This window comes from Mya arenaria, chromosome 16, assembly GCF_026914265.1.
Source record: "Mya arenaria isolate MELC-2E11 chromosome 16, ASM2691426v1".
Taxonomy (NCBI): domain Eukaryota; kingdom Metazoa; phylum Mollusca; class Bivalvia; order Myida; family Myidae; genus Mya; species Mya arenaria.
This window is the reverse complement of record NC_069137.1, coordinates 9,668,692-9,792,598: the sequence shown is the minus strand read 5'-3', so window position 1 is coordinate 9,792,598 and position 123,907 is coordinate 9,668,692. Positions and strand designations below refer to the sequence as shown.

The following is a 123,907-nucleotide window of genomic DNA, read 5'->3' as shown; positions in this document are numbered from 1 at the left end:
CTCAAAGAGACTGGTAGAAACATATATTTTGATCAAGTTGGTAGTTGAATGAAAGACGCTATCGGTTGTTTACATACGGGCGCTTTATGCATGTATTATGCAAATGAGCAATTCCGAAGCTCGCTACGAACGGCTACGAACTGTGGCAGGTATTTCGAAAAAGGATATCTGTGATCTCGAAAATACAAAAATACGAGTTAGTAAAGAAATGCAATTTTATATGAACGTGTATATCATATCGATTTCACTTTGTTTATGTTCGCGTATTTTTTTAATACCGCTGACAATATAACTTTAATAACATACAATATAATGATAGAACATAATGAGAGTCAATGCTTCAGCCTAGATTTGAAAGAGGCAGGGTGTTGGGTTGGAAAGGGAAATTTTGATGCGCATTGAATGAGACTTAATTGTGCACAAGTTTGCGAGGGCAAAAGTTCAATTTATATTGTGTATGTTTTGTAAGTACTTTCAATACTAAACAATGAAATACCTTAGCTGTTATCTTTTCTTTAGTGCATATAGTTACAACTTTTAACCATTCGTCTGTCCGTCTGTCACACTCTTGTCCGGAGAATAACTTTAAAATCACTGGTGGGACCCTGTTTCAAATTACTCACCCCATGTTGATTCGTAAAAAACATGGACTCCAGGAGGCGGGGCTACTTTTCACAATATGTATATATGGATATCTTTGAAATGGGGCCTTGGCTATTTACCAATTATGTCTACATGTGTATGGCAAACTTTGAAAAACTTCTCTTCAGAAACAATATACCCGATTTCAAAATAATTTCACTGAAAAGGTTCCTTTTGTGACCTTATATCAAATTATTTTACCCCATTGTGATTCATAAAGCATGACCGCTAGGGGCAGAAATAGTTTTCACTTTTTGTCTATATGGAAATCTTTCAGGGCCTGATTTCAAAATATTTTCACAAACATGATCCCTAGGTGATTCTTTGATCATTTTTGTTCATATTTTTTGTTGATTATATTTATCTTTTTTATAATTATGTTATTGTTCTACAACCATTGAAGATTTTAACTTCAAAATTCACGAACTAGTTTACAGTAACAATGTGCTCTTTTGTGACAAGTTTTGTGACATGGTATATAAATCCAAGTTAAACTTGTTTCTGTAGTTTTTCAAATAAATATTAAAAAGTGTAAGAGTTATGGCCCTTTGTTATTTTTAAAACAAATACATTTATTTCATGATTTAATATATGGGTGAGCTTTTGGCGGGCGGCGTCCAGTATTTTGTTCAATCAATAAATTAAGAACCCTTTGTCCAATCAGGTGAGCACTATAGGGCCATCTCGGACCTTTTGTTCTTGTCCGTGAAATAGGTTGAAAGCTACTGGATGGAATCTACTTAACCTTTATGCAATGATAAAGCACACTGAAAGTGCAGTGTACAGGAGCCCATCGTCTGCAACCACGGTACTTTCTTCCGTTACAATTCATACATACCGTAGGATAATTGACTGACAAATCTCGTTTAAATGAATATGCATGAGACATCTCTTCTTTCTATGATTTCGCATGTTACTTTCAAATATTGTTCAATAACTTATCAGTGTCGGTAGCCTCCATGGTCGTGTGGTCTCGACAACTTTCAAATATTATTGTACTGAGAAGACGGATCCGGTTCAACTCAGGCAATCGCCAGGATATTTTGGTACTTTTAAGAACCAATGAAACTGCTTTATTAATAATGTGATAGATACAGAACGAGTATATTTTAAAAAGTGTACTCTTACAGACGTAAGAAGCCATTTCACTAAGACGAAGCCGATTTTATCCGACGCGAAACCGAGTATAAAATTGGTGTTCGTCCTGGTGAACCGGTTTTTTACGTCTGTAAGAGGACAGTTTGGAAGAAAAAATGAGTAACTGTATCTGACTTATACGACAATAAGTGTAGTGCATATATTAGTGAGCAAATAAATGCATTAATAAATAAATAAATAAATAAATAAATAAATAAATAAATAAATAAATAAATAAATAAATCAATGAATGAATGAATGAATGAATGAATGAATGAATGAATGAATGAATGAATGAATGAATGAATGAATGAATGAATGAATGAATGAATGAATGAATGAATGAATGAATGAATGAATAAATAAATAAATAAATAAATAAATAAATAAATAAATAAATAAATAAATAAATAAATAAATAAATAAATAAATAAATAAATAAATAAATAAATACAGATTTATAGATAATAGATAAATAGAAATAATTTTCTGAAAGATAAACATTATATTCTTATCATGACCTTTCTAAATACAATGTATCGGCTAGTGGGATAACTCGAAATTCTCGTGCAAGGTCCGCTTACAACCGTAAGAAGACACTTTTTCAATAGCTCTGCTGGGGTATAGTTGAATAATCATGAGATTTCCCTAGCCAAATATCCCACGGAACGAAGCATAGCGTAGTGTGTATCGGGGGTATCAGAAGATGATAACTTGAAAACTACCATTTGGAATCTAACTACATTCGATACACTGGTGAAGCACCATTGGAAAAAGTGCAGTGTACAAGGTCAATAACTGTATTTTAGCAAATTTAGAGTCATTATCTTTGTCGTGTGTTTGTTGTTGTTTGATAAAATCCTAGAAAATACTGAATAGACTTTTATTAAAAAAATAGGAATCTCACTTAACAAGAATCGTAACTCTTGGCTAACTACAGAATGATCGCCCTCTGTTTCTTTTGTTCTTGTCTGGATAATTATTTAAACACTACTGGATGGAACTTCATGAAACTTCATGCAATGTCATATCACTTTTGAAATAGGTGTAGTGTACAAAAAGCATTACTCTATCCACACCATTGTCAATTTAAGGTGGGATTTCTAAATTTGTCACTGTTATTTTCTTTTATGGCGGCATTTTGGGATACATGTATTAAATACATTCAGCGATACTTCTAGATTGTTTTTCTTCAGGGGAAACCGATGCTCTGTTGAAACTAACAAATATTCTGTGGCGGCAAAAGCCTTTGCCATTGACAAGAATGATACCATCAAAGTACAAGTAAACGGCATATTTGTCGCCAGCTGCAATCCTCAGAATAATACGGCAGAAATGAGAAAACCAGAATTGAAGGATCTGTTCGGCATATCCATCACACCAAGTTGATGGTGCATATTCACCGTCTTGAACTTCACTGGAACCCAGCATAGGATTAATATCTGAATATGTTGAAGAGGACACATTGTATCCAGCTTTTAAGAGCTTGACCATTGTTTTTCAAACGTGTTTCCAAAAAAACATAGGTTGTTAGAATGAGAATGTCGTTGGGCGGGTGAATAATCAGACTGGCAGGCGTTAACATGAGTTTCCACCCAATAACTCTTGTTATAATAAATGGATTGAAATTAAACTTGGTGTGTAAATAGCTTATGTAAACAACAAGCTAAGGTTTGCTTGATAGAAGGGTATGGTCAATATGTCTGAAAATAGCAATAAATGGTTTCTGCCTAATACCTTGGGTTTCTTTTGCAACTGCACATTGTAAGCGGAGAGTTATTGCTCTTCAAATACCCAAAATTGACATTTTAGAACTTGCATCATTGCTAATTTATACAAAGTTCTAAACAATTGGCCAAATATTTCAAGAAAAATGAATATGTTGGAGTAATATAGTGGTTGATATGTCCACCACTCACCAAACTCTCTTAGCAGAGATTGTGGGTTGGAAATTCACAAAGGTGATATAAACATCTGCCCATCACCAAAGAGGTTGTGTGTTCAATATCCAAAAGGGTGAGAGTGATAAAGAATTATAGATATCCGGTACTCAACCAAGATGTTGTTAGTTTGATCCCCAGTAGGGTAAGAGTGGTCTTGTGATATAGACGTCCGCCTCTCAACCAAGAGGTTGTTAGTTTGACCTCCAGTAGGGTGAGAGTGGTCTTGTGATATAGATGTCCACCTCCCAACCAAGAGGTTGTTAGTTTGATCCCCAGTAGGGTGAGAGTGGTCTTGTGATATAGACGTCCACCTCCCAACCAAGAGGTTGTTAGTTTGATCCCCAGTAGGGTGAGAGTAGACTTGTGGTATAGACGTCAACCTCTCTAACAAGAGGTTTATATTTGATCCCCAGTACGGTGAGAGTGGTCTTGTGATATAGATGTCCACCTCTCAACCAAGAGGTTGTTAGTTTGATCCCCCAGTAAGGTGAGAGTGGTCTTATGATATAGATGTCCACCTCTCAACCAAGAGGTTGTTAGTTTGATCCCCAGTAGGGTGAGAATGGTCTTGTGCTATAGGCGTCCTCCTCTCAACCAAGATGTTGTTAGTTTGATCCCAAGTAGGGTGAGGGTGGTCTTGTGATATAGACGTCCATCTCTCAACCAAGAGGTTGTTAGTTTGATCCCCCAGTAGGCTGAGAGTGGTCTTGTGATATAGACGTCCATCTCTCAAACAAGAGGTTGTTAGTTTGATCCACAGTAGGGTGAGAGTGATCTTGTGCTATATATGTCCATCTCTCAACCAAGAGGTTGTTAGTTTGATCTCCAGTAGGGTGATAGTGGTCTTGTGATATAGACGTCCATCTCTCAACCAAGAGGTTGTTAGTTTGATCCCCAGTAGGGTGAGAGTAGTCTTGTGATATAGACGTCCACCTTTCTTCCAAGAGGTTGTTAGTTTGATCCCCAGTAGGGTGAGAGTGGTCTTGTGATTTAGATTTCCACCTCTCAACCAAGAGGTAGTTAGTTTGATCCCCAGTAGGGTGAGAATGGTCTTGTGCTATAGGCGTCCTCCTCTCAACCAAGATGTTGTTAGTTTGATTCCCAAGTAGGGTGAGAGTAGTCTTGTGCTATAGACGTCCGCCTCTCAACCAAGAGGTTGTTAGTTTGATCCGCAATAGAGTGGGAGTGGTCTTGTGATATAGACGTCAGTCTTTGAACCAAGAGGTTGTGAGTTTGATCCCCAGTAGGGTGAGAGTGGTCTTGTGATAAAGACGTCCGCCTCTAAACGAGGAGGTTGTGAGTTTGATCCCCAGTAGCTTGAGAGTTGTCTTGTGGTAAAGACGTCCGCCTCTAAACGAAGAGGTTGTTAGTTTGAGCCCCAGTAGCTCGAGAGTGGTCTTGTTAATATATAGACGTCTGCCTCTCAACAAGGAGGTTGATAGTTTGATCCCCAGTGTGTTGAGAGTGGTTTTGTGATATATACGTCCGCCTTTATATCAAGGGGTTGTTAGTTTGATCCCCAGTAGGGTGAGACTAGTCTTGTGATATAAACGTCCGCCTCTATACCAAGAAGTTGTTAGTTTGATCTCTAGTAGGGTGAGAGTGGTCTTGTGATATAGGCGTCCACCTCTCAACCAAGAGGTTGTTAGTTTGATACGCAGTAGGACGAGAGTGGTCTTGTGGTATAGACGTCTGCCTCCCAACCAAGAAGTTGTTAGTTTGATCACCCAGTAGGGTGAGAATTGTCTTGTGATATAGACGTCCGCCTCTATACCAAGGGGTTGTTAGTTTGATCCCCCAGTAGGGTGAGACTAGTCTTGTGATATAAACGTCCGCCTCTATACCAAGAAGTTGTTAGTTTGATCCCCCAGTAGGCTGAGAGTGGTCTTGTGATATAGACGTCCACCTCTCAACCAAGATGTTGTTAGTTTGATCCCCCAGTAGGGTGATAGTGGTCTTGTGCTATAGACGTCCGCCTCTCAACCAAGAGGTTGTTAGTTTGATCCCCCAGTAAGGTGAGAGTGGTTTTGTGATATAGGTGTCCACCTCTCAACCAAGAGGTTGTTAGTTTGATCCCCAGTAGGGTGAGAACGGTCTTGTGCTATAGGCGTCCTCCTCTCAACCAAGATGTTGTTAGTTTGATCCCAAGTAGGGTGAGGGTGGTCTTGTGATATAGACGTCCATCTCTCAAACAATAGGTTGTTAGTTTGATCCCCAGTAGGGTGAGAGTGGTCTTGTGCTATAGACGTCAGTCTTTGAACCAAGAGGTTGTTAGTTTGATCCCCAGTAGGGTGAGAGTTCTCTTGTGGTAAAGACGTCCGCCGCTAAACGAGGAGGTTGTGAGTTTGATCCCCAGTAGCTTGAGAGTTGTCTTGTGGTAAAGACGTCCATCTCTCAACCAAGAGGTTGTAAGTTTGATCCCCAGTAGGGTGAGAGTGGTCTTGTGCTATAGACGTCCACCTCTCTACCAAGAGGTTGTTAGTTTGATCCCCCAGTAGGGTGATAGTGGTCTTGTGATATAGACGTCCATCTCTCAACTAAGAGGTTGTTAGTTTGATCCCCCAGTAGGGTGAGAGAAGTCTTGTGTTATAGACGTCCACCTTTCTTCCAAGAGGTTGTTAGTTTGATCCCCAGTAGGATGAGAGTGGTCTTGTGCTATTGACGTCCACCTCTCTACCAAGAGGTTGTCAGTTTGATCACCCAGTAGGCTGAGAGTGGTCTTGTGATATAGACGTCCACCTCTCAACCAAGATGTTGTTAGTTTGATCCCCCAGTAGGGTGATAGTGGTCTTGTGCTATAGACATCCGACTCTCAACCAAGAGGTTGTTAGTTTGATCCCCCAGTAAGGTGAGAGTGGTCTTGTGATATAGATGTCCACCTCTCAACCAAGAGGTTGTTAGTTTGATCCCCAGTAGGGTGAGAATGGTCTTGTGCTATAGGCGTCCTCCTCTCAACCAAGATGTTGTTAGTTTGATTCCCAAGAAGGGTGAGAGTAGTCTTGTGCTATAGACATCATTCTCTCAACCAAGAGGTTGTTAGTTTGATCCGCAATAGAGTGGGAGTGGTCTTGAGATATAGACGTCAGTCTTTGAACCAAGAGGTTGTTAGTTTGATCCCCAGTAGGGTGGGAGTTGTCTTGTGGTAAAGACGTCCGCCGCTAAACGAGGAGGTTGTGAGTTTGATCCCCAGTAGGGTGAGAGTTCTCTTGTGGTAAAGACGTCCGCCGCTAAACGAGGAGGTTGTGAGTTTGATCCCCAGTAGCTTGAGAGTTGTCTTGTGGTAAAGACGTCCATCTCTCAACCAAGAGGTTGTAAGTTTGATCCCCAGTAGGGTGAGAGTGGTCTTGTGCTATAGACGTCCACCTCTCTACCAAGAGGTTGTTAGTTTGATACCCAGTAGGGTGATAGTGGTCTTGTGATATAGACGTCCATCTCTCAACCAAGAGGTTGTTAGTTTGATCCCCCAGTAGGGTGAGAGAAGTCTTGTGTTATAGACGTCCACCTTTCTTCCAAGAGGTTGTTAGTTTGATCCCCAGTAGGATGAGAGTGGTCTTGTGCTATTGACGTCCACCTCTCTACCAAGAGGTTGTTAGTTTGATCACCCAGTAGGCTGAGAGTGGTCTTGTGATATAGACGTCCACCTCTCAACCAAGAGGTTGTTAGTTTGATCCCCCAGTAGGGTGATAGTGGTCTTGTGCTATAGACGTCCGCCTCTCAACCAAGAGGTTGTTAGTTTGATCCCCCAGTAAGGTGAGAGTGGTCTTGTGATATAGATGTCCACCTCTCAACCAAGAGGTTGTTAGTTTGATCCCCAGTAGGGTGAGAATGGTCTTGTGCTATAGGCGTCCTCCTCTCAACCAAGATGTTGTTAGTTTGATTCCCAAGAAGTGTGAGAGTAGTCTTGTGCTATAGACATCATTCTCTCAACCAAGAGGTTGTTAGTTTGATCCGCAATAGAGTGGGAGTGGTCTTGTGATATAGACGTCAGTCTTTGAACCAAGAGGTTGTTAGTTTGATCCCCAGTAGGATGAGAGTTGTTTTGTGGTAAAGACGTCCGCCGCTAAACGAGGAGGTTGTGAGTTTGATCCCCAGTAGCTTGAGAGTGTTTTTGTGGTAAAGACGTCCACCTCTCAACCAAGAGGTTGAGAGTTTGATCCCCAGTAGGGTGAGAGTGGTCTTGTGCTATAGACGTCCACCTCTCTACCAAGAGGTTGTTAGTTTGTTCCCCCAGTAGGCTGAGAGTGGTCTTGTGATATAGACGTCCACCTCTCAACCAAGAGGTTGTTAGTTTGATCCCCCAGTAGGGTGATAGTGGTCTTGTGCTATAGACGTCCGCCTCTCAACCAAGAGGTTGTTAGTTTGATCCCCCAGTAAGGTGAGAGAGGTCTTGTGATTTAGATGTCCACCTCTCAACCAAGAGGTTGTTAGTTTGATCCCCAGTAGGGTGAGAATGGTCTTGTGCTATAGGCGTCCTCCTCTCAACAAAGATGTTGTTAGTTTGATTCCCAAGTAGGGTGAGAGTAGTCTTGTGCTATAGACGTCCGCCTCTCAACCAAGAGGTTGTTAGTTTGATCCGCAATAGAGTGGGAGTGGTCTTGTGATATAGACGTCAGTCTTTGAACCAAGAGGTTGTGAGTTTGATCCCCAGTAGGGTGAGAGTGGTCTTGTGATAAAGACGTCCGCCTCTAAACGAGGAGGTTGTGAGTTTGATCCCCAGTAGCTTGAGAGTTGTCTTGTGGTAAAGACGTCCGCCTCTAAACGAAGAGGTTGTTAGTTTGAGCCCCAGTAGCTCGAGAGTGGTCTTGTTAATATATAGACGTCTGCCTCTCAACAAGGAGGTTGATAGTTTGATCCCCAGTGTGTTAAGAGTGGTTTTGTGATATATACGTCCGCCTTTATATCAAGGGGTTGTTAGTTTGATCCCCAGTAGGGTGAGACTAGTCTAGTGATAGAGACGTCCGCCTCTATACCAAGAAGTTGTTAGTTTGATCTCTAGTAGAGTGAGAGTGGTCTTGTGATATAGGCGTCCACCTCTCAACCAAGAGGTTGTTAGTTTGATACGCAGTAGGACGAGAATGGTCTTGTGGTATAGACGTCTGCCTCCCTACCAAGAAGTTGTTAGTTTGATCACCCAGTAGGGTGAGAATTGTCTTGTGATATAGACGTCCGCCTCTATACCAAGGGGTTGTTAGTTTGATCCCCCAGTAGGGTGATAGTGGTCTTGTGATATAAACGTCCGCCTCTATACCAAGAAGTTGTTAGTTTGATCTCTAGTAGGGTGAGAGTGGTCTTGTAATATAGACGTCCACCTCTCAACCAAGATGTTGTTAGTTTGATCCCCCAGTAGGGTGATAGTGGTCTTGTGCTATAGACGTCCGCCTCTCAACCAAGAGGTTGTCAGTTTGATCCCCCAGTAAGGTGAGAGTGGTCTTGTGATATACGTGTCCACCTCTCAACCAAGAGGTTGTTAGTTTGATCCCCAGTAGGGTGAGAACGTTCTTGTGCTATAGGCGTCCTCCTCTCAACCAAGATGTTGTTAGTTTGATTCCCAAGAAGGGTGAGAGTAGTCTTGTTATATAGACGTCCATCTCTCAACCAAGAGGTTGTTTGTTTGATCCGCAATAGAGTGGGAGTGGTCTTGTGATATAGACGTCAGTCTTTGACCAAGAGGTTGTTAGTTTGATCCCCAGTAGGGTGAGAGTTCTCTTGTGGTAAAGACGTCCGCCGCTAAACGAGGAGGTTGTGAGTTTGATCCCCAGTAGCTTGAGAGTTGTCTTGTGATATAGACGTCCATCTCTCAACCAAGAGGTTGTTAGTTTGATCCCCCAGTAGGGTGAGAGTAGTCTTGTGTTATAGACGTCCACCTTTCTTCCAAGAGGTTGTGAGTTTGATCCCCAGTAGGATGAGAGTGGTCTTGTGCTATTGACGTCCACCTCTCTACCAAGAGGTTGTTAGTTTGATCACCCAGTAGGCTGAGAGTGGTCTTGTGATATAGACGTCCACCTCTCAACCAAGAGGTTGTTAGTTTGATCCCCCAGTAGGGTGATAGTGGTCTTGTGCTATAGACGTCCGCCTCTCAACCAAGAGGTTGTTAGTTTGATCCCCCAGTAAGGTGAGAGTGGTCTTGTGATATAGATGTCCACCTCTCAACCAAGAGGTTGTTAGTTTGATCCCCAGTGGGGTGAGAATGGTCTTGTGCTATAGGCGTCCTCCTCTCAACCAAGATGTTGTTAGTTTGATTCCCAAGAAGGGTGAGAGTAGTCTTGTGCTATAGACATCATTCTCTCAACCAAGAGGTTGTTAGTTTGATCCGCAATAGAGTGGGAGTGGTCTTGTGATATAGACGTCAGTCTTTGAACCAAGAGGTTGTTAGTTTGATCCCCAGTAGGGTGAGAGTTGTCTTGTGGTAAAGACGTCCGCCGCTAAACGAGGAGGTTGTGAGTTTGATCCCCAGTAGCTTGAGAGTTGTCTTGTGGTAAAGACGTCCACCTCTCAACCAAGAGGTTGAGAGTTTGATCCCCAGTAGGGTGAGAGTGGTCTTCTGTTATAGACGTCCACCTCTCTACCAAGAGGTTGTTAGTTTGATCCCCCAGTAGGCTGAGAGTGGTCTTGTGATATAGACGTCCACCTCTCAACCAAGAGGTTGTTAGTTTGATCCCCCAGTAGGGTGATAGTGGTCTTGTGCTATAGACGTCCGCCTCTGAACCAAGAGGTTGTTAGTTTGATCCCCCAGTAAGGTGAGAGTTGTCTTGTGATTTAGATGTCCACCTCTCAACCAAGTGGTTGTTAGTTTGATCCCCAGTAGGGTGAGAATGGTCTTGTGCTATAGGCGTCCTCCTCTCAACCAAGATGTTGTTAGTTTGATTCCCAAGTAGGGTGAGAGTAGTCTTGTGCTATAGACGTCCGCCTCTCAACCAAGAGGTTGTTAGTTTGATCCGCAATCGAGTGGGAGTGGTATTGTGATATAGACGTCAGTCTTTGAACCAAGAGGTTGTGAGTTTGATCCCCAGTAGGGTGGGAGTGGTCTTGTGATAAAGACGTCCGCCTCTAAACGAGGAGGTTGTGAGTTTGATCCCCAGTAGCTTGAGAGTTGTCTTGTGGTAAAGACGTCCGCCTCTAAACGAAGAGGTTGTTAGTTTAAGCCCCAGTAGCTCGAGAGTGGTCTTGTTAATATATAGACGTCTGCCTCTCAACAAGGAGGTTGATAGTTTGATCCCCAATGTGTTGAGAGTGGTTTTGTGATGTATACGTCCGCCTTTATATCAAGGTGTTGTTAGTTTGATCCCCAGTAGGGTGAGACTAGTCTAGTGATAGAGACGTCCGCCTCTATACCAAGAGGTTGTTAGTTTGATCTCTAGTAGGGTGCGAGTGGTCTTGTGATATAGGCGTCCACCTCTCAACCAAGAGGTTGTTAGTTTGATACGCAGTAGGACGAGAATGGTCTTGTGGTATAGACGTCTGCCTCCCAACCAAGAAGTTGTTAGTTTGATCACCCAGTAGGGTGAGAATTGTCTTGTGATATAGACGTCCGCCTCTATACCAAGGGGTTGTTAGTTTGATCCCCCAGTAGGGTGAGACTAGTCTTGTGATATAAACGTCCGCCTCTATACCAAGAAGTTGTTAGTTTGATCTCTAGTAGGGTGAGAGTGGTCTTGTGATATAGGCGTCCACCTCTCAACCAAGGGATTGTTAGTTTGATCTGCAGTAGGACGAGATTGGTCTTGTGGTATAGACGTCTGCCTCCCAACCAAGAAGTTGTTAGTTTGATCACCCAGTAGGGTGAGAGTGGTCTTGTGATATAGACGTCCGCCTCTCAACCAAGAGGTTGTCAGTCTGATTCCCAGTAATGTTAGAGTGGTCTTGTGATATATATGTCCGACTCTCAACCAAGTGTTTGTTATTTTGATCTGCAGAATGGTGGGAGTGGTCTTATGATACAGACGTCTGCCTCACAACTTAGTGGTTTTTAGTGATCAGCAGTAGGGTGAGAGTGGTTGTGTTATATTGACACCTGCCTTTCTACCAAGAGGTTGTGGGTTGGGGCCCTACTATAAATTGGTTGTGGTTCATTCACTTATGAACTATTAAAAAGGACACCAAACTGCTTCCTATCCACGAAACATCCTTGAGCGTGACTCCATCGCCTATGAGTTTTGTCACAATCAAGCTAAACTTAAGAAAGTTATTACCAGGTATATGTAAATAGTTTTATGTATTTGTTTCAGGGAAGCAATGTCATAAACAAGAAGAAGGTCATAAACTAGAAGACGAAAAGAATGGCAGCATATGGGGTCGGCTGGGAGGGCTTTTCGCAATACTGCTTTTTGGAATCGCGATTGGAATTGTGATTAGGTGCGTCATCTTGAAGAAAGATTGTTGCAATTCACGAAGACGTATATGTAAGTAACGCTGTTAATTTCTTAAATCAAGAGGTCAATGTGGTCAGATGTCCATAGTAAAAGTACGATTAATTTGATGCAGTAGGTTTCTAGTACTGAAAGAGGGGATCTATGATGAGAATTTTTTGTGCTTGTTGCCAAGTCAGAGACACCCATTTAAGGTTCATTTGTTCATTCTGTTGCTGAATCCCTCCTTAAGCACTGCACTCTACGCAATGAAATCTCTATTTTGATCATTTCAACCAAACTTGATTACCACTTCTATTAGCATAATATATCAAACAAGTTTGATAACCAGTCTTTTGTAACTGATGACCCTTTTATTGTCAACATGTAATGAAATTGACTTCCATTTCTTATCCCTCTCTTGACAATTATAATGCCTTTTTCCAAAACAAGGGTATATGTTAGTTGGACAGTCTGTCTTTTAATTAGTCAGTCGGTAGTCCAAGTACTTTTCAACACAATAACTCATGCACAGTTTGACGTAAGACAATAAAGATTTACTTGGTTGGTCTTGGTACATGACACAGGCTTTCAAACGGGCCCTTCTTTTCTTACTTATCCTTCTTTTCCTTACTTTTTAGCTCGACTATTCGAAGAATAAGGAGAGCTATCCTAGTCACCCGAGCGTCGGCGAAACAACTTACGTTAAAGTTTGCGTACCACCTCAAATATTTTCAAAGTCCATTGACATATGTACGGCTGCGAAACAGTGGCTCCGGCTCTTTTAGGAGCTGTATATAAAGAAGAGCCAATGACACTTCCGAGCTAGAGCAAAAGAACGGATATCATCGTAACACGTAAATATGGCTCGTTATTTTATCTAATTATCACAATTATGAGGGCTTATTTGAGAAATCGGGGAATGCAGTGCCATATAAATATGTTTAATCTTCACACGTATTACGGTTATTTTGTAAACTTATTATTTATGGAGTTATAAAACCGATTCTTCCATCAACCACATGCATGTTTACAAACCAAAATAGAATATTTTCAACAATTTTCAGCTGAATTTCACTCAAGAAGCTTACATTTAAGATAAAACCAGTATTATTAAGTGCTTTTATTTTGTCGGGAATAAAAATGACCGCCTGTTTACCGGAATAATCATGTTTATACTCTTTTTCTTGGTTGAGCTGGAGCAAAAATCCAGGGTGCTGGAGCCTAAGCGTGGAGGCTGGCCAATACGCTGTATAATAATGCACTCAAGTCGGCATATTTGGAATAGTTGAAGTTCTGTATTTATAACTAGTATTAAGATATTGTTGTATTTTTTTTAAAATATATAATTATATTTGATATGGAAATACCGGACTCACTACATCATAGAGACAGGTTATTGAAGAATATTTTTTGAAATATATACACAATTCAGATTAATTTGTAACTTTGGAGAGACGCTATAAGTTTTTAAGCAAAAGTGTATACATTCACAGAATTTGTTTAAGAGTGTTACATCCCTTGTTAAAATGAACTCAACGAGAATTTATCTGAAAGAAAAAAATACATCGACTTTTACCACAAAACAAAAAAAAAATACGTAGTTACCGGAAGTAACATTAGCGACATCGATTTTGGACAACCACTATCGATTGTCGCCGACATATCATTGTCAGCGACGATTTATCGATTGTACTCGATAATCGTTTCATCACTAGTTGATAATGATTTAAATGTTTCAGAAAATTGTATATGTTGCAAAAACACCATTGCAAGATGCGTTGCTTTAGGATTGGATTTACAAAATGACCCTCAAAAGAGTAACGAGACCGATCATATTTTCATTCTTGATCTGTCCTAGTATCCGCTCTACGGAGCTGTAATCTGCATATTATGTAGTATGCTAGAAGTAGCGGTCTAATATGTATTTATAATATATTATGTGGTTGTTTTAGTGTGAGTTACCTGCGTTTTTTCGCAATTACTCAATTATTTAAACATTAACGAGTTACAAAACGCAATATAAAAAGCAGAATATGCAAATAAACAAAATAAACGTGTACTGAATCAAAATATATACAAGTATTTATTTGTGTTACCATTTCAGCCGCAGCCGGAGAACAAGGCTATTAATAGAACCAGAGCTGTAGTAAGACAGCGCGATCGACTACACCTCTTTGCTTTAGAATTGAACAAAAGTGATGTAATATGTGCCTTTCAAAAGCAGTAAAAAAGTAAATTAATAAACAAATATGCCGCAATTTGACAAAACCGGGTTTCCAATAATTGAAAGATCTTCAGCCTCTGTTGTAAGATTCGGTTTTAACTGTGTTTTTTTCTATTTTAGTAATAGTGACTTTGAACTTGCACGTAGGGCCCAAATCACAACTTAATGGAGATCCTCTATAAACTCCTCATACATATGTGTGTTTATAAAACGTCAACCCTGACTTAAGTCATTCAGTACCCAACGTGTATCTATTTTAATTGAGAGTAAACTTCATCCTTAAGGGGCCCCTAACACAATCCAATGAAAGTTTTTCATGAACTCTTCTTATATTCCAGGTTTGGTCACAATATGTCAACCCTTACATTAGTTATTCACTACTTACCATTTTTCTATTTTTAGAAACAATGACCTTCACTTTGATCATTACTCTCAGGGTCCCAAACACAATCCCTTGAAAGGTCTCTTTAAATTCTTCTTATATACCAAATTTGGGTGCAATATGTCAACCCTAACTTTAATTATTCCCTACCGTCCATTTTTCTATTTATGGTTACAGTGACCCCAAACGCAATTTCATAAATGATTTTCATAAACACTTCCTACATACCAAGTTTGGTCACTATATGTCAAACCTAACTAAATTATTCGATACCATAGGTGAGTTTGATGCTGGCCTCCCGTCGGCCCGCAAAAACAATGACGCAGGTCAACCTAATAACCAATTTGTCCTCTGGTTGGAAATAATATAAAAATTTGCCTCTCATTTTCTTTTTAAAAACAACATGCCCATGGTTATATAAAATGGTTAACCTTAAATGATAATTGTAAACACTTAGTAGGCAATCCAGACAGCTTTGTGGTTAGTGCAGAAGGTTTCCATGACATCTGTTTTGTGAGGCATATCTGAGACATATATATGGTCCATGCCAGAGTGGTAGTCTGTAGTTTCACTGTGGTGCTGACAGGTCAATGGTGTGTGTGCCATTGTAAAAGCATGTGTGCGCGTGTGTGTATGTATGTAAAGTGACCAAATGTCATGAAAATTGAGAAAAAAATCAATATCCTGCAGGAAAAAACTGTAAGTTTTGCTATTTTTTTATTATACTGTGACTAAGATATCCTGGAAAAAAAGGTTAAAGTTTCATAAAAATTTGAGATTTTTTTTTATGACATTGGGAAAATATTTCCTAAGATTTGACCTAGTTTTTTATATGTGGTGACCCATATTCACAAATGTTTAAGACAACAAGTAGACAAATATTCTGAGCAAAAAAGATTTGACAAAAATTAATGAATTTATATGGCCGTGGAATTCTTTCTCCTAAGGCAGTAACTCTGTAATTTACTGAAATAGAATTGCGGTTTCTGTACACTGCACTCCCTCTCATTATGATCTATCACTGTTAGAAGTTTTATTAAATTCCATCCAATAGTTTTCAAGTTATGCTCGGGACAAGAAAAAAGTAACAAACGGCAATAACTCTGTAATTGGCTGAAAAAGAATTGCGTTCCTGAACATTACATCCCCTCTCCTTATGATCTATCACCGTATGAAGTTTTTTTAAATTCCATCTAATAGTTTTAAAAATTATGCTCCGGACAAGAAAAAGTAACAAAGGGCAGTTACTCTGTAATTAGCTGAAATAGAATTGCGGTTTCTATACACTGCACTCCCTCTCATTATGTTCTATCACTGTATGAAGTTTTATTAAATCCCATTGAATAGTTTTTTAGTTATGCTCCGGACAAGAAAAAAAAACAAAGGGCAAAGTATAGTTATGGTTCTTGTGGACTTCACTTCCTCTCATTGTGCTTTACCATTGTATGAAGTTTTAATAAATTCAATCTAGTAGTTTGCAAGTTAACGTCTGGAAAAAAATGACAGCAAAAAAAATAACAAAGGACAATAACTCAGTAATTAGTTTAGGTACAGTTATGATTCTTGAACACTGCACTTCCTCTCAGTGTGCTTTACCATTGTATGAAGTTCCAATGAATTCCATCCAGTATTTTTCAAGTTATACTCCGGACAAAAAAGTAACAAGGGGCAATAACTCAGTAATAAGCAAGAATAGAGTTATGGTTATTGTACACTTCACTTCATCTCACTGTGCTTTACCATTGTATTAAGTTCCAATGAATCCCATCCAGTACTTTTCAAGTTATACTCTGGACTAAAAAGTAACAAGGGGCAATAACTCAGTAATAAGCAAGAATAGAGTTATGGTTATTGTACACTTCACTTCCTCTCACTGTGCTTTACCATTGTATTAAGTTCCAATGAATCCCAATCAGTACTTTTCAAGTTAAACTCTGGACAAAAAAGTATTAATGGGCAATTACTCAGTAATAAGCAAGAATAGAGTTATAGTTATTGTACACTCCACTTCCTCTCATTATGCTCTATCATTGTATGAAGTCTGATTACCATTGGATAAAAACTCTTGGTTTTATTACATAAAATGATAACTTTAACGCAAAATTGTTAGCTATAATTTGTATTTTAATCAGGGTTAAAATGGAGTTAGGTAACCTAATTGCAAGTTGTTTGTCAATAAGTGTGCGCAGTTTTTGGTCATTTGAATGAAGGGCTAAGAAGTTATCAATAAAATCCCTTTAACCTGCCCTTAAACTTTAACATTTGTTCCTAAGTCAATCAGAGGCCATAATTAAAATAAAGGATAATATGGAGTTATGTTTCTTCATTGTGTAATTTGAATGAACGGTATTGGAGTTATTAGTAAAAATGTCAACCTTCCCTAAAGTTTTACCTAGACGCTGGGGCGAATAGTCCAGCTAAAAACAATGTCTCTCCATTTAATCAAACATAATATTGCATGTAATTGTCTTTAAATTATCATCTTCTTTAATTATTAAATAAACAGTAAAGTTTAATTATTTCCACAGCATACAAGATACCTTTCTTTCAGAAAAACTTGCACACAGCATAAATAAACACTGCAATCACTGCCATCAGGAGTGCACCAATCACGGTGCCTATGACAGCAATAGCCCACGCTGGCAATCCGTTGTCCTGCAATTCCAATCCCTTTGCTGGAAAATACGAAACATGTTTGTCAAATATCATGCTCCCTAAATTCTGCTTTGTCAGGAACGTTGACTACATTTCCAAGGAACTTGATGTAACACCTGTTTGGAGCAATAACTAATTCTGGTATTTTTGTTTTCTACAGAACTAAATCCATATATGAAGCATTGAATATGTGTCACAGAGTTATAAAACAGTTTAAATCATATTGCTAATTACTATATATTATTATGGTCGGGTAGTAATTCATAGTCTTTGAAATATTATTTACAGACATCTGCTGGACTTGTTCTCAATTACTGGACATACTGTATCTTCCATAATTAATTGAATGAAACTTGGTAAGCAGTTGTCCTACTAAGACCAAAGCATATACGATTAAGGTGTGAATTAGATTCTTATGAGTTCTGGTCTGAAGGTAAAGACAACAGAAGGTTACATTAGGGGCTGGTATGACTGAAAATTTGATAAGTATTTTTGTATGGTTGGGTTAATAATTATATGGGCGTGGTCTAAAGAGAAATTGTATGTTGTAGTGTAAGTGGTAGTCAGTTCTGATTAGGAGTTAAAAGAAAAGGTTAAGATACCTCTCAAAATAAAGTGAGTTTATAAATGAATAAAAGATGGAAAATGTATATGGTGTTACGTATAAATAAGTAAAAGATTAGGGACGAGAACCCACCTAATGACACATGCAATATGAGACTTATTTCATCTCCAACAACACTTTTGAAATAGTTCCCACTAACGGTTTTCCTCACAGAAATATTCGAACATTGGTAAAACCTAATAGGAACTCATATTTTTGTTCATTAAGATCAGAAAAATTTGTCATTTTATACAAAACAAAAATGTCCCAGAACATACTAAAACACATTTTTTTCTCTCAAATTCTGTAAGAATATAGATATTTTTTTATAAAAGGAATACATAGTAAAACATAGAGTAAAACAATAATGAAATGAAAAATTTTAAGTACATATGGTGAATAATTAACTGTTTAATAATTTATATATATATACATAACAATTATCGCAGCTTATCACTTTGACCAGTACGTTACAACTTACTCAAATTAAGGAACAAGACATATACAACATCAAATGATTGCCATATGTATTGCTAAATTATCATGCCACAATTTTATCAACAAATTACCAAATGATACTCAGCAACACTAACTGCAATTTTTTTATTTCTCACAAAAAATAGAATATTCTTAGATTATTCTTTGAGTCTCTCAGTTTTGTTGCAATTTGCAATTGTATTTATAATAATTCTGGGGGTTTAAAAGGTCAAAAAGGTTAAGAGAAGCCATTTGGATATAAATATATATATACAATGTTTACCTCACTTAAACATAATGCGACGTTTATTTTTTGCTACGGACAAGAAAGTTACAAAAAGCTATTACTCTGTAATTAGCGAAATAGTGTTGGTTCTTGCTTACTGCATTTCTCTTTGTGAATTGTGTATGAGTTTCAATAAATTTAATCCAAAGATTTTCAAGTTATGCTGCGGAAATAGAAAAAAGTAACAGGGCAATATCTGTTTAATTAGCAACAAGAAGGCCATGATGATAGGCATTAAAAAAGTAAACCAATATTTAGTGTAATCGATACATGAATTAAATTCTGTGAATTAATGGGTTTGGCCAGATTGAACTCATTTCTGTTTAGGTCATAATTTCTCTCCAGCTAATAGGTGATCAAAATGCCATGGCGTTTTTTTATATTAAATACGAGCTTCATTTTCGTTACCAGCACGTGTCCATGTGATATTATGAAAATAGATGGAACAGTGTTTGGGAATGCCCGAATACATTAATAATAAGTATCAATGAACCTGCTATTGATTGACAAGCTCCTTTTTGTGACGATATCCAGGAAATTATTTCATTATTGTCATATTGTCACATGAGGTATCCCATGAAGTCATTCAACTTTTAAGGGAAATTCAGAAACTCTTTCTGAATAGTCAAATGCAATTGAGGTCAATTGGGAAGTATGAAACCCTTATCCGGATCTTAGATAAAAAGGTTTTGAGACAGTCAGTTGATCTTTGTCTTGGATCATTTTCTGTTAATGTTGCGGGTGTTTCCTGTGACTGAATTAAAAATTCGCACGATACATATGGTGAACATATGGTTACCTCAAAATGTTTAAAGTACAATATGTAAAACCTTAAGCCTAAAGAAAACAAATACATTGTTCACGAATTCACGATTATTTTAAAACTTATTGAAACATTTTCTTTAAAAAACGAATTCATACCTTTAAGATGTAGCCATACTGAAGAAGAATTCCTGCAGATCATTACTGGCCTACCATTGACCTTGACGATATGAATGTCACTACCATTAAATGAAAATGATTTAAATTATAAGGTAGTTGTAATATTGATACAATAATTTTGCACGTCATTTGAATAATGCACTTTCATTACCATGTCATTTGAATGACGTCAAATTTAGTATTCAAAATGCGCAATACATGATCTCACTTGTAAACACGTAACTTACGCAAATTAAGTGATATCATCATGAAAACTTCAGAATATTTTTCTGAAATTACTTGGCATTCAAATACCTTAAAACATTGTAATAGCAAAAATATGTCTGAAAGCCCAAAATCGCGCGACGCCGCTCATTTATCAGTACCGTTGAAGCATTCTTCAAGTCATATATCGTTAATTGAAAAGTTTCATTTTCCAACAGAGATGCTGCATACAATTTTGTATCATTCTTGGAGTAGAGTTCAGCGTTTTTGTGTACAAGACCGTAGTTGGCAATCAATTTTTCGTCCACAAAAGCATCCATGAGTTGATTTATTTTTCCAGTTTTCCATGTAATATTTACTCCACTCTTGGCCACTGTCGCAAAACAGGTACCGTCGTCAGCATCAGTATTGGCAGCCACCTTTTCGATGGCTTTACCTGAATCAATGCAATATTGTTACAGGTGCATTGTATGTTAGAAAACATGATTACTGAAATTTTTATATAGGATATTACTAGGGATGTAAACGAATATTCGAATATTCGATCGAACGTTTGGTATTCGAATATCAAAATCAGTATTCGAATGTTTAATGTTTTTTGATTGATATTTTTTAAACCTTTTGCCTTCAACTCCGTTGTTGCATGAAATAGCTTGTCTTGTTTTTACAACGATTGATCACTAATGCCAGAGGCTGATGACACTATACATGCGCCATTTGTTAATTAGCGACATTAAATTTCGTTGGGACTATAAACAGTACCCGTAAATTTACGAAAATTGGCTATAAGACAAGTGACACTAAACAAGTTTTAATTATTTTCGGTAAATATTAATGGCCATGCCAATAAAGGATAAACGTAATCAGCCACCAAAGTGGCGTCATGGCTGCCAATAAGGCTGTTCAATATTGCCGTAATGATATGAATTACATGTGCTAGTTATGTGCTCTTAATTCTATTTTCCACGTTTCAATATAACGTCCGCGCTTTGTAATGTTACTGTTTGGAAAAGCGTTTATTGACATTGTTGTACATTACATGACTAAAATATTCAGGGTTAATTTCATTTTATTATTTCACTAATTCCCGAGAAGGTTTGATTTTTCCATAGTTATATCTAGTAAAGATCAATCCCAGAACAAGGCTGGGCATCCTCCAGAACGACCATCCGCTGGTGCATCACGACATGTTCAAAATTTATTGTTTTTTGTTGGATTTTTTTTCTGTAAATGGGGAATTTCAAAGTCTATTTTTGGGGAAATCAGCGTCCGTCGCATGTACCGATTATTACAATGGCCCCGGCTATTACTGTAGCGAATAAAAACAGTAGTTTACTACCTTTCTTAAATATTCATTTGGGTTATCGAATATTCGATCAAAACAATTACAGAATATTCAAATATCAATTTTGCCATTGGTTTGCATCCCTAATATTTACATATAAAGGTTTTCAGTGGGACTCCATTTACTTTATCTCGTGATAATTTGTTGATAGCCAGCCATATTTTGATTTTTGGGAAAGGAAAATACAGCAATTACAAATTTTCCATATTGATGTTCGACAAATACTTTATTCATTCATTTATTCATTCATTGAAAAGTTTGTTCATTTGTTTGTTAGTTCTTTTGGTTGACCAATATTTTATACATTCATTCGTTCGTTCGTCCGTCCATCTATTCACTCATTCATCCATCGGCAGAAACTACAACAACTGCACAAACTTCACCACCTAAAAGTTACATAACCATTTAAGATTGTTGCAATAGCTCACGAGAATTCAAGTTTTAGAATTCATTAAATGAGCAGAGCGTTTATTGTTGTTAAAAAATAAATTCCGATTTAAAAAAAATATATATCTGAAATAGTACACAAAAAGTTATTATGCTTACCTGCCTTTCTTTATATTGTATTAATGTATCCGATGTACACAAGTATTAGCCATAACATTGACACATTGGTTAAAATAATGTATATTGATTCATGTTACCCATATCATATTGTTATTATTCAAAGTGGAATTGCCTACTCAAATTTAAAGTTAATGACAGACCTAAATAGTTTTCAAAGTTTCAAGGCTACACAGGAGTGTTCATTTTATTGTCTCTGTGTAATTTCATCTTGCTAAATAAGGGTTTGAGACTAGATGCTCTCTATTGGCAAATACATTATTTCCATAAAACAGGCATAAAATTGTCAAGACGACCTAGTATGAGGCCGATATGTACCAGTTGATATGATAAGAAGAATTTGCTCTCGCCGTCTCTGCTGAGTTTACCCGTTTACTTGGAGTTACATTGTGGTCAAACCCAGTTTATTTCGAATTGGAAAAAAAGAACGCAAAAATACGAAAGACATAAATGTCCTAAGCCATTCAATACATCAATAAGTAAGATTCAAATTGAATTCTTTGTACACAATGATATCGATTTGATGTAAGTGTACAATTTTCATTTTTCCATCATATATCATCTGGTGGCTAGATAACGAATATCGCACATTAAAAGGGTTAAATATAACTAGGTTGCTGCATTATTATGTTTAACTGATTTGAATTATTTAACTGATTAGAATTTAATGATCCAAAAGAAGAGCATATGATTTGTGTACTGGTAAATAAATTTAAGCCTTCATAAATGTTTTTTATAAAATTAATATCAACGTTGCCACATACCGCTTATATATTTTTATGTGTACAGATTCATATGTTTTTAGGTTTTATTTTGATAACCAAAGGTAACTTTAAATATAATCCCAGCAAACATGACCACTGTAAATACAGGGGATCCCGGCATAATGCAACCGTTACTGGTTTGGTTTGTAATTAACTAAATTACTTTTTTGTTGAAAGTTTTATGAAATGAAGATGTTCGAATTAAATGTTAAATTTAACAGGTTCACAAACAATTATTATGTATTGACATGGATTGAATATTAAGATAACTTAAATGGTCCAGTGTGCATCATTTTGCAGTATAATGTGCAATTATTAAGTATGTGTTGTGTTGTAATGTTTTTTTTTTTCGTTTATTTGTTAAAAGACAGAAATGGGTTATGGAATTTACTTTCTGTTGCAAAAAGCATGTCTATAGCATCACACGTACTGATTCCAGGTTTAACCATTTAAATGCTCGTGATACTATGTATAAATAATGTATTCCTTACTGATATTATGAACCTTCGATTATTGTCCGATAGTAAATCGAATTGCTTGGTCTGATTCGATTCGATTCGATTATCAATATGTCACGTAATGCCACCGTTCACTTAACTTTCGTGATAGTTCGTTCAGTAACCAACCAACAACTGTTCAAGTGTTCTAAGTCTTTATTGTTCACCGTTCTTTCTAAGTATAATACTAAGTTCTTAATACAGCATGATATTTAAGGTAATCTCGCATCCCAACTGCCGTCCGTTAAGGACCCAAGGCCGCGTTCCTTGCCTTGCCTAACCCAACTCTCTTAACATTAAAACATGCGTTCATATATACTACTTTTTTCGTCTGGTTAGTGACAGGTGTGCATATTTAATTTCTTGATATATACAAAATGAACGTATTCTACAGTCATGAACTGTCAAACTAATTGGTCTAATAGCCAGCGGCTATCACGACTGTCACCAGCTAAGTACATCTACATTTAATAATTATGATGAAGTATTTGCTTTCTGTTATAAATAAACTTTGAATTCTACTATTGATTTTTGTTATTACTTTAAAGTGTTTCATACGTAACTTTTATGTTACGTGACACTTTAAAGTGTTTATACGTAACTACGTTACGCGACAAATAGCAAATGGAGTCCGATTTTTAAACACTAGTATCAACTCTTGTAAGTAACCAATGAATATGCTGTAGTAAATCATTAACATATCATTGATAAGTGTATTTTTTCCAGCTTCCCCTCCTGCACAAGACGATGATCAACAAGCTAGCATTCGTCTGACCATGTTAAATAAAGAAGATGAAACAGTTCCAAAAACCAACGGTAAAATAAAATAAGTATATCAACGTTTAATCTTTTTAGGAAAATTCACTTTAAAAGCTTTAATAACTTGTGCCAAAGTAAGTTTTAGCAAATTTGTTGACAAAAAAAAAGGAAATAAGTAGTTTTACTATATGATAAAAACTGGCTGGTATCGTCAATGTTGATTTAGCATACAATAATTCACAGGTTTAGTTATATCCAATGTTAACGCTCCTAACGCAGTTGAAGTTTTATCCAATGGTACCGCTCTCGTCAAAGTTGAAGATGTATCAGATGGTAACGCTCTCGGCGAAGTGGAAGACGTATCAGATGGTAACGCTCACAGCGAAGTTGAAGATGTATCAGATGGTAACGCTCTCGGCAAAGTAGAAGATGTATCAGATGATAACGCTCACAGCGCATGTGTAGATGAACTCAATGGTGATGCTGACAGCGCAGGTAAGTTGTATTCAATGGTTACGCTCACAGCGCATGTGAGGTTGTACCCAATGGTAACACATACACTGAAGTTGAAGTTGTGGACTCGTCATCCACATCTGGATGGCATAGTGCACATTGCGCAATCCATATCATATTTAGATATAAAAAGTAGTCTCCATGTACGGTTTCTTCATTCAGCTTTATTTTGTTAAATAATTTATCCTTCAACAACAAATGAACAGCAAAAGTATTCAAAGACAACTATTGATGGAATAGGGTCAAACTTGCAAGTTTGATGCCCCAAATAGGTGAGGAAAGTATCACTGTTTATAAATAAATGTTAGCCAAATAATGCTGTTATACATATTACTTATTCGACGTTTCCTTCTTCAGATCCTGATGAAACACATTGAATCATTTTGTATATATAAACACTTAACTCCGATAAAACCAGAATGTGGTGCTCTTCATTTCTTATGTTGTTTCTTCGATTGTTTCAGAAGCTCAGACTGTATGTGTGAAAGATCGTATTGATCATATTGAGAAACACATTCTTTGTCCCGGTGGGTGAATCCAGCGTGTAGCATCCAAGCTGTACCAACGATTGGGTCTAAGAACCAATTTATCGAAAGAAATAAGAAACGTTCATGTTACAAGCGTGGTTTATGTAGTTTGTATAAAAAACAACTTACTTAATGTTGCCATCATGTGTTTAACTCAACTATTCGAAGAAAATAGACATCTACACTATGCACCCTAGCATCAGTATTTCACCTTTGTTTTGCATGTTAAAACGTTAGAAGTAGATTTATCAACAAAAAACATCATGTGTGAAATTGAAACTTTAGACATGTCTGCTCAACTATCTACTTAATATATCAGTTAGATACTTCTTGCATAATTACAATGTAAATACTGGCCCATTATTTTGTTTTCACTATTCTGATAACAATGATATGTTTTGCAACTAATAGCAGCAAACTTATATTGTTTGACATACGATTGATTAATTTTTCTTCAAAGTTAATAAAAGTACTAGGCACTAGGTACTTGACACCAGGTTTTGATACTTATTACTTACCAAGACCTAATTGTTGGTGTTTTCTTCGGTAATATATTTCCAATTGAGTTCCTTTAACGCAAACACTGTTGAATTGGTAGTTTGTCATAATTGCTTTATTTTGATAATGTCTATGTGCTGTACGTTAAGTGGTATCAGTAAGAATTATGATAAGAAATTGATTCAAATGTACATGTTATTATGGTATCTGAATACGCATCTTTCCAAAATTACTTGTTATTTTCAAAATGTCTTTCGTATTTGTATAAAAGTTTTAGAAAAGTATTATTGGTCAAGATCTTTCTATGCAACATTTGCAAATAATGTAGATGTACATTTTTTTTTAACAAATGCATACATTATACCTTTATATGTAAGTAAACACATACTATATCAACATTATGTAAGATCTTGATGAGTTGCCTTTTAATACAAATAATACTTAAATGAATTTTGATCAAGTTATAAAAGCATTTGGTTTAATATATAGAATGGGGAACTAATTTCACATTATGAAGACAAGTAGTGTAAATGTTTCACTCATGAAATAAACAGTTTGATGCATATTCAATGCTTTATCAAAAGCATTATGCGTGAATGTATGCGTGTTTACATCATTAATTGAGTAGTTTACTTTCCAATGGTCATTGTAGAGCATGAACAAATATTCACTGTTTTATCAAATGTAGTAAATGCATACATAAAACAGTCTGTCATTACTTAAGCAGTATTCTTTCTCAACTGAATTGTTTATTTCTTTGTCTTTGTCTTGTCGTTTTAGTATTGGATAGTTAATGTTTAGTTATATTCTGTGCATGTTTATTTATTACTACATCCAATGTAAACTATTAGGTTTGGTCAAAAATAGCTACAATGTTTGTGCAATGGGCAATTCTTAACCGAAAATGGTTATTTACCAAGCGGAATCATTTAGATGTGCAAACAAACGAAAAAAAAAATGTTAACAGTGTTGTTTTAGGCTGCCCTGGTAAACTATGGCAGTTCTCTATTTACAAACTGTACAGATTTCATTAAAAAGCTGGCATTTTTGAGTAGTTTACTTTGCCGTGCTCATTGTATAGCATGAACTAATATTGTTGGTATCAAGTGTTGAAGAATGCATGTTTACATAAAAAGTATGATATTAATTAAGCAGTTTCCTTCCTCATAATCAGAGCTTACTTTTTGTCTCTTTGCTGTGCCATTTTAGCCTTTGTTAGTCAAGTTTGAGTTTCATCATGTACATGTTTATTTATAACTGCAGCAAATGTTTATCACAGGTTAATTATAAGGTTTGGTCAAAGTAAGCTTGAGTGTGTGTGTGTGTTCAATGTTTGTTTGTTCATTTATTTCCAAAATGTCTATTTACCAATGAAAAGTATTTAGATGTACAAACTAGCAAAAAGATAACACTAATGTATTCTGTGGCATTCTCATATTTACATAATGTTAGGATTTCAATAGTGCTGGCATTATTAAACAACCTTTGTAATTATGGTTAAGCGTAAAGGTTTACTTCTTATCAATGTCCATTGTTTCTTTGGAAGTGGACGGTTTAAAAAGCATTTTCCTTCCATAAATGTTCAGTTATAAATATATTTATGTATAGTGTGGCATTCCTAAAGTGACATACTGCATATATATATATATATATATATATATATATATATATATATATATATATATATATATATATATATATATATATATATATATATATATATATGACGTATTTTGAACAGTATGTTAAAATATTAATTATGAATATTCAATTTAGAGCTTGAAGCAAAATTTCACTGTTTTATTTATGATATTGTGTGAGAATGAATCCATGTTCACATAATAATGCCTGTGAAAAGTTTTGTCGTTTTCTTATTCCTGTCATTTTAGAGCATGGAACAAATATTCACTGATTTAGCAAAGGTATGTGTGGATGAATGCATGTTTACACAAAACGGCTGGCATTATTTAAGCAGTTGTTCTTCTCATGTTCGATGTTTACATATTGTCTCTGTGCCTGCAGCCAATGAGAAACACTGGTTAATTCTAAAGTTTTGTCAATGTTGGCTTTACTGTTTGTTCATTTATTCGCAGTATTTATCACAAAATGGCTATGTACCAATCAAAATCATTTAGATGTGCAAACTAACGAAAATATGACATGTGGATTGCTTATTGATCAGTGTTTCATACAATTGGCTGCCGATGTTTACTGTGGCATACCTTTATTTACAGAATATATTATATGTCAATAGTAATAGCATTATTATACAGTCTTTGTAATTATGGCACAGCTGTAACTGTTCTTCTTTTAGATGTTCATTGTTTCTTTGAAATTGGAAAGATTAAAAAGCATTTTTGTTCCATTTATGTTCAGTTAACATTGACATATTTTGTTCATAACTGAAATGCATAAAAATTGTGCGTGTGATTGTTAATGTAGTAAAAATTGCTATGAGTGTTTTAAACTGAAAACTGTCTAAATCTGAATGTACAATTCTCATTACTTGTCCAAATTGAAGTCATCTCTGAATATCTGAAATAAACTTATTTTGCCAGCCATGTTGGTATTGCTGTTTATTATTCCAATGGTTTAGCAGGGTTTAAGATCTGGAGGAAAATCACCATGTTTAGCATAGAGAGTTGTTCCGGGCAACGAATAGGGCCAAATGTCATACATATGCATTGTGGCATGGTAACTTCAAGAGATCTCGTAGGACAGCGCGCTCGACTTCTTTCTATTTCAAACAAGTATTGTCTTAGAAATGAATACAATAATGATGTAGCTTGTCCTTGTCAAAAGCCATTTAAAGATTCAAATTAAAAAGGAAACACGAAACGCCACGATGTTACCAACCAGGTTTCCAATGTTTGAGATATCTTCAGGCTTTGTTGTGGGATTCAGTTACAACTGCATTTTATTATTTTGGATAACAGTGACAATCACATGTAAGTCACCAAAAATTCATCCCACATATTATGTTTGGTCACAGTATGTCAACCCTATCAAAAGTTATTTAACTACCAAACAATTATCTTTTTTTAGTAACAGTAACCTTGACCAAAAGGGTGACAAACACAATCCCATGAAAAGTCTCCATGAATTCTTCCTATTGACCAATTTGGTGACAATATATAAACCCTTACTTAGATTACTCAGTACAAATTATTTTTCTTTTTATAGTAGCAGTGACCTTGACATGACCATCTCTTTTTAATCAACGAAACACAATCACATAAAAAAGGTCTCGAAAAACTTTCCTTAAACTTACATGTACCAAGTTTTGTCACTTTATGTCTAACCTGGCTAAATTATTCGATATCTAAGTGAGTTTGACGACGCCCTCCCACCGGCCAGCCCGAACAACTATGCAAGTCATTCTAAAACCTAGGTTTTGTGAACACCTGGTTAAAATATAAAAATGTGCCAGTCAAAAGAAAACAGTTAGAACAAGAGTCAATCAAGGGTCATAATTTGTATTTAGGATTAAGATGAAGTTATGTAACCTATATAGAAAAAGTCGTCAATATTTGTGCGAAGTACTTAGTCAATTAAATGAAGGGTATAGAAGTTAGCAATAAAAATCCCTACTTGCCCTAGAACTTCAACCTGATTTAAAACTTTAACCTAAGTCAATCAGGGGCCATGATTTGTATTAAGGTTATAATATAGAGTAATGTGAATTCATTGGGGGATATTCCTGAAAACTGTTTGAAGTTTTAGATGAATTGAATGGATGGTATTGGAGTTATAAGTGAAAATGCCAACCTGCCCAAAACAACTAGACACCGACACCGACGCTGAGGTGAGTGGTAAGTCATCCTTATGCTTTGAATAGTCGCGCTCAACGCCACTTAAAACGCACACAAAAATAGAGGATATTTAGAACAACTCATGTACGCGTACCTATCCGGGAAGCAATGTATCTGTATGCGGATATCCCTTTACACATGGACTTTTAGACTCGTGGATATACGCATGACTTGCTTTCCTTGAACTATCGTACATGTCATCCTAACCTTGTATATCGTACCCATTCATGGATAACGTAGTGCACATGTAACCTTAAAAAGTCATATTGCGCTAACTTTAGCGTTGAAAGGGTTTTTGTGCGACAAGCGTGATTTTACTTTTTATAATTCTGTTCACAGGCAAACACATTCCAATTCCAAAACATCTTTTGAGTGTGCTAAAATTGCCTGTCATTACCTAAGAATAGGAAATGTAAATTGAGGTTTTTCTATAACAAGAGCCGTCGTAAGATAGCGCGCTCGACTACGCCGCTTTGTCTTAGAATACAATAACGATGTAATAATACCAAGTTTGGTCTCTTTATGTCAAACCTAACTAAAATTATTCAATACATAAGGTGACTTTGATGCTGCCCTTCCACCAGCCCGCCCAAACAATTCAACAACTCATTCAAATAACTTGATTAACCATTATGAAAATGTGGTTAAGAATATATACAAATATGCCTTTCAAAGAAAATCAAAAAAAATAATAATTCAAGGGCCATAAATTGTAATTACGCTTAAACAGAGTAATGTTTCTTGTTGTATGATGGTTGCAAATAATTTTGAATTTTATTAAGTGCATTTAATGAACGGTATAGAAGTTTTTCATTAAAATCCCAACTTGCCCTTAACTTCTACTTGCCTAAAACTTTAATCTAAGTTTATCAGGGGCCATAACTTGTATTAAGGATATGGAGTTATGTAACCTCATTGGGTAATGGTCCTGAACAACTGTGTGAAGTATTAAGTCAATTGAATGAAGGTATAGAAGTTATTAAACAATATCTCAACCTGCCCTAAAACTTTAACCTAAGTTCCATAGTCAATCAGGGGCCATAATTTGTATAAAAGATAATATGGAGTTATCTAACCTCATTATGTGATGGCTCTGAACATCTGTGTGAAGTATTAAGTCAATTGAATGTAGTGTATTGGAAAACTTTAACCTGCCCTAAAACTTTAACCTAAGTCAATCAGGGGCCATAACTTGTATTTAGGATAATATGGAGTTATGTAACCTCATTGTGTGATGGTCCTGAACAACTGTGTGAAGTATTAAGTCAATTGAACAATGGATATAGAAGTTATTAATATATATTCCAACTTGCCCTAAAACTTTAACCTGAGTTCCATAGTCAATCAGGGGCCATAATCTGTGTAAAGAATGCTATGGAGTTATCTAACCTCATCATGTGATGGCCCTGAACAACTGCGTGAAATATTCAGTCAATTGAATGTAGGGTATTGGACTTATAAGTGAAAATCCCAACTTGCTCTAAAACTTAAACTGGACGCCGACGCCGACGCTGGGGCGAGTAGTATAGCTCACCTATTATTCGTATAGTCGAGCTAAAAATAGCTTGTTTCAAAGCATTTACGAATTAACCTACACGTTCTGGAGTGTATAAGCATTGCTGTCACCTCGCAAGCTTATTGCTAGTGTAAAGTTAATGAAAATGAAATCCGTTATTCGCTGAGGTCGATTTTAATATCTGCATTAGGTAAAGTATTACAAAGTCTTCTAGTCAACAAATATCCATTACCTGCGTACTTATCTTTAATTGTCTATTCTTGATTTCTCACCAAGATTCATTTACGATTTTTCGACTTGCTTTCAATTTCTCATTAACGTTGCAATCTAGTAAATGTGTTTATATAAAGTAGTGTTTTGCACCATGTTAAACCGCATAACACCATTCTTCAAACTTCGAAACCCTGGCGCATTTTTTTTCCCAAATGTCATGTCAAAAAGTAGATGTGAGGATTTCTGAATTCTATTTTCGTAAATAAAGTATATAGGTCTGCATTTTACAGCCTCACAATGAATTGTCGATAACCATCGATCGGTTTTTATTGTTCAATTATATCTTTTGTTGAGTTAATGGTTCAACCGCACGTTTGTTATTCATACAACTGCAGTATATAAGAAAAGTTAAGATGTCGATAGGATATTAATTATCTAGAATCGTTTGTTTGTATTAAATGTTTGAGTTGGGTTGTTTTCACATAAGTATTCGCTTTGAACCACATTTTCTAACGTTAAACATTTATCACGTCATATGCTGATTAAACAACATGTTTGAACGTGCTTTTTGTTTTGGTCCAGTTAACGTCCCATTTCGCAGTTTCTTTCACTGATTTTAAAGAAAACAGCTGCACATTTAAACAAGCGTACTTTATGTGATAGTTACTGAACCTACAACTCGTGTTATTAAACTTATACACGTTCGTTAAACATAAACGGTCTCATACCATAGCCTGTACAATAAAAACAATATCATTGTATAAAAGAAAGGAAACTCCAATAACTTTGAAAGTTATTTATAAAAAGCGTACATTGAAACAAACAAATTGCTTCCCTCATGTTTAGTTAATATTAACACAAAAATGTATACGCAAGAAAACATAACATAACTTGATCAGAAAACTTGTTACAGATAATACCAGATATAGTCATTTGTAGTCAAAGATTGGGACTATGAAAATGCACTATTAAAATAGTCCTCTGTAAATTACAAAATCATCTGTTGTGCGAAATAAATGTAGTATATTGACTGATTGATTGTTCAATCGATTGATTGAAGGAGTGAGTGCATTATTCATCTGTTCCATCCTTTGGACTATGTGGATTTTATTCTTGGTTTTCCTTCATTCTTGATTGATGATTTATTTTATACATAATATATAATATGTTATATGTCAGAACACATAGTTCTACTACAACTATGGAACCAAACAATATGAAATTATCGAGAAACTCACGTTATATATATATATATATAAACGTATCCATCTAACATCATTAACAGTACCAACTTAACTTTAAATACTATGACACTTATAGTATAAATGCGAACCATTCAATATCAACTGACGACCTGCTTGTATAAAATGGTCAAGTTTACCTCGACAAACAACGCCGATAATGCAGTTCTAAATGAGCAAAACTAGACTATTAGGGCCGAATTCAGAACAGCCACTCTCATTCACACTCAATGAGTAAATCCTCTGTAATCACTTAACTGTTAAGATATTTTCGAGTGAAAGGTATATCGGTATTCACAGGTGGGAGAGAGACTCAAGTGTTTTGAGTGAGGGGGTCATTTGCGTGTGTTTAGCTAGGCCACCTGAACCGCCCTCGAGGATTGGTTGTACGAAATGAATGAGTGTGAGGGTTAAATGTACATGTCAAGTAGAATAGCTGGAATGTATCAGATATTTGGAACAAATCAGTGACAACCTCGTTCCCAGACAATATCCGGGATAATCCATTGAAGTAGATGTACATGTACTGCAATAACGTGGACTTCTCTATATATATTTTTTTTCAAAAGGGCGCACCAATTACATATTTGTTTTATTTCGTGCTTGTCCAGCAAACTTGTTGGTTGCAATTCATCTCTGACTGCAATAATAGGCAGCTTTATGTACGTGCTAGCGGCCTAGCGGCGTGACGGTTGCGGCCTTGCGACCTAGCGGCGTGTAGTTGGCGGCCTAGTGGCCTAAATGTGTTCTCTATTTCAATGCAATTGTTCTTGCGTTTTCTTTGAAAACAACGATACATTAACATAACTCATTTAAATGTGAATTTCCTTCTAAAACAATGCAAAATTCACCACTCTGAACTGATTATTTTCATTTTTTCAAAAGTCGATCAAGCAGTTTAGCGATCTAGCGACGTAAAGTTGATCAACATCATTTACCGAAAATTAGCAATTTCACAAAAACTCAACCAAGCAGCCTAAAAAAATGAGGAAAACACTAATATTCGCTAAAGGCTGTTGATCTGTAAATGGTCACATTTAATAAATGATTGTTTTAGGGAAAAGAAACGCATATAAAATGTTTAGAAATAGGAAATTAATTTAAGCCGCGCGTTGCCCTAGGCCGTTAGGCCGTTTTCTTCACGCCGCTAGCCAGATATGCCGATAGGCCGGTAACTTCACGCCGCTAGCCCGATATGCCGAAAGGCCGGTAACTTCACGCCGCTAGCCCGATATGCCGAAAGGCCGGTAACTTCACGCCGCTAGCCCGATATGCCGAAAGGCCGGTAACTTCACGCCGCTAGCCCGATATGCCGATAGGCCGGTAACTTCACGTACAAGCCAGCTTTGAGGTTTCACACAACATGTTCATTTCAGAGTTTAGTCAGAGATTTGATATGTATTTCCCAGCCTACAGTAAGTTGAATTATTATTATTATTTTAATAATAATAATAATAATTATTATATTATTATTATTATTATTATTATTATTATTATTATTATTATTATTATTTATTTATTTATTTATTTATTTATTTATTTATTTATTTATTTATTTATTATTTATTTATTTATTTATTTATTTATTTATTTATTTATTTATTTATTTATTTATTATTTATTTATTTATTTATTTATTTATTTATACCAGTAAGATGAGCTATTTATTTATTTATTTATTTATTTATTCATTTATTTATTTATTTATTTATTTATTTATTTATTTATTTATTTATTTATTTATTTATTTATTTATTTATTTATTTATACCAGTAAGATGAGCTAATGATAACCCTTACACTTAACCCAATGCAGAAGGTATTGGCGGCTTAGCGTTAAAGTTGCACTCTCAAATATTTACTGTTTTTACAACTTCTTTTTTTGTTGTCTTGGAATGAGCAAATATATGCGTTAACATCTGCAAACCAGTGGTAAAAGACTGCTGACAAATGATCAGATCGCAGAGTTCCATATTAACGTTCAAAAATGAATGTTTTATGGCTAAAAACGTTACTGACGGTTTAAGAAAACTGCATGAAACATCAATTTTTGAACTTAAATATAAAAATCTGCAATCTAGCCTTATATGACTGGTTTACATGCATTTTAGCATAAATTGGCTCGTTCCAAGACAAAAAAGTTGTCAAAACGTTCAGTCTGTCAGAGTGCAGCTTTAAGTATTCAGCTTGTAACAAGAAGTCAAGTTTTCAAAATAATCGAAGTTTTTTTGTGTGTGTTTTTTTATTCCAGAAAGAAGTGGACAAAGGTGCTGAGTCTGTTCACATAAGGATGACTTCGACACTATGCTGAGCTGAAGGACATTGAAAGGGTCGTTAAATGGAGTTGCTTTGTAAGTTGAAAAAAGAAGTGGTTATCATTCTTTATATATTTATTTTTTATGAAATTGAGCTGATGTTCAGCTTTATTGCATTGAAGGCAAGTGAAATCAAGATCAGTCTGAAATTGTTTTGATGTGTATATAAATTAAGATTGAGCGAATTAAATATATTTAACTTTCCTCTGTTTGTGATTGAAATTAACCTATTTATGTTTCATCACTGTTTTTGGTCATTATCGGTAGTATCATAATTTTAGATCTGATCAGACTGTATTTTTTAATAATGAGAGATAGTTTTACACTAGTTGGTTCCAAACATGTTCCTAATTGTCTGCAGTCTCCCACATTAAAATGTTATTGCCATAATGTAAGTGGGAAGTGCCAACCCACTCAATACAATAGTCAATGGTCCTTTTATGTTAAGACACTTAGGCCGATAAAATGGTTTGGCTAGGGTTACATCTTCTTTATAACAGTTAGAGAATGTAGACTCTTTATTACCAGTTAAAACAAATTACTACGCTTTGTATAGGATTGTCTGTATAAAGCGGTAAAGGTTTTAAACTACATTAAAAAAAAAACATTTCTTTCATATTTACCCTCTGACTTTAAAAACAGTATGGTCAGCACCTTATTCATAAGTACAGTCGGGTAAATCGAGACAAATGTATTTCTTAGGCCTTAGTTTCATTAAGAATATAATGGAAGAGAAGAATTTAAAATTGTTATTGGGAATAAAATCTTCAGGACACCTGGCATGTGTTGACCTGTAAGGTAATCAGCTGTTCAAGTTTATGTGGACAGAAATTTAAATGTGGTTATTTCTATGAATATTATTTTTTGCAACAGGTAGAGGCAGTCCTGGACAAATTACCAGAGGCATAATGAGCTCATCTCTAGCAGAGGATTTGAAGTATCTTGAACTGTATAATGTATAAATGGAGACCAGAGGGAGTGCAACAAGAAGCAGTGTCTTAAATTAAAAACAATAAAAAAATAGCAAACTTCAGTTGGGACAGCTTTAAACCAGATTTATGTTGGTCCACGTGGTTTTCAGGGTGCTTCTAGACTTTCAAGAGGCATATAATCAAACCAACGCATTCTTCAACTCTTCATCAAAGGCAACGAATGGAGATGTTTGATACAAATTACTGTAATATTGCTTTTCTGTTTGTGACATTATCCATTATAATAATGTAAGTTTTAATGTAAATTGATAAAAAATGACATAATTTTTAATAAAGATTTAAACTTTAATTATATATGGCTGTGAGTGTGCCAGAAGTAGGAATCCATATTTGGTAACTTTACTCAACATGAGAAATTAAAACTGATATTGTCCTTGGCTGAACTTTCACTTATTATCTTAAAATTTTCCATGAGAAACCTTGAACAAATACATTTTTAACAGCATTGATTACTGTTGCAGACAAAATTAGGACTTGGCATTTAAATAGTTTTGTTAATTAAAAACAACTTGTTCTGAAGACATTAATTATTGTTCCTTCTATTGTCTATAACAATTTAGTGGACACAGACCTTATTCGAACTGATAGTAAGTTTCACGATGTAGTTAATATTACGGACCGCAAAGTATTGTGGACTTCCGGGCCATGTTTTCCGGTTTAGAATTTCGTCGCGATAGAAAAAAAAGAAGTTAAATCAGAGTGTTTCTTCGTTGTAAATTCGCCATCGACTTATCGTATCGAACATTTGGTAGCAGAGCGTGGTTGTAAATGTTATAGACAGTGTATCGTCGCTTGTTATCAGCCATGTCGGAAGCGATCGACGATGAAATCTTCGAGTTGAAGCTGCAGAAAAGCCGTTGTAAATCGGCTTTTACGAAGACAAAAAACAAACTTTTGAGTGCCGTTTCGATAGAGGAAGAGTTAGAAAAAGAGGAAATAAGAACACTTGAACAGGAATTTGATAAAACTCAAGAAGATGTGTCTCAGATATTTGAGAAACTGTGCGTTCTGTACAAAGGAAAAAAGGACAATGGAAACCTGGAAAAAACACAAAAAGAAATGGAAATTAATGAGGCGGAGTACAGCAAAACATATGAAACTGTTCAAAATTTGGTAGAAAAATCCATCTTGAGTGACAGTGATGCTGGATCAGTTCACGAAGATCCAAAGGAGGACACAAAACTAGGAAATGATATGTGGAGACAAATGAAACGCGTGTCCATTCCAGTGTTTAATGGGGACAAAAAGAAGTATCAAGCCTGGTTTGCTGCGTTCAGTGCTTGCATTCATAATGCACCTGCAACAAAGGAATATAAACTGTTGCAGCTGAGACAGTATATATCCGGATCGGCATTGAAAGCAGTGGAAGATCTCGGACATTCCGCAGCTGCATATGACGCAGCATTGGAGCGCTTGGAGAGAAAGTTTGGTGGAGAACGGCGGCAAGTGGCAAGGTACTTGGAAGAGCTGGAGAAGTTCACTCCGATGAAAGAGGAAAATGTAAGATCTATTGAAAAACTTGCAGACTTGGTTGATTTAACAGTGGTGAATCTGACTGATGCCAAAAGACTTGAGGATTTAAAAGACGGTGCACTTTACATTCGCATTCAAAAGAAACTGCCCGAGAACATGCTAACACGCTATCACCGCTACATCCATGTAAATAGTGAAGAAGAATCAGTAATCGCGCTTCGTAAGTGGCTCCTTCAAGAAGCAGAATTTCATACGCGAGCCGCAGAAACTGTGTATGGAATGGCGTACGGACATAGTGCTGAGAGACAATGTGCTGAAAGACATGGCGCTGAAAAACAGTACGGTAAGCAAAGACCACAGCATCGTTCTTTTGTCACACGGAATAAAGAAACATGTGTCTTTTGCAATAGTGACGGTCATGTGATCTGGAAATGCTCCAGGTTCAAATCCCTTCCGGTGAATCGAAGATGGGAAATCGCAAAAGAAGCTAGGCTATGTTTCCGTTGTCTGGGAGACGACCATCATGGGGGTGAATGCAAGTGGGACAGGCGTTGCGGGATAAACGGGTGTCCCAAAAATCACAACAGACTGCTACATGCAGACAGCAGGCCCGCCCAGAAGAACAACCAGAATGAGGCTGCCGGCTTTCAAAGAACAGCAATGACATATACCAGTATATTCGTGTCAAGAAAAGACAGTACGCCAGAAAAGAGGTATATTGCTCTTAGAACTGTCCCTGTGATTGTTAAGCATGGAGGGAGACACATGCAAATAAACGCGTTACTTGACGATGGTAGCACAAAGACCTATATCAACGAAGATGTCGCGTGTGAGCTCGGTGTACAGGGTCGCGCATCGGAAATGACCGTAAATGTTCTAAATGGAATCTCGGACACATTCCAAACAATGCCTGTTAGTGTAGGGCTGGAAAGTTTGAATGGTCATGTGAACATGAATGTTGATGCAAATACGACAAGAAATGTGACTGGAACATTAAAAACAATAAACTGGAATGAAGAAGGACAGAATTACCCTCATTTGCATGGAATAAAGTTTCCTTGCATTAAGAATGACAAAGTGGACATGCTAATAGGTAGTGACTACGCGCAGCTACATTATTCCTTACATGAAATTAAAGGTGCCCCGAATGAACCGATAGCTCGACTGACACCTTTAGGATGGACATGTGTTGGTCCATACTCTAGTTCTGGAGAGAATAACACTTTCAACACCTTTTTCCAGAGTGACATAGAGTTGAACAATACACTGAAGCAGTTTTGAGAAGTTGATAGTTCTGGAACTACCGAAAATAATGTTCTGACAGTGAATGAAAAAAAGGTGATAGAAAAGACAGAAAAAACTGTGAAATATGAGAATGAAATGTACACAGTTGGATTACCGTGGAAAGAAGTAAATGTTAGTTTGCCCGACAATTATGACTCTGCCTTGAAACGCTTAGAAAATACAGAGAAAAGGTTGAAAAAGAATCCAGTGGTCTTCAGTGCGTACCAAAAAACACTTGAGAACTATGAGGAGAAAGGGTATATTCGCCGAGTTAAACCATCCGCAAAGAACAATCAGGGTTGGTACCTACCGCATTTTCCAGTAATACGTTTAGACAAAGAAACTACAAAGATCAGAGTGGTGTTCGATGCTTCAGCCAAGTGCCAAGATGTATCGCTCAATGACAAGATTGAACAAGGGCCAAAACTGCAGAGAAATTTGTTTGATGTTCTGTTACGTTTCAGAAGACATGAAATTGCACTGATTTGTGACATACAAGAGATGTATCTTAGAGTTGGAATTATAGAATCGGATAAAAAATTCCAAAGATTCTTGTGGCGGACAGACCCAGAAGATCCTCCAACCGTGTACGAGTTCAACCGGGTCGTATTTGGTGTGAACGCATCGCCCTTCTTAGCTCAGTTTATTGCTCAAAGAAACGCGAAAGAATATGAAAATGATTATCCAAGGGCGGCAGAAACAGTTCTAAAATCTACATACATGGATGACAGTATGGATTCGGTGTGCACAGAGAAAGATGGTGTTGAACTTTACAAACAGCTGTCATCACTTTGGAGTAAAGCTGGAATGTATGCGAGAAAGTGGCTTTCCAATTCAGCAGCAGTGCTAGAGAACATTCCGCAAGCAGATCGATTAAAGGAGGTTGATCTCAGTGAAGGGGGGTTACCAGCAGTCAAAACTTTGGGTGTTTTGTGGGTGGCCGACGACGACCAGTTCACATTTCGAGTGAGTGGGCCATTAGAGGGTATGCAGTTTACCAAGAGAACATTTCTGAGTAAAATCTCGTCGTTGTATGATCCGCTAGGGTTTTTGGCTCCTTTTACCGTGCGTGCTAAGCTTCTAATGCAAGACATTTGGGTATCGGGAATAGATTGGGACCAAAAGCTTAGCCAATCAGACAATTTTAAGGTTATAGAGTGGTTTGAAGAACTAAAACTGTTGCCAGAAATCAGAATTCCTAGATGCATTAATATGGGATTAAACACTGATGACTTTGAGATACATACATTTGTAGATGCTAGCAGCAAAGCTGTCGGTACAGTTGTTTATGGTAAAAGTTCAAATGGAAGTAGTGCCGTCATCACTCAAATTGTTGCAAAGAGCAAGGTCGCACCGATAACTTCCGTCAGCATACCGCGTCTTGAGCTCATGGCAGCTATACTAGGGTTAAAAACAACCGTGAACGTGTGCCGGGCAATAGAAATCGACATGAGCCATGTGACATTTTGGTCTGATAGTATGAATGTTCTGTGGTGGATTCGTGGACAGAGTAGGCGCTACAAACCATTTGTGGCCAATCGTGTTGGAGAAATACATGAAAAGTCAAGTCCGAATCAGTGGCGATATGTCCCTTCGAGTGAAAACCCTGCAGACATAGTTTCGCGTGGTATGTCTGTTGACAGTTTGGTCGAAAGCAAAATGTGGTGGCAGGGACCCGGTTTTCTTAAGGACTCTGTAGAATGCTGGCCAAAGAATCCAGTCGTAAAAGGATCGGATGTCGATGTCGAAATGAAGAAATCCCTGTCCGTAGAAGAAAACTGTACATTTCTTGAACTATCAAAGAGAGGACCAATGAGAAGCGACGACCATTCTTGGCGGCTTATTCCGGAGAGGTTTTCAAGTTGGACGCGATTGGTCAGAGTATGTGCCTGGGTGTATCGTTTCGTTACAAACTGTGTCATCGAGAAACAGTCACGCGCTACTGGAGAGTTGACTGTTTGCGAAATCCGCAATGCTGAAATCGTGATCATAAAGCAAGCACAAAACGACTGTTTCAAAGAAGAAATCGCAAACATATCGCGGGGACAGAAACTTTCGAATAAAAGTAAGCTAGTCGGGTTGAATCCAGTGCTAGATCAAGATGAGCTTGTTCGATCAGATGGTAGACTGAAGTATGCTGAATTCCTTTCGTATGATATTAGATTTCCCATCATCCTACCAAGAAAGCACTGGGTTACCAAACTGATTGTTAAACATCATCATGAACAGGGTTTCCATGTGGCAGGGACAAGTCAGACGCTTGCAAGCCTATCCTTGCGTTTTTGGATCCTGTCTGGACGAGAAGCCATCCGCGAGTGGGAAAATGAGTGCATGAAATGTAGAAGAAGAAAAGCACAACCAGCAACGCAGATCATGGCGCCACTACCAGATATCCGGCTGCGAAACTCTATGAAAGCCTTCTGTCAAGTCGCGGTCGATTTCGGTGGTCCGTATATCACTGTTCAGGGAAGGGGAAGGCGCAGAGAAAAACGTTATCTGTGCTTGTTCACCTGTCTTATGAGTAGAGCAGTTCATTTGGAAGTGGCTTTCGGGTTGGACACCAGCTCCTTTATGAACGCTTTCTATCGTATGATAAATCGACGTGGTCTTCCAAAAGAAATGATATCAGACAATGGCACGAACTTTGTTGGCGCAGATCGTGAATTGCAAGAGTTGGTAGCAATGTTAGACACTAGTAAAATATCAGAGGACGGTGCAAACAAAGGTATACAGTGGCATTTCAATCCCCCGCTTGCGCCGCATTTTGGCGGGGTTCATGAGATTATGATTAAAGCCGCAAAGAGAGCTGCGTTTGCGGTTTTGAAAGGTGCTGACGTGACAGATGAAGAGTTAATAACCGCATTCACTGGAGTAGAAGCGTTACTGAACTCCAGACCATTGACCTATCAGACCGCAAACCCGTTGGACCAGCTTCCGCTGACTCCCAATCACTTCTTGTTTGGGCAAGCCGGTGGACATTTTGCCCCAGAGTCGGTCGACACAACCGATTATAGTCCGCAGAAACGTTGGAGACGTCTCCAAGAACTCGTGCGTCACTTCTGGGGACGTTGGATGCGTGAGTGGTTACCTAGTTTGACATCCCGGAAGAAGTGGTACTTTCCACAACGAGACCTGAAAGAAGGAGACGTCGTTCTGGTAATCTCACCAGACACACCACGAGGTCATTGGCCCATGGGACGAATAGAGGAGCTCCACAAAGGCAAAGACGGTCGCGTTCGTGTTGCATCGGTGCGCGTTAAAGACACCACCTACACTCGTTCGATAACAAAGTTATGTCCACTTGAAGTGGATCGCGTATAAACCAGTGTTTGAATCAACAGATAAGCGCGTAAAGACGCTGTAGCGCGTTAAAGACGCTATTATGTTCAACACAGTGATTCCGCGAGTGTTGGTGTAAATTATTAATTGGGCATAATAATCCCAAAGTGTTTCCGCGCAGCCATATCTTCGCGTGTGATCAAAAGTTCCCATTAAATAAAGCGCGAATCGGGAACGAACCCATGACTTGATGTGCAGAATAACAAATGACCCGCCAAGATGAAGACATGATGTCGAGCAGAGACTTATATACATGCAATTGTCTAGGGCATGTACAACAGATTTATGATTGTATCATAAAAATGTGTTCTGTAATAATTTTATAAAGTCAGAATCAGAACTGCAAGTGTTAGCAGTTGTCTGAGTGCCAAAAAAAAAAAACTTCATTTTTTTGTCTCTTATTTAACAGAGATTTTATGTTCTTCTTAATTCAGAAAATTATCTGTATTCATGGTTTTTGGCACCCAGAGTTTTTTGACTGTATTCTCTAGGAGAGTTTACCTTTAAAAAAAATGGTTATGTTAGCCTGTGTGTAACATTTATAGAGTATTATAGAATTTTGGTGATTATTGATGCAAGATGGTATCTGCATTGTCTGCATTTAAGCAAAATTATTCAGTTAGGGTCATATTTTCCTAATGAAAAACAACACAAAGCCGTATCTTGGGTTTGATGTTGGGTTCATTTGGAGAATGTGCTTGAATTTTTTTTTAAAGTATTTTACAAAGTTGACAGGTAATGCAGTTCTTGCAGATCATTTAATGGTAATTCTGAATGTGTGCCAACTTTAACAGGCTGTCAAGTAACAGGCTTGTTATCAATCTGTGGAATTTTGTAGGTTGATTTTGAAATAAGGTTGGATCTTGTAAATACTTAACTGTTTTGGGGGTAAAAGAAAGTGCCTTTTAAGTAAAAAGTATAATTTCACACATTGATGTTGGAATTCGTTGTCAAGAAGGTATCCTAGTTGATAGGCAGTATTAGAGATGTGGAATCAAAGTAAATGCTGTTTGTTTGTTAGTCTAGTGTAGAGTTAGTGTTAGAAATGACAAATAGTGTAGATTCAGATCAGACCGCCTGGAATGAGGGTTTGATCCAGATCTACCCTTTTTGACTAACAAACGTGTACATGGGTTTTGTACCTTTTATAAGTGTAATCTGGTATGATACAGATTTATAAAAAGTATTTACTAAGGTTCACCAAGAATTTTGTATTTTTTCATTTTTGTAGGTAAATTGTTAGAAGAAGGGATATAACTCTTGATTTTTACCATTATATTGAAATACAAGTTTTGTAGGATTTGTCTTTCTTGCAATGTGCATTTGAGTACCTTTGGTTGAGAATTTTATAGAATTTTTGCAGTGAATAGTAAGTCTTTCAACTTGAAAGTTGTTGAAAGTTGTAAAATGTAAAAATAATAAATAATAGCACACATTTGAAATTTTACTGTCGCCAAGTATGGGAGCAGTAGGGTTCACATGCGTGGAAAAGGTACTTGACGGCATTTTGCTGTTGGAATTGTTTATCTTATACTGTATTTGGTATGAAACTGATAAATTATATGTTGGTCATGTTCAAACCGTAAAAAGTTTTGTTTTGTTAAATAGTTGATTGAAAGAATATGTTGTCAGAGTAAGGGAAGTAACTGTTTAATTTAAGTTTCCCCTAAATTTGCCATTGTTTAAGAGTTGTCTTGCCACAAGACATTTGCTTTGGAGTAGACCCTTTGCTTTGAATATTTAAAATAGTTGGAAACAAAATAGTGGCAAGGGAGTACTTTAAAGTAAATGGAGTTTATTGGTCTTATAGTTTGCAAATGTCAAGTTACTATGGAACTTGGTCTACCGACTTATAGTATTTGGCAAGTTATGTTGAAAATTGCATTAATTTGTCAAGAAGGGGGGAATGTTCTGAAGACATTAATTATTGTTCCTTCTATAGTCTATAACAATTTAGTGGACACAGACCTTATTCGAACTGATAGTAAGTTTCACGATGTAGTTAATATTACGGACCGCAAAGTATTGTGGACTTCCGGGCCATGTTTTCCGGTTTAGAATTTCGTCGCGATATAAAAATAAAGAAGTTAAATCAGAGTGTTTCTTCGTTGTAAATTCGCCATCGACTTATCGTATCGAACACAACTCTATATAATATTTGTTCTTTGCATGATATATCCATGATGTGAAATGTTATGATTTGTTCCCTTGTTTTCATCTTTATGAGCTCATACAATGCTTAATATTTAAGTATCACTTTGTTAATATGTAGCAACTCATACTTTTGTATTGCTTATTGAACATTAAATTTGTATTTATTTATTTTATATATCTTTATGATGAGAAACTGTAATAGTTTAAATCAAATAAATTCTGTTTTGTTCATCTCTTCCACTTATACCCTCTGAGAAAAATAACTCATTAACAGGTTTATTATCAAATATTTGGTCAGGTTGGTAAAACAGGTAACTCTTTTGCCATTCTTCAGTTTTTTGAGGTCAACTTGTTATGGAACATGGAACTTATTCTCCCAGTAGAAGAAGAAACATAACATTTTTAAATATTAGTATACATGAACAAAACTGCCCAATGTTCTTGGTCACCCTTCATACTGGTAAACATTACCGATTACTTGCACTTGCAGACAGTGTTGGCTAGATCAGACAACTGTGGATCAGACTGTATGATAATGCACTGTCATGTCTCCAGTATGAAGTATTATCTGTATAAAACAGGGGTATCAATGGATACCATACAGTTCATTGTTGCCAAGTTTAGGACACAATGTTTCGTAAGGTTTTAAATACCGTAGTAAGTAGTTCCTTAGCAATATTTTTCTTGTATACTGCAGTTTGATTTAAAGTATCCAAATTGGCATTACATTCGCATCATTCGAACACTATAACAGTAAACCGAAATGCAATTGCTCAAGAACTTTAAATCTATGACAAAATCTCTGCTGTGCTACAGTTACAGGCTTTAAAGCTTAATGTTATTTCGTAATTTCAGCCACGGACCTATAAAGCATGGATTGGCAACTGCCCCATATAGGTGAAACGATAAGAAATAATAATTTACCCACAATCCTTAGCGCGCGCTCGGCAAATATCGAAAAATTCCGCCGAATCTGCGATCGGTGATTAACGGCGATCTTCGGTTATTACCGCCAACTCTTCTAATAATGCCTTGTTCGTTATAGATTTAATTATAATTAATAACTGTGATTTTAATCAGATTCCATTGGACTATTATCAACTCAAATAAAAGTACCACGCATTTAAGTCAATTTTAATTAATGTTTTCCTACATGTATATATTCGGCCGATGTCGGACGTCTTGAAAATGACCACACGGTAAGATCTCGGAATGAAATCCCGCTGCACGCGTGAGTTTGAGATTATCGCATTAACACAGATGAGAGTTGCCAATCCATGGTTTATAGGTCCATGTTTCAGCCAATGGTTCAAACATTTATACTTTTACCCTATCCGCTGTACAAGTTTACACTGGAAGTCGCCATTTTTAGCTCACGCCAGACGTACTCTTGTTGTGCAGAGTACGCTGGGAACCAGACAAACTTGAACACAAGCACTCTTTTCTCTGTATTCACATCCGGGTCTTGGTCAACGGGGAGGGGGGGGGGGGCAGATAACTGTGGTCTTGAGCCAAAAGTGTTGTGTCGTGAGATAAAAAAACAGTTGTCTGCTACTTTCCCAATCGTAACAACTCGGCCATCTCCGGTAAGCTACGAGATAGACCATATCTTGATACTAGCCGAGGAGTTCCGATTGGTTTTAACTAATTCTCGACTTTCCAATAGACCATAATCCTTTGCGGCATTGTGACTTCCGGTTTATTTCCGGGTTATGACGAAGTACAATAACAGCGATAAATACGGACAAATTATCATTCCAGGTTTGTTATAATTTATTTATTTTTATTAGATTCGTCATTTTAATGAGTTTATATTACATTATTGTGATATTATTTGAATGTCATGAGCTATAAATCGCTTGACTGTTTACTTGGACGGCAAGACGAGGACGGCCATCTTTAACGTTGAGCTATATGAGTGTGATATCGATTGAGTAACATACATTCTTAATATTGAAACACATTAGTAAGAAACTGTCGAAATAAAGTGATTACAGGGGCTGTATTGGCAAGTGAAAGGAATTACAGGTATCTTGTTAAGGTCAAACTTGTTAATGTTTCTTTTTATGCCTTAGCAGCTAAGAAGAGTAATTTCGATTTTGCCCCATTCGTCAGTGTTATAAGTCAGAATGTCTTTCTATTCACAACGTACAAACCACAGTTACTTGGTATTTGGACAACATTTTTGGCCAGTCGAGCCACAGATACTTGAATGTATGTAGTGTGTGTGGGTAAGAAACAGTCGCAAAAAAACATTTTATGGGCTGCTTCAGGGTTTTCATTAAGAGCCGGCTGCCGGCTAAAATGACTGTTCAAATAGAATTTTGGCCGGCTCAAATTCTTAACAAATAAAAAAAATCCGCGAGAATAATGTAAACAAAACAACAAGCATATGGGATAATTGTCAATTATAAGACCCCGCTGGACATTAATTGATCTGTCAACACCAGGTCATCTATTTATAGATTACATCTGATTTACACATTTCGTCTATTTTTAGTGTATTTGTGTAGAAGTCCTTTCTGGTGTGATATCACTATAGAGGCTGTCAGTGCTGTAAATCAGCGTCATATATAACCCTTGTATTGGTAAATAAACAATTGAAATCATGTGTCACGTGAGTTGGAGTTGGAATGATTTTGATTTGGAATCAATCACTCGCAGAAAATGGAGAAGAAAAGAAAGTGGTAGGTCAACAAAAATTTAAAAAGTTTTTCAAATCATTTCCAGGTTGGTTTATAAATCTTAATATTAACTTCTGTTTTTGATAAAATTAAATTTCAAAATTTTGGGAGTTTATTAGGAAAATTAAAAATATCATATGTAACAGCAAAGATATGTATTAAAAGTGTAAGTCATATCTCAATTATTTGTTTGTGACTGTTCGATACACATCAGATCACAGTTGTGTAACCAAGGATTGATAGGTAGACTTACACCCAAAATAGTGGATGTTCGTAAAACCAATCACGATAAAAGAAGAAAGAAATAATTTCATAAAACTAAAATATTTCAAAACTATCTTGAGGGTATCTTGCCTGAGGGTAAATTTTGCTACTAAAAATAAAGCACATAACACTTTTTAAATGCTCAGAATGCAGGAAATGGCTTGTAGATTTTAAAAAAATTCTGGGGGGTATGCCCCCGTTCCCCCCCCCCCAGTTTTAGCTGGCACCTCGAATGCTCGCTATTTGGGCCGTCTCAAATTAAATTTGGGCCTGCTCAAACTCTCCTTAATGAAAACACTGACTGCTTAACACGTCATGGAACCAAAGGTGCTCGTCACATTGCCTGGATACAGCAATACATTTTTTTTCATCATTTTTTATTTTCAATATTTTTTTTATTTTAACTATTATTAATTTTGGTCAAAATAGTGAATAGTTATTATATGTCATAAAATTATTCCACAATTTTTCATAAAAAAAAATTAGTATAATATATAAATAAATATAAGGTGAACATGTGCAAAAATTTATCAATTCTGAACGGACCTAATCAAAAGAGCATAGTTCCTAAAATAATTGAGATAATCTAATAAAGCCAAAAAAACATGTTAAGAACAGACTGACATTCAAACTTTGTGCATGCATTACAAAGAGAAGCTTAAAATATCATTCCTATCATTAAAACCTCGTTGATTAAGACGGGTATTTATCCAAATCGAAGGTTTTTTTGTATTACTGTATCCAGGCAATGTGACCAGCACCTGTGCATGGAACACAATTCAACTATTAAACATGATTTGTCGAAGATTTTCAAATTTCTATAAAATCAAAAAATCCACTAGGGTTATATAATTGACAAACTAACATTTTCCCAAATTTCTTTAATAACTCTGCCAAAAATACTGTTCATTTACCGACTCACAGATCTTCGCCAGTAATTTTGACCATGCACACCGGCCGGACCCGGCATGCGCTTTTCAACTTAACGTGCGAACGGGAACTAAGGATATGTTTACCTCAAGACTGGTACCCGTCCGCGCGTAGAGCCAAAAAGCACATGCCGGGTTCGGCCCTTGTGCATACTCAAAAGTACTGGTGAAGATCTGTGAGTCGGTATATAAACAGTATTCTTGGCAGAGTTATTAAAGAAAATTGCAAACATGGGTCTAGTTTGTGCTTGTTGAGTCAGGTTTTTTTTTCGGTATTTTGGGAATATGACCAAACCCGTGAGATTGGGAATTTTCGTGTCAATTTTGCAAAAATTGGGAAATTCTTCATAAATAATTACAAAGGATAAAATTTATAGATTATTAAAATGAATTGCTTTGGTATTTTTAACATAATACTCACTTACTACAGTACACTCAACGAGTTAGACCAACTTTCCGTTTCCCTCCGCGGATTTTTGCTATCGCGGCCAACACAATGATTTTATCGGCTGTCCGCGTTCCTCGGAGTTTGAATTTAACGCCCTCGGAGGGTGATCAGTCGACCGAAGAATAACGAACTCGGCGTTCCTCGGAGGGGTTAACTCCGCGAAAATCTGCGGACACTAGATAAGAATCTACGCTAAAGTTATTTATTTTATTAAAATTTTCAACCGATTACGACGGCTCCAGTAAATTGCTATTATTTTTCCTCTGCCCGTTTTGCATGAAGTTAGCTTACCACAAGAATGCAGTCGTATTTCACTAGTTGCACATGCATCTTATAAACGTGTTTTTGCTAATGACTGATCAACACATTTCTTCCCAGAAATTCTAGGTTACACATTTTCGGAAAATCAGGAGTTCAAACACGCGTTTAAAGTTCACAGCGCATGGTTTTGAAAGCCTTCTTGCCTCGTTTTCTGTGGAAAATTCCATGAAACGTCATAGCTATTTTTAACCACCAATAATAAATAGTATATTCTACATTGTATTGATCACGCGCTTGACGTCAGAGGTCATGGTTCAGAATCGTGTAAAAAGTCGGCTGCTTTATGATGCAATAACTTGGTGGATATACTTTAATGATTCAATGTTTATACTCCAAGACAATATTCAATTGGCGTTTACGGACATAAATACAAATTAAACGCTGGTACATGTAAGAATCTTTTACGCTTAACAATGTGCATAAGCATAAAAATAAATAACTTCTAAACAAAAATGATTTCTTGCTTATCTGATTAGACTCGGGAGTTCCACCGCGGAATCATAAAATCGGACGATTCTCAACGCTATTGTTCATATTAAACTCAGCGGTAAGCCAGCCACTCGGAGGAACTCGGGGGGGGATTTTAGCAAGGGCAACAGTTTTACCCTCGGAGGAAACCCGCTATCATCCACTTTATCCCTCGGAGTGAGCGAGGAAAGTGGGTCTAACTCGTTGAGTGTACTGTAGATGTAATCACCTTACATTGTTTAAGCACTTGTTTTAACTCTTTGAAATAGTCAAATTGTTTTCCCCCTTTATTAATATTTCTATCAGACACTGTCATATAATAAAAGTACTTCATAGAAAATTATTTTTAATAGAAGATAATTTGATGGGCTGAAATTGGATACAAAATCTGCTATCTATTAAAAATAGTCAGACTTTTTATGCAATTGATAAAAAGCAAATGAATATTTTTTGTAAAATTTCATCAACTTGTTTCCTTTTGTCATTCATCAAAAATTAAATACACCATCATTTTAAATAAATAAAGACTTGTTAATTTCACCGAGTTGTCTACTTTCAGTTTTACTTCTCAGTTCTGTTGTTTTCCGATATTGGCAATGAAGGTCAAGGTCATGTATGTGAGGCATGACAAAGAACAGCATTGTCTATTAGTAATTTTAATCCCCTTCTGCACCGAATAATCTACTGTCACAGACAACGCGACAACTTTTTCTTCTTCACAGGACATTGCGACAGGTAAACACTGAAAGTTTACCTGTCGCACCAAATTTTTACCTGTCGCAATGTTACAAACAGTATTCAGTTACATCAGTCTAAACCTTGATTTTTAAGCCTCTTTTTTAAATAAGTTTTGTAATTCCCCATTATAACAGGTTTAGATCTTTTTGGTTAGATTTGCCCTACAGTACTATAATAAATTACAAAAAAAGCTAAACATCATGTAAAAAAATCAATATTCGGATCTTATGTCATATTTTTTTTTCTTCCCTTGCCTCCCAAAAAAACCTCATATCTGGTTCGTCTACCCATGGAACAGCTAGATCTTACTCTTTTAATTCATTTTTAAATTAAAGATACAGTACGGTTATAAAATGTAACGGATTGTACTACAAGTCAAACTCAGGCAAAAAAACTCGGAATTTTGTAATTTCCGAACATTTCCGTAAAATAAAAGTATTAGAGTACGAGCTGAAATCGGAACCTTACGCGTATTATCGGCTTGTACGGAAACATGTCAAAACGGGGTTTACAAATAGTGATACACGGATTAACACGCTGAATAATCATGATAAAATAGTTAAAAATAACTCTGATTTATTTAGAAACTGAAAGTAAATTTCCCGAAAATTAAACGGTGCTGACTGTAATTTTTCACCGGACATTGTGACCGACCAAAACAAAAGTTTCGTCGGTCAAAATGAAAATATACCGGACATGTCCGACTGTCCGACGGACATTCACATTGTCTGCTGTCAACTTAAAATCATTAATCCTTTTGTTTACAATAACACATGATTTTAACACAATGTAAAGAACTCTTAATTTGATACATGCTCTCTGATTGGATGGAAAATAAAGTTCAACCAATGAAAATCCACCTTTCACCACTGATCATTGTATGTCTCTGTGAATAGACGCTTGCATGTAGGGGAAATTAATATGTTGTTTATATTTTCATCGTCAATTTTCTCTTTTTTTCTTTCGTCATTTTGGAACTCCAGATTGGGAATTTTTATTCGGAAATTGGGAAAAAAGATACTTTTTGCCATTGGGAACACGGCCGAATACCGGCTATAAAAATTGCCAAAAAAAACCCTGTTGAGTGATTGCACCTTTGAGATAACTTCCTTCTGAACATGATGCGACATATACAGTTGTTTTATTCAAAAAATCTTGTAGATCTGAGCTCGTTTCAATACATGTCTCAATCCGAAATCTACTATCCTACATAACTTGTGAATGATAAAGATGGTAAGAAATTTAAAAATATTTAATATGTAAAAATATACGACTTAAAGCAGATTATTTGTTGATTATGTGTATCATAGAGTACTAAACACATTTTTAGCTCACCTTAGGCTTAGCCATAGGCTGAGAGTGAGCTTTTAGGATCGATGATTGTCTGTCGTCTGTCGTCCGTCCACACTTAGTTTGTTAACACTCTGGGGGTCACATTTTTGACTCAATTGTCACGAAACTTGGTCAGGATGTTTGTCCCAGTAATAACTCATATGGGTCATCTGGGGTCAAAAACTAGGTCACAGCGCCCAAATATGGAAAAACCTTGTTAACACTCTAGAGGTAACATTTTCAGCCCCAATATCCTGGAAATTTGTCAGAAAGGTTGTTATAATGATTTCTAGCTCAAGATCGAATATGGATCATCTGGGGTCAAAAACTAGGTCACAGAGCAGGACTTTTTCTTTAGTACCCACGGGTCCGACTATCAGACCCATTCCCATAGCAAAATATAAGATATTTTTCCCAATCTTCAGAAAAAAATCCCAATTTTTATTTTTTTATCTTTTTTAGTAAGTCTTTTACCTGTACTGGTTTATTTGTATCCTAATAAATTATGTGATGTAAAGTTATTTTGATAATTGAACTCGGAAATCATTGATTTTTATCACATTCAGAGATCAGTATGAAATATTATCTGTCTTGATTTATTGCAATAGATATATATAAACACTCCCAAGGATTGATATTTTTGGGGTCTTTTAAAGGGAAAATAAACTAATATTAAATAATTTCCTAATTCGCAGGAGACTAGACAGCTTTTTCTTTTAACTGTAAAATTTCAGCATTTTCACGACGCAAAATTTCCCAAAATGTCTAGGGTCTTTTTCCCAAAATGGGCTGAAAAAGACCTGCAGAGTCCAAATATGGAAAAACCTTGTTAACACCCTATCTAGAGGAAACATTTTCAGCCCAAATATCCTGGAAATTTGGCAGAAAGGTTGTTTCATGATTTCTAGCTCAAGTTTGAATATGGGTCATCTGGGGTCAAAAACTAGGTCACAGAGCCCAAATATGGAAAAACCTTTTTAACACTCTCGAGGTAACAATTTCAAACATCAGAGAAGCCAAATCCCTTTTATTGTCCTTAAATTATCAACAAGTCTATAGCACAAAGTTTTACTGAGGTGAGCGATATAGGGCCATCTTGGCCCTCTTGTTTCTGATTCTCAGTCCAAGAGATCACCCTAGGGACCAATGGCTCGAGATAGCTCGATTGGTCTAAAATGCAGTCCAAATACCAAGTAACTGTGGTGTAATCCGAAAATAAATAGTTTTAGGTTCGACGTTTATTTATCAGTGTTTCCACTGTGTTGTTGTTTTTTGGAAGAGTTTCACAGCACACAAATTTTAACCAATAAAAATGTTTGATACTATACTGTATGTGAAATAATTGTAAACGGAATAATAAAATTTACAGTGAAAAGCTGCAGAGGCGAGAAAGTGGGAAGGGCCTTGCCAGCCTGAAAGGTGCCTCTGCATTGAAATGGTAGTTTCCATGCCATCACAGGAGGGACAGACATGTAAGGAAAAGGTATGGAATTTTGTAATTTATTCCAAATAAGGAATAGTCTACCTAAATAATGGCCGTCAACGATTCTTTTGTTTTATTATTATTGATTTGTCATCGATAACATAATTATAAAGTTTTTAAAATTAGTCAGTTCCATATTATTAGAACTTAAGGTGATGTCACACTTTTTACACTTTTTTACATGTGTCAATTGTTTATCACGAAATCTGTAAATGTTGGACAATTCTGACAGGTTGTGTACATGTATATAATGGTATTAGTGACAGAGAATATATTTATGTGAAAATAACGACTCTAATGACAAATTCAATCCAGTTTAGATCACTGTCGGTTACATATTGAACAATTTTGTCCTTATTATTCAACATCGATGCAAAATATTGCTATTTATTATTTCGCCCAGTCTTATAATAAAAAAGTATCGCTGATCGCTCATTATTGTAACTACTATAAGAAAAACCCGAAAGTAGTACTAAGTGAACCACTTCCCATTAGTGAACCAGGATTTAGTGAACCACTTGGTCAGACATAGTGAACCATCTATCATGCAGTGTGCCATCTAAGTGGTTAGCTTAGTCTTAGCTCTGACAAAATAGATTAGTCAACATCTTCCGTTTTTTTTATTTTTTGAAGATGAAATTTGGTATTATTCATAGTTTTGCAATTATAATACTGTGAAATCATTAATGTTTGTGGGACATTAATGTTCGTGGTTTTCGTGGGTGGCGTGAAATGGCAGAAACAGATGCTGTAATGTGTGCTATTTATGCAGTCATTGAAATTAGACTTTTGGATGAACTAGCCCGAATTCTTATACTATTGCATGGAGTCATATTTTTGAACAAGCCCTGCTATATAAAATTCAGAATTTGAGCAAGCCCGGAAGACATTTTACCAGTGCAGGGCTTGCGGGCTTGTGCTAATTTCGACCACTGTTTATGAAAATCTCCAGGTTTACAAGATGTGTGTGTTGAATGTTGGTACTCGATTTTTTTATTCTTTAAAGAAATATTTAATCGATGACATTGATTGTTTACTCAAATATACGCACCTTCTCGGTGTTTTCACAGTTTGCAAAATTCTTAATTGGTATTCAGTGGCTTCGCTGATCAGGGTGCATCTTCTTTTATGACCTTAATTTCCATTAAGTCGATTAATTTGATAGGGTATATGCACTAATTGGCATATTGTACCACTATTGTGAGTGTCGTAAACCGTATGACATAGAAGAGGGAAATCATGTGCCCAGCGCATGAGATGATGCAGACGATTTAGGACGATCGCAGTTTCAGATTTTTTTTTCAGAAATGAAAAACCACAAATTCAAGTACCCACGAAAATGTAAAATTTCGGAAAACCACGATATTTCATGCCAACGAATATAAATGATTTCACAGTAGAATAAAAGGAATATTTTCGCCTTGTAACTTCTTCTCTGTCCATTCCTCTCAGGTTTTGCCACTTGTTAGAAACCTAATCTGATGTTCTATGGCAAAACCCAAAGAGGAAAACATTTTTGTGATTTTTTGCCAAGTGTTTTTCTTTATTTGGCTGGACTTGTTTCGCTGAAAACTATTTGACCAAGAGCCATGAAAGATTAGGAAAATGTTGTTGTGGTGATGAAGCTATGCATCGTTTTTTTCTGCTGCAGTTTTTAAACGCAGAGTTATGGCCCTTGAATAAGCAAAAATTGGCATTTCTGGACTGGTGTTGATTAAAACTCCAGACTTATTTGACCTTTGTGCACAAGCAGTCTTCATCATAACTATAACTGGAATGCCTGAAGCCCGGGACAAGTAAATACTGTTTCGGGCATGTCAAATTCCAAGGTGGTTGCCCAAACGGGCAAGTACATTTATCCGAAATTTAGATCCCTCTGTTTTCATAATTTCTTCAACAACAATTTACAAACCTGATTGAACCTTATTATAATATTGAAAATTTGGTTTCGTACATTTACGCATTAATTGGTTATTTTGGGCAAGTAAAACTGTTTTTGGGCATGTTGTTTTCTTCAATTACTTGCTGGAAAGGACAAGTGCTGAAAAGAAATAAGGCAAAGACTGCATAAGTTTTGTTTGCCGCTGCACATAGTATATATCCAAAGTAACAGTCCTTGAATTTATAAGGAAAAATTGGCATTTTTGTTCTTGTGTCTCTGAAAACTACAAATTATTTCATTTAGAGTTACCAAATATATAAAGTCATGTATAACCTTGGGGGATGTCATTCATTGGATGAAGTTGTTTCCTGCTGCATGTACCAGGGTTTAACTTTGAGGAGCACTTGCAAATTTTTGCGAGTGCTTTTTGAGGAAACTCGCAAAATGTAAAAATCAACTTGCAATTTTATTATTTGCATTATTCCCTTATAATATTTTCTAATTAAAGTAGAAAATTACACTTAAGACATATTATAAATATGAAAAAGAATCAATTTTGAGTGACTCGACTACTAGAACTTGTTGATGGCTTATTTTTTTGGGGGGGTATGGAAATACTCGTCAGATGCTGGCCGCTTATTGATAACAAAGCTGTCCAATAATTTGACATTGTTAACTTTGTATATTTACCCTCGCCATCAGGTAATACCCATTCAGCAAGCACGCTACAGATTTTATTAAGTCTGTAAGTAATCATTAACATTATATATATAAAATAAGTAAAAGCAACAGTAAATGTAGCGTGGATGCTTTCGACCATGAAATATATCAATCGGCGAAGTCTATTCACTTTGACAGTTGGGCGGAAATATATTCAAAGGTTGATGGGGTTTACATCTAGTGCGCGATAGCGCTAAATTTAGCCAATGATTGAGCTAGGTGATTAAGTCATTTGTATTCACTTTTTTATGCACGCCTCGGAGCATCCCGGAAAGATTTGAGATAAGACTCGGCTTTTTCGTATTTGTTCTATTTTTGGAAACTTACTAGAGCGTGACTCTGTACTGTCTTCTTTATACTGGTAGTGTAAACATGCCATTTATAGGCTGTTTACACTCGACTAAATAGCGGAGTTAAGTTCAGGTTTATTCTACCTTCCTTTTAACATTTTGTGGTCTATAAAAAGCCACTCGCAGAATTTTGCGAGCTTGAATAAAAGTCATTCGCAATTTGCAAATGTTGCTTGCATTTTGCCAGTATGCGAGTCTAATTTCGAACCCTGCGTACTACAATTAGAATGTTGACCCTTGAATTAGCAAAAATTGGACTTCAAAATGATAAGTCATACATTTGTCAGATCTTACAAGAAGATATTTGATATTATGAAGTTTTGGAACTCATAATTTTTGATGCACATTTATGGAAAATGGATAAAATAATGGCCCCTTGCTATTGTGACAAATGTGGCATGTCCTATGGACACATTTCTACAATGTAGTTATCCGATAATTTTTACTCTTTAAGTCGAATTAATACTGAGATGATATCCAGTAAAAATCACGACATAAACACTTTATACCTTTAATGAAATTGGATTTATTTTAAATTGTGACATCACCCCCAGTGAGACATTTGTGTTATTTCCAATTAAATTATTCAGTTTGAAACTGTAATAATACTCATGTGTTATACAGAGTGATTTTTATAATATATTAAACCTGAAACAAGGTATACTTGTGTGAAGCATACTTTACGATAATATGGGCTATTATATTCATGCTTTAAAACAATGATTATAATTATGTTTTGATTTTGAAGGTAATTTCGTTTTCTTTCAGGTCAGTCAGCTTCACAAAAGATTTGGAAGAGCGTTGCCTTCTCTTTCTAAAGATGATGAAGTCTTAAGATATGGTGAAGAAGAAGCCAAAACTGGGTGTAATACCATTTCTGATTATCGTGACTTGCAACAACACAGAAAAAAAGAAGAGAGCAAAAAGTCAGAGGAAAAGAAGAGTGAAATCCGTTTAAACATTGAAGGAAGTCAGGGAAAAAAAACCACCAAAAACAAAAAGGAGTGCAAAAGGAATACAAAGTTCAAGATACCTAAAATTGTTCCAATTAGTCTGATCGTGGTGAGTAAATAGTATACATTTGTTTTTCAAAGCATTGTTGTTGTGTCAGTAAGGATTCTTGTTTCTAGCCACTAAAATGGATGGCTTACCCAGTGAGTCTCCCATCATCCTTAATGGATGTTCTGTCATTTCATAATAATAATACTAATGTCTGTCAATCACCAAATTTAAAAACATGACCATGATTTTTTAGGGGCTAGGAGTCATTGGATCAATATTTTAAAGAAGTTTGTATTGGAGATCCTTTAAAGAAAGATAAAATGTGCCAGGGATATGACATTATATAAATATTGCATGGCTTCCAGTGTGACAGTACATATTGTCAACATGAGGGAAATACTGTAACCCTTTGCTTCGCCTTGGGTTACAGTATTTACCCGAATGTTGACAATATGTACTGTCACACTGGAAGCCATGCAATATCTATTTTATTATACCGAACACAGTTACATTTATATACATATATGGGTGGTTTTCAAAATAATGAGGCAAAAGTGTGACATAGGGGTTGAAAATTCAAACCCAGTTTTCATGATTGTCACCTATTTTACATGAAAGTAAATACTTCAAATTACAGAGAAACAACTATGGAAAAGTATCAGGAAATACAAATAAAAAAAGATTATGACCTTGAATCCAAATATTGCGAACATTTCTTACAATATGGTTGATTTATAAAAGTGTCTTAAATGACAAGAACCTTGCATAAATCATATGCTTTTTCTGAATTATATAATCAGTAATTGGTACCTGTGTGTAGTCATGTGCATAATAACTCAGTTGTTTAAGGAAAATAAAAAAAATCAACACATTTTGTCTAAATTTGAAACCAAAAATAAATTGTTAACTCACAAAGTTTTTGCTGTAATTAAAACAAGAATCAAATAAGGGAAAAATCTACATATACCTCACCTTATGCATCTTTATAGACCACATACCAAATTTCAAGAATGTATTGTAACTTACAATTGCCAAACTTTTCATTTCTAAATTAAACTATTTTTCGGTGCACAGGGAACACATATTGAAAACCAATATAATATGCCTTTATGTTAATAAAAACATTATTTGTGATCAACTTAAGACATTTCTGTGTATATGTTAGTATTTTCCTCAAAATTTCTTCAGTATCACATTTTTCACAACAATTCCCTCAAAATTCAACAGCATGTAATGATGCAAATGGAAAATAATGGCTAAGAGAACAACTTACAGCAAACAATCACATATATAGCATTCATTACTTCAAATTGAGTCCAAAAATAAGAAAATATCATTAATGGTAATATAAAGTGCTAGAATTCATACATGTTTAGTTCTTTGTTATGCGATTGAAATGGTGCACAGGGGACAAATCATAATGCAAGTAATATTTTTAGCTCACCTGTCACTTTGTGACAAGGTGAGCTTTTGTGATCGCCTTTTGTCCGGCGTGCGTCGTGCCTCGTCCGTCAACAATTTACTTAAAAGACATCTCCTCCTTAACCGCTGGGCCAATATTAATAAAACTTCATAGGGATGTTCCTTGTCCCTTGGGTGGTCTTCTATCAAAGTTGTTTAAATAATTCAATTCCATGGGGAACTCTGGTTGCCATAGCAACCAAAAGGAAAAATCTTCTTCTCCCAAACCACAAGGCTTAGGCCGTTGATATATGGTAGGTAGGATCACCAAATGGTCCTCTACCAAGATTGTTCAAATTATGGCCCTTGGGTCAAAATTGGCCCCGCCCCGGGGGTCATGGGTTTTCTCTATATGTTTATAGTGAAAACTTCAAAAATCTTCTCCTCTGAACTTACTTGGACTAGAGCTTAGATATTTGGCATGATTCATCGTCTAGTGGACCTTTACAAAGATTGTTCAAATTATGGCCTTGGGGTCAAAATTGGCCCTGCCCCGGGGGGTCGTGTGTTTTCTCTATATGTTTATAGTGAAAACTTCAAAAATCTTGTCCTCTGAACTTACTTGGCCTAGAGCTTAGATATATGGCATGATTCATCGTCTAGTAGACCTCTACAAAGTTTGTTCAAATTATGGCCCTGGGGTCAAAATTGGCCCCGCCCCGGGGGGTCATGGGTATTCTCTATATGTTTATAGTTAAAACTTCAAAAATCTTCTCCTCTGAACTTACTTGGACTAGAGCTTAGATATTTGGCATGATTCATCGTCTAGTGGACCTTTACAAAGATTGTTCAAATTATGGCCTTGGGATCAAAATTGGCCCCGCCCCGGGGGGTCATGGGTTTTCTCTATATGTTTATAGTGAAAACTTAAAAATCTTCTCCTTTGAACTTACTTGGACTAGAGCTTAGATATTTGGCATGATTCATCGTCTAGTGGACCTCTACAAAGATTGTTTCAATTATGGCCTTAGGGTCAAAATTGTCCCCACCCCGGGGGGTCATGGGTATACTTGATATGTTTATAGTTAAAACTTCAAAAATCTTCTCCTCTTAATTTACTTGGACTAGAGCTTAGATATTTGGCAAGATTCATCGTCTAGTGGACCTCTACAAAGTTTGTTCAAATTATGGCCCTGGGGTCATAATTGGCCCTGCCCCGGGGGGGTCATGGGTATTCTCTATATGTTTAAAGTTACCACTTCAAAAATCTTCTCCTCTGAACTTACTTGGACTAGAACTTAGATATTTGGCATGCTTCATCGTCTAGTGGACCTCTACAAAGATTGTTCAAATTATGGCCCTGGGGTCAAAATTGGCCCCGCCCCTGGGTGGTCATGGGTTTTCTCTATATGTTTATAGTAAAAAAAAATCAAATATCTCCTCTGAACTTATGTTGCTTAGAGCTTAGATATTCAGCATGATTCATCGTCTAGTGGACCTCTACAAAGATTGTTGAAATTATGGCCCTGGGGTCAAAATTGGCCCCGCCCCCTTGGGGGGTCATGGGTTTTCTCTATATGTTTATAGTAAAAAAAAAATCAAATATCTCCTCTGAACTTATGTTGCTTAGAGCTTAGATATTTGGCATGATTCATCGTCTAGTGGACCTCTACAAAGATTGTTCAAATTATGGCCTTGGGGTCAAAATTGGCCCCGCCCCGGGGGGTTAGGGTATTCTCTATATATGTTTATAGTTAAAACTTCAAAAATCTTCTCCTCTTAACTTACTTGGACTAGAGCTTAGATATTTGGCATGATTCATCGTCTAGTGGACCTCTACAAAGATTGTTCAAATAATGGCCTTGGGTTCAAAATTGGCCCCGCCCCCTTGGAGGGTCATGGGTTTTCTCTATATGTTTATAGTGAAAACTTCAAAAATCTTCTCCTTTGAACTTACTTGGACTAGATCTTAGATATTTGGCATGATTCATCGTCTAGTGGACCTCTACAAAGATTGTTCAAATTATGGCCTTGGGGTCAAAATTGGCCCCACCCCGGGGGGTCATGTGTATACTTGATATGTTTATAGTTAAAACTTCAAAAATCTTCTCCTCTGAACTTACTTGGACTAGAGCTTAGATATTTGGCATGATTCATTGTCTAGTTGACCTTTACAAAGATTGTTCAAATTATGGCCTTGGGGTCAAAATTGGCCCCGCCCTGGGGGGTCATGGGTTTTCTCTATATGTTTATAGTGAAAACTTCAAAAATCTTCTCCTTTGAACTTACTTGGACTAGAGCTTAGATATTTGGCATGATTCATCGTCTAGTGGACCTCTACAAAGATTGTTCAAATAATGGCCTTGGGTTCAAAATTGGCCCCGCCCCCTTGGGGGGTCATGGGTTTTCTCTATATGTTTATAGTGAAAACTTCAAAAATCTTCTCCTTTGAACTTACTTGGACTAGATCTTAGATATTTGGCATGATTCATCGTCTAGTGGACCTCTACAAAGATTGTTCAAATTATGGCCTTGGGGTCAAAATTGGCCCCACCCCGGGGGGTCATGGGTATACTTGATATGTTTATAGTTAAAACTTCAAAAATCTTCTCCTCTGAACTTACTTGGACTAGAGCTTAGATATTTGGCATGATTCATTGTCTAGTTGACCTTTACAAAGATTGTTCAAATTATGGCCTTGGGGTCAAAATTGGCCCCGCCCTGGGGGGTCATGGGTTTTCTCTATATGTTTATAGTGAAAACTTCAAAAATCTTCTCCTTTGAACTTACTTGGACTAGAGCTTAGATATTTGGCATGATTCATCGTCTAGTGGACCTCTACAAAGATTGTTCAAATAATGGCCTTGGGTTCAAAATTGGCCCCGCCCCCTTGGGGGGTCATGGGTTTTCTCTATATGTTTATAGTGAAAACTTCAAAAATCTTCTCCTTTGAACTTACTTGGACTAGATCTTAGATATTTGGCATGATTCATCGTCTAGTGGACCTCTACAAAGATTGTTCAAATTATGGCCTTGGGGTCAAAATTGGCCCCAACCCGGGGGGTCATGGGTATACTTGATATGTTTATAGTTAAAACTTTAAAAATCTTCTCCACTGAACTTACTTGGACTAGAGCTTAGATATTTGGCATGATTCATTGTCTAGTTGACCTTTACAAAGATTGTTCAAATTATGGCCTTGGGGTCAAAATTGGCCCCGCCCTGGGGGGTCATGGGTTTTCTCTATATGTTTATAGTGAAAACTTCAAAAATCTTCTCCTTTGAACTTACTTGGACTAGAGCTTAGATATTTGGCATGATTCATCGTCTAGTGGACCTCTACAAAGATTGTTCAAATTATGGCCTTAGGGTCAAAATTGGCCCCACCCTGGGGGGGTCATGTGTATACTTGATATGTTTATAGTTTAAACTTCAAAAATCTTCTCCTCTTAACTTACTTGGACTAGAGCTTAGATATTTGGCAAGATTTATCATCAAGTGGACCTCTACAAAGTTTGTTCAAATTATGGCCCTGGGGTCAAAATTGGCCCCGCCCCGGGGGGGTCATGGGTTTTCTCTATATGTTTATAGTAAAAAAAAATCAAATATCTCCTGAACTTATGTTGCTTAGAGCTTAGATATTTGGCATGATTCATCGTCTAGTGGACCTCTACAAAGACTGTTCAAATTATGGCCTTGGGGTCAAAATTGGCCCCGCCCCGGGGGGTCATGGATTTTCACTATATATGTTTATAGTTAAAACTTCAAAAATCTTCTCCTCTGAACTTACTTGGACTAGAGCTTAGATATTTGGCATGATTCATCGTCTAGTGGACCTCTACAAAGATTGTTCAAATAATGGCCTTGGGTTCAAAATTGGCCCCGCCCCCTTGGGGGGTCATGGGTTTTCTCTATATGTTTATAGTGAAAACTTCAAAAATCTTCTCCTTTGAACTTACTTGGACTAGATCTTAGATATTTGGCATGATTCATCGTCTAGTGGACCTCTACAAAGATTGTTCAAACTATGGCCTTGGGGTCAAAATTGGCCCCGCCCCGGGGGGTCATGGGTATACTTGATATGTTTATAGTTAAAACTTTAAAAATCTTCTCCTCTGAACTTACTTGGACTAGAGCTTAGATATTTGGCATGATTCATTGTCTAGTTGACCTTTACAAAGATTGTTCAAATTATGGCCTTGGGGTCAAAATTGGCCCCGCCCTGGGGGGTCATGGGTTTTCTCTATATGTTTATAGTGAAAACTTCAAAAATCTTCTCCTTTGAACTTACTTGGACTAGAGCTTAGATATTTGGCATGATTCATCGTCTAGTGGACCTCTACAAAGATTGTTCAAATTATGGCCTTAGGGTCAAAATTGGCCCCACCCTGGGGGGGTCATGGGTATACTTGATATGTTTATAGTTTAAACTTCAAAAATCTTCTCCTCTTAACTTACTTGGACTAGAGCTTAGATATTTGGCAAGATTTATCGTCAAGTGGACCTCTACAAAGTTTGTTCAAATTATGGCCCTGGGGTCAAAATTGGCCCCGCCCCGGGGGGGTCATGGGTTTTCTCTATATGTTTATAGTAAAAAAAAATCAAATATCTCCTGAACTTATGTTGCTTAGAGCTTAGATATTTGGCATGATTCATCGTCTAGTGGACCTCTACAAAGACTGTTCAAATTATGGCCTTGGGGTCAAAATTGGCCCCGCCCCGGGGGGTCATGGGTTTTCACTATATATGTTTATAGTTAAAACTTCAAAAATCTTCTCCTCTGAACTTACTTGGACTAGAGCTTAGATATTTGGCATGATTCATCGTCTAGTGGACCTCTACAAAGATTGTTCAAATTATGGCCTTGGGGTCAAAATTGGCCCCGCCCCGGGGGGTCATGGGTATTCTCTATATGTTTATAGTGAAAACTTCAAAAATCTTCTCCTTTGAACTTACTTGGACTAGAGCTTAGATATTTGGCATGATTCATCGTCTAGTGGACCTCTACAAAGATTGTTCAAATTATGGCCTTGGGGTCAAAATTGGCCCCACCCCGGGGGGGTCATGGTTATACTTGATATGTTTATAGTTAAAACTTTAAAATCTTCTCCTTTGAACTTACTTGGACTAGAGCTTAGATATTTGGCATGATTCATCGTCTAGTGGACCTCTGCAAAGATTGTTCAAATTATGGCCCTGGGGTCAAAATTGGCCCCGCCCCTGGGTGGTCATGGGTTTTCTCTATATGTTTATAGTAAAAAAATCAAATATCTCCTCTGAACTTATGTTGCTTAGAGCTTAGATATTTGGCATGATTCATCGTCTAGTGGACCTGTACAAAGATTGTTCAAATTATGGCCTTGGTGTCAAAATTGGCCCCGCCCCGTGGGTTAGGGTATATATATAGAGAATACCCTAACCCACGGGGCGGGGCCAATTTTGACAACAAGGCCATAATTTGAACAATCTTTGACGATGAATCATGCCAAATATCTAAGCTTCATCGTCTAGTGGACCTCTACAAAGATTGTTCAAATTATGTCCTTGGGGTCAAAATTGGCCCCGCCCCCTTGGGGGGTCATGAGTTTTCTCTATATATATGTTTATAGTGAAAACTTCAAAAATCATCTCCTCTGAACTTACGTTGCTTAGAGCTTAGATATTTGGCATGATTCATCATCTAGTGGAACTCTACAAAGTTTGTTCAAATTATGGCCTTGGGGTCAAAATTGGCCACAGCCCGGGGCTGATGGGTTTTCTCTATATGTGTTATAGTGAAAACTTTCCGAACTCACAAAGACAAGTAACGTCTTAATTTAAACTGGATAACATGTTTAGTACACATAACCAATTTTCAATATGGGCCACATACAACAATTAATAACAAATATACATATATAGATACACACATAAAATCAAGTAGTGACAAGAGCTTAGATATTTAGCATGATATATCATCTTGTTGACTTGTACCAATATTGTTTAATCTTTGGCCCTGGGGTCAAAAAATGGCCCCACCCGGGCGGTCATGGGTTTCCTTATATATGTATATGATGAAACTTAAAAAATCTTCTTCTCCGAAACCAAAAGGCGAAGGCCTTAGATATTTGGTATGAAGCATTGTTTATCAGACATCTATTAAGATTGTTCAAACTTTAGCCCTGGGGTCAAAATTGGCCACGCCCCGTGTTCATAGGCTTAGGTTTTCAATATTTGTATATAATGGAAGAATGTGCAATATATGACAGGTGAGCGATTCAGGGCCATTTGGCCCTCTTGTTAATTTTTTCCTGGTTTAGTTGGTGTGCCTACTTTTCTTATGGACTTTAATTTTAAGACATTCACTTCGGTTTACCAGACGGTTAATTGTGGAGGCCCATGCCATGGAATCCCTCTGAAGGGGTTGTTTTGCATGTTGTGCTTTTTCTGAACTGGTGCTGCTTCAACTGTGTGTGTTCATACCTTCTCATTTTAACCTTTCTCCTTTTATTTTGTCTGTCACTTTTATTGTTTCATCAGAGGAAACAATAAAAGTCCAGAAAATGACCGACAAAATAAAAGGAGAAAGCTTCATTTTATTTCTTCTCTGCCTCTCCTTGTTTAGTTTCTCCTTTTCTTTTATTTGTAAATCATAAATAGGATTTATTTGTCCATTTTTATTATTTATTGAGCAATACCTGGCAAATTCTGCTCTTTTTCTCTTGAGTATCTTGATCTCTGTCATACATTTTCTGCAACTTTTGATCTTTCCTAAGTCATTCTCTGCGCTTCCTAGACTTGATTGTGTTAATGTTTTCAACAGTCTTTTCTTCATTTATTTTCATATTTTCTATGTGATCTCTGGAAAAGGAAGCTTAACTACAAGCTTTTCCACAAGGGTACTTATTTCCTGTACAGAATTATAATCTGGTATATTTGCTATCAATATAAAAAAATGTCCCCTGTGCACTGAATTGAAGCATATAATACATTGCACATATAAAAGCATTACATGAATAATTTCAATTTAAATAAAATATGTTATCTTATGTGCCTCAATATTGGAACAGTAGTTAAATTAATTTAATAAATCTTTAAAAGTAAACATTTAATGGCTTTATAATTAAATAATAAAAAAAAGTATTTATAACACACTTACAATCAAGTTGCTAAACTATCAAGTGATGCCTAAATATAACATACACACTTCTCAGCATATGGAAATAGCACCATATTTGTCAGTTATGACATTTTATTGAAATCTGCTAAAACAGGGTGCACAGGGGACATAACTTTAAATCATGCAGATTCTTCAAATCTCTGTATGTGAGTGGCTGAAAACTGTTTTTGCATTTGTTGTAACTGTTCTTTCTGGGAAATACAGCAGAATATCATTTTATTGAAGAAATTATAGATATCTGACAACTAACAACCGAAATGGGACATTTTGGAGTAATAAGTCATCCATCTGAGTTACGGACAAAATAATGTATGAAATAATAAAACTATGTCATTTATATAAAGCTGACAGGTTAAAGTTATTAAAATAACATAGTAATTTAATATAAAATAAATAGTGCTTAAATTGAATGGTAGTGTTCTCAATGTGAATTGAATATTCTATCTTCTTTTTTAAATGAATGGGGGTCCGCCATATGACATTAAATTTGGTTAAGTTAATACATATTTTTTTATTTGAAGTATGTTTTTTAAAATGAGAAAGGGTTCAGTTACATAAAAAACAATACCAAAATACTATATCATTCAGTTTCAAAAAATAAAACACATTTAAATAAAGGTCTTCATGTAAAATGTCACACTTTTTCGGGTGCACAGGGGACAAATTTAGCAACATATTCTTACACAACTTTTTTGCTGATTGAGCCGTCCATTTGAAACTCAACAATTTTCTTAACAAGATTGATTGGCCCATAATGTGCCTGAAAACACTTCCCAAAGTGAAAGGAATAAAAGTTAGGAGAGATAAAAGAAAAAGCCTCATTATTTTGAAAAGCACCCATGTTATAAATAAGGTGATTTCATATTGGCCCAGTTATTTGTTAGGATTGACATATCTTGGTATATAGAAAGAGTTTATGTATACCTTTCATGGGATAGCGTTTGGGGTCCCTAGAGTCAAAGACAAGGTCACTATACTAAAAATAGAAAAATGGTTGAAAGTGAATAACTTAAGTTAGGGTTGACATATCATGACCCAACTTGGTCTATAGGAAGAGTTTATGGATACCTTTCATGGAATTGCGTTTGGGATTCCAATGGTCAAGATCACTGTTACCAAAAATAGAAAAACAAACACAGATTGAAGTTTGTCCGTCAATCGTTGAAAACCTGGTTTTGTTGCATTGCGGCGTTTCATGTTTAAAATGTTATATTACATTACACACAGCAAATGCATTTTGTTGCTTTAAAAAATTAATTTCTTGTGTTTTTATTATCCAGTTCGGGTTGATCTGCCAGGCTGGTACTGTTCCCGTCCATGGTATGACATTTTTAGAAGTTGTTTTGATTGCTACTTTATGTTTCTTTTTATGCCCGAAGGTGGGCATTTTAAAATTGCACCGTCTGTCCGTGTGTCTGGCTCAATTTCTCGTGTCCTGTCTTAAACTTTTTTCTTGTATGGACATATTTTGAAAAAACTTTTTTTAAAAAATAGTGTTTGTTTACTATGGAATGCTGCATATATATAAGGACATAAACATGTAGGTTGTCAATTTTTTTTAACATCGATGGTATTTTGTTATGTTCAGAGGCAATTTGAAATAACTTGCTGTATGTATTTGATACATAAAGACAAAGTCGCCTTTGCAATACCAATGGTGTGTTGTTGTCAAGTTGCAAATGCACCAGCCATGTTGGTTAGACATATTGACATGTGGTCTTGCAGATGCACCAGCCATGTTGGTTAGACATTATGCCATGTGGTCTTGCAGATGCACCAGCCATGTTGGTTAGACATAATGTCATGTGGTCTTGCAAATGCACCAGCCATGTTGGTTAGACATAATGTCATGTGGTCTTGCAAATGCACCAGCCATATTGGTTAGACAAAATGCCATGTGGTCTGGCTACTAGATCAAATCTTAGGAAATATATTTCCACATTATAAATTCAACATTTTTTCATATCTTGATTAAACTTGGTCAGAATATTTGTCTGAATAATATCTTGCTCATTTTTTATCAGTCATCCCGGGTCATATTTCCGGTCAATAGGTCAATCTTAGATTTGTCTTTCCACCTTATAAGTTCAACAATTTTTGTCAAATCTTTATGAAACTTTGTCAGAATAATTGTCCGCATAATATCTTGAAAGTTCTTTAATATGGGTCCTCCCTTAGGTCACAAGGTCAAATCTTAGGAGAAAGAATTGCATGGTCATAAAAATTCATTAATTTTTGTCAAATCTTTATGAAAGTTAGTCAGAATATTTGTCTACATGTTGTCTTAAACATTTGTGAATATGGGTCACCTCAGATCAAAAACTAGGTCTCTGAGACAGATCTTATTGTATAAGCTTTTGTATTTATAAAATGTTTATTTTTCCTCACACAAATGAAATAGTTTCTGTTGGTCAGGTTATTTGTATGAACAATATCTCCGATTAGAATAAATATGGGTTTTTTTGGTTCAAAATACTAGGTCACTAGCTCAAATCCTAGGTTTGCAAAATTGTATCGTCAAATAAAAAATCCGGCTTGAATGTGGGTTGCCGCAATGGCGTCTTGTGTAGGTACTTATTGAGTAACACAAACAATAACACGTATACCTTACTTTTAATTATAAACCAACATTTCGGCGCCAAGCGCCTTCTTCAGGGTTCATGTGTACCTTTGTTTAGGTACTGACATTGTTCAAAGATCAATATCACATTTGGGTGCATTTGTCACATACTGTGACATATCTTTTTTAGACCTGTCAGTGTTTTGTCTCTTTTTATTTTGTTTTCCAATATGTGTATTATTTAACATTTTCACTGAGCAGATAGAAAATATAAATGCTTCTATGAATACTTTAAATGCCATGCACATTAAACAATATGATCTGAGCACTATAAATGCCACACCTATTTAACAATATGATCTGAACACTATAAATGCCACACCTATTAAACAATATGATCTGAACACTATAAATGCCACACCTATTTAACGATATGATCTGAGCACTATAAATGCCACACACTATAAATGCCACACCTTTTTAACGATATGGTCTGAGCACTGTAAATGCCACACCTATTTAACGATATGATTTGAGCACTATAAATGCCACACCTATTAAACGATATGATCTGAACACTATAAATGCCACACCTATTTAACGATATGGTCTGAGCACTATAAATGCCACACCTATTTAACGATATGATGTGAGCACTATAAATGCCACACATATTTAACGATATGATCTGAACACTATAAATGCCACACCTATTTAACGATATGATCTGAGCACTATAAATGCCACACCTATTTAACAATATGATCTGAGCACTATAAATGCCACATCTATTTAACGATAATGTTGATTGTTATAATAATGTGATTGTGTCATCATTTATCTATCATAAAATTGTGTACCATAGGTAGACCAGTTCTCCCTCTGAATGCTTCTACAAGTTCTTTACCGCCTGAACCCAACCTGTTGGAACCATTCGGCCACGAGTCTCTCAGCCGCATGCCAAGAGCTTCGCAACAACTGCAACCGACTGAGAAAGGTAATGATCTGTACAATAAATGGGACATGTCAAATCATTTAAAGAATCCGTTGGATTTTTCAAAATGCTATGGGATGTCCCCCTATTTTGTTGGAAGTTTCAATAACTCCCTATATTCAAATGCAATTTATCCCACATCCATTATATTAGGTGTAAGATAATGTTGTTTCAACACTTCTTTTTCGGTTGTATTAAATATATTTGATTCATAATTGCATTTTGTATTATTTAATGAAACAGAAAAATTGGTACTGGCATCATCTTATGTTTAAAAATTACTTTGCTGTAGAGTTTCTTAAATTTGGAGTTGATGTTTTGTAAAAAAGTACATTGAATTTGATGGTGGTGGGTATATTCTAATTAATCTTCACAGGGTTTGAATCAGCATGAACTTCGTTATTGGTGCCATTTTTACCCATTAATAAGGATCACTTCATTGGATATTTAGGGATTTTTTTAATAGTAATTTTGAATACTGATGAGAAATATACTGTCATGAAGCTTGCATTTAAGAGAGTTTATTTCGACAGTGACGTATTTTCAATCAAAGGCAGGTTACTCACATTACTTCATTGGTTGTAAATTCTATGTTGAATTTCTTAATTACACTTTTAAATAAGGAAAATTGCCTGGCTTTTCCGCTCAGTGTTATGAAACATGTGCATGTTACTCCCCATAAGACAGTTTTCATTGCTCTCATTCTTGTCAGAATACTTGTCTTTATGTTGTCTTGAACGTTTGTTAAAATGGGTCCTTTTAGGAAAAACACTAGGTCTCTGGGTCAAATTTTCATTCCTCGTGTTGAAAGCAAAGTTTCATGCTTTTTAGCTCGACTATTCAAAGAATAAGGAGGGCTATACTACTCGCCCCAGCGGCGGCGTCGGAACAAACCGTTTTCTGAACAAATTGAAAATTGACAGCTACGTCATCAGCTATTATATACATAAATATATATATATATAATTTGCCTGAGAGGCGTCTCACGGGTAACAGCGTATAAAACATCCTTTAAAGTCCATAAGCATAAAAAAAACCAGAAAATTTGTTTATTACAGTGTAAGATCGTTTTTATGCCCCCGAAGGTGGGCATATTAAAATCGCACCCTCCGTCCGTCCGTCCGTCCAGCTCTGTAACTTTCCCTTGTATGGACAGATTTTAAAATAACTTGCCACATGTGTTCCACATACCAAGACGACGTGTGGCGTGCAAAACTCGTGTCCCTACCTCAAAGGTCAAGGTCACACTTAGTGTTTATTCACAATGGAGTGCTGCATATAAGGACATAGAGTATAGGTTGTTGTGTCCGGGCTGTAACTTTCTTTTGTATGGACAGATTTTAAAATAACTTGCCACATGTGTACCACATACCAAGACGACGTGTTGCGTGCAAGACCCGTGTCCCTACCTCAAAGGTCAAGGTCACACTTAGAGTTTATTTACAATGGAGTGCTGCATATAACGACATAGAGTATAGGTTGTCGTGTCCGGGCTGTAACTTTCCCTTGTATGGACAGATTTTAAAATAACTTGCCACATGTGTTCCACTTACCAAGACGACGTGTCGCATGCAAGACCCGTGTCCCTACCTCAAAGGTCAAGGTCACACTTAGTGTTTATTCACAATGGAGTGCTGCATATAAGGACATAGAGTATAGGTTGTAGTGTCCGGGCTGTAACTTTCTCTTGTATGGACAGATTTAAAAATAACTTGCCACATGTGTTCCACATACCAAGACGACGTGTCGTGTGCAAGACCCATGTCCCTGCCTCAAAGGTCAAGGTCACACTTAGTGTTTATTCACAATGGAGTGCTGCATATAAGGACATAGAGTATAGGTTGTCGTGTCAGGGCTGTTACTTTCCCTTGTATGGACAGATTTTAAAATCACTTGCTACATGTGTTCCACATACGAAGACAACGTGTCGTGTGCAAGACCCATGTCCCTTCCTCTAAGGTAAAAGATACACTAAGTGTTTATTTACAAGGGAATTCTGAATATAAGGACATAACAGTGTAGGTTGTCAAGTATGGGTGGTATTTTTTTATGTTCAGAGGCAATTTAAAATAACTTGCCATATGTATTTGACACGTAAAGGCAAGATAAACTTTTCATGTACTGACCTTGTTCGTAGGTCAATGTCATATTCGGAGGCATTCGTCACATACTGTGACAGCTCTTGTTTATTTCATATTTCACTCGTGATCATAGAAAAACTATATATCTATGACACTGGTGAAATAAAATAGGATCTTACACTGAAATAAACAAATATCCTCTATGTCTTCATTAAAGTCGAGAGGGCCAAGGCTACTAGCAAATATCAAGAGATCAAGAATTGTAGTTATAAATTGGCTATAAAATTACTCACTGATTTTAAAATGCGTTGTGTGACCATTAAAATGATTTGTTTTGAGAAATTAAATGAAATGATATGGTTTAAACAATAATCATTGATATTAAGAGCATCCAAATTAACCTGTTTCTTCTATTACAGTCACAAAATCAGCGATTCTAGGGCTGTTGTCCAAGCCCCTTGCTATAAAGTCGTCAACAAGGCCTCATGGACGTCAACCCATAGTTAGCGAGAAGGCTAGTCAACTTGGTCCACAGCAAATTGCTGACCGAGGTCAGTTGTCCTTTGAAATCAGTTCTTTTTTATTAAATCAAGTCTGTCTATGATATTGTCCCATAACCACTTCCAGTGGCTGCCTTTTGCAAGTTATTGAAATATCCATAGCTCTGCCAAATATGAGTTGATTTCTGAAAGATTATGAATTGATTATTATTCAGTTTGTTAACATTTTCATTTCAAAAGGTTGCCAAAGATTTCCTTCAAAGGTTCTTATGCCATGCTTATCATGATGCAGACAAGAGACTTGTAAATCTTGCTTTAAATAATTTCTTTTATACCTTAATATTATATATTTACACCTCAACTTCCATTCCTTAAATGAACTGCCTTTCGGCAATTGCGTTCATCAATCGATGAACGCAACATCTTCGGATATGTTCGGATCGTAATTCATTGCATAACAATATACATGAAAGCTATTGATCTTGTTATTGGTTGTATTGTGTCTGCAGGTGCCGTAAAATATAGCTCAACATTTTTAAAAGTGTTAGTTTATTATATTTTAAATATATTGGTACCAGAAGTGTTTCAATTTTACGTTTTAAAGTGATTTCAAGTGGTTGATCTTTTCCCGCGTTATTGTGACGTCATTTGAAAAAAATGTTTCCGGTTATAGTCGGGTCGTTCTATTTACCGAATGGGTAAGAACGGGTTACTGAAAGGTTTTCTTAAATGAAATGAAATATTTTTTTAACAATTCTTGAATGAAATAATGAACTATTGGTGTAAATATAAGGAATGAATTGCGGGGTTGATGTCATTATCTGGGATATGAACGCAATTGGGTTGGTCAAAGTACGCGTGGAGTCCTTACTCCACACACATTGACCAACCCAATTGCGTTCATACCCCAGATAATGACACCAACCCCGCAATTCATTCCTTAAATAATGCTTTGTGCTCCAACAAAATGAGGGCATTAAATCGAAAGATCTTGTTTTGGTTGTAGGTAATTAAAGGCAGCGAAAAAAGCGACTTAAAGATTATCATTATATGTAGAACCTGATACCTTTATCAGAAGCCCTGAATGTGGGGCGCAAAAAATCTTTGCCTTAGTAACCCAAAACACAAATGTTTTCAGTTTTATGTAATACTTTATTTTAAACAAATAAAACATTATACATGATGATGTTAGGTTTTTTTCTGCAAATTTTTAACTTCTTGATAATTCAATATATTATCATGACCTGGTGAAATGAAACAATCTACAAATGTGGTTTTGTTAGCCAGACTATTTATAAAAAAAGTTCCTGTTTTTAAATGGTGTAAACTTGGTTGAGGGTTCTCTGGGGGTGTCAACATAAAAAGGTGTTGTTTTTTCTGTGTCATTAATACCGGGAACCTAAGTTTTTATCCAATCATCATGAAACTTGGACAGAATATTTATAAACATGATATTTAAGACTAGTGTGTAACATGTGTAATCTTGGTCAAAAACTTGGTCATGAGGTAAAATATTAAGACAGAATATTGTGTTGAAGTTTCTTTTCATCAGTGTTGATCCAATCTTCAAGAAACTCAGTCAGACTTTTTGTCAGAATGATAATAATTTGCCAGTGTGTAGATGTCATCTCAGGTAAAACACTGTTTTGGATATGGGTCAGCAGTCTTAACCTTGTCCTCTATAAACACACACACTACTACTAAATTGCGTTTGTGAGAAATAAACCCTTACCTGTGTCAAACCAAGCCATGTTAGACCTGACAGTGTATGGCTTATCAGTACATTGATTGACAGAATCCAATAGTTTGATAATATCAATTATTGATCAATATAACGTTTGGATGTAATTAAATTTACAATTCAGGGATATTATTTTCTTTAACTGGTCTTATTATGCCCCTAAAATGGGCATATTAAAATCGCACCATCCGTACGTCCGTGTGTCTGTCTCAATAACTTGTTTCCGGGCTGTAACTTTCCCTTGTATGGACAGATTTTAAAATAATTGGCCACATGTGTTCTACATACCAAGACGACGTGTCGCGTACAAGACCCCTGTCCCTACCTCTAAGGTCAAGGTCACACTTAGTGTTTATTCACAATGGTGTGCTGCATATAAGCACATGGTGTATAGGTTGTCATGTCCGGGCTGTAACTTTCCCTTGTATGGACAGATTTTAAAATAACTTGCCACATGTGTTCTACATACCAAGACGACGTGTTGTGTGCAAGATCCGTGACCCTACCTCTAGGGTCAAGATTACACTTAGTGTTTATTTACAATGGAGTGCTGCATATAAGGACATAGAGTATAGGTTGTCGTGTCCGGGCTGTAACTTTCCTTTGTATGGACAGATTTTAAAATAACTTGCCACATGTGTTCTAAATACCAAAACGATGTGTCGCATGCAAGACATGTGTACCTACCTCTAAGGTGAAGGTCACACTTAGTGTTTATTCACAAAGGTATGCTGCATATAAGCACATAGAGTATAGGTTGTCGTGTCCGGGCTGTAACTTTTTCTTGTATTGACAGATTTTAAAATAACTTGCCACATGTGTTTGACATACCAAGACAACGTGTCGCTTGCAAGACCCATGTCCCTTCCTCTAAGGTGAAATATACACTGAGTGTTTATTTACAATGGAATGCTGAGTATATGGTCATAAGAGTGTAGGTTGTCAAATATGGGTGGTATTTATGTTCAGTGGCAATTTAAAATAACTTGCCATATGTATTTGACACGTAAAGGCAAGATAAATTTTTCATGTACTGACCTTGTTCATAGGTCAATATCACATTCGGGGGCATTCGTCACATACTGTGACAGCTCTTGTTTATTTCTGTTAACTATTTATAAACAAACACAACTCAATGTTAAAAGTTATTTATATTTTTTTCATATAATGAAATAAAAATAAATCATTGGATTGTAAATGAAATAACCTACTAAATTTCAATTGATAAATTATTGATAAATCCTAAAGAAACTATAGAAAATAAGTTTCAAATGCATAGGATTCAACCTTCCAATATTTTCAATTTATCTTATATGCAGTAGGGGTACTTATATAAATAGGGAATAATTATCTATTGACTACTGATATGCCATACACTGGCAGACCTAAAATGGCTTGGTTTGCAGGTAAAGGGTTATTGCCATTTCCACATTAACTCATTGTTTTTTTCAGGAGAAAAACCCTTCCATGTTGATGTTCAAAATTGCTCTGTGGTGGAAGTCTTCCCCAAAGATGACAATGATATCTGTGATGTGGCAGTGAACAATGTTTCTGTTGGCAGCTGCGTTTTTAGACATGAAGCAGAAATCAGAGATCCCAAATTCATGGAATTGTATAGTATATTCCTCACAGAAAGGGGAAGTTGTATATTTATAATACATCGTTGCATTGGAACCCAGCTGAATGTGAACATATCATCTACCAAGGGATATGAAAATGCCACACTTGATGGGAAAGCCTACCCACTCCTCAATGACTCTGTCAACTTGAATTATACTGTGAGAGGTTTGTAACAGTCTAGTATGTAATTTATAGGCCTATTGCTGGGATAGTTTAGAGCTATCAGGGATGGAAACTAACTTTGCCAGCATGGTTGCCCGTCTGGGCAACCAACTTTGGGGTTTTGGTTGCCCGTCTGGGCAACCAACTTTGGGGTTTTGGTTGCCCGTCTTAAAATCTATGAGCCCATATTTTCTAGCAAAAAAAGAACAATGTTAAATTTTATTCCTTCTTAAAACCATATAACTAATCATTTACGACTGAAAAAAGTAGTCTTTCAAAAACGCCACATTGTTTATAAAATGTCACAACAACGGTTGACTAGGGCGCCGCCATTACAATAAAGAATAAAACTAAAACGACCGCTTTCATTGGCTGTTCGAGCCAGAGCATAAGTATCGAGCGATTTCATTGGATATAACAATAGCGCCGAGAGGGGTAAATGTATTGATCATTTGCTCAAAGCGAAAACAAGCGTCTGCCGTTTGTTTTGATCTGTCATTTTTACGACAGGAATAATTGCAAAATGAAAAAGAAAACGTGTTCCCAAAAAAACTTATCGCCCAGCCGGACTACCATCTGCGACAATTAACTCGCCCGATCTGAAAATAACTCACCTCGGGCGAACAGGCAACCGTTAAGTTTCCATCCCTGGCTATGCCACTTTGTTATCTAAAAAATAGAATGATTTTTCATCGAATGTACATAATGTATTTTGTTTCATGGATATTCTTTACTGTACCATTGTAAAACTAGATTGATTGGCTTCAACTTTGCAAGGACAAAATATTTTAGGTTTAATTTTTTGGGCAAATTATGGCCCCTGATTGACTTTGGAACTAAGGTTTTAGGACAAATTATGATATTCACTTCTATACCCTTTATTAAATCAACTTGATACTAAATCACACAGTTTTTTTATGGTCATCACACAATAAGGTTACATAACAATATTATCATGTTACAAATTATGGCCCTTAATCAACTTTTTTATGACCCCGTTCCACTAAGTTAAATGATCTCTTGATCTCTAAGAAAGAATTTTGATCCCTTTAGAAAAACGACAACCCGGAATATAATAACTCTGTCTAGAGGAGTTGTAATATTATGACGCGGGAGTCGATATGTAATGATCCATGTGTCACTTTCTATGGGATAATGACCTGGGAGTCATAATTCTATTAGGGTTGGTCAGTCCGTAACAACTATTTGATGAAATGTAACTTCATACAATTATGGAACATAATGAGCGGCAGTGCTCATGCCAGGATTGGGAGGGGGGTAGGGGGGCTGTCATAATTCAATTGGCGTTGGTATACTTCCACACACTGGACGGTATAGTGATATAGGCATCCGCCTCTTAACCAAGTGGTTGTTAGTTTGTAGTTTGATCCTCCAGTAGGGTGAGATTGGTCTTGTGATATAGGCTTCTGCCTCTCTACCAAGAGGTTGTTAGTTTGATCCCAAGTAGGTTGAGAGTGGTCTTGTGATATAGGCTTCTGCCTCTGAACCAAGAGGGCATTAGTTTGATCCCAAGTAGGGTGAGAGTGGTCTTGTGATATAGGCGTCTGCATCTTAACCAAGAGGTTGTTAGTTTGATCCCAAGTAGGGTAAGAATGGGCTTGTGTTATAGGCTTCTGCCTCTTAACCAAGACGTTTATAGTTTGATCCCCAGTAGGATGACAGTGGTCTTGTGATATTGACGCCTGCCTTTCTATCAAGAGGTTGTGTGTTAAAGCCCTACTATAAATTGGTTGTGGTTTCGATCACTCAGGGCCTCTCAAAAAGGACACCAGTCTGCCTCTTATCCATGAAACATACTTGAGCGTGACTCCATCAGGTTTTGTCATAATCAAGTTTATTTATTTAAGAAATATAACACACCACTTCGGGCCATATGACATTATAAGGACCGGCCAGTCAGCCACCAAAGGTGTATATGGACCAAGGCATTAGCCGAGGTCCATTCACCTTCGGGGCTGACTCATCGGTCCTTATAATGTCATATGGCCCGAAGTGGTGTGTTATATTTCTTATAGTATACCGAACACTTTTCATAACAAGACAATTTTTTAAAGCGATTTAAATGTGTTTTATTTAACAAACCTGATAATGTTTATTTGCGACAATTTTTCGCCGTTGTGAAAATAGCAAGCCGCACTAACCAATCGCATGACGTAAGCGGTCCATATTACATTTTTGGCGAGGTCCGGACCGGCCAAAAATATAATATGGACCGCTGACGTCATAAAACTTGATTTTCATCAAAATACAGTAATATACGGACCAATCGAGATTATATATATAAAGAAGGGACAAATTTATGTGAGGTATAATATTAAAATATATTCTCATATATATAGGCAGTTAATAGATTAGAAATTATTTGCAAAAATTGCATAGCGTCAATTTGATTGGCTTATTATGCCCCCCTTCGAAGAAGAGGGGTATATTGCTATGCACAGGCATGTCGGTATGTCGGTCGGTCGGTCGGTCCGTCGGTAGACCAAAGCTTGTCCGAGTGATAACTCAACAATCCCTGGACGTATGGTCATCAAACTTCACATGAAGGTTGGGCCTGACCAGTAGATGACCCCTATTGATTTTGGGGGTCAAAGGTCAAGGTCACAGTGACCTTTAATGGTAAAATAATTTTTAAGCTTGTCCGAGTGATAACTCAACAATGCCTGCACCCATGGCTCTCAAACTTGACATGCAGGTTGGGCCTGACCAGTAGTTGACCCCTATTGTTTTTGGGGGTCATCAGGCCAAAGTTCAAGGTCACAGTGACCTTGAATGGTAAAAGGTTGTCCGAGTGATAACGTGACAATGCCTGCACCCATGGCCCTCAAACTTGACATGCAGGTTGGGCCTGACCAGTAGTTGACCCCTATTGTTTTTGGGGGTCATAAGGCCAAAGTTCAAGGTCACAGTGACCTTGAATGGTAAAAGGTTGTCCGAGTGATAACGTGACAATGCCTGCACCCATGGCCCTCAAACTTGACTTGGAGGTTGGGCCCGACCAGTAGCTGGCCTCTATCGTTTTTTGGGCTCAATGGGTCAAAGGTCAAGGTCACAGTGACCTTTAATGGTAAAAGGTTGTTCATGTGATAACTCAACAATGCCTGCACCCATGGCCCTCAAACTTGACTTGGAGGTTGGGCCTTACCAGTAGATGACCCCTATTGTTTTGGGGGGGTCATCGGGCCAAAGGTCAAGGTCACAGTGACCTTGAATGGTAAAAGGTTGTCCGATTGATAACTCAACAATGCCTGCACTCATGGCCCTCAAACTTGACTTGGAGAATTGGCCTGACCAGGAGATGACCCCTATGGTTTTTGGGGGTCATCTGGCCAAAGGTCAAGTTCACAGTGACCTGGAATGGTAAAAGGTTGTCCGAGTGATAACTCGACAATGCCTGCACCCATGACCCTCAAACTTGATTTGGAGATTGAGCCTGGCCAGAAGATTGTCCCTATTAATTTTAGGGGTCATTGGGCCAAAGGTCAAGGTCACAGTGACCTTGAATGATAAAAGGTTGTCCAAGTGATAACTCAACAATGCCTGCACCCATGGCCCTCAAACTTGACATGGAGGTTGGGCCTGACCAGTAGATGACCCCTATTGATTTTAGGGGTCAAAGGTAGGTCACAGTGACCTTGAAAGCAAACTCGACAATTCTTGGACCTATGGTCATCAAACTTGACATGAAGGTTGGGCCTGCCCAGTAGATGACCCCTATCGACTTTGGGGGTCATCAGGCCAAGGTCAGTGTCACAGTAACCTTTAACGCAAAAAAGTTAACAAATCTTCCCCCACTGATTTCTCAACAATGCCTGAACCTATGATCATTAAACTTGACATGGATTTTAAGCCTGACCAGTAGATCACCCTTATTTATTTTAGGATTCATAGAGCCAAAGGTCAAGTTCACAGTGTTTTTGAATGGTAAAAGGTTGCCGAGTGATAACTCAACAATGCCTGAACCCATGGCCTTTAAACTTGACTTGGAGTTGCATCTGACTTGTAGATGACCCCTTATGATTTAAGGTGTCATCAGGTCAAAGGTCAAGGTCACAGTGACCTTGAACGAAAAAAACTTGTCTTGTGATAACTTGACAATGCCTGCACCCATGGCCCTCAAACTTGACATTTAGGTTTCTGGTGACCAGCTGATGACTCTGGATTTTGAGTTCATAGAGTCAAAGGTCATGACGGTCATAACACACTTTATCCTCACACTTTAATGGTCATAATCTTAAAACAGCAACAAATCAGCTGTCATTTCGGTCCATGCATATTTCATTCAATTGTCCATATAATCCTGACAACATGGTGCTCAGGGGGGGCATAATGTTTGACAAACATCTCTTGTTAATGATAGATTTGCTCCACAAATTAATGAATATCATTAACATGTGATTAATAAGTGGGAGATATTCCAGCTCCTCATGGTGCACAAGAAGTGGATCCCGAAACTGACGTTCCTCTTAACAGGTCAACAGAGACAGATACAGACACCAACGGTAAATTTAAATAATTAATCCAACATTTAATCCTCAGAAGTAATTACACTTCGATAGCATCCGGAAACTGTGCCAGAGTAACATTTAATTGTACCCAGTTTGTCATAAAAGTAGTGCAAGTATGGAATTAGTATTTTTACAAACTGATAAAAAATGGCAATTAGCAATGTTGATTTTGTATACATACACTTGGTTTGAATATTATCAGAATAATGATAGCACTCCAAACAGGTGACACATCCACTTCCATGGATATGTAGTTTACATCATCATATGTTTCTGACAAAGAATACTATTTGACAAACATGTTTTGTTTCTTCCAGAAAAAGAATCGGAAGTGCAAGACAACGGATTGCCAGCGTGGGCTATTGTCCTTATAGTGATTGCAGTCATCCTGATTGTTGCAATCCCGATTGCAGTAATTGTATGGAATCATTTCAAACAGAAAGGTATCTAAAATGCTATAGAAATATGAACAATTTGTATTTAATAGTTTTAGAAGAGAAGGATTTAAAGACAATTATCATTATGTTTAATTAAGTCTCCCCCCAATGGGGCCCATAGATGGAGAGACTTTGTTTTTGTTTGAGTTGTCTGTCTACTACCAATACTAACGGTTTAAGAAAAATGCATAAAACATCATTTAATAAATAAAATCTGTGATCTATCTATTTTTTGTCAGCAGTTATATAACTGGTTTCCATGGATTTTCACAAAAAAATGACTCATTCCAAGACAAAAAATTAAAACCTTAACAAAACGTTCAATATGTGAGAGTGCAGCTTTAAGTAGTATATTAAAAATGTCCAATTCTGCTGAAAATGATAATGTCTCAAAACAACTCTGTCATTTCTTTATAATCCTTAAACAAATGCCCTTTGCAACCATTGCCAAACAAAAGTATTGGACAGATACAAATAGTAAAATTCCATTGTTTATAGACAGGTATTTATTAATAAGAAGGATTTTGTCAATTTATAAGTGTTATTTATGCTTTTCAGCTTAATTCACAGCGTTTTCTGTAAAAAAATAAAATAATTATCAACTCCAGAACATTAAATTACTCAAAAACCAATAAATAAATATCATCTAACATTTGAGTTATATCATTATGAGAAGCATTTTGTTAATATAGTCTCTTTTAGCAGTTTACATATAAGTTATATTCAACAATTGCATAGCATCAATTTGATTTGCTTATTAATAAAACATTTTCTCAACAACCAATAAATATGCTGTCATGGATCATTGACTTATTATTAATTAGTGTGAGGTTTTTCCAGCTTCACATGGTGCTGAAGTAGTTGACCAAGGAGAGGACGTTCCTCTTTCCACGTTTTGTGAGATAGTTACGGAAACCAACGGTAAAATTAAACAATAATTCCAACAATTATTCATCGATAAATGGTAATAAAAAGACTGCAGATATGGATTTAGAATTTTACAAACCGACTGGCAATTAGCAATATATATTGTGTAAAAATATACTTGTTTTTGTTCTGATGAGAAGAGAAGTTTTTAAAAAGAAACTTTTAAAAAAAATTGTTTTTATTTTTTTGAAATTATTGCCCATTTTTAATTGAATAGAGCAAAACATACACAGAAAATGCAGTCTTTGTTTAAGTGGTATACTAAATATGTCTTATTCTTTTGCAATTGATAATGTCCAAAAAAAACCTGTCATTTCTGTACTATCCTTTTCCAAATGCAATTCATTTGAAAACAAAGGTGCAGATGTATCCAATGGTGACGTTCCTAACACAGATGCAGTAGCAGATGAAGCCATTAATGACTCTGAAAGCATACTGCCTGAAACTGGTAAATATATTTTGATTATAACTTAGCAATTTTATACTAGGGGGATATAGTAGCTGTAAAGTTATACTCTTTCGGAAAAAAATACAACTTTTAAAAACGGTAACAGACAATATTTTTGGAAAAAATTGTTATACGGAAGATGATTCAAAGGTATCACTATTTAACCTCCGAACGTCTCTTTGTCATATTTAGAAAAGTATCTATCATGTACAGTTTCTACTAGTATAACTTTAATATCATTGAAGAACAAATACAAGTATTCAACTAGTAATGAAACTTGACTCAAACTGCGAGTTTAAGGAACAGATGGACTTGTGTTGGAATGTGTACGTGGTGCTCTTGATTCCTTGTGTATTACTTGTTGAGGTATGGGTTTTAGTAAACTGAGACTGATAGTCAAGCGTATGAATTTAATGTGTTACCCTTGATTCCTTGTGTACTACTTGTTGAGGTATGGGTTTTAGTAAACTGAGACTGATAGTCAAGTGTATGAATTTAATGTGGTACCCTTGATTCCTTGTGTATTACTTGTTGAGGTATGGCTTTTAGTAAACTGAGACTGATAGTAAAGTGTATGAATTTAATGTGGTACCCTTGATTCCTTGTGTATTACTTGTTGAGGTATGGGTTTTAGTAAACTGAGACTGATAGTAAAGTGTATGAATTTAATGTGTTACCCTTGATTCCTTGTGTATTACTTGTTGAGGTATGGCTTTTAGTAAACTGAGACTGATAGTCAAGTGTATGAATTTAATGTGTTACCCTTGATTCCTTGTGTATTACTTGTTGAGGTATGGCTTTTAGTAAACTGAGACTGATAGTAAAGTGTATGAATTTAATGTGGTGCCCTTGATTCCTTGTGTATTACTTGTTGAGGTATGGGTTTTAGTAAACTGAGACTGATAGTAAAGTGTATGAATTTAATGTGGTGCCCTTGATTCCTTGTGTATTACTTGTTGAGGTATGGCTTTTAGTAAACTGAGACTGATAGTCAAGTGTATGAATTGAATGTGGTGCCCTTGATTCCTTGTGTACTACTTGTTGAGGTATGGCTTTTAGTAAACTGAGACTGATAGTCAAGTGTATGAATATAATATGGTGCCCTTGATTCCTTGTGTACTACTTGTTGAGGTATGGGTTTTAGTAAACTGAGACTGATAGTCAAGTGTATGAATTTAATGTGGTACCCTTGATTCTTTGTGTACTACTTGTTGAGGTATGGCTTTTAGTAAACTGAGACTGATAGTCAAGTGTATGAATTTAATGTGGTACCCTTGATTCTTTGTGTACTACTTGTTGAGGTATGGCTTTTAGTAAACTGAGACTGATAGTCAAGTGTATGAATTTAATGTGTTGCCCTTGATTCCTTGTGTACTACTTGTTGAGGTATGGCTTTTAGTAAACTGAGACTGATAGTCAAGTGTATGAATTTAATGTGTTGCCCTTGATTCCTTGTGTATTACTTGTTGAGGTATGGCTTTTAGTAAACTGAGACTGATAGTAAAGTGTATGAATTTAATGTGGTACCCTTGATTCCTTGTGTATTACTTGTTGAGGTATGGCCTTTAGTAAACTGAGACTGATAGTAAAGTGTATGAATTTAATGTGTTGCCCTTGATTCCTTGTGTACTACTTGTTGAGGTATGGCTTTTAGTAAACTGAGACTGATAGTCAAGTGTATGAATTTAATGTGTTGCCCTTGATTCCTTGTGTACTACTTGTTGAGGTATGGCTTTTAGTAAACTGAGACTGATAGTCAAGTGTATGAATTTAATGTGTTGCCCTTGATTCCTTGTGTACTACTTGTTGAGGTATGGCTTTTAGTAAACTGAGACTGATAGTAAAGTGTATGAATTTAATGTGGTGCCCTTGATTCCTTGTGTATTACTTGTTGAGGTATGGCTTTTAGTAAACTGAGACTGATAGTAAAGTGTATGAATTTAATGTGGTACCCTTGATTCCTTGTGTACTACTTGTTGAGGTATGGCTTTGAGTAAACTGAGACTGATAGTCAAGTGTATGAATTTAATGTGTTGCCCTTGATTCTTTGTGTACTACTTGTTGAGGTATGGCTTTTAGTAAACTGAGACTGATAGTCAAGTGTATGAATTTAATGTGTTACCCTTGATTCCTTGTGTATTACTTGTTGAGGTATGGGTTTTAGTAAACTGAGACTGATAGTCAAGTGTATGAATTGAATGTGGTGCCCTTGATTCCTTGTGTACTACTTGTTGAGGTATGGCTTTTAGTAAACTGAGACTGATAGTAAAGTGTATGAATTTAATGTGGTACCCTTGATTCCTTGTGTATTACTTGTTGAGGTATGGGTTTTAGTAAACTGAGACTGATAGTAAAGTGTATGAATTTAATGTGGTACCCTTGATTCCTTGTGTACTACTTGTTGAGGTATGGCTTTTAGTAAACTGAGACTGATAGTAAAGTGTATGAATTTAATGTGGTACCCTTGATTCCTTGTGTACTACTTGTTGAGGTATGGCTTTTAGTAAACTGAGACTGATAGTAAAGTGTATGAATTTAATGTGGTACCCTTGATTCCTTGTGTACTACTTGTTGAGGTATGGGTTTTAGTAAACCGAGACTGATAGTAAAGTGTATGAATTTAATGTGTTACCCTTGATTCCTTGTGTACTACTTGTTGAGGTATGGCTTTTAGTAAACTGAGACTGATAGTAAAGTGTATGAATTTAATGTGGTACCCTTGATTCCTTGTGTACTACTTGTTGAGGTATGGCTTTTAGTAAACCGAGACTGATAGTAAAGTGTATGAATTTAATGTGTTGCCCTTGATTCCTTGTGTACTACTTGTTGAGGTATGGCTTTTAGTAAACTGAGACTGATAGTCAAGTGTATGAATTTAATGTGGTACCCTTGATTCCTTGTGTATTACTTGTTGAGGTATGGGTTTTAGTAAACTGAGACTGATAGTCAAGCGTATGAATTTAATGTGGTACCCTTGATTCCTTGTGTACTACTTGTTGAGGTATGGCTTTTAGTAAACTGAGACTGATAGTAAAGTGTATGAATTTAATGTGGTACCCTTGATTCCTTGTGTATTACTTGTTGAGGTATGGGTTTTAGTAAACTGAGACTGATAGTCAAGTGTATGAATTTAATGTGGTACCCTTGATTCCTTGTGTACTACTTGTTGAGGTATGGCCTTTAGTAAAAATGAGACAGATAGTAAAGTGTATGAATTTAATGTGTTGCCCTTGATTCCTTGTGTATTACTTGTTGAGGTATGGCTTTTAGTAAACTGAGACTGATAGTAAAGTGTATGAATTTAATGTGGTACCCTTGATTCCTTGTGTACTACTTGTTGAGGTATGGCTTTTAGTAAACTGAGACTGATAGTCAAGTGTATGAATTTAATGTGGTACCCTTGATTCCTTGTGTATTACTTGTTGAGGTATGGGTTTTAGTAAACTGAGACTGATAGTAAAGTGTATGAATTTAATGTGGTACCCTTGATTCCTTGTGTACTACTTGTTGAGGTATGGCCTTTAGTAAAACTGATACAGATAGTAAAGTGTATGAATTTAATGTGTTGCCCTTGATTCCTTGTGTATTACTTGTTGAGGTATGGCTTTAAGTAAACTGAGACTGATAGTAAAGTGTATGAATTTAATGTGTTGCCCTTGATTCCTTGTGTATTACTTGTTGAGGTATGGCTTTTAGTAAAAATGAGACAGATAGTAAAGTGTATGAATTTAATGTGTTGCCCTTGATTCCTTGTGTATTACTTGTTGAGGTATGGCTTTTAGTAAACTGAGACTGATAGTAAAGTGTATGAATTTAATGTGGTACCCTTGATTCCTTGTGTACTACTTGTTGAGGTATGGCCTTTAGTAAAACTGAGACAGATAGTAAAGTGTATGAATTTAATGTGTTACCCTTGATTCCTTGTGTACTTCTTGTTGAGGTATGGCCTTTAGTAAAACTGAGACAGATAGTAAAGTGTATGAATTTAATGTGGTACCCTTGATTCCTTGTGTACTACTTGTTGAGGTATGGCCTTTAGTAAACTGAGACTGATAGTAAAGTGTATGAATTTAATGTGTTGCCCTTGATTCCTTGTGTACTACTTGTTGAGGTATGGCTTTTAGTAAACTGAGACTGATAGTCAAGTGTATGAATTTAATGTGGTACCCTTGATTCCTTGTGTACTACTTGTTGAGGTATGGCTTTTAGTAAACTGAGACTGATAGTAAAGTGTATGAATTTAATGTGTTACCCTTGATTCTTTGTGTACTACTTGTTGAGGTATGGCTTTTAGTAAACTGAGACTGATAGTCAAGTGTATGAATTTAATGTGGTGCCCTTGATTCCTGGTGTACTTCTTGTTGAGGTATGGCTTTTAGTAAACTGAGACTGATAGTAAAGTGTATGAATTTAATGTGTTACCCTTGATTCTTTGTGTACTACTTGTTGAGATGTGGCTGTAAACTAAGACTGATGAAGGAGTGAATTGATTTGCATGTAGCGCCCTTGATTCCTCTGGCTGTATTCAATAAACTTCTTATATTAAACCTAAATTTAAGATTAGAAACTAAGTGCTTTGATTGGCCTGTATATTTAGCTGCCCAATAGGCTTAATGGAATCACTGAGGCATGTCTAAGGATAAGGATAAGATCAATATTGAATACTGTCCCTGTGGCTTATGGTTGTTTGTCAACTTAGATTAATAGACGACTGTAGCATTGTTGATATGGTGCCATTGATTTCTGGTTGATTACTTGTTTGGGTATGGGTGTTTGTAAACTGAGACTGATGGGCGAGTGAAGAAATGTGCATGTTGTGTCCTATATTCCTGGTGTATTACCTCTTTGAGTATGGCTTCTTGTGAACTGAGACTAATGGACGAGTGTAGGATATGGGTGTTTGTAAACTGAGACAGATGGGCAAGTGAAGAACTGTGCATGTTGTGTCCTATATTCCTGGTGTATTACCTCTTTGAGTATGGCTTCTTGTGAACTGAGACTAATGGACCAGTGTAGAATAAGCATGTGGTACTCGTGATTCCTCTTGTATTACTTGTAGAGGTATGGCTGTATGTACACTGTACAATTGTAGGAATGTGCATGTGGTGCCCCTTGATTCCTGCTGTATTACTTGTTGAGGTACGGCTGTTTGTAAACTGAGACTGATGGACAATTGTAGGATTGTGCATGTAGTGCTCTTGATTCTTGGTGAGTTTCTTGTTGAGGTACGGCTGTTTGTAAACTGAGACAACTGGACAAGTGTATGAATGTTATGCTCTTCATTTTTGATGATGTTGTTTAATTGTTTCAGGAATTCCAAGAGGACTTGTGGGCGAACGGGTGAAACAATTTTCTGGGAATACTCATCCAGGACCAAATGGTCTACCCAGCGTTTCCTAGGCATCCCAAGCTATGCAATCCAACCAATGATCACATTTGCAGAACCACATGTTATTTTGGAAATTTGTATTAAACTGGATATATATTTATAGAACACAAATACAAACAATCACCAACCAGAAACATGGAACGACAGATTAAAACTCCAAAAACAACACACTAAATATATTCTTTGTATAAAAATAGTGTTCGTCAAGGATTGTTAGGTACCGCCTTGGAGTAAAATGTAAATTAAATTGGGGCTTAAACTACTTTGCACAACCTCACTCATTTTCCAACATTTCAGAATAAAGTAATAATGTAAATAGTAAATATTATCAAAGTAAAGGCACGTGTTCACAGATTTTATGCTGGCACCTTTGAGAGTTCAAATTGAGTTATTTTACGTACTTTTATGTAAAAAGACCAAACAGCACTTGCCAGAAATTCAAAATTCATTAGGGTTACTAACTACTATCTTGGCAAAATAGAGCATTATTTGTCACATGTGTCAATAATTATTACTACTAAAGCCAATTTTGGTAGATCTATGTTTTATTATTGTTAAAAGCAGCATCTTCACATTTCACATTAAATAAAAGAAAACATATTTTTGACCCTATTAAATGTGAACAAGACCCTTTAAACTTCTTTTATCCACATCAGACTGTGTCATGAATAACATCGAATGATATTTATATGCATAATTAAAAATTGCTATGCTTTTTTTCCCTTTCAATACAATTTACAACATTGCATTGTAAGGTTGTTTGGATGTTTGTGATTGATTGTGTGTCAGTTAGTTTTGTTTTGTTTGCATGATGTTAGGTAGTTTTCTGTAATTGGTTTGTGTTTTGTACTGTCCGTGTGCTATAAGTAAGTGTTGTCATTTAAAATTATTATGCAGGCATTATATTGAAATGTAATATTATATAAACGCTATCCCAATTAATGTTACACTTTCAAAAAAAGAAAAACAGACTTCAATTCCAAAACGTTGAATGAAAACATGTTTTAATTCAATTGTTAAATTTGGTCAAAGCATATTCAGTTTTCAAATGTTGCTTGCGTTTTATTCATTTTCTATAAAAACTGTCAGTTTAAATTTCATACTATGTTCTTACTTGTTTTTGAACATTTGAGTCAGGATATGGCTTTTGAAGTGCTTTATTGTACTTGTATTTTGAATTTTTGATTAAGGTATTTGAATATTTCATTGAGGTGTTGAATGATAATGTGCTTATTGCACTAGTTTGCTTTAAAAAGGAATACAATGTATATGTATTGGAAATAATAATAAAAGTACGAAATTCAACGGTATATTAAAATTATATTTAAAAAAATAGCGCTGAACATTTCAACCGTTCGTATCAAATAGCCATTGTTCAGAATTCATAAATTTTGAGCATTACTTTTTGCGAACATCTGTTTATGCAACTATGCAATAACATTCCAAGGAATTTGTATTGTAAATTGTACTAATGTGTCTTTGAACAAGTACATATATTCATATATAGGTATACATATTCTACGTAAGCATTTAATACAAACAATTGTGAAATAAATTTTGATCAAGTTATAAATGCATTTGGTGTTATTTGAAAATGAGCAAATGAATTTACGTTGAGAAATCTGGAAGTAAATAGTTCACTCCTGTCTATGCCATAGTCACAAATAAAATAATTCATGTCTTGCTGAATGAATGGAGCATGGAACAATTTTTTGTCTTTGTTTTACTATGTATTGTTCGTGAATGAATGCGTGTTTGGAAAAATGCTGGCATTAGTTTAGTAGTTTTCTTATGTTTATTGCAGACAATGTACCTTATATTCACTGTTTTATCAAGTGTATTATGTGTGGATGAATGCATGTTTACACAAAAAGGCTGGCATTATTTAAGCAGTTGTTCGTCTCATGTTCGATGTTAACATATTTTCTCTGTGCCATATCATATAAGTCTTTGCTAGTAAAGGTTAAGATATATCATGTAAATGTTTGTTTATAACTGCAGCCAATGTAAAACATTCCCGAAAATCCTGATTAATTCTGAAGTTTTGTCAATGTTGGCTTTACTGTTTGTTTACTTAGCAATATTTATCACAAAATGGCAATGTACCAATCAAAATCATTTAGATGTGCACAATAACGAAAAGATTACATGTGGATTGCTTATTGAACAGTGTTTCATACAATTGGCTGCCGATGTTTACTGTGGCATTCCTTTATTTACAGAATATATTATATATCTATAGTAATAGCATCATTATACAGTCTTTGTAATTATGGCATAGCTTTAACTGTTCTTCTTTTAGATGTTCATTGTTTCTTTGAAATTGGAAAGATTAAAAAGCATTTTTGTTCCATTTATGTTCAGTTATAAATGTATTTATTTATAATATGGCATTCCTAAATTGTTCAAACTAAATAGATATATAAAGTATGGCATTGTCATAAAATGTCTACTTGACAACGTTTTAACATTGACATATTTTTTCATAACTGAAATGTATAGCAATTGTGCTTGTGATACTTAATTCAGAAAGAATTGCTATGAATGTTAATAACTGAAAACTTTGTGTCTAAATGTGAATGTACAATTCTCATTACTTGTCCAAATTGAAGTCATCTCTGAATATCTGAAATAAACTTATTTTGCCAGCCATGTTTGTATTGCTGTTTATTATTCCAATGGTTTAACAGGGTTTAAGATCTGGAGGAAAATCACCATGTTTAGCATGGACAGCTGTTCCGGGCAACGAATAGGGCCAAATGTCATAAATATGCATTGTGGCATAATAATTACAAGATATCTCGTAGGACAGCGCGCCCGACTACGTCGCTTTGTATTTCACGTAAGTTTTGTCTTAATGAATGAATACAATTATGATGTAAAATGTCCCTGTCAAAAGCCATTAAAAGGTTCAAATTAAAAAAATAAATAAGAAAAGCCACGATGTGACTTTCAATGTGACATATCTTCAGGCCTTGTTGTGAGTTTCAGTCACAACTGCGGTTTTCTTTTTTGGATAACAGTGCCCTTGACCTCGACCCAAGGAGCACCAAACACAATCACATGAAAGTCATCCATAAAATCTTCCTACATGTCAAGTTTGGTTACAATATGTCAACCCTATCTAAAGCTATTTAAGTACCAAACATCTATTTTTAGTAACAGTGACCTTGACCCATAGGGTCACAAACAATCTCATGAAAGGTCTTAATGAATTCATCCTATATACCAAGTTGGTTCACAATATGTAAATCCTTACTTAAATTACTAGTACAAACCATTAGTCTTTTTATAACAACAGTGACCTTGACTTGACCATGTCAAATCACCCAAACACAATCGCATGAAAGGTTTACAAGAACTTCATATATACCGAGTTGTGTCGTAATATGTAAACCCTTACTTAAGTTATTCAATACAAACCTTTTTTTTTCTATTTTGGCAACAGTTTCCTTGACATGTTTGACATGATTCTCTTGGCATCTGACATAATCCCATGAAAGCTCTTATAATCTCTTCAAATATACCGAGTTTGGTAGCAATATGTCAACCCTATCGTAAGTTATTTTATATATGGTAACAGTGACCTTGACCTTGATCATTGGGGCCCCAAACGCAATCCCATGAAAACTTTCCTTAAACTTACATATACCAAGTTTGGTCACTTTATGTCTAACCTGGCTAAATTATTCGATATTGTAAGTGAGTTTGACGACGCCCTCCCACCGGCCAGCCCGAACAACTATGCAAGTCATTCTAAAACCTAGTTTTACCTTTGTGAAAATCTGGTTAAAACATAAAAATGTGCCAGTCAAAAGAAAAAAAAGTAGAAAAAGAGTCAATCAAGGGTCATAATTTGTATTTAGGATTAAGATGGAGTTATGTAACCTATTTATAAGATGGTCGTCAATATTTGTGCGAAGTATTTAGTTAATTGAATGAAGGGTATAGATGTTATCAATACAACTTAAACCTGCTTTCAAACTTTAACCTAAGTCACTCAGTCAATCAGGGGCCATGATTTGTATTAAGGATATAATTATAGAGTTATGTGAATTCATTGTGTGATATTCCTGAACATCTGTTTGAAGTTTTAGGTGAATTGAATGAATGGTATTGGAGTTATAAGTAAAAATGCCAACCTGCCCAAAACATTTGAACTAGACGCCGACACCGACGCTGAGGTGAGTGGTGGTAAGTTATCCTTATACTTTGAATAGTCGGGCTCAAAGCCGATTCAAAACGCACACAAAAAGAGAGCCTTTTTGGAACACGTCATGTACGCGTACCTATCCGTATAGCAGTGTATCTGTATGCGGATATCCCTTTACACATGGACTTTTAGACTCGTCGATAATCGCATTACGTTCCTTCCTTGTAATTTCGTACATGTCGTCCTAACTTGTACATTGTACACATTCATGGATGACGTATAACACATGTAACCTTAAAAAGTCATATTGCGCAAACTTTATCGTTGAAAGGGTTTTTGCGCGACAAGCGTGATTTTACTTTTTATAATTTTGTTCACAGGCAAACACATCCCAATTCCAAAACATCTTTTGAGTGTGCTAAAACTGATTAGTGCCTGTCATTACCTAAGAATAGGTAATGTAAATTGAGGATTTTTTTTATAAAAATAGCTAGTTTCAAAGCATTTACGGATTAACCTGCACGTTCTATAGTGTATTCGCATTGCTTTCACCTCACAAGTTTATTGCTTGTGTAAAGTTAATGAAAATGAAATCCGTTATTCGCTGAGGTCGATTTTAAAATCTGCATTAGGTAAAGTATTACAAAGTCTTCTAGTCAACAAATATCCATTACCTGCGTACAATTATCTTTAATTGTCTATTCTCGATTGCTCGCCAAGATTCATTTACGATTTTTGGACTCGCTTTCAATTTCTCATCAACGTTGCAATCAAGTAAATGTGTTTATATAAAGTAGTGTTTTGCACCATATTAAACCGCATAACATCATTCTTCAAACTTCGAAACCCTTGCGCATTTTTATTTTCCAAATATCATGTCGAAAAGTAGATGTGAGGATTTCTGAATTCTATGTTCGTAAACAAAGTCTATAGGTCTGGATTTTACAGCCTCACTATGTATTTCTCACAATGAATGGTTGATAACCAACGATCGGTTTTTATTGTTCAATTATATCATTTGTTGAGTTAATGGTTCAACCGCACGTGTGTTATTCATAAAAACTGCAGTACCGTATATAAGAAAAGTTAAGATGTCGATAGGATATTAATTATCTAGAGTCGTTTGTTTGTATTTGATGTTTGAGTTGGGTTGTTTTCACATAAGTATTGGAGTTGAACCACATTCTCTAACGTTAAACATTTATCACGTCATATGCCGATAAACTACAAGGAAAACAACATGTTTGAACGTGCTTTTTGTTTTGGTCCAGTTAACGTCTCATTTCGCAGTTTCTTTTACTGATTTTAAAGAAAATAAGCAGCATATTTAAACAAGCGTACTTTATGTGATAGTTACTGAACATACAACTCGAGTTATTAAACTTATACACGTTCGTTAAACATAAACGGTCGTCTCATACCAGTAATAAAAATTAAAAAAAAATGTATTGTATTAAAGCAATGAAACTCCAATAACTTTGAAAATTATTAATCAAAAGCGTACATTGAAGCAAACAAATACCTTCCTTCATGTTTAGTAAATATAAACACAAAATGTATACACAAGAAAGCATAACATAACTTGATCAGAAAACTTGTTACAGATAATACCAGATATAGTCATTTGTAGTCAGAGATTGTGACTATGAAAATACACTATTAAAATATTCCTCTGTTAATTACAAAATCATCTGTTGTGAGAAATAAATGTAGTATATTGACTGATTGATTGTTCAATCGATCGATTGATTGATTGAAGGAGTGAGAGCGTTATTCATCTGTTTCATCCTATATACTATGTGGTTTTTATTCTTGGTTTTCCTTCATTCTTGATTGATGATTTATTTTATACATAATATATAACATGTTATATGTCAAAAAACATTGTTCTACTGCAACTATGGAATCAAAAAATATGAAATTATCGAGAAACTCACGTTATATATATATATAAACGTATCCATCTAACATCATTAACAGTACCAACCTAACTTTTAATACTATGACACTTTAGTATAAATGCGAACCATTCAATATCAACTGACGACCTGCTTGTATAAAATGGTCAAGTTTACCTCGACAAACAACGCCGATAATGCAGTTCTAAATGAGCAAAACTAGACTATTAGGGCCGAATTCAGAACAGCCACTCTCATTCACACTCAATTGGTAAATCCGCTGTAATCACTTAACTGTGCAGATATTTTCGAGTGAAAGGTATATTGGTATTCACAGGTGGGAGAGAGACTCAAGTGTTTTGAGTGAGGGGGACATTTGCGAGTGTTTAGCTGGGCCACCTGAACCGCCCTCGAGAATTGGTTGTATGAAATGAATGAGTGTGAGTGTCAAATGTACATGACAAGTAGAACAGATGGAATATATCAGATATTTGAAACAAATCAGTGACAACCTCATTCCCAGACAATATCCGGGATAATCCATTGAAATACATGTACATGTACTACAATAACATTGACTTCTATAAAAAACAAATTTTCAAAAGGATGCACCAATTACATATTTGTTTTGTTTCGTGCTTGTCCAGCAAACTTGATGGTTTCAATTCATCCCTGGCTGCAAGAGAAGACAGATTTATCTACGTGCTAGCGGCCTAGCGGCGCGAAGTTGTCCTAAATTTGTTTTCTATTTCAATGCAATTGTTCCTGCGTTTTCTTTGAAAACCACGATAAATAAAAAAAATATTTGTACATTAACATAATGCATTTAAATGTGAATTTTCTTCTTAAACAATGCTAAAAAATGTTTTATGCAAAATTCACCATGTTGAACCGATTATTAACATTTTTTTTTCAAAGTCGATCAAGCAGTCCAGCGGCCTAACGGCGTGAAGTTAATCAACATCATTTAGCGAAATCAGCATTTTCACAAGAACTCAACCCAGCAGCCTAAAAAATGAGGAAAATATGATATTCGCTTAAAGGATGTTGATCTGTAAATGGGAACATTTGATCATTTTTTTAGAAAAAAGAACATATAAAACGTTTTGAAATAGGAAATGTTTTTAAGCCGCGCGTTGCGCTAGGGCGTGAGGCCGCTTTCTTCACGCCGCTAGCCCGATATGCCGATAGGCCGGTAATTTCACGCCGCTAGCCCGATATGCCGATAGGCCGGTAACTTCACGCCGCTAGCCCGATATGCCGATAGGCCGGTTACTTCACGCCGATAGCCCGATATGCCGATATGCCGGTAACTTCACACCGCTAGCCCGATATGCCGATAGGCCGGTTACTTCACGCCGCTAGCCCGATATGCCGATAGGCCGGTAATTACACGCCGCTAGCCCGATATGCCGATAGGCCTGTAACTTCACGTACAAGCCAGCTTTGATGTTTCACACAACATGTTCATTTCAGAGTTTGGTCAGAGATTTGATATGTATTTCCCAGCTTACAGTAAGTTGAATTATTATTATTATTATTATTATTATTATTATTATTATTATTATTATTATTATTATTATAGTCATTTTTATTATTTATTATTTATTTATTATTATTATTATTATTATTATTATTATTATTATTATTATTATTATTATTATTATTATTATCATTATTATTATTATTATTTTTAATATCCAATTTTCCGTACATTTCTGGAGTTCCATCGGAAGTAGATTCTAATTCTATCCCTGTGCTAATTTTATGAAGGGTTTTCAACTTTCATCTTTTATGTTTAAATGCTAAGACCGCTGTTTGCTGACTACTAAAGCAAGATTATAAAGGAACACATATTTAAATCACGTGATACAAAGGAAAACGGCTACAAAACAACAACAAAAAACGTGCATTTTATTGCATTTTGCACCAGTTATATACAATCCAGAAAGTTTACGATTTATCAACCAATTGTTTCAAAATGTTAATTTCAGTTTCAGAGCAATAATTATTGTCGTTTGTTTGTCGCCATTTCTAACAATTTAGTATTCAAATCTCAAATAAACATATGTTTACATTGCATAATGTATGACCGATATAAGCATGAATACATACATGTACTTGTACTGTATTGGTCACTTGATGAAGTAAAGTGTTAACGAGGCGTGTGAATACGAACAGATCACTTGAGTGTCACTGCCCTTGTACCACTTCAAGTGATCACTAGAGTGCCTCTTACGTGAATGCGGTTGGAATGTGAATGAGAGTGGATGTTCTAAATCCGGCCCTTACAATATTACTTTGCAGGCACAAACCGAAGATACGGGTGTGGGGTTGCGTTTATTTAAGGACAGATGGACTAGACTCCGTCTAGACTGGTCGACCGGTTCATGAGAAATAATCGAATGTTTTACTTACGCATGACCCACCTAGGTGTGGGAAACTTTGTTTAGATTGGTCGACCGGTTCATGCGAAATAATCGAATATTTTACATATGCATGACCCACCTAGGTGTGGTAAACTTTGTATAGACTGGTCGACCGGTTCATGCAAAATAAATGAAAATATTATCGTACAGAAAATCAAGTGCGAATATAGATAGTGTTAGTTTTATCCAAATCTGCTCAATATAAACACATTTATTGAACACAACATTGAATATGTTTTTAAATGAGCAAAACAATAATACCAGAATAGCAGTTTGTAAACAACAAGTTAAGTTTTGCGTTTATTGCTTTTATTTCCTCGAGTCTGTCACGGTCAAAGGACGGAAATGCTCATTCATTGTCCGGTGGTTTTACAATGTCATAAAGAATTGACTCACTTTGAAATATGTGATACAATTGAACCGGAAAGAGAACAATTAAAAAAGGCTAGTTCCAGCTTCGGAATCGTATAATGTATCTGGACTTTGTCATATACTAAAAGTTTCATTATTGATTAAACAAAATGGCGCTTTGTTGGAATTTTGCGTGTATTTATCTTTTTTATGCGTTCCACTTTGTCAAAGGTACGATTATATATATATATATATACTTTGGTTCCGACTCACTTTCTCTTCTAAGGGTATTGTATTATTCTGTGCTCCGCATATTATAGAATAAAAGTATTGCTTGTAAATAATTTTCTTTTATTAGATTATCATGGTAATAACTTACACGGGTGAAACCGTATTACATGACAATACAGTTTCTTAAATAAAGGTTTAAAGTTGATTATAATTATGCTAAAAGGGGACAGAATTCGAATGTGGTTTGTGGTTAGCATGCCGGACAAGTGGGTTTACTCCGGGTTCTCCAGTTCCCCAAACACCACAAAACAACACGCTCGACCAAAATCTTGCCAACAAGACGGATTAATATAATTTATAAATATTTGTTTCCGAATCGTTGTAAAATTAATCAGTTTAAACAAAAGAAGGTCAGCATTAGTTTAAATGAACTATTTAATATCATTTATCACTTCCCATGTACTTGGAAACTTAGTAACTTCTATGCTGACTGCCTGTAACAACCATAATGAATACATACTGTTTATTTTGAGACTGTCCATATTTTAAATTAATTTTAAATGTCCATATTGGCATTGAACATGATTTCTTATTCAAAGATCTCTGCAGGCAATTGTATAAAACTTGGTGAGCTTGTCCACAATAGAGTGCCGTTTAGATTTGTCTGAAATTTGTTCATATGCTGTCCAACACGGGTTGTGGTTAAGTCTGCTGCGATGACAATTCGTTGAAAAATGTTTTTCAGGTTCGGAAACAAAAAAACTGACCCTGAATGCGACTGAGATATATAAAAATAATACCATCAAACTGACTTGTAACATTCACGAGGGTACGGCACGCTCAGTTGGCTGGTACAGGTACGTCTTTATGTTCGGTTTATATCGCTCTCACATCGTTGAGGTTGATCCAGCAAGTGTCGATAGAAGGGGTGCAAGCCGGCACATGCGGCACTTCCCCTCCGTACTGATAAAGCCTAGGGTCCAAGCTGGCACTTGCGCCACTTCCCCTCTGTACTGATAAAGCCTAGGGTGCAATCTGCACATGCGTCTCTTCCCCCTCGTACCGAAACACAAGCGTGTTACCTGGCATACGCACCACTTCCAATCAGAACTAATAGGATGCTTTCTAGCACGGGTCCCAATTTCCATCCGAATCAGAAACCTATGGCAGGACCTGGCACATTTGTCCCTCTCCCTCGACCCGAAATCTTCGCGCGCAACCTGGCACATTTGTCCCTCTCCCTCGACCCGAAATCTTCGCGCGCAACCTGGCACATTTGTCCCTCTCCTTCGACCCGAAATCCTCGCGCGCCACCTGGCACATTTGTCCCTCTCCCTCGACCCGAAATCTTCGCGCGCAACCTGGCATATGCGTCCCTTCCCTCGACCCGAAATCTTCTTGCGCAGCCTGAAATATGTGTACCTTCGCTTCGACCCGAAATCTTAAGGCGCAATCTGGCACATGCGTTCTTTTCCCTCGAACCGAAATGAAAGGGCGCAACCTGGCACATTTGTCCCTTCTCCTCAGCCCCGAAAACTTTGGGGAGAACCTGGCACATGCTACCCTTCTCTTCGACCCGAAATCTAAGGGTGAAACTTGGCACATGCGTCCCTTCCCCTCGAAAAGCAAATTCCTTGAGTGCAACCTGACATGCGTTTCTTCCCCTCGAAACCAAATCCATAGGGCGCAACCTGGCGCATGCGTCCCTTTCCCTCTTAAACCGAATCCCTAGGGCGCAACCTGGCAAACGTGTCCCTTCCCCTTGAAAGCGAATCCCTTCAGTACAAGCAGGCAAATGCGTCCCTTCCCCTCAAAACGAAATCCTTAGGGCGTAACCTGGCGCATGCGTCCCTTCCCCTCTGAACCGAATCCCTAGGGCACAACCTGGCAAACGCGTCTCTTCCCATCTAAACCGAATCCCAAGGGTGCAACATGGCAAACGCGTCCCTTCCCCTCGAAACTGGATTCCGAGGGAGAAACCTGGCACGTGCTTACACCCCCCCCCCCCTCGAAATTGAAGATCTAGTGCGGAACCTGGCTAATGCGTCCCTTGAAACCGAATCTTTAGGGAGCAACCTGATACATATGACTCTTCTCCGGAGCAGAAAAACTAGGGCATAACCTGGTACATGCAAACTCCCCTTACCCGAAATCATAGGGCTATTCCCTTCTTATCGCACCTGAAATTCTAAATGGTTACCAACAAAAGAAGATTTAATAAGATTTTGGATAAACACATTTTCATCGTTTTCGGAAAAGTATGCTCACAATATAACTTTGTTTTTGTGTCTGAAAAACAACATAATCAACAATGTATTGTGGGTGTTTGATGCTTTATTAATATTCAATAAGAAATGAAGCAATAGGTGATTTAATTCATTTCATGGCTACGTAATTGCAAATAAACGGCAAAAACCTTAATGCTACATACCATTGCTACATTGCTGATGTAGTACTGACCTTTATGAAACAAAAACATGCTCATTTCGAATAAGATATTTCTGGAAAAAATAGTAAATTATGCTTAAGAAACCACGTTATTATATGCTTTAAAAGAAAGGTACTGCATAATATAGACACTACTGTACTACATGCTTAAAAATCAGTGACGTTTTCAAGGGTTCATACCGCCATCCTCATTTTATTCAAAAGAAAAACAAACAACATTTTATCCGTAGGAACCAAGGTCGAAAGGTCATCTCTATTGGTTACGTCCATGGCCTCTGTGAAACAAGTCCTCCTGAGCTGCCGTTTTCAGCGGAGTGTCGGTGTTTGGATATAACCTTGTATACTTGCACGCTGACAGGTATTTAAAATCTAAAATATACATTTTGACAACAGGGTATGTTTTAAGAGGACCTGATTAACATGATGATATATAGGGATATATTCGAAAATATTTTTGTCTGGAGACACTAGACCAAGACCCTCGATATTTTGTATGTAGCATCATAAAGTAGTTCTCAAACAAGCTCATTCAAATTATGTCCTTCGGGATAAAGCTCGCACAACCCAGGGTATCACAAGTTTCCAGCACATTTGTATCTGAGCAATCTTCTTGTCTCAAACCACAAGCTGCAAACCATTGATATTTGGTATGAAGATATGATGGTCCCCTACCAAGTTCGTTCAAATTATGTCCCTTGGGAAAGAACTGGCCAAGCCCTGGGGTTCGCAAGTTTCATGAAGACTTATATAGGGTTTCTTTAAAAATCTTCTTATCTGACACCGCTAGGCTCAGACCCTTGATATTTTGTATGTAGCAACATATATTGGTCCAAGTTCAAATTATGAACTTATAAAATAAAATATTCTTGCTTCAAACCACATTGCCAATGTTATATCATATGATGAACCATAATGGAATACCGTTAGGACCATCGCCTGTGAATGTGTTGATCTTAAACGCGATACTCGAAAGTACGATGATGAAAACGCGACGTCACGAAACAACGATGGATAAAACGCGACAGTACGATGATAAAAACGCGACATTACGATAAAGAAAACGCGATAATACGACGGTGATAATGCGATAAACTATCGTGTTTTCACCATCGTACTGTCGTGTTTTCACCATCGTAGCTTCGTGATTTCGCGTTTTCAACATCGAAGTATCGTATTGTCGCGTTTTCATCATCGTACTGGCGCGTTTTTGTCATCTTACTGTCATGTTTTAATCATCGTACTGTCGCGTTTTCATTATCGTACTACCGCGTTTTCATCATCGTGCTGTTGCGTTTACATCATCGTTCTAACGCGTTTTCATCATCGTTTTATAGCGATTACATCATCGTTCTGTCGTGTTTTCATCATCGATCTTTCGCCTTCCGTCGCGCATGCGCAGATACAAAATGTCGAATACCGGGGTACGTTTCAGAGCATTTCTACTATCTGCCATTATTGTAAATGCACAATCATAATAACGACCAACTTAATAACAGTTACAAAGGCAATTAAGAAACGTCTCGTAAACTCTTCAGTCGTTTAGAAAAAAAAAAACCTAACGATAGCCAGCGTTCAAGCGAATGACACATCCTGAAGTGAAATGACGCCACGTCATATAAACCTGGTAATAGCACCTGTCTTTTTTATGAATGATAATTCTACTACTACTGCTTCTGCCACTGCCACTGCCACTACCACTACCACTACCACAACTATCACAACTACCACGACTAGCACTACTACCATTCACCACCACTACTACTTCTACTATTCTACTACTGCTACTACTACTACTACTACTACTACTACTACTACTACTACTACTACTACTACTACTACTACTACTACTACTACTACTACTACTTCTACTGCTACTGCTACTGCTACTGCTACTACTACTACTACTACTACTACTACTACTACTACTACTGCTACTGCTACTGCTACTGCTACTGCTACTGCTACTGCAACTGCTACTGCTACTACTACTACTACTACTACTACAACCACCACTACTACTAGAACCACTACTACTACTCGTTGTCTCTTCTCTGGTTGACTATATTTTGCTAATGCTGCTATTGTATCTGTAATATATTAGACCTTTACCTCGTATTATTTAAATAAACGTCTAAAATAATCCACAAGCACTTGTGAATTATTGTGGACGCCTTTGTTCAAAGAACACGGCATAATAATGAGTGCTTGCTAGTGACCAATTGAACAAAAATTGAATGATGAATTAAAAGTTTCGTTGTGGTGGTGGTGGTTTTGGTGGTGGTGGTTGTGGTAGTTGTAGTGGTGTTGGTGTTGTTGGTGGTGGTGCTACTGCTTCTGCTAATGCTGCTGCTGCTGCTGATAATGATGATGATGATGATGATGATAATGATGATGATGTGACTTCAGAGGTTCTGCATTTGGAAAACTGTTCGAAGATACTGTTTTGACTGGTTGGTTTGTTTGAAGACAATTAATAATTTTATCTTTATTGTGTCAGTCGTTGTTTAAACTTTTAATGAACCGTATTTCAGATGAACTCAAAAGGCATGATTAAAGCTTCAGTTGAAGACATGATTCAATGACTTAATACAAGTACACCTGAAACCGGCTATTTGTCACATGGAGGGTATGCGCACCGGAAGGCGATAGTACGATGATGAAAACACGACAGTACGATGATGAAAACGCGATAGTACGATAATGAAAACACAACAGTTCGATGATGAAAACGCGATAGTACGATAATGAAAACACGTCAGTTCGATGATGAAAACGCGATAGTACGATAATGAAAACACAACAGTTCGATGATGAAAACGCGATAGTACGATAATGAAAACACGTCAGTTCGATGATGAAAACGCGATAGTACGATAATGAAAACACGACAGTTCGATGATGAAAACGCGATAGTACGAAAATGAAAACACGACAGTTCGATGATGAGAACGCGATAGTACGATAATGAAAACACGACAGTTCGATGATGAAAACGCGACAGTATGATGATGAAAACACGATAGTACAATGATGAAAACGCTATGATGAAAACGCGATAGTACGATGATATAACACGATAGTACAATGATGAAAACGCGATGATGAAAACGCGATGATGAAAACGCGATGATGAAAACGCGATAGTACGATGATAAAACACGATAGTACAATGATGAAAACGCGATGATGAAAACGCGATGATGAAAACGCGATGATGAAAACGCGATAGTACGATGATAAAACACGATAGTACAATGATGAAAACGCGATGATGAAAACGCGATAGTACGATGATAAAACACGATAGTACAATGATGAAAACGCGATGATGAAAACGCGATAGTATGATGATGAAAACACGATAGTACAATGATGAAAACGCGATGATGAAAACGCGATAGTACGATGATAAAACACGACAGTACTATAATGAAAACACGACAGTACGATGATGAAAACGTGACAGTACGATAGTACGATGGTGAAAACCCGAAAGAACGATGGTGAAAACACGAAAGTTTATAGCATTATCATCATCTTAGTGTCGTACCATCGCGTTTTCTTTATCGTAATGTCGCGTTTTCATCATCGTACTGTCGCGTTTTCACCATCGTAGTTTCGTGATTTTGCGTTTTCATCAACGTACTATCGAGTATCGCTATTCAAATCAACACATTCATAAGCGATGGCCCAAATGGCATTCCGTACTACCAAAGTATATTTAAGCTGGCCCAACCCAAAAACAAATATTAATGTTGGGCTTTGATGACCTTGACCGTTTTTTAAGCTTCTGTCATGAAACTTGGGCCATGTGTACTGTTTAGCAAACAGTTATCAATATTGACATTGACAAGTGACCTTTTTAACTTATTTCGTATTTTTGAAAATTCGGACCATATGTACAGGTTGGAAAACAAACATTAAGTTCAGATATTTGGTTGAGTACCATTGTCTTATAGTTCTCTACAAAGATTTTAAATCATTCGCCTGGTGTATAAAATGTACTTGTTATATACAGCCCAGGGGAGCGATAAAGGGCCATAATGCTTCTCTTTTTTATTTCGATGGTCCATGATGAATATAATTAAAAGAAAGGCATCTTGAGGTTTTATTTTTAAGAAATATTACATACCACTGAGGGTCATATGACATTATGAGGACCGGCTAGACAGCACTCTGAAGTGTATATGGACCGAGGCGTTAGCCGAGGTCCATTCACCTTCGGAGGCTGACTGGCCTGTCCTTATAACGCCATATGTCCCGAAGTGGTGTGTTATATTTCTTATATTATACCGAACACTTTTTTACCATTTAATAATGTTTAAGTGCCTTTGATGTGTTTTATTGAACACATCTAATTATGATAACTTGGGAAAAATGTCGTTGTGAAAATTGCAAACAGCATTCACCAGTTTTATGACGTCAGCGGCCCATATTATATGACGTCAGCGGTCCATATTTTATTTTTGACGAGGTCCGGACCGGCCAAAAACATGATATGGACCGCTGACGTCATAAAAACTTGATTTTTATTAAAATACATTGATATACGGACCGATCAACTTTATATACACAAAGAAAGGACACATTTATGTAAGGTATAATATATATAAATAGAGTCATGTCTTGTCTATCATGTTTTGAATGTCATATGTTGTAAGTCATTTATTGTATGTCATGTGTTGTTTTGTAGCGTCTTGCGCCACTTGTTTAGTGCTTGTTAGTCACTACCATAAACCTCTGAATGAATTTATTGAGTTTAGTTTCTAACTCCAAAGTTTATTATCAATGGTTTATTAATAAACCGTCCATAATTGGGCGAAGAGCTACTTTTGTAGACAGAATACAACGCAATAATAAATTATCTATTTATAGACCAGAATCATATGACGCCATAATAACGCGGGAAAACCCACTTCATAAACGCCATATTGACATGTCCATATATAGAAAGTACAGTGTTTATCAAAATCAGTTGAAGGACATCATAATAGATCATGCAGTATCATATAATAAAACAATTAGTTCTTTATTAGCTGTTAAATATGCAGTTTATATCGACCGCAAAATCTTAATTGACCTCAACTTCCGACTCGTAGAACAATGAGTTTCTGGTGAAAATGACAACATATTTTTTATGTTCCTCGTATGTATAAAGAAGTTTGATCTATAACAGGTCTATAATATCAACAAACGTATCGTACTTTTTCGAATACATATCGTACATGTGTATCTGAGTAAATATACTTATAAATATATATATTTGTTTCGAAACTAAGAGCTTCGTTTGTCATATTTGAATTTGCTATTATACAGCTTAAGTGAAGTGGTAATATGGACATAGTACTTAACTGAAAATCTAACCATATGTGCTCGTACGCTCGCTGATATGATGACCAAATTACGCTTGTATTCCAAAAGTGGAGCCGTCAGTGCATAGCGGAGACGAATGGGAATGCTCGTATGCAGATAATGGGTTATCTATCAAAAGCAACGAAGTAAGGATAAGTGGGTCCAACGTTAGCCATACTACAACAGGTTTGAACATATTGAAATTTAAGTATGTTAACTCGCTGGTCCTTCGGGACCTTAACTCGTTGGCTTATTCTCACAGGTCATTTACTGTTTTTGCATAAAAGCGGTCGCATTGTGTTTTTTTCATTTCAACGCTTAAAATTGGTCTGTCTTTGACTTTTAGAAAGTGACTTATGGCTATGTGGATCAAAGCCGACGCAATTTATGAAGTTTATCTAATAAACAGATTACCGCTTTAGTCGGTTCAACAGTAAAACACCTTTTAGTAATAACTTATAGAATGAATTGTATACTCAGATGAATAACTATCTATTTGGCCAATATAGCAGTTATTTCGTGGGATACAAAATAGTGTGTAAACTATCCGCTTACTGGGCCAGCCACTGTTTATATCTACCACTTCAACTGACTAAAATCAATAACAACTTTAACTGTGCAATATACTGTGAGTGAAATTTGCCTTAACATAGATTGTTGCTTTATTGAAATCAATGTTAAGTTATGTTGTACATGTATCAACATTTAGGTTTGTTTAAAGATGAACCACAACAAATTATTTCAGTTAGTGTAACATGTTATTGCATTTGAAAGCAATGTAAATATTTGAAATGCACACATACTACTTAGATTGATATGCATTAAAATCATTCTGAGTTTAAAGAAGTTTTATGTAACTAGCATAAAAACTTACCCGAATGTGCACACCACCAATATCAGATATTGTAGATGAATATGAAAATAAAGCAGAGCAAAGCGGTTTCCAAACTAGCATCGGACAGCTACATTGTGTCATTATATATAATAGTTTGTTGCGTAATGATTGACTTAAAAGTGGTGCATATCGTAGTTATTTGCCTACAACCAGGGTTTATATCAAGAGTTTTGGATACTAGGTTTGATTTAAGTTTTTCGTTGTAACATTGCTAAATATCTTATCCGTATAATTCATAATGGTTTCATGTGATTCATAGTGATAGTGTCTGAATGACAGATTCACCTTCAACCGTATCACGGAGCACAAGGCGTAGCGACGTTGTCAAAAAAGCTGTTTATATTCAAGAAACAACACAAGATAGTACGACAGTAGCGATTGAGAAAACGAAAGAAGATACGACACATGCAGGAAAAAGTAGGGAGATACCAGCGAATAGAAAAGACGTCGACTTCACAACAATGCAAAGTATTTCATATTAAATTATTAAACGTAATGAAATATATTCAACATAACTATTGAAACAACGTTTCGGCCAGGTTCTCCTTAATCAAGTTTTATACATGAAATGACGTCATGAACAGAAAAAACATCGATATCATACATTATCCTAAATAATTGTTATAACATGAAACCCAGCAGAAACTAGTTTTATATTCGCTTGGCCCTATAGGAGTGAACTTATTGTTTGTAACGGACGCCATGGACATAAAGTGACAACAGCATCATTATGAGTATGTCTTGATGTTCATCACTAGTACCGTAGTTTGATACTTCTACAATAACTAGTTGTGTCACTAGTTAAAACAAGTTCACTGTAAACTACCTATATTGCGGAACTGTTTTATTGGTGGCAACTATTGTTTTGACTCTATTGGCGTATCACATTCGACTAAAATCTCAGGATCTACTAGTGGTGTTACGTTACTGGTGGCAACTGTTCTTTTGATTTTGTAGGTCCAGTCAAGTACTCTAATAGAATGTCAAATGTGACTATAATCCCGCCATCTGCTTGTGCTGTTGTGCTACAAGTGGTAGCAGTTGTTTTGACTTTGTACAGCCAAGCACGCCAATGGCGTGTCAAATATGACTTTAATCTTGGCATCTGCCTTTGCCGATGTTATACTGTTGTTTTTACTTTGTAGATCCAGCCAAGTTATCTGGTGGCGTGTCAGATATGACTATTATCCTGGCACCTTCTTGCGGTGGGGTGTTTCTGGTGGCAACTGTTGTTTTGATAATTTGCTGTATGAAGAGGAAAAAACGTGGACCAGGTAAATAGTTTTTTATTCTTTTTTTTTCAATTTGTATTTCTTTTATTAACTCAAAATGGATAAATTATTGCTTACACTAAAGGTGACCAATAGTTATCTCCACAATGTACAATACAGCGAAACTATTTAAATTCCAAGTATTTTTACATATCACGGTGTTGATAGGTCCAAAACATCTGAGTGATGTTTAAAAAACTGTTGAAGTAGTTTGCTAAAAAAACTGCACTATAAGCAAAACTGTATACACATCATCTACAAATGCTGGATACATAAACGTCTATGAGGCCAGCTAAAGAGAAGGTTGTGGCTAACAACACGATTATTATGTGTACTGTTCACTTTACGGTATTCATAAGTACAAATATTCAAAGAAAACGCCTTTTAAATGTGCGAGCAGTTTGGTAAAAAGTCAGATATGGCGAATCATGTAAGAATCTTTTTCAATGTCATTTAAGGGCATTTAACTTGAATACGAAATGGTCTTGGCAATATTTGTGATAATATCAAAGTGGTAATGTGAACCAAATAACTGATTATTCTGAATATTTCATTTTATAAGTAAAATGTATATATGAAATTGTGAGTCATGGGTATAATTTGAACTTGGTAAAGTACCATTATATGTTGTGACATACACAATATCAAGGTAGTTTGCTCCTTGCAACAGACAGCTGGACCGCCCGACAAGTCGACGTTCGATGAGTCAAATAACACCATAACAATACAAAGAAAAACCTAGTAGTAAGAGATAAACCCTGTAGAGAGGCACAATGGCAATGGTGTGGTCTGTTTTTAGCTCTACTGGTCACAGGCCAGAAGAGCTTATGCGATGGTAATGTGTACGTAGTATGTGCATCCGTGCGTCCGTGCGTTCGTGCGTCCGTGCGTCTGTAAACAATTGCTTGTGAACACGATATAGTCTTCAGTTTTGATTGTATCTCGATGAAACTTGTACAGTATCTAGATATCCATAAGAGCTGGATTCTTTTCGAAAACCAGCCAGATCCGCCCATGCATGCCAAGATTATGGCCCTTGATAGTATAAAAAAATGCTATTGTGTAAACAATTGGTTGTGAACACGATACAGTCTTCAGTTTTGATTGTATCTCAATAAAACTTGTACAGTATCTAGATATCCATTAGAGCTCAGTTCCTTTCGCAAACCAGCCAGATTCGCCTATGAATGCCTAGATTATGGGCTATGAAAGTTTTAGATAAATGCTTTCTATTTTTAGCCAGGTCTGCATGAGCGAATTCTATTTAAGCCAAGTTTACATGTACATGTAAATTCAAGTCTAGAGTTAAGGGAGACAATTTGCAAGTCTAGAATTTTGAGAGATAATTTGCTTTTTGCTTCTGCAGTTGATTTTGTGAATTACTCTGCCTTGTTCTTGTTGAAAGCTCAAAGGCCATTTTTTAGCTTTAAGTTCTGTAGTTTGTGCATTCATCTTAACAAAATTGGTTGTGAATGTTTAAGTTATGCACCTGGTTTCATTAATGGCCACACCCAGGGTTCACAGGTTTGATAAACATAAATCTGGAAAAGTTTGAAAATCTTTTTGTGTGTTCGTGCATCCATCTCAGCAAAATTAATTGTGAATGTTTGTTCAAATTGATCAATGTTGTTCTAGGATGCCATTGACTTTGACCTTTTGACCAACTTTTTTAACTTTTAAAACTACAGAAATTTTTACTATGAGTACAGTTTTGAAAGCATTTTGTTTTAGTCAGATGACTTTTACTTGGCACATATTTAAATAGTTCATGCAACTAATCTGCTTACAATACTTTCTGGGCTCAGATGTTGAACGTGCTACGTTTTCAGGTAACCCAAACACAAAACATAAACTATATGTCTGTTGCATTTTACCCATACATACATGCTCTGGATTGAGATGACCACAAAAGCCATGCCAGTAGAGCATAGGCCCTTTTGGGCCTCTTGTTTTGTGCATGTAGTTCTCGTTCGCTTGTGTTCTAGTTTATTCAACTTAATATTGTTGAATCGAGCCCTACCTGATGCCTCTAAACTTTTTTTTAAATCCTAGACTACTGATCTTGTCTCTGTGTTCATAGATTTATTGTAAATTTCCGCTTTATTTTGATATAACAGTTGTTTCCTATATGTATACAGATGAGCAATCTGAAAATGCAACGATGAGGAATGGCGTCAGGTAAGGACTAATGTTTGGAAAACTATGTAAAGGGGAGTGCAATCCAGATAAATGTGTTCCTTAAATTGAAATGATCATTCAGTTTAAAGCTATGAAAATGAAATCAAATCCATCAAAACTATTAAATTAAGGGTGGTGAAGTTTTTCCTCATAAAGTACAATGAGGCCGGACCCGCAATTTTGAATTTAAACATTTAGTATTTAAATTAATTGCATGGTAACTTATTGATCTAATTATTTATTATGATGATTATGATTATTAATCGTTTAAGAAGATAATCTATAAATGTCCTCTTTATCCATTTCAGGACCCAATCAATAGTAAATACTTTAGAACGCATCTACGCTAACAACAGTGAGGCGAGGCGTCCAAGTGGTATTCCTATTTATTTTTTACCCAACATTCTTATTATTTACTTGCACCCCAACTCTCACCCTTTTCAATAGTTTAAGGCACTTTTAGTCAACCTCTCTTAACTGTATTGTCATTTTTGCACTTGTTGACCAACCCTCAACAATGTTTTTAATTGTTTGCACTTGTCGGCCAACCCTCAACAATACCTTCGATTATCTGCATTTGTTGAACATCCCTCTGTTAAACTTCTATCATTTGTTTGCATTTGTTGATGAACCCTTTATAAATCAGCTACAACAATCAATAGTCAAATATAACATTGAATCTACAGGACCTGGTCTCAACGATCAAACATCAATAATAAAATAGTTGGATGCACAGTTAATAGCCATCCTAATTAATAAACAGAAATATAATGGGGTATACAGGGATAAGGAACCACGAACAAATATATTAATGAGATCTACATTAGCTACAACATAATGATACACGACATTCATCAAAATGACGAAACTCCTTGGCACAGTTTTACAATTATAAAATTGATGGTTTGTCTTAAATTAATCATGAAATGTATCATTATTTTAATTGCAATGTAGGCATTTAACGTGATTACCATACAAATGTTGTTTTTATTTACAGACGAACAAGCACGGATCGGACAGCGAAATGGGTAAACAAATCTTTGTTTGAGGGTAAAATTTATTATTAAAAACTAATTTAAATATAACACACCTATCTGTGAGCAAATTGTCGTAGTTTTATAATTATATCCGAACCCAAATAGAATAACATGAACGAACTTAGATTCCAATAATATGCATGCTTATTTTTACTTTAATACATTGGAGATATAATAGCCAAAACCCTAATCATGGCCTAGTTTAGAAGCGGACTATACGGACTAGCCCTAAAGGAAACCTAAACATAGCGACTACTTTGAAGCACATTGGCATGCAATGAAATAGCCCAAAACATCGCGATATCAGTGGTCGCCATTGGCATCTAAAGATAAACACATACCCCAGGTTTAACAGGACACTAGCATACAAAGGTAGGCAAAGTAATCCAAAGCATAGCAATGACAATCTATGAACCACATTGGCATCCAAAGATAATCACATTCCCAAGGTTTAACAGCGCACTAGCATTCAAAGGTAAGCAAAGTAATCCAATACATAACAATGAAAATCTATGAACCACATTGGCATCCAAAGATAATCACATTCCCCAGGTTTAACAGCGCACTAGCATACAAAGGTAAGCAAAGTAATCCAATACATAACAATGAAAATCTATGAACCACATTGGCATCCAAAGATAATCACATTCCCCAGGTTTAACAGCGCACTAGCATACAAAGGTAAGCAAAGTAATTCAAAACATAACAATGAAAATCTATGAACCACATTGGCATCCAAAGATAATCACATCCCCCAGGTTTAACAGGACACTAGCATACAAAGGTAAGCAAAGTAATCCAAAACATAGCGATGACCATCTATGAACCACATTGGCATCCAAAGATAATCACATTCCCCAGGTTTAACAGGACATTAGCATACAAAGGTAAGCAAAGTAATCCAAAACATAGCAATGACAATCTTTGAACTACATTGACATACAAAGGTAATCTGAAAAACACAAACAATAAAATTGGTCACAAATTACATCTGAATACAACAATACTTATTTAAAAACCTACAGAAACAAGCTCCGTAGCAAAAAGTTTAAACATTAACCCGGTTTAATGGCACTGGGTAAACGTCAAAGACAAAGAACACAAAAACAAAAATTCACAAACACGAAACATGGAAGATCAGCACAAAACTCCACAAATAGTACAGTGCATACATAATATATATAAAAAAACTAGGTATGTATATCAAGAATTGTTAGCCTTGGAACGGTAAGTAAATTGTAAATATACTGGGGGTTTAAACCAGTTTTCGTGCACAAACCTCACTCTTATCTCAACAATCCTAAATTAAGAAAAAACATAAAACGTAAATCTTATCAAATCTTATGAAATCCAATTTCACACAATTGTCAACATATTTTTACTATTTTATTAATAACATCTAAACACAACTACTCCACTTTTACACAATAATTAACAAATTTACATTCTTGTATTAATGTTTACCATTACATCTGAACACTTTTCATTGCTTAAGAAACGCCAGCAACGGAAATGCACAGGAGGACCAGTATTATCTCCATGCAACTGATAAGCAGGCAAATGGTATGGTTATTTTACATCCTTAAATTTATTTTAGCAGAATTGTTAGCTAGTAAGAATGATTAGCAATCCATTGAGTTAATGATGTCGTTTATATCAAATGAAGTTGAAATCAAATGTCCACGTTGTAAATCAGTTTCTTTCAAGACAGAATTATAAGGCTATGTAAATGTTTTAATTGGACATTTTGTTGGATAAGCAGAAATAACGATGACTTAACGTGCATTTACAAAACACAATAAGAATACATTGACCATTTACATTCTTGCTATTTTGAAATAATAATATTTGCAAAACAAATTGATGTTATTCATTTAATTTTCTAGAACCACTTGGAAATGACGAGAATGTTTATTACGCCATAGGTAATACTACAAGTTTGGATCGAAGGAATTCAGGTACAGTAGACATACTTTGTTGCATAATCCAACGTCATTAAGAATGATGGTAAAAGTGTTCAAACTAGTGACATTGTTCTAAATTTTCAACAACGAAAATTTTAAATATGTCTTATTCTCCTCGGTCTTATCCATATGCTGTAATTATAATTAGGAACATGTTCTTGCTTACTTTCAAATAATTGGTGAAAACACCTATACTTTTCTTTGAAAACCTTTGCCATACGCACACTAAGCGATGTTCTACCACAAGGCTCTCAATACTGATGTTAAAAAGTGAAGAAACAAGCTCAGTAGCAAAGAGTTTAAACATAAACCAGGTGTTATGGACACTGGATAAAAACGCCAAAGACATATAACATAAACACAAATACTTAAGATAGTGAAAGGCTTGTTGTTGTTCCTAAATAATAAAGAACAGCTTAACTTTTGTTAAGAAAGCCAAAGCCTATCATGATTTAAAATTATTACTAGTTACGTTTCATTAAAAACATACATATATGCATGTATTTAATTTTCGATTTAAAGCACAATTCTGTGGTAATTTTTGTTAGATTGAATGTGTATAACATCAGGGTCGGGCGGCCTGAATCACAAATTAATTGTCTTTTCTTCTCACTATAGGATTTCAAAATGCCTCAAGACTCTGCAGGACATTGCCGGCCCTACGTCCATGTACCAATGCAACCGGTATGATATACGTTTATTACCCTATAAAGTTTTCTTAAAATTACATGTATCAATAACAATATTTGTAAATCTTCATGGAACATTACACGCTAAATGCAGTAAGAACAACAGAGTTATGCGCATATTAATGTTTTGTCACAGGAGGAGCAGCGGGCATTAACAATACTTCTGTCAACGAGTAATTCCCGATGTTGTTGGTACCCCAGGCCCGATCGACCCTCAATATTGGGAAATAATTTGGCTGAAATTTTAACTAAACGATTTCTGCATCCAACTGAATTAGACCTGTATGATTTTTGACACGTTTATAAATTGGTCAGTATTAATTCTATAAGAACGTATAATCAATCAAATCGAACAAATCCATACGTAAACCCGTAGCGTTCCCCCCGCCCCGGGCAAATCATAAACAGGAGCATTACGATTTGTGCTATTGTAGGTCACACGATTTTAGTGCGCATGTTAATACATGAGTATAGATACGTTTGGTATTCACATTGTATTCCCAAATAGATCGCTTCCGATCGCCTGACGAGATATTGAGGCCAAAGCTGTATTGTCAGTTTTGCACTTGTTGATCAACCATCAACAATGTTTTTAATTGTTTGTACTTGTCGACCAACCCTCAACAATACCTTCGATTATCTGCATTTGTTGATTATCTCTCGGTTAAACTTCTTCCATTTGTTTGCATTTGTTAATGAACCCTATATAAATCAGCTACAACGATCAATAGTCAAATATAACATTGAATCTACAGGACCTGGTCTCAACGATCAAACATCAATAATAAAATAGTTGGATGCACAGTTAATAGCCATCCTAATTAATAAACAGAAATATAATGGGGTATACAGGGATAAGGAACCACGAACAAATATATTAATGAGATCAACATTAGCTACATCATAATGATACACGACATGCATCAAAATGACGAAACTCCTTGGCACAGTTCTACAATCATAAAGTTGATGGTTTGTCTTAAATTAATCATGAAATGTATCATTATATTAATTGCAATGTATGCATTTAACGTGATTACCATACAAATGTTGTTTATATTTACAGACGAACAAGCACGGATCGGACAGCGAAATGGGTAAACAAATCTTTGTTTGAGGGTAGAATTTATTATTAAAAACTAACTTAAATATAACACACCTATCTGTGAGCAAATTGTCGTAACTTTATAATTATATCCGAACCCAAATAGAATAACATGAACGAACTTAGATTCCATTAACATGCATGCTTATTTTTACTTTAATACATTGGAGATATAATAGCCAAAACCCTAATCATGGCCTAGTTTAGAAGCGGACTATACGGACTAGCCCTAAAGGAGCCCTAAACATAGCGACTACTTTGAACCACATTGGCATGCAATTGTAAGTGAAATAGCCCAAACCATCGCGATATCGGTGGTCGCCATTGGTATCTAAAGATAAACACATACCCCAGGTTTAACAGGACACTAGCATACAAAGGTAGGCAAAGTAATCCAAAGCATAGCAATGGCAATCTATGAACCACATTGGCATCCAAAGATAATCACATTCCTCAGGTTCAACAGGACACTAGCATACAAATGTAGGCAAAGTAATCCAAAACATAGCGATGACAATGTTTGAACAACATTGGCATCCAAAGATAATCACATTCCCCAGGTTCAACAAGACACTAGCATACAAAGGTAAGCAAAGTAATTCAAAACATAGCAATGACAATCTATGAACCACATTGGCATCCAAAGATAATCACATCCCCCAGGTTCAACAAGGCACTAGCATACAAAGGTAAGCAAAGTAATTCAAAACATAACAATGAAAATCTATGAACCACATTGGCATCCAAAGATAATCACATCCCCCAGGTTCAACAAGGCACTAGCATACAAAGGTAAGCAAAGTAATCCAAAACATAGCGATGACAATGTTTGAACCACATTGACATACAATCCGAAAAACACAAACCATAAAGATGGCATTTAACAGGAAAACAATTACATCTGAATACAGCAAAACTTATTTGAAAAACTACAGAAACAAGCTCCATAGCAAAAGTTTAAACATAAACCCGGTTTAATGGCACTGGGTAAACGTCAAAGACAAAGAACACAAAAACAAAAATTCACAAACAAGAAACATGGAGGAACAGCACAAAACTCCACAAATAGTACAGTGCATACATACTATATATCAAAAAAACTAGGTATGTATATCAAGAATTGTTATGTACCGCCTTGGAACGGTAAGTAAATTGTAAATATACTGGGGGTTTAAACCAGTTTTCGTGCACAAACCTCACTCTTATCCCAACAATCCTAAATTAAGAAAAAAACATAAAACGTAAATCTTATCAAATCTTATGAAATCCAATTTCACACAATTGTCAACATATTTTTACTCTTTTATTAATAACATCTAAACACAACTACTCCACTTTTACACAATAATTAACATATTTACATTTTTTATTAATGTATACCATTACATCTGAACACTTTTCATTGCTTAAGAAACGCCAGCAACGGAAATGCACAGGAGGACCAGTATTATCTCCATGCAACTGATCAGCAGGCAAATGGTATGGTTATTTTACATCCTTGAATTTATTTTAGCAGAATTATTAGCTAGTAAGAATGATTACCAATCCATTGAGTTAATGATGTCGTTTATATCAAATGAAGTTCAAATGTCCACGTTGTAAATCAGTTTCTTTCAAGACAGAAAAGTATAAGGCTGTGTAAATGTTTTAATTGGACATTTTTTTGGATAAGCAAACATAGCGATGACTTAAATTGCATTTACAAAACACATAATAATAAGAATACCTTGACAAGTTATATTCTTGCTATTTTTTGAATAACATATTCATTCGAATTTTATAGCAAAACAAATTGATGATTTAATTTTCTAGAACCACATGAAAATGACGAGAATGTTTATTACGCCATAGGTAATACTACAAGTTTGGATCGAAGGAATTCAGGTACAGTAGAAATACTTTGTTGCATAATCCAACGTCATTAAGAAGATCGTAAAAGTGTTCAAACTAGTGACATTGTTCTAAATTTTCAACAACGAAAATTTTAAATACGTCTTATTCTCCTCGGTCTTATCCATATGCTGTAATTATAATTAGGAACATGTTCTTGCTTACTTTCAAATACTTGGTGAAAAACACCTATACTTTTCTTTGAAAACCTTTGCCATACGCACACTTAGCGATGTTCTACCACAAGGCTCTCAATACTGATGTGAAAAAGTGCAGAAACAAGCTCAGTAGCAAAAAGTTTAAACATAAACCAGGTGTTATGGCACTGGATAAAAACGCCAAAGACATATAACACAAAAACAAATACTTAAGATAGTGAAAGGCTTGTTGTTGTTCCTAAATAATAAAGAACAGCTTAACTTTTGTTAAGAAAGCCAAAGCCCATCATGATTTAAAATTATTACTAGTTACGTTTCATTAAAAACATACATATATGCATGTATTTAATTTTCGATTTAAAGCACAATTCTGTGGTAATTTTTGTTAGATTGAATGTGTATAACATCAGGGTCGGGCGGCCTGAATCACAAATTAATTGTCTTTTCTTCTCACTATAGGATTTCAAAATGCCTCAAGACTCTTCAGGACATTGCCGGCCCTACGTCCTTGTACCAATGCAACCGGTATGATATACGTTTACTACTCTATTAAGTTTTGTTAAAATTACATGTATCAATAACAATATTTGTAAATCTTCATGGAACATTACACGCTAGATGCAGTAAGAACAACAGAGTTATGCGCATATTAATGTTTTGTCACAGGAGGAGCAGCGGGCATCAACAATACTTCTGTCAGCGAGTAATACCCGATGTTGTTGGTACCCCAGGCCCGATCGACCCTCAATATTGGGAAATATATTGGCTGAATTTTTAACTAAACGAGTTCTGCATCAATTGAATTAGACCTGTATGATTTTCGACACGTTTATAAATTGGTCAATATTAATTCTATAAGAACTTATAACCAATCAAATCGAACAAATGCATACGTAAACCCGTAGCGCTCCCCCGCCCCGGGCAAATCATAAACAGGAGCATTACGATTTGTGCTATTGTAGGTCACACAATTTTAGTGCGCATGTTAATACATGAGTATAGATACGTTTGGTATTCACATTGTGTTCTCAAATAGATCGCTTCCGACCGCCTGACGAGATATTGAGGCCAAAGCGAGCTATTGTGTCATCCGGTGCCGAGTATGCTGTGCCCGATACTGAACTTTGTACCATCGACATAGGTAATATCATGCAATATAACACACATGGATGTCTTATTATAGAAAGTAGTAATTAGGGGTTTATCCAGGTTTTAATAAAAACAGGTTGCTGCAGAAAAGTGACAGTGTGCTAAGGGAGAAGATGACACAGAAAAGGACACACGGTAAATGGCAGTAAACCATTATGAATTTCATAGAGCGTGTTATGAATTGTGCTTTTGGGGTGTAATACTACTAAATATGAAATATTTGCTAGAATTCATTATCACTTTTCAAGTTAAAATCAAAACAAAAAATATATTTAATTATCCTCAACGTTTAGTCATTCGACGGCAGGTGGGTGCACATTTTGGTCTCAATGGTTGCAGAAGGGTGCACATTCTGGTCTCAATGGTTGCAAAAGGGTGCACATTCTGGTCTCAATGGTTGCAGAAGGGTGCACATTCTGGTCTCAATGGTTGCAGAAGGGTGCACATTCTGGTCTCAATGGCTGCAGAAGGGTGCACATTCTGGTCTCAATGGCTGCAGAAGGGTGCACATTCTGGTCTCAATGGTTGCAGAAGGGTGCACATTCTGGTCTCAATGGTTGCAGAAGGGTGCACATTCTGGTCTCAATGGTTGCAGAAGGGTGCACATTCTGGTCTCAATGGTTGCAGAAGGGTGCACATTCTGGTCTCAATGATTGCAGAAGGGTGCACATTCTGGTCTCAATGGTTGCAGAAGGGTGCACATTCTGGTCTCAATGGTTGCAGAAGGGTGCACATTCTGGTCTCAATGGTTGCAGAAGGGTGCACATTCTGGTCTCAATGATTGCAGAAGGGTGCACATTCTGGTCTCAATGGTTGCAAAAGGGTGCACATTCTGGTCTCAATGGTTGCAGAAGGGTGCACATTCTGGTCTCAATGGTTGCAGAAGGGTGCACATTCTGGTCTCAATGGTTGCAGAAGGGTGCACATTCTGGTCTCAATGGTTGCAGAAGGGTGCACATTCTGGTCTCAATGGTTGCAGAAGGGTGCACATTCTGGTCTCAATGGTTGCAGAAGGGTGCACATTCTGGTCTCAATGGTTGCAGAAGGGTGCTCCAAAAAGAGTGTGCAGCACCCTCCCATAACACTCTGACTCTAAATGTAATGTGAATATTGTAAGATCTGAAAATATGTTTGAATATAAACTTTATATTCACTTTATATTATAAGTGAATGCCATATTTTTTTCATTATTTTAAGACTGACATATGAGTGTAACATCTACCGCCAAACTAAACAAATTTTATATTAAGGATAAAATTCGACCGTTCCACCGTACGAAATTATTACACAGTTAAGCTTCGACTTCTTGATGCCGTTCCTTTATGGGAGATCATGTTTAAAAGAACACATAGAAAATGTTCAGTGTACTAGTATTTGTATATGTATTTTGTTTAGTAAATGTGTCTGAACATTTGTTGATCACTAGAAAAATGATGTTACTGTAGTTGTTAAGCCTTCATTGAACGCTAACGTAAACATGAGTCAAAGCTTTCTTATGAGGTGGACAGGTAATGGTCAGTAATTAGATTGTGAGCAAGACCTTATTGTTATATTTTTGTTTAACAACAAGAGGAACAAAAAAGTGAGCGCATTGGTTTACATTGTGACATAAGTTTTGCATTGATATCAGCCGATGTTTTGCATAGATAATGGCTAATTATTTGTTTTAATTATTTAACCACGTCAACAATATATCGAGCAGTTTGATTTGTAATCTGTAGGTGGACGTTCAAGCAGGCGTGGAGATCAGTGAGTTATACAAATGTGACATGCTATCCCTCAGAGTATCTATCCCTAATATTAACATTCAACTTTGTCAGTAAAAAGACTCATCACAGACAGGAACAAATTTGGCATGAATAAAGGCAGACTTTCTAGAGTTTTATGATTTTTTTTATACATATTTCTATTTTTTTAAATCTTTTTCATACAAAACATTTCAATCAAGTGTTATCTCATACATGTGCGGTGCGTATGTATCATTTATAAGTGCCAGATGGCTCCTAATGAATAACGATAGCACTAATGATTCTTTGGAAATTTGCAAGCGTGCCCTTCTGCTTTCATACATAATGAACACACGAGACATGCTGTAAACATTATACTAGTATTCATGGAATTTGCTTCCTTGCCCTACTGCGTTCTTACAACATAAACGCAAAAAGGATTGCGATTTGTCCTTATATGCCTTTATTGAATTGCCTCGCTTGCCCTATAGCTTTCACGCAGCAAAAACCTAAGAAACATGCGATCTGTCAATAAACTCCTTCACGGCATTTGCTTGCTTGCCCTACTGCGTTCACACAGACTGCATGAAGAAAGAAATGCGATCAATACTTAAATACATTTTAAACAAATGTTCATAAAGATTGAAATAAGAAGTATATATTTGTTATTAAAGATATTTAACCGATAGCATAAATTTTAATGAAAATTAACTGTTATTTGTAACGTAGTATATAATTGGTTAAATGGCGTCACGCTTATCCAATCGGAAAGCAAAATTGAAATAAACAATGAAGACTAGGCGAATATTAATATTTTATTTTGTAATACAGCAGATAAAAACAGAAATGTGAACACTACTATGAAAACTATTGGGACAGGGAACAGTTGTTGATAAAATATATTTCAAACTCTTCGTATTACAATCAGGGTTGGGAAGGCTAATGATTTTAACCTTTAATGTTGAAATAGTAAACAGTTTTGCTTTAACCCATGACTTGGTGTGTAAATAATATTAACGAATACATATCCTCCGGTATGCATTCAAGGTCATATTGTTTATATTTCAGGGAACCACCAGGTTACGAGAAACTCGATGACTGCAACAGAACGTACGAGACAATGTACACATTCATAAAAACAGCGGGAATGAAATAATTACGATATTACAGAAACAGACTGACAATTTGAAACAATTTTTACATTCAAGGAAGCAATCCGAACAAAACAAGCCGCCATTTAGAAAGAAAGAGCTAGCGAGTATACCCTATGAAACACGGGAAGGGCAATGTATGCCACATATTTAAAATGCCAAACAAACATGAATATATAAGGATGAGCGCTTACCACATTCTTTGTTTAGTTAGTTTCAAATTATTTGTTTTACAACATCATATCAATCACTTTCGCTGACGTGATGTTACGGTGTGTGGTCTTGTTTCGTGGCGGGGTATCCAGACGAAACCCAGTTGTCAACGAAACCTAACTCACATGCGCCTAAGTTGAGAATCGAAACCGGGTCGCTTCGGTTAGAAGCGAGTACGATAACAAGTGCCCTAACGGGACAGCCTTTGTTTAGTTGATAAACCAGTTTGGTCTAGACAACATGTACAAAGTGGATGACTCTGAAATGTTTGGCTTCTCCCAAAACGCACATATATGCTTATGAAAAGTGACAATCACCTGCTTAGATTTTTTTTACCAAATAGAAGAATGCAAAACGTGATGAAAATTACGTCCAATAAGGACCTTACAGAAGTTCATAAGCTCTAGTTTAATTAATTGTTATACTGTGTTAGAATCATAAAAATAAATATTTCTAAAACTTGATAATTGAGAGGTTTCTTATGATTGAAATTGACAATGTTGCTTATTTCGTTTGCTAACATACGATTTAAGAATGTGCCTTTTTCTATTGTTATATAAAATTGCTCCGCAATCTTGTAAACTGTTCACTTTCTTTCAATGTTTGCTGTATAATAAATCAATTCATGTTGAATATATGCTTTTATATATACCCATTTCCATAAAACAATTTTAAAAACAGACAAGACGTCAATGCGGCAACGCCGCATTAAAGCCGGATTTTTATTTGACGATGAAATTTTGCAAACCGAGGATTTGAGCTAGTGACCTAGTATTTTTAACCAAAAAGACCCATATTTATACTTATCGGAGATATCGTTGATACAAATAGCCTGATGAACAGAAACTATTCCATACTCTATGTTTCCTAAAGCACAGTTCAAGTCACAAAATGGCGTGTCTATTTAGACACAAAAGAAGGAAAATATTAAGATCCTGAAAATACAATCATTGACTGTGGTGCTGACAGGTCAAAGGTGTGTGCCAGTTTGAAAGCATGTGTGCGTGTGTGTGTGTGTGTGTATGTAAATTAAGTAACCAAATGTCATGAAAATTGAAAAAAAAATATCCTGCAGGAAAAAACTGTTATTTATGCTTCAACTCTATTATACTTTAATGTGACTAAGATATCCTGGAGAAAAAAAATGTAAAAGATTCATGAAAAGTTTCATGATTTAAAAAAAATAATATTATGACATCAGGAAAATAGTTCCTAAGATTTGACCTAGTGAACTAGTTTTTGATCTGAGGTGACCCATATTCACAAATGTTTAACACAACAAGTAGACAAATATTCTGAGCAAGTTTCATAAAGATTTGACAAAAATTAATGAATTTTTATGGCCGTGGAATTCTTTCTCCTAAGGCAGTAACTCTGTAATTAGCTGAAATAGAATTCATGTACACTTCACTCCCTCTCATTATGATGTATCACTGTATGAAGTTTTATTAAATTCCATCAAATAGTTTTCAAGTTATGCTCCGGACAAGAAAAAAGGTAACAAAGGGAAATAACTCTGTAATTGGCTGAAAAAGAATTGCAGTTCCTGTACATTACACTTCCTCTCATTATGAACTATCACTGTATGAAGTTTTATTAAATTATTTCCAATAATTTTCAAGTTATGCTCCGGACAAGAAAAAAGAAACAAAGGGCAGTAACTCTGTAATTAGCTGAAATAGAATTGCGGTTCCTATACACTGCACTTCCTCTCATTATGATCTATCACTGTATGAAGTTTTATTAAATTCCATCTAATAGTTTTCAAGTTATGCTCCGGGCAAGAAAAAGTAACTAAGGGCACTAACTATGCAATAAGCTGAAAACAGAATTGCGGTTCCTGTACACTGCACTCCCTCTCATTATGATCTATCACTGTATGAAGTTTTATTAAATCCCATCCAATAGTTTTTAAGTCATGCTCCGGACAATAAAAAAGTAACAAAGGGCAGTAACTCTGTAATAAGCTCAAACAGAGTTATGGTTCTTGTGCACTTCACTTCCTCTCATTATGATGTATCACTGTATGAAGTTTTATTAAATTCCATCAAATAGTTTTCAAGTTATGCTCCGGACAAGAAAAAAGGTAACAAAGGGAAATAACTCTGTAATTGGCTGAAAAAGAATTGCAGTTCCTGTACATTACACTTCCTCTCAGTATGACCTATCACTGTATGAAGTTTTATTAAATTCTTTCCAATAGTTTTCAAGTTATGCTCCGGACAAGAAAAAAGAAACAAAGGGCAGTAACTCTGTAATTAGCTGAAATAGAATTGCGGTTCCTATACACTGCACTTCCTCTCATTATGATCTATCACTGTATGAAGTTTTATTAAATTCCATCTAATAGTTTTCAAGTTATGCTCCGGGCAAGAAAAAGTAACTAAGGGCACTAACTATGCAATAAGCTGAAAACAGAATTGCGGTTCCTGTACACTGCACTCCCTCTCATTATGATCTATCACTGTATGAAGTTTTATTAAATCCCATCCAATAGTTTTTAAGTCATGCTCCGGACAATAAAAAAGTAACAAAGGGCAGTAACTCTGTAATAAGCTCAAACAGAGTTATGGTTCTTGTGCACTTCACTTCCTCTCATTATGATATATCACTGTACAGTTTTCAAGTTATGCTCCAGACAAGAAAAAGTAATAAAGGGCACTAACTATGTAATAAGCTGAAATAGAATTGCGGTTCCTGTACACTGCACTCCCTCTCATTATGATCTATCACTGTATGAAGTGTTATTAAATCCCATCCAATAGTTTTTAAGTTATGCTCCGGACAAGAAAAAAGTAACAATGGGCTTACAGTAACTCTGTAATAAGCTGAAATAGAGTTATGGTTCTTGTGCACTTCACTTTCTCTCATTGTACTTTACCATTGTATGAAGTTTTAATAAATTATATCTAATAGTTTGCAAGTTAATGTCTGGAAAAAAATGACAGCAAAAAAACACAAAAAAAGGCAATAACTCAGTAACTAATTTAGGTAGAGTTATGGTTCTTGAACACTGCACTTCCTCTCACTGTGCTTTAACATTGTATGAAGTTCCAATGATTTCCATCCAGTACTTTTCAAGTTATACTCCGGACAAAAAAAAGTAACAAGGGGCAATAACTCAGTAATGAGCAAGAATAGAGTTATGGTTTTGTACACTGCACTTCCTCTCATTATGCTCTACCATTGGATAAAAACTCTTGATTTTATTACATAAAATGAAAACTTTAACGCAAATTTGTTAACGCCCGCCCGCACGCCCGGTTTTTGCCATTCTATAACCCGTAATTTTTCGATGAGAAATCCGGCTAATAATACCATCATAATAAAGTAAATCACGAGAGCAAATCAGTGGGTACGTTTTGAAGTCATGGAAACACAACTGACGCTTCTTGCCAAACTGAAGGCGGTCAAGCAAGCTGGAAAACGGGCCTGGCTAGTGGCCATATAACGGACATATTTACTCCTGATTTGTCATCGGTAGTTTTCCCAACTGCATTGATGGAAGGAATTATAACCCCCGAGTAAACAAAGGTGGATTACTCGAGCTTGACGAAAAATTATATAGTGGAACAACTTTTACCATTTGTTTTGCAAAAGTATATGCATGTGTATTGAATAGACGGTTGATGATATGGTCAGCAGAGTTTGACCAAAGTTCGAAATTGTAGTTTTGTTTTTCAAAAATGTTTTCTTTATCTAAATTGGAAGCAATATTTTGTCTGAAAATGAGGTAATTGAACACATGCTAATAATCATTCGGAGCTCCTCGGCCATTTTTATTGAAAACAACTTCAGATGTATTTGGACGGTTTACATACTCAAAAAGAGGTACGTTCAAGTCCGCTGCAAGTAGATCGCCTAGTGATTTATTTAGCAGTTAAACTTTATGACTTTACTCTTGGAAATCTTAATGATGTTTGCAATGATATACTTCACAGGCAATCAATTTAAACTTAGATCAATAAATACAATTCTAAAACACTACATTTCATAAATGATATATTTCAAAAATTTACGAACTACTTCAACTGATGTACCGGCATACATCCGAGGTTGTTTTCGATAAAAATGGCCGAGATGTTCCGAATGGCTAATAATGGAAAACATGTATACTGCTCCTATATCGACATGAGACTGGACTTGTAGATAGGCCGGATTATATTTTGCACGATAATCCACAGCGAAACTCCACAAGTTTTTAAGGTAACGTCTTCGAACTTCGTATTATGATATGCTCAATTGAGGTGTGCTGTGCACATGAACCATACATAGCCTCTCCTTGGTACTTTTAAAGTTATTGCCCTTTTTCATTTATATACTTTATTTCTGTCGGTAGCTTAGCTCCAAAAGTATTAATTTAAAGCGTTATATATGGTATATCTTATTAATTATAAGTGCAAAAATAGGAACCATTATACCGTTTATTTATTTATTTTTGAGCAATAACTCATTGTTAATGTTATGCCTTGAAGGGTGGCCGTTCCGATGTCTATAGCAATTTTGCCTTAAGAGTTTGTTTTCGCGTCATATATAATTATCTATTTTTATCCGATATTCATTATACTTGTACATTTCTTGGCTGTTTGATTTTTGGTTGAAAAGAGCATAGCCGGGGGCCATCTTAGGTGTATATGGGTATCTTTGTGTAACGGTTTGGTGTCGTTAGGTAGGTATAGTATATGCAGTGGTAAACATCGGGTGTCTCGGGTAAGGCATTGGTTAACCATTGGCTGTACATAATGTTAGCCATGAGCAAATAATACACGCTAAATCTAACTATTAACCCATCCTGTCATCAGGTTGCTTAAATCACTACACAAGTTTTTAGGAAGCCAATAAAAATGGTTTGGATAATAAAACTGTCGTTTTTTTCAAAATAAACGATTAAAATAATATGATTCATTTTCGATAGGTATTTTTTTCAAAAAGTCCGTAAACGAGAGTAAATACTTATATATAAAGTCAGCTCGGAGTAGTAAAACCTTGACCCACTGACCTCAAAATCAATAGAGTTCATTTACTGGTCATGACACATCTGCGTACCAAGTTTTAGGTCCCTTGGATCGAGTGTTCTTCAGTTACTGATCGGAAACAGATTTCCAGCTCAAGGTTACCATGACTTTGACCTACTAACCTCACAATCAAGTGTTTATCTGTTGGTCATGACCAACCTACCAAGTACGAGAATCCTTGGACCAAGCGTTTTTCAACTATTGATCAGAGATTTTCAGCTCAGGGTCACTTTGAACCACTGACTTCAATAAGGTTCATCGTCTGGTCATGGCCTACCTGCGTACAGATAATTGGGCCCACAAGTCATTCCATTTTTGATCCAATAACTGATTATCGACTAAAGGTCAGCATGACTTTTTCCGAATGACCTCCAAATCAATAACG

The 123,907-nt window shown here is 36.2% G+C and overlaps 5 protein-coding genes across 6 annotated transcripts; all 5 read left to right on the top strand.

Moving 5' to 3' along the window:
- The first annotated feature begins 11,434 nt into the window (after nt 1-11,434).
- On the top strand, nt 11,435-26,964 carry LOC128221156 (uncharacterized). Of its 2 annotated transcripts, none has more exons than XM_052929615.1 (4): nt 11,435-12,121; nt 23,741-23,830; nt 24,017-24,268; nt 24,751-26,964. In XM_052929615.1, exons 2-4 carry the CDS (start codon nt 23,791-23,793, stop codon nt 24,819-24,821), a joined length of 363 nt encoding a protein of 120 aa, XP_052785575.1. In that variant the 5' UTR covers nt 11,435-12,121; nt 23,741-23,790; the 3' UTR covers nt 24,822-26,964. The 2 variants fall into 2 exon arrangements, with proteins under 2 accessions (XP_052785575.1, XP_052785576.1); XM_052929616.1 differs by having other exon boundaries at nt 11,437-12,121; nt 24,053-24,268.
- Nucleotides 26,965-36,203: 9,239 nt separating this feature from the next.
- On the top strand, nt 36,204-38,153 carry LOC128222429 (uncharacterized). Its single transcript, XM_052931418.1, has one exon. The coding sequence runs from the start codon at nt 36,204-36,206 to the stop codon at nt 38,151-38,153; it is 1,950 nt and encodes a 649-aa protein (XP_052787378.1).
- Nucleotides 38,154-38,252: 99 nt separating this feature from the next.
- On the top strand, nt 38,253-41,477 carry LOC128222428 (uncharacterized). Its single transcript, XM_052931417.1, has one exon. The coding sequence runs from the start codon at nt 38,253-38,255 to the stop codon at nt 41,475-41,477; it is 3,225 nt and encodes a 1,074-aa protein (XP_052787377.1).
- Nucleotides 41,478-45,333: 3,856 nt separating this feature from the next.
- LOC128222649 (uncharacterized) lies at nt 45,334-88,870 on the top strand. The gene is made up of 12 exons (XM_052931742.1): nt 45,334-45,410; nt 52,203-52,316; nt 56,037-56,330; nt 66,111-66,150; nt 68,256-68,387; nt 70,885-71,016; nt 74,159-74,491; nt 78,931-79,011; nt 79,335-79,460; nt 80,295-80,375; nt 80,740-80,829; nt 86,141-88,870. The coding sequence occupies exons 2-12, from the start codon at nt 52,269-52,271 to the stop codon at nt 86,227-86,229; spliced, it is 1,446 nt and encodes a 481-aa protein (XP_052787702.1). The 5' UTR covers nt 45,334-45,410; nt 52,203-52,268; the 3' UTR covers nt 86,230-88,870.
- Nucleotides 88,871-95,143: 6,273 nt separating this feature from the next.
- Nucleotides 95,144-119,134, top strand: LOC128222427 (uncharacterized). Its single transcript, XM_052931416.1, has 19 exons — nt 95,144-95,280; nt 96,026-96,137; nt 97,959-98,086; nt 103,150-103,266; nt 104,255-104,443; nt 105,121-105,249; nt 107,385-107,424; nt 107,733-107,800; nt 108,422-108,452; nt 109,957-110,024; nt 110,348-110,419; nt 111,044-111,109; nt 112,181-112,211; nt 113,631-113,698; nt 114,032-114,103; nt 114,727-114,792; nt 115,304-115,408; nt 117,138-117,165; nt 118,212-119,134. Exons 1-19 carry the CDS (start codon nt 95,220-95,222, stop codon nt 118,297-118,299), a joined length of 1,539 nt encoding a protein of 512 aa, XP_052787376.1. The 5' UTR covers nt 95,144-95,219; the 3' UTR covers nt 118,300-119,134.
- The last annotated feature ends 4,773 nt before the right edge of the window (nt 119,135-123,907 follow it).

What these genes read in the sequence shown, in the direction of transcription:
- LOC128221156 (XM_052929615.1), top strand. Translation starts at nt 23,791, where the DNA reads ATGTTAAATAAAGAAGATGAAACAGTTCCAAAAACCAACG. An exon ending in AACAGTTCCAAAAACCAACG is followed by an intron (nt 23,831 to 24,016) that starts GTAAAATAAAAT and finishes AATAATTCACAG; the next exon opens with GTTTAGTTATATCCAATGTT. An exon ending in TGGTGATGCTGACAGCGCAG is followed by an intron (nt 24,269 to 24,750) that starts GTAAGTTGTATT and finishes CGATTGTTTCAG; the next exon opens with AAGCTCAGACTGTATGTGTG.
- LOC128222429 (XM_052931418.1), top strand. Translation starts at nt 36,204, where the DNA reads ATGTCGGAAGCGATCGACGATGAAATCTTCGAGTTGAAGCTGCAGAAA.
- LOC128222428 (XM_052931417.1), top strand. Translation starts at nt 38,253, where the DNA reads ATGTACACAGTTGGATTACCGTGGAAAGAAGTAAATGTTAGTTTGCCC.
- LOC128222649 (XM_052931742.1), top strand. Translation starts at nt 52,269, where the DNA reads ATGGTAGTTTCCATGCCATCACAGGAGGGACAGACATGTAAGGAAAAG. An exon ending in CTTGAATTATACTGTGAGAG is followed by an intron (nt 74,492 to 78,930) that starts GTTTGTAACAGT and finishes GAGATATTCCAG; the next exon opens with CTCCTCATGGTGCACAAGAA. An exon ending in AAGCATACTGCCTGAAACTG is followed by an intron (nt 80,830 to 86,140) that starts GTAAATATATTT and finishes TAATTGTTTCAG; the next exon opens with GAATTCCAAGAGGACTTGTG.
- LOC128222427 (XM_052931416.1), top strand. Translation starts at nt 95,220, where the DNA reads ATGGCGCTTTGTTGGAATTTTGCGTGTATTTATCTTTTTTATGCGTTC. An exon ending in GTATACTTGCACGCTGACAG is followed by an intron (nt 98,087 to 103,149) that starts GTATTTAAAATC and finishes GTATTCCAAAAG; the next exon opens with TGGAGCCGTCAGTGCATAGC. An exon ending in GAGGAAAAAACGTGGACCAG is followed by an intron (nt 105,250 to 107,384) that starts GTAAATAGTTTT and finishes ATATGTATACAG; the next exon opens with ATGAGCAATCTGAAAATGCA.